Source organism: Hipposideros armiger, unplaced genomic scaffold (assembly GCF_001890085.2).
Source record: "Hipposideros armiger isolate ML-2016 unplaced genomic scaffold, ASM189008v1 scaffold_38, whole genome shotgun sequence".
Taxonomy (NCBI): Eukaryota; Metazoa; Chordata; class Mammalia; order Chiroptera; family Hipposideridae; genus Hipposideros; species Hipposideros armiger.
The window spans coordinates 318,798-441,822 of NW_017731388.1; the positions used below are offsets into that span (position 1 = coordinate 318,798).

The 123,025-nt window shown below is 39.4% G+C and overlaps 1 long non-coding RNA gene across 2 annotated transcripts; it reads right to left on the reverse strand.

Moving 5' to 3' along the window:
• Positions 1-48,870: 48,870 nt before the first annotated feature.
• On the reverse strand, positions 48,871-116,188 carry LOC109380536 (uncharacterized). Of its 2 annotated transcripts, none has more exons than XR_002123522.1 (7): positions 116,087-116,188; positions 87,725-87,848; positions 66,763-66,994; positions 64,872-64,997; positions 55,150-55,255; positions 53,135-53,276; positions 48,871-49,064 (listed from the first exon to the last, which is right to left on the reverse strand). It is a non-coding gene; the product is annotated as an uncharacterized LOC109380536 (long non-coding RNA). The 2 variants fall into 2 exon arrangements; XR_002123523.1 differs by lacking the exon at positions 48,871-49,064 and adding an exon at positions 52,472-52,552.
• Between the last annotated feature and the right edge of the window lie 6,837 nt (positions 116,189-123,025).

The following is a 123,025-nucleotide window of genomic DNA, read 5'->3' on the forward strand; positions in this document are numbered from 1 at the left end:
GGATACTTTAATTATATATATATAAAAAAATCATTTCACCAAAACATATACCTTGCATATAAAGTGTGTGTTGTTATTATTTAATTAAAAGTACACCAGTACATTTTCATTTAACCTTGACTTCCCTGAGGATGTAGTGTGCATTACCACAGCTCTCATCCTGTGTCTTTGTGTGATAACTTGCAGGCTGTTGACGTTCACAGATGATATGTCCTCTTGTTCTACACTATTTTCATTGGACATCACTGAGAGACTTGCCAGGGGTGTGCTCGTCAATGTGTAACAACTGGCTCCCCAAGAGAAATAAAGGCCAGATTTGTAACATTTGTCAGTTTTTGTGGTGTAAATCCTCCCACCATGGATGATTTCAGGCTAACAAAATGACTTCACTAAATCGAGTTGGGAAAAGATGAGTACAAGTGGCCCTTGTAACCTAGCACAAACCAGCTTCACAGCCTCAATCAAGACTCACACATCCCTTGTGGCTGAGAATCATAATTGTCTGTTTCTGGGTTGTTTTTCTCTTTTTGCTCTCACTCAATTCATACAGCAATATCACAGATGATAGAGATAGAAAATGAGATAGATGATAAATAGATGATAGATGGATAGAAAGTACTAAAATAAAAGCTCTCTCCTTTTGTCACACTGTCTCTCTCAGCTGATTTCTGGAACTGCAATTTTGGTAACAGTCATTATTATATGGCCTTATTATAGGTAAATTTATGTTCTGTTTCAATGGAGTTCATTACTACTGATGTCACTTACTAAATGACTCCAGAAGCTAAATGTGACATCTGTTAGACATTCAAGTCTTACACCTACGTAGATCCAAGTCTCACACTAACTTTCTGCAGGCCACACATGTTCCAGTGAAATAGGGAAACCAGAAAACATTTCTTCTGATGAAGCAGGATCCGTGGCTCTTTATCAGACTCCATGAAAGTATTATCTAGAATGAGATAGTCTTCAAAAAGGAACCTCTTATCTTTAAAATACTTTTACTGCACTAGAATCCTGTTAGTTGAAATCAGGGTATATTATGTCTATAGAACTCCCCAACCTATTCAATCTATGAAAAGAAAAATGGTGCTGATATAACATGGACCTACACTGGCTCTTAATGCTTACCAAATTATTTCCTAAATGCTTGTAAACTTCCTATTCTGGAATTATAAAAAGGATGCTGACCAATGGCTTCTATAATCCAACTCTTTTTTTCCTTCTTTGAAAATTAGAACTGCAAAGGGCTAAATGGTTAAGCTGTCCAATCATCCTTTCTTCTTCCTCATTGACAAAACACAGTCCCAGACTCAAAGATCTAACTGCCTATTGTATATTGAAATACACTTCACATACCATATAATTAATTTATTGAAAGTGTACAATTCAATGGATTTTAGTAACTTCCTATTCTCCCCTTCCCATGGGCCCAGGAAACCACTAATCTATCTGTCTTTATAGATTTGGCTATTCTGGACATTTCCTATAGATGGAATCATACAGTGTGTGGCCTTTTGTGATTGGTTTCTTTCATTTAGCATAATATTTTCAAAGTTCATCCAAATAGCGCTATGTATCAGTACTTCATTCCTTTTTGCATATAATTTGCAAAACATTGTCTCCCATTCAGTAGATTGTCTTTTCTCTTCCTTGTTGATGTCCTTTGGGCAGGACAAAAGTTTTAAATTTTTTTTTAAGATTTTATTGGGGACTTGGGGTAGGGGAACAGTGTTGGGGAATTGGGGAAGGGAAACAGCTAAGTTGTTGTCCTTCAATCTTAGTTGTGGAGACGTAGCAAGTTCAGCTCCAAGTCCAGTTGCCACCTGGCCACCTGTCAGCAGCTCGTGGCAGCTTAGTCCAAGTGCGATGTTCAATCTTAGTTGCAGGTGGGTGTAGCCACCATCCCATGCGGGAAACAAGCAACCTTGTTGTTAGGAGCACATGCTCTCACCAGCTGAGCCATCCTGCCACCTGTTGGCAGCTCAGCTGCAGCTAAGCTCAGGCACAGCTCACTGGCTCATGTGGGAATTGAACTGATGACCCTGTTGCTCAGAGCTTGCACTTTTAACCAACTGAGCCACTCAGCCAGCCCAAGTTTTAATTTTGATGAAGTCCAATTTAAAAAAGAAAAATTCTATTGTTGCTTGTGCTTTTTGTGTCACTTCTAATAATCTATTACCTAATTTAAGGCCACAAAGACTTATGCCTATGTTTTCTTCTGAATCTTATAGATTTAGCTCTTACATTTAGGTTTCTGGTCCACCTTGTGTTAATTTTTTCACATAGTGTGAGTGTGGTTCATTCTTTTATATGCGGATATCCAGTTGTCCCAGCACCATTTTTTGAAAAGACTATTTTTCCCCCATTGAGTTGTCTTGGCATTCTTGTTGGAAATCAAATGAACATTGAGTCAAGTCTTGCTTTAAGTACAGAGAAGACTTAAATAACTCTAAGTCAGCACTCAGGTGAGTAGCAGTCAGTCCACTTTCACAGTTCTCTGTTATCATTGAGGTTAATTTCAATCTGCATACCACAAAGTAAGGAGTTATGTGTCCATGTGAGCCAGAAAGAGAGCTCTAAAGAAATGCCCCAGGACACTGTTGTTGGCCTTGTTCTGTTTAGCATTTTATTGATAATTTGAATGGGGATGCATGTTTATTAAACTCTCAGGGAACTAACTCGAAGCTTAAAAGAGAGTGATTCAACACTACATGTACTCAAATTAAAATTCGAAATACTCTTCATAGGCCAGAAAACTAGATTGAAATAAACAAAATGAAGGCAACCTGAGATAAATAGGAACACTTAGTTTCAAAAATTAGTTACATAAGTACTGGGTATAGGAAACTTGCCCGGAAGTTTTAGTTAATAGAATTATAATTTTTAGGTTTGGAGGTTGATAGTCCCTTTGGACTCTGCATCAATTCCTCCATATGTTTGGAGAGACCTTACACAGGCACTGGAATTCCCTTAATACCACCATGTAATAACTTGGCAAGAAGCGTATGTAGCTAATAAGTTTTTGACTATTATTTCTGGGTAAGGTATACCAAGGTCTAAGTGTTTCTAATTACAAACAAGATACGCACATATCTATATACACACACATAAACACAAACATACATATACACTATACACATATATGTACACTTACACATACATACACATATGCAGATAGATGATAGATAGATGATAGATTCATTATAGAGTTTCTGAAGACACTTTGTTCAATGTTTTCTTTTTTTTAAAGACTTTTTTATTGGGGAATTGGGGGATTGGAACAGCACTGGGGAATTGGGGGAAGGGGAACAGAAAAGTTGCTGTCCTTTTTTGTTCTTCAGTCTAGTTATGGAGGACATTGCTTCACTGGCCCAAGTAGGCACCATCATTGCGCTCTTCCCAGGCGAGGCAGATCAGTTGCCGGCTTCTGGATGGCCACTTACTGTGGCTGCTGGCCGCTCACGCTGGCTGCTGGCTACACACGGTAGCCCATGGCAACCCACTGCAGCAGGGGCTGCAGCCTATGCCATCGCCGGTGACTCACAGCAGCCCAGCTCCAGGTTGAGCTGTTGTTCAGCATCTTAGCTGTAGAGGGCAGTGTCACTGGCCCTCATATGTGGGATCCGAACCGGGCCCTCTGGCGTCCCAAGCCAGCTCTTAACCAACACGCCACTCGGCAGGCCCTCAATGTTTTCTTTTTGTTCAATTATTTTATGTCTCAAAGTTTTTGGTGAATAGTAAACCCTCTCTGTACATTTAACTGGCTTACTCTTTTAATATACATGTGCATTTTTCTATCTCTAGATTAGGGACAGACAAATCTTTAAATGCACATAAAGTTGAAAAAAGTTAAAATAAAAAACTGTTATTAGAAGCTACTCTGGACAGCATAAATACGCAGCTGCAGTGTTGCCATGGGGACATGGGGAACAGTACGAGGAATGTAATTGATAATGTTGTGAATATTTTGTAGGGTGTCAGGTGGTCACATCTTGCATCATGGATGGGGAAGAGGCTTGATCACTGCACTGTACACCTGAAGCTGATGTTGTATAATATTGTATGTCAACTATAATTGAATATATATATATAGTCATGGGACGTGGAGTATAGTGTGGGAGTGGAGTCAAGGGATTTGTACTAAATATGTATGATATTGGGGGGAAAGGGGGCGGTGGATTGGGGGAGGGGGGTTGTCACTTCGAGGAGTAAAAAGTATAACTATTGCACTGTGTTGTACAGCTGAAAATAATTCTAAAAAATGTGTATTTCATAATAAAAAATAATTTTTAAAAAAGTTGTAAAAACAAAAAGAAAAAACAAAAAGAAAAACAAAAAAACCTTATCTGCAAACATGGTTACATTCTGAGGTTCTGTGGGTTGAGACTTCAGCATATAAATTTTAGGGGGACACAATTTAGTCCATAATAGAAGTACATATATAGTTATTTATTCCAATGTCACCTCAATATCAGTATCATTATTTTACAGGAGACACAATCTGGATCTCAGAAAGGTTAAGTAACTTTTCAGGGGTCACACAGCTAGGAAGGAGCCAAATGGGGATTTAAACCTAGGTTTACTGACATCAAAGCCCATGTTCTTTACAATGTGCTCCAACAAATGAATAAAATGAAAGTTAATTCAAGGTAAACTGGGAAAGCGAAGCCAATAGGTATAGTTTTATCATCATCATTCACTTAGAATTGAAAGATAATTTACAGATGTGGGTCTCTTTCTTTCCATAGATGAAGAGGTTGAGTGTCAGAGAGGGCAGGCAGTTTGGTCCCTAGGGGTTCATTTTGTGTCTTAAAAATTCCAGCTATGCCGCCTAAGAATTGCTCCCTCAGTCATCATCAGGTAAATTCTTCCAGTCTCTAGTAGGTGGAAGATTAGAAATCAAGGGCTTCTGAGAAGAGAAAGAACACACTGAAGCCAGCCTCATGCAGTACAAAGCACAATATGGAAATCTGTACAAAGACCAGACTTTTACCTCTTAAGGGACCTATGTTCCAAGGTGATAAAAACATGCTTTGCTGCTGTTTTTACTTGCTTTTTGGGGTGATTACTTTATATTATATAAATGTCTAATCACTGTGTTGTACACCTGAAACTAATATAGTATTGTTTGGCAAGTGCAATTAAAAAATAATAAAGAAAAGATATTATTTAAAAAAAAAAAGCTACTCTGGACCCTAAATGTCTATTCTAAATAAGACTATAAAAACATTCTTTTCTTCTCTACCTAATACCACCATCATCCCAGGAGAGTTGCCTGTGCTTCTTTAAAGGCCTTGGGCCTCCCCCTCTGTCATGTTCCCCCATCAGTAGTCTCAGGAATCTGAAGCTTTGAATAGTTGAAGACCCTACACCTTTAAAAGAAGGGTCCAGGTTCGGTGTGGTAAACTTTAGCTTTATCCCTAACAGTGCGTGCATGTAGGGAAAAGACAGCCCTAAGCAGCCCTGCCTCTTGTATCGTTCAGCTTAATGCGAATGTATTGTTTAGTTCTGAGTGTGAAGACATCAGAATAACACTAAAAAAATAGGAAACGTCCTGGGGAAGGCAAAAGCCACCGTGAGAGATACGGAAGCATGTCAGATGAGGAATGTTTGGGGTGGGGGGGGAATGGTCTAGTCTGGAGAAGAAAATATTAAAGAAGATAGGATAGGTATGTTTAAATATTAAAGCAGCTATGATGCTTTAGAGCAAAATGTGTAAATTTTTAATTTGTTTCTGGACACCAATACTAGGAACCATGGATGTATTACATTTTAATTCCAACTAATGAAGAACAACTGCAATGGTATGACCAAAGAAAAGTCTGCCTTGTGAGGGATGAAAAGGATCTCTGAGCCCTAAAGCAAAAATTGGAACTTTACCTATTGGGAATACTACAAAAGAGATGGGGGAAATGATAGGGTAAGAGCCCTTTCAAATATAAAGCTCTATAATTCTCTCCCTTTTCTCATCCAGCCACAGCCCATATCATATATGTCCTCTCTCCACAATGATATCAAAGCTTATTCATTAATCACCAAACCCTCTTTCAAAATTGGAAGAACATCTGGTCTTTGGTTTTCCATCGGATTCACGGAAGAAGCCCATTCCATTTTATAAAAAATTGGGCAGCCTAGATTTAAATTCACATTTAGTGAAACTTGTCCTCCTTTTGTTTGTCCCTTTATAAGGTACCTTCCGATAACCACTTCTGGGAAGCCTGGTAGTCAATCTACAAACTCTAGTTTTTCCCCCAAGTTATGCTGTGAGGTTCTCCACCCCAACACCCCCTTCAAAGATGCAGCCAAGCCTACACTTGGGAATACGATTGCCAAGAGGATCCATTTGCTGACTGATGGCACAAGTTGGATGAATCAAATACCTGCTTCTCCCTGAAAGGTGTTACTGGATGAAAGCAAAATGCCACAGTAAAATATCTATTTTTGAATTATATCCCAATTGGTCTAGGCCAGGGGTCGGCAAACTTCTGAGACGGAAGAGCCAATTCTGTCCCTTGCAACAATTTAAAAATTATTCGAGAGCCATAAACCAAATGAAATCACCATTATGTGAATAATATCCTTTAAAATTTTATAAATAAAACTATGATAGTTTTATTTTCATTTTCAATTTTACTTCAGGGCCACATGTACGTACCCAAACAGCCACATGTGGCTCGCGAGCCGCAGTTTGCCGACCCCTTTTCTAGCCCAACATTGCCATAACTAGTAGCAATGCTTGCATCTAAACATTCATATTCTGATATGGCCAGTCTCATATATATCCTCACTGTGAACAGAGCATAAAGAAGGATACATCCATTCTTTCTGCTTCCTAGGCTTGTTACAATTTTAAATAAGGAAATCTCTAATCCTAGAGTAATAGAGTACAAGTCCTATACACACACACACACACACACACACACACACACACACACACTTCTGGCAGTTCAGTAACAGTATGACTTTTTAAATTGTTTTGTTTTGTTTTTTAATTTGAGATGTCAGGTTTTATACTGATAAATTATAAAATAATCCTTCTAATCTTTTTTTTTCATGCACCCTAAACCCTTTTCTCTTAAATATGTTACACAAAATATTAGTTACAGATTAGCAGAAAAGAAGAAACTCTACCTATTTTCAGTGCTGTCATCATGAAAATGTAATGAAATGTATTTGTTTCTAATGGAGGAATCAATATTGGTGCATGTCCTTCAAATGATTTGGTTGAAAAGGGAATGTCTTTTTGTCACCTTTCTCCCTCCTCCCACTAACATAAAAAAAGAATTGAGTGAAAGACACTTTTACATGTTCCGGTTGATGAAAGGAGGGAAGTTGGCATGTCTTAGGCAATTAATCTCAAAGGATGGGTGAAAGTTTAGGTAAAAAGCCCAAATGATTTCCTCTTTCAATCTGAAAACAGCCTCTACAGAAATATTTATAATCCAGAAGGCATGAACCAGAGAGGAGAAAATGCTTTGAAATATGAGAGTGTAAGTACACATCATCAGTTTAATGGTTCCTCTCAAAAAAGAAAATATTTTTGAAAACTCTTGGGAAAGTAGCAAGATAAGGAGCAGAGACTTGAGTTCTCATCCCGGCAGTGGTAATTCCTAACTCTGTAATATGGAACAGGCTATTTAACTTCACAGAACCAGTTTTTCCACCCGTGAAACAAATATTTTTTTTAATGTCACAGCATAGGATTATTGAGAAGATTCAATAAGTTTATATATAAAAAGTTTTTGTCATGATATTAGACTCTGTAGGTATTTGCCTCTCTTCGGCTAAGAGAAATGTCTTTGATACTAAAGAAATTAGGCAAATTGGAATTGACTCTGTTAGTTTTTTAACTTTTTTGTAATTTAATATATCATTTCTAAAAGTAGCACATGCATTTGTAGTTCAAAACAGAAATAATATCGTGTGGTTTTGTGAGTGTATGTTTACGGACATACACACATATTCATACACATATAATTCATTTACTAAGCAGAAAAATAGTGACACTCAATTACCATTGAAGGCCTTCTGTGAATGTCTTTTAATATCCCCCAAGTTATCACATCACAAACTTGGTAAGTTTGGACTGGACTGTGAAGTATAAAATCTCATACCACAAACCCTTCAGTCCCACTAGAGGCACAGAAAGCTCCTGTCTTGTTCCAGATGGTGGACCGCCTTCCCAGGCAGCTCACTCAAAAAAGATGTGGTTGGCATTTCTGCAAAGTGGCCACTAGAAAGCTTTTGCTTTGCTAACAGGAAGCACTTCTTGGTGAGTTTCAATTTTCAGTGATCCCAAATTAGTCCATACATTCTAAACAGCTGGTGAGAGTTCAGCAGGATAACTAGGTGTAGCTTTGTGGAAAGAATGTTGGAATCAGACAGAGCTGGTTTAGGAGACTGGGGGCTTTACTAATTGTTCTACCTTGAAGGTATTGCTTAATTTTGCCTGATTTTCCATTCTCTTCTCTACTAACAAATGCCAGCTCATTTGCTTAAAGTAAAAATAATACTTTATCTTTTAATAATTCCCTCCTTGTTTTCTCTGCTACAAATGCACAAGTCTTCTTCAAGCTTCTTAAATATACTGAGCTCTTTTCTACCTCAGGACCTTTGCACAAGCTTCACATTAAGCCAGTAAGTCTCTTCCCATCACATGTTTCTGTCTTGCTGTTTGAGATCAGCTTAAATATTACCTCTTCAGAGAGGCCCTCCTTCACCTCCCCCATTATTTCCTGTCTCCTATCACTTGGCATAATTTATAATTCACTTGTTTGGTTTAATTATAATTTGCTCAGTTATCTTACTGACATATAGATTCACAGAAGGACTCTAGTTGTCTTTCTCACCACCATATTTCGAGTGTCCAATACAGTGCCTGATAGGGTTTCATAAATCATGTTGCCTGGATAAAAAACATTTGCAGCATTGTTTTACAACTTAAATAAGATAATTTATAACATATTTCATGGTCTCCATAAAGTAAATCTTCTTAAAAAATTATTTTTAGGGGCAGTATTGGAACAAGATACATCTAGTTCATATGCTAAAGTAGCTGTGCTTGGACTGTAAAAGCGAAGTATGACAGGGCCACCATCAGTGGAGGCAAAGTCACTGATGGACCGATTTATAGAGGAAAATGCCTTCACACACACAAGATGTCACCCATTTGAAGATATTCGAAGCTTTAGAAGCACCAGCAGCCATTTTCAAAGCTTTCATTTCTTAGAGACCACCCAGGACAAGGAGCCGACTTGAACATGTACTCACGATACCGTTTTCTCCACCCCACTTAGAGTCTGGCAGAGTTGTCATTACAAATCTGGTTCTGCCTCCTTTCCACAAACTTGAGATCTTTTCCTCTCACTTTTTCTTGGAGCAAAGAAATCTGCATCAATGGGCCTCATCTCTATTTTCAATAAAAAACAAAACAAAACAAAAAACCTAACATAATTTAAAATGCAATGGAAAAGGGTAATTCAGCTATTGAAGGATGCTTCTACTGTATTTTTCAGTTGATGTTTCCAGTCCAGGTCTCCTTAAATGAATCCAAGCAGACTATGGGAGACAGAAGGGTTCTGCAGATGCCTTCTTAAAATCAGAAAAAGGCCAGTAAAAACCAATGATCTAACAACAAACAACTGCCAATTCTGTGTTACTGAGTCATCTTCTGTTGGGAAATGTTTGGATTTCATTAGGCTTTTAAGTACCGCCGGCTGATTTATTATTTTCATTTTTATTTTCTTAGTGGGTTGTCATGAAACTTCAGATCATTAATATGAAGAATAAAATGCCAAGTACGCTATAATTTCCTACATGACTACAGTAATGATGATAATAATAATCACTGAAGGTTCTCACATTTATTTATATCAACTGAACTCCAAGTGGTACAAAAATCATCCTTCAGACTATTTATCACCTTTTTCCTTCTTCATCTTCTGCTCTCTGCTCTCATTTTGATCTCTTGCAGCTTTTTTATCTTGTGATACTCAACCCCCATCCAACATCTAGGCTGAGTCTTCTTTCTAACATATTCAGATTTTTACATTCCTTTCCATTTTTTTCTTTCTTTTTTTTTTTTTGATGGTACTGTTCTGTGCAATTTTATTGTGTCGTCTTCAAGGACACCATCATGAAAATCCAAAGTAACTTCTGAGAAGAGATTAAATAAAGTTACATGGAGAAAATAAAAATAAGGTTGCTAATTTGGGACGCTGGTCAAAATGTAAAGTTGTAAGTACTATTTAAGTTTTTGTATGTTATCTCTAATTAGGAAAGTTATTCTCTCCTATATGTCTTCAGTTAAAATGTGCTACTGGTTTTCTAAATGACCATGCACCGATGTTAGTACATACCTACTATCTCAGTGATAAAATATGCTAAATTAAATTGTTACATAGTTTTGGGAAAATTCTCTATAACGTCCTTTTACCCAATAAATAAAGACCCCAAAGGGAAATCTGCTGTGCCCAGTAATCTAAACAGCCTAATTAACTACAACTTCATGTCTCAGAAGTTGAGACACTTAGATTATGTTTTCTGTTTTTGTTTTTGTTATGCAATAATATTACAAATACCAAATAGGTTACTGCAGAGAATATTAAACCATAAATTCATGGAGCTTTCAATCATTTATCAGAGAGGGCAATCTGATTCAGGTGAATGTCTGGGCAAGCATTTTTCAAAAACTTTTGAAATTTTGACCCAAAGTAACGAATAAATATTGTATCAACCACAATCCACACAAGCGTACACATCATGGCTAAAACAAAGGTTTCATGGAATAATACCCTCATTGGGTATGAGAGGTGACTGTGCTTGTCAAGTTCAAGGTATAATGTAGGTTCAACGTGGCTGAAGAGTAAAGGAAGTGGGGAGGAGAGGCACTAAAGGCATGAAGGAACCCAGGTCATGAAGGGTCTTGTAAGGTTTTCAGCTTCTATTCTGTGTGTGATGGGGAGCTTCTGAGGGAATTTTAGCTGAGGAATGACATGCTATAACTGATTTCCACAGGATCATCCTAACTGCTGTGTCATAACTAAACTGTAAGGGCTCAAGTATGGAAACCAGAAACTAGTTAGGATGCTATTCTGATAATGCAGTTGAAAAATGATGGCGGTGGGTCCAATGCAGTAGTGGTGAAATAGGTAAAAACAAGACAAAACAAACACAGTCCATTTATGGATATATCATGAAGGTAGAGCCATCTTGAAAGATTGGATGTGTGATATGAGAAAAAGGCATAGGAGTCAAGGACAACTCTCAGGTTTGCCCTGAGAATACTTGAAAGATGGGGTCCTATTTACTGAGATTGGAAAGATAAATGAGAAGCATATTTAGTGGAAGAAAATAGTTTTGTTTATATTTGAGCTGCCTATTGGACTTGCAAGTAAAGATGTCTGGTTAGAGGCCAGAAGTTAACTAGACTCAGATTCATGAGAGAAGACCTGGCTGGGTGTATACATTTGGGAATTGTCAAAATATGTTGGTATTTAAAGAATTGGACAAGGGATTCCCAATCACCAAACAAGTAAACATTGACTAAGAAAGAAAAGATCTTGCTTGCTTTCTCCTGAAAATAACCCTAAAACAAAGACTTCAATGCATACAATTTAACTAGGAGATGGGACCCCAGAAAGCACAGGTAAGGAAGTGGAGAAAGTGAAACAAAAAAAAAAGGAGAAAATCCAACTAAAGGATTAAAGGGCATATTTATAAGCTGGCTACCACCAGGACAATTGGAGTTCAAGTCCACTGGGAACCCTCTGAGGGACTGTATAGAACACACTTCAGTACTGTCCTGCTGAGAGATGAGAATCTGAAATATTTACCCAGCATTCCTGTTTTCTTTAGTTGAGGGATGTTCCCGAGGGTGTTAAGTCTCTGGATCTTGCAGGCCCAAAGAGCTGGAGAAAGTTCTAGGCAGAGAAAGAGCGAGATGGAACAGGGGACATGAGGCAGGGCATCGAAGGGTCTGGCTCTAGGTCTGAAGGCTGAGCTGTTTGGAGGTTTGGAACTTGAGGAGGCTTCAGCAAAGGAGACTGAGAAGGAGTGACTAGTGCAAGAGGAGGGTAACTGGAAGATGATGGCTGGAAGTCAAAAAAGTAATTCCAGAAGGAAATGGTACTGAGTCCTAGTCATTGGATTTTGCATCATAAAATTCGAGAGCCATTTTACTGGAGTGGGCCAGGATGAAAGCCTAATAGGATGAGGTTCAAAAGGAGGGGAGCAGTTGGAAAAAACTAGCTTGGAAAACTTACCAAAGAAGTGTTGCTATTAAAGAAGCAAGGGCAGGAGAAGGAGGCTGGAGAAGTCACAGGATGTTCTTACTTGAAATCCATACTAGGGTGAAATGAAAAGGAGAGGTCTGGTAGACGCGTTTGAGAATTCTGGCATAATTAAGAGGCAAGTATCCATTGGTTTGGCAGTGGCGATAATCAATAAGTCTCCATTTGGGGTGAATGGCTGTAGGCCTTACAGGTGTCTCGCTGATCCCACACTCTCCCTCTAAACCTGGAGGATGAAAAAGATCACAATCATATCTAGCACTACTATTAGAGGTTCTGTTTTCCAAAAATATCATTTTAAGGTGCAGTAACTCAAGAGTTTGAAAAACAGCAATTGTGCTTATAAACTAACTTACCAAAGATTTTTCAGGATATATTATAAAAACATAAAGCATTTCATATGAACTTAAAAATAAAACCCCTGTGATGAATATACATGTGTTTATATGTGTGTGCATGAAATGGTAATTCCAAATACAGTTAAATCCTGAAAGGCATTTAGGACTATTAACCTTTTTATTTCCCCCATGTTATTCACTGTCTCTATGTTTTTCATGCCTGTTAATTGATTTTACAAATTAACCACCTCTGAGGACTCTGAAGTTGCTTAACAGCAATTTGACTTGTAAGAAAGAAATTCTGCTTACAAGCCCTTGATGATAAGATGGCATTGACGTGTGGGTATTTATGTTGTAGAACAGATAGACAGTAGTAACATCACAAATCTTATAGATTGGAACAAAATTGTTATAAGTTTGTGCAAAAACTAAATGGAGAAAAAGTTGTTCAGAAGAAAAGCAAAGGCAAGACAATCTTTATTGAAAACTTAGATTCCATGTAGCTTTCCTTCAAAATGGCCATTCTTTTTTAAACTGAATTTTTATCTGAATGAGAAACTTTTATAAGTTTATTTCATAAATACCTAGGTTTGTATGAAAGACAATAGTTACATTCTATTTTCAAATGCCATGCATAGAGAATTTTCAGACATACTCTTATGTAGAGGTGACGTCCAACACCAAGCATATGCCTAACATTGATCTGACTAAGTGATTTAAATTCACCTTTGGAACATAAAGAGTCACAAGAGATGAGCCAATTCACTGTTCAGTTGAAATCTAGTGGAACTAGTTATGCAGAAAAGATACAAAATTGAGTTGTGGTCACACCGCAAATGAGCGCCTTCCAGTATAATGTTTATATTAAAGAATTAAACATCAGCCAGCATCCAGATGTTAGGCATCAACACTGTGTGTGTCTGCATAAAACTAACTGGAATGGTATGTAATAAATAACAACCATTTTCACAAAATAAATCACTGTAAGGAGTTATGAGAAATAACGTATTCATTTAGAATCCAATTCCATTTTCTTTTAAAGCTATTCAGTAGTACTGAGTAATTTTTCTTCTGGGGGGAAAATAGCCTACCATTAAACTCCATCTTACAATTACCATCCAGGTGATATGCATGCGTGAGGTCAGTGGGAGCACTCATGCAGACAGTGCATAAGTGATGAAGGGAACTGGGGCCCCTGTCCTCACATTCATATTGAGGGGGCAGCCACTACTCAGCTCCAGGTGATTTCTTCTAAGTGGGACTGCACAAAGTTTCCCAGTCTTTAAAGAGAAGCCCCTTTCCCCCTTTCTAAATCTGTATTGCATGTCAAACACTTTCATTTTAAATTTAAAGCTCAGTTTTTAAAAGACATTTTTCAGTCCGCACAAACCATGTTCCAAGGGCAGAATTCACCCACAGGCAGCCGGTTTGCGAACCCTGCTCTCTGCAGACAAAACGCGGGCACCACAACAAGCTCTGGGCAGAATTTCACATTCCACATTCTTTGTGAACTGCCACGGATTCTTAAAATGTACACGGCATTCTTTGTCAACAGAGTTAGGAAAAAGCAATTAGAGGTTAATTAAAAATCATGCATGGAAGAGCCTGGGGAAGAACATGGGGGAATCTCCTGAGGTGCTTGGAAATGTTCTCCATCTTGGTGATCTGGGCGGTGACACAAATGTATCCACATGTAAAAAGTCATCAGGCTTCACACTTACTATTCGTGCACTTCACACACTGGGTTGTATATATATAAAGTCTCCCAACCAACAAACTACCAACTTTAGAACTTTAAAAATAATCAGATGGCAACTCCAGTGTAGGTGTGGACAGGCAATGACCTCTTCCTTAGGTTGTGCAGTGGAGAAAAGCCAGTCTAAGCAAACTTGTGTTGCATTTTGTGGGGAAAAAAGGCTTCATAAAGCATAATGGTGAAAACTAGTCCTATCTCATTCCCCCCAGTGGATTCCCATGCCACTCAGCGTTTGGTAGCTTCTTTTGGATCTACGCCGAGGCTCATTTCAGACAGGCTTCACGAACATCTTCACATGAGTCACAAGGGACCAGGGATGTGATTGAGTGAAAGGGGCACTCAGGCAAAGGGTACAGACCCCTTAAAACAGGAAAAGGGCACATCTGATCCACACACGTCTACAAGAACTGAAAGAGGCGAGCTTCCCAGGCCTGCATGTCCTTGGGAAACATCCTGCTGTGGATGATTCAGCCCCACTGGATGAGCATCCCATCTGATACATAAGGAAACTTCCCTGCGGTCCTCTTTCAGAGTGGAGATAGGCTAGGGAATGGGGGCTGCTCTGACCACATGCCTGTCTGCTCACAAGGTACAAGCAACTGATGTCAACCCCAGCACTTTCCCAAGTGCGTATCTCAAGACTAGGAGGAAATATGGCAAGGTTCCACATCCAGGCATCCCACTGTCCTAGCTGGCTCGAGCTTCAGATCTGTTGGGGTCTGTGATTGCAACTTCGGTTCAGGCAACATCCAGGAGTCCCTGTAGGGCACACAAAAATGAGCAAGCCATAATTTTTTTCTGTATGAGTTTGCCAGGGCTGCCATAAAAAAGTACCACAAACTGGAGAGCTTAGAACAACAGGAATTTATTATCTCACAATTCTGGAGCCCAGAAGTCTGAGATCAAGCTGTCGGCAGGGCCACGCTCCCTCTGAGGGCGCTCGGGGAGGATCTGGTCCAGGCCTCTCTCCCAGCTCCTGGGAGTTCCTTGGCTTGTAGCGGCATAACTCCAGTCTTCACATGGCGTTCTCCCTCAACATGTGTCTATGTTCAAATTTCTCCCTTTTTTTTTTTAAGGACACCTGTTATATTAGACTCAAGGCCCACCCTAACCCAATATGACCTCATCTTAACTACATCTGCAAGGATCCTGTTTCCAAATAAGGTCTGGGGGGTTAAAACGTCATTATGTAAATGAGGGGAAGGGTGGAACACAGTGCAGTTCACAACACTTGCCCTCCAAGGGTTTATGATCCAGTGAGGGTGACAGGCAGATACATCACTGAAGTCTGTAAAAAATTACTAGTTACTAGGATGAAATCATACTGGGATTTGTTCCCATAGCAAAGATTTTTCTAATGCTATCTATCCACCAACTGTTCGTTTCACAATTTGTCAGCACGATAATAAACAAAATTGGTTTATAGACACATCAGTATTGTACTAATATTTCAACCATGACAAAATGTTGAATAACAATATTACTATGGAGAAATGTTATGCAGGGTTTTTGTTGTTGTTGTTGTTGTTTTTAAGTTTTATTAGGAAAGAGCCATGGTCATTGGTTACACATTGCTTTCATGCTACAATGGCATAGTTGACTCTTTTAGGGAGGACACAGCTCACCATGGCCCATGCGGGGATCGAACCGGCCATTTTTGGTGTTATCAGCACCACACTGTAACCAATTGAACTAATCGGTCACCCCCCTCCCTTTTCTTTTCTTTTCTTTTTAATTTATGCAGTTTTTAGTATGAGGCAAACAGTTTTTTAAAAAAAGGCTCAATAATGGATCTCATTCAGGTAAAAAACAGAAAAAATAAATGTGATAAGATGAAAGCTTTGCATTTCCATTTCTCACAGCCAAGAGAGCAAAGCATTTAACCATTTAAATTTTGTCCACATGACAGGGCAGAGTGGGACTTTGGTGATTATCTAATTAATCTAATCAGTTTGGACATCCATTTGGGTAATTCAAGCTTCACATGAACAGAGCAGGTGTTTCAGAGAATTATCCAGAACATTAATCTAAATATGAGGTTCAAAGAATGGGGCCTAGAAATTAGAGTTCAGTGAAAATGGTTTTGAGACTTTTCTCCTGATATTTCAGGTCAATTGTGATCGTCACAGAAAAACAGACATCAAAAAAAAAAATTTAGGTAAAGTTTAAGATGTAAGATAGAGAATTCCAGAAGTAGTGGAGGACTCTTACCATAGGGACATTGAGATGAACCCTGCATTTGCAGCTGTGAACGTTGGGCACGCTGTTTAACTTGCTCCTATTATCGATGGCTTTCTACTAAGATGGAACCAAGCAGCGCGTCATTTGAACGTTACTTCATGTTCTATAGACATTGCCAATGTCCTTGGGTATATTTTGTTGCACACTTTCTTGCCGCTTCTGCTCAAAAAATAAAGTGTCATGAAAAGTGTGTCTGATGGGAGGGTTGCTGTCTCAGGATTTTTACCCTACACAAAAGCATCAAAACAAAGTTGTTTTTCAAACCCTTTCTCTTTCTATGCCGGTATTTCCTCTTATATGTAGTACTTCAAAAACAAATACCAATCTGATGATGACAGTCCCTTGCTGAAAATGCTTCAGTGGCTTCCGTTGCCCTTGAAGCCATGTCCAAGCTCTGAAACATGATCTGCAAAGTCCCACAGGGTCTGACCCCAGTTCACTTGTCTAGTCATAAGGAATATTTTTTGTTTTCTTTCAGTTCCCCAAATAGTCAAAGCTCTCTTTTGCCTCTGTGCATTTGTTGCTGCTGTTCCCTCTGGTTTTGTATTTCCCCATCTCTGTCTGGTTTGCCCTTACTCATCCTTCCAGCCTCAGTATAGATGTCACTTGTTCTAGGGGTCACCGCTGATCCCCAAGTCCACATTCAGCACCCTCCCTTCTTCGCGTCTGACACTTCCTCTTCTTGTAGTACTTACCACACTGTACCATAATTGCCTGCTTACTTATGTGCATTCCTCTGTACACCATAATTTTTCCCGAGGGCAGACAATGATTCTTTCTTGTTTAATATTGTATTCTCAATGCCTGGTGGACAAAGTTGGTACAAGACAGTGTTTTGAACAAATGTATTAATTAATGGAGGAAAAAAAATATAGTGTCTGTGATATCTCTAGGAGATGAGTACCTACTAATATTTAGGAGTAACTAACTAACATTTATTAAATATTGCAAATACCCTTCTTGTTCAAATACAGATAAAAATTAATTCATAGTAACGAAGGTCAGAATAGTGGCTACCTGGGTCCGGCCGAGTGGCTCAGTTGGTTAAGTGTTGGCATGGGAGCACAAGCTCTGAACAGCAGGGCCGCCGGTTTGGTTCACATATGGGCCAGTGACGCTGCGCCCTCTACAGCTAAGATTGTGAACGACCTGGAGCTGGGCTTCCATGAGTGGCCAGCGACAGCATAGGCTGCAGCCCCTGCTGCAGTGGGCTGCTGTGAGCTATCATGAGTGGCCGGCAGCTAGCATGAGCCGCTGGCGGCCAGCAGCTAGTGAGAGCTGCTGTGAGCCACCGTGAATGGCCATCCAATGGCCGGCGACTGGCTGCCTCAGCCTGGAAGAGTACATTGATCATAATACCAACATAGGCCAGTGAAGTGGTGTCCTCCACAACTAGACTGAAGAACAACAGGATAGCAACTTGTCTGTTCCCCTCCCCCAATTCCCCAATAAAATCTTAAGAAGAAAAAAAAAAGGGGTTACCTTTGGGAGTACTGACTGGGAATCGGCACAAGGGAACCTCCAGAGGAACAGAAAATTTCCCCTATCTTGATCTGGTTGTTAAGTTTCATGGACTTTTGCATATATATGAGCTGTGTACTTAGGATCTGCATAAATTAATAAAAAAGAAACAAAAATTAAACTATTTTTGTCTCACTCTAATCCCCTCCACTAGCTCCCCCACAAAAAACAAAAAAAAGATTCTGGTTTTAAAAGTAGTTTATAATTCTGTTAAAAATTGCAAACATTTGATAAAATTGCCCCAAACCTCAGGGTGGGCCAATGAAGGCCTTTTCTTCTACCCCTAGAGCTTGTAGCAATTCCAACCAGCTATGAAACTGGGCTGTCTTGTCTGAGCATCCTGTGGGAATCAGCTCCCTTCCAGGCCTCCAATTCACATGAAATTTACTCTACCATGGTTCTAGCCCCATAAGCACCAACCAGGCTGTATTTCCAAAGTCTGTTTTCAAATGGGTCTTAGCAAAAATCAGGAATCCTTCAGATCATTAGTTACCCTAAACTGAACCCACCTGCAATAATAATAATCAAAGTTCTCCTCTGACCAATGATGGAATTCCCCTGGTTCTCAAACCCACTTCTTCAAGGGGACTTCCCATTAATTAAGCAGCATTCTTGTGCAGTTAAGACATTATTCCAGCATATTGTCATTTAAAATTGCTTCAAGAATTTATTCCACACTTCTATGGGAAGGGAGTTAATTTTCCCCTTGTAAAATGCACTAAGTTTCTATGCTTATTTAGAGAATTCTTGACTTACCTTCTTTTTTTTTTTAAATTGGGGAATTGGGGGATGGGAACAGTGTTGGTGAATTGGGGAGGGGAACCAGCCAAGTTCTTGTTCTTCAGTCTTAGTTGTGGAGGGCTCCAGTCGCCATCTGGCTGCCCATCGGCAGCTCGTGGCCTCTAAGCTCAAGGTGCTGTGTTCAATCTTAGTTGCGAATGGGAGTGGCCACCATCCCATGCGCGAGTCGAACCAGCAGCCTTGTTGTTAAGAGTGCACGCCCTATCCACTGAGCCATCCAGGCGGCAGCTCAGCTCAAGGAGCCAAGTTCAGTCTTAGTTGCGGGCAGGCGTAGTCCACCACTGAGCTGGCAATCTTGCTGTTAGGAGCACGTGCTCTCTCCAGCTGAGCCATCCTGCCACCTGTTGGCAGCTCAGCTCAGGTGCAGCATCACTGGCCCATGTGGGAATTGAACCGGCAGCCCTGTTGCTCAGAGCTCGTGCTCTCAAGCTAACTCTTAACCAACTGAGCCACTCGGCTGGCCCAAGTTACCATCATTTATATTTATATTTGCTCATCATACAACTATTAATTTTTTTTTAAATATACTGTATATTATTCTGGTGCTATATTGGAGACCAACTGTAACATTTCTAAGTTAACTTTATTCTCATCTATCCTTCCAATCAACCCTATCTTTATTTGCTGTACATCAGCCTTGCAGTACCTAAACTCCTGTCTTTGCCTGCAGTCATTTGGAGGGTTAAATATACTATGCAAATTGACTACAACTGTTTTTGTCTATTTGTCTACAGCATCATTCTGGCTTTGCTGCATCCTGTGGTTATTCAACGTGGAATAATGGTCACAGTCAATTACAAACTTGTAGTTGTCTTTGAGGAATATTTATTATTGTTATTAGATAAGGTACACAATATTGATGTACTATTTCTGAAGGCAGGAACATGCTTCTCTCTGAAGATTTTATTGTTTAAAGGGGACGTAAAATTTCAGACTAGCTTTCCAGCTTCATAAAAACACATATGGTTGCACAGAGTTAACACAGATCATCCATCTTGAGGGTCTTTTGGTTCAAGCAACCATGGAACTGAATCCCATATAATATATATAAGCCTCTGTATTCAAATCAACTTTAATGGGGAAAAAGCACTTCGACTGCTTGATAATTCTGCACAAGAAAGAATTGTAACTTGAATTTTAATAATAAATTCAACAAAGTTATGTACCCTCAGAAAAGTGAGCTGCAGGTTTTTCAGCTCTATTTGTATTAAACATATTAAAAGTTTTTCAGAAGTACCTAAAGTCTAATTTGAAGCCATATTAATAAAGATTTTAATTTCTAACCTTTGAAAATCAAGACATAACAGAATACTGAAAATTATCTATATGTAAATACACACACACACACACACACAACATACACACCCATACAGACACCACATAATACAGGGTCAGTATTGGATAACGTAGGTATGTAAGAAATTACTCAAAAACTTAATGGCTGAAAACAATGATGATAGTTAAGTTGCTCATGAATCTGTAATTTGGGCAGGGCTCAGCAGAGAAAGGGAATACAGGGAGTTTGTGGAAATGGCGGAGGTGGGGATGGGGAGCATTATTTAAAAGTACTATGGTCAGATAGCATTTTTGCCATAGTAACAATTCCCCCCTTCTCCGTCCCTCTGTCTCCCCACCCTAGTCAAGCACAAAGCCCAGTCTGCATTGACAAAGGTAGGGGAAAGCATGTGAAATCAATAGTAAATTCCTTGTGTAATTAGTCCAGTGACCACCACAGATAGCAAGATGCCTGGGATTCCAGAAAGGAAAAAAAAAAAAAAAGGCACTTTCAAAGACGCATCCCAGTTAGCATCCAGTAAACAGGCCAATACCTAAAAGCATATTTTGGGAGAAATAAAAACACAGGTAAGAAAAGGATGAATGCAAATCTGGGATCGTCATTAAACCAGGTATCAATATTGTCAGTTCCATGAACTATTTCTCATTCTCGGCTGGAGCACGTATTGGCCTGCACTTCCTCGCTCGCTCTGAAGTTAGGCCTGGCCCGGTACACTGGGCAATGAAATGTGAATGAAACTGGTCTGGGTCATTTCTGGCTTCTGAGAAGATTATGAGCCATTGCATCTCCCCCACTTCTCTCCTCCTGATGGTCCCTGACTGGCATTAGCCTGGGTTTAAAACAGATCACAATGAACGAAGTAACCCTTGTGGATGGAAAAGGGGCCGCATGTTAAACGTGACAAGCTTAGGAGGCTGAAAATAACCACAGAGGATGGTGTGAACACAAAAATTCCTAACTAAGGTGGGCCATGGCAGAAAGTCACATCCTTGGCTTGTAGCTTCCTTGACAAAAGTCAATCATAACCTTAAGCCTGTCTATCTGTAGTCTTTTTGCATCTAAGATAACATACCCTTGCAATATCAGAGTAATCTCTTTTTCCAGACCCCCAGGGGGCACAACCCACCATACCAGAGCAGAAAACTACAAAGTCCCCCATTGTTATTTCGTTCCCCAAATACTATCTCTATGTGCAGTAAAATGCTATTAAGTATGCTGTACCCACCAACGTAAAAGAAGTGCATGTGTCTCTCTCTCCATTTTACTATTTATCCAATCCCAGAGATTCCCCCACTTTGCTTTCTCTCACCCCCTTAATCTACAACCAATGGATTTCATGCAACCTTCCTCCTTTGATTCTAATGTATAAAATAAGTTGCAAAATGGCCATTATCTGGAGCATTTTCTCAGTCTGTTGAGATTTTGCTTCCAGGCAATTGTTAACAGTTTGGCTCATATAAACTTATAAGTTTTCGGTTAGGCTGGATGTTTTTCGTTGACACCCTGTTGACCCCTGATGGACATGTAGCATGAGCAAAAAATAATCTTTGTTGTTTTAAGTCACTAGGGTTTGGAGGTTGTTATTGCAGCATAATTTAGCTCATCGAATGTTACAATATTCACCCGGGAAAGCGTTTTACAAAATCTATGTTTGTGTTTGCCATTGAGTGAGAAAGGGTTGCTTTTTCTGTGGGTTATTGATTCAGAGCAAGGGTTTAGAAATTTTGATAACCTACCCTATTTAAACTGTAATATAATATTATGTTTCCTTTTAGTATAGACACTTTATTGAAGCTGTACCTTTTGAAAAATACTTTTTAATTTTGTATTCTTATAAGTTCCTTTACTCCTACTTCTTAAAATCTCTTTGACGAATGCTTAATGTACATTCCCATGAATATAACTGATGGATTTCTGCTTTTTCAACGATTACATTTTAAAATTTAGGTGCCTGTGTCTATGTAATAAATCCAAGCCAATTTTTCATTTTGATGTTTAGGTCCTTTATCTGGCAACCACACAATAACTAGAAAATTATACTCTCCTTCCCTTTAATAAATCCAATAATGAACAGAACGAGTAACAGGAAATGAGTGTGTGAAAAAGCAGCCATTGCGTGGCTGTGAAAAGGAAACTCTCTGAGGATAAGACTATTGTGGCTATGAATTCATGAAAAAAAAAATACTAAACTATTTTCTTGAAGTCAGTCTTTCCTCAAATTCCCGTAAGGCATTCCTCCGAGCTGCTAATGATCTCTTTTATTCAAACTTCATATTGAGCTTTTTTTTTTTTTTAAATCTTTTCATTTTTTCAGGTGCTCCGCTCAGTGGGATGAATTTTTGCTGGGTGTGGATCTTTTGGAGAGAACTGGCAGACCAGGTGGCTTTGAAGCTGCTGTTTTTTCATCAGCTGGGAGCAGTAACCTCAGAATCCCTGTACTCAGCCCAGATTGGACCTGAGTGGACGTAGCTTGCTTCCATCACAGGATAAGATTGGAAGGAAGAACTGGGCTGCACGTCCCCAGCTGAGAAAAAGGGAAGGCGGGCAGAGATAAGCACAGCCGTTTCAACTATCCCTAATGGGAATTCTCCACAGTCATTTTTCATGGGCGCTGGATGCTGTCACAACTTTGATTACTGCCTCCTCTTTCCTGGGAAACCTTTTGTTTGGTCCACCTAGTGTTTGGACTTTGGCCAGGCTGTTTTTTTGTGTGTTTTCCAGGTAACTCTGGGTCTGTCTCAGTTCAGCCCTGGAGTGACTCATATGTCTGTAACCCATAGACCACTGTTGTCTGCTTTTCAGTAATCCAAGTTTTCCTCACATATCTATGACCCGAAAGGTAAGAGTGAGGGGTTTTTTTGTTTGTTTGTTTTTCCTGGCTGTTGTCTTACTGGCTCAGAAAGCCTGAAATACATTCAAGCCATAGACAGACGGCACTGGGCATTTTCATCAATATTTTTACTGGGGTTTTTTTGTTTGTTTGTTTTTTTAGTTATGCACACTGAAAGCAAATCAACATGTTAGAAAAGAGAAGACAAACTGGAAAGGAATGACATTTGTTAGTGGTTTCTGATTTATGAGTCTGAAGGGCCTGTCACGTTGAGCCTTGGAATGATTCTAATTAGCTACATGACTGAAATGCCCTGTCAGTGTGGTACATTAAAGCCTAACCTTCCAATGAGTGAGCAGCCAGCGAGGGGAGAAGAGAAGAGATGTGGTGAGGCCGGCTGCAAGCACAAACCATGCTGCTCATGTTTGCCTGCGTCTCCACATTGCTAGCAAAAGGTAATTCACTGAAGCACATTTTCCAATCCTTGGTTTGTAAAGCTGCTGAGAACATTACTGAAGCCCCACCCAATTTTTGCCTGTTGCTAACACAACTCCGGACAGTGAGAAATATGTGAAACAGAACCAGCTTTCCAGGCAGCAACAAAGGAACTTCCTCTAGGACAGCGGTTCTCAACCTGTGGGTCGTGACCCCTTTGGGGGACAAACGATCCTTTCACAGGGGTCACCTAAGACCATCGGAAAACAAAAAGATATTTACATGATGATTCATAACAGTAGCAAAACTACAGTTATAGAGTAGCAACGAAAATAATTTGATGGTTGGGGGTCACCACAACATGATGAACTGTATTAAGGGGTCGCGGCCTTAGGAAGATTGAGAACCGCTGCTCTAGGAGCTTTAAGTCATATGTGAGTGGACTTGTCCTGAGAGGGCCTCAGACCAACTCACGGCCTATGTCCCATTTACAGGAATGGATCAGAGCAGGTTGTGCAATGGGGCTAAAAGCACGTGGTCAGAAGAGGTCCAGAGCTTTCCTGAAATGCTCACGGACCACTGTTTGTACAGAGGCTATTGCTGGTACCCCCATTTCTTCAGGAACATGGGGATCTTCTCCATTATAAGCCTCCAGTGTGACCTTGTGTTTAGCCAAAAAAGGCTAAACAAATGCTGGGTGTTGTCAAAAAGGCAATAGATGACATAACAGAGAAGGTAGCTTACTCTTGTACCAAACCAAGAGGCCCCTTCTTGAAAATGCCATGTACCATTCTGGGCGCTATGTACCACTCCCTGGGTGTTATCCTGGGGAAGAGCCACTTCAGGGATGGGGCTGAGCATGAGCGCTGGCTTGTGAGAGCAAATCAGGAAAAGGCCATAACTTTCCAATCTGAGGAGACAAAGGTTGAGAAAAGACGTGCTCGGTGCCCCTAAAACAACCCAATCTGGGCATGAATAAGAGAAGATCATGGCTTTATGTTAGATTGACAGGGAATTTTACTGGCTGTATCTTCCACTACTTTCCAACTCAAAAACTCCCCTCAAACCAGGAGAGTTTGTTTACTGTTTCACAAACGTGGCCTGCCCTTTCTTGTTCCCATAATTTCACCTTTACTCATGTCATTGCCCTCACCTATACATCTTTATTCTCTCTGCTACACTGAAATCCTGTTTACTAAAAAAGGCCCACAAGCCACCTCAGCCACAGGTACAGTTCCCATATCTTTAGGTCTGCCTATTTTTTTTCCTTTTGACAATTAATCATCTACTGCCAGGTGAAATATTTTACATTGATGTCTTGGATTATTCTCTAAATGCTGTTTTTATTATTTCATTTTTATATGTATAAATATGTAAATAGTGGTTCATGAGAATTCGGTGGCTGCATATAGCAAAAACCTTAGGGAAACAGTTTAACAGGATAATTTTCTCTCTTAAGTAATAGAAGTTAGGAGGTAGAGAGAGAGGTCAGGTCCTTACAGATAGACTTCTTCTATCTTTCTGCTTGGCCATCCTGGTGCACGGTTTCTGTGCTGAAAGTTACTGAAAGAGGCAAGATGGCTGCCCAAGTTTCTGTCATCTTGTCTACAGTCAAAGCTTGGGAAGGAAGAAGAGAACAAAAGTCCTCCTGGCTGAGTGTGCAGGCTTGTAGGATGTCTTCTCAGAAGACCTTTGGGATACTTTTCTTATATACACACTGTCACCTGCCTAACCTTGGCAATAAGGGAGGTTGGAAAACTCAGTGTTTTACCTGGGGTCATTGCCATCACTCATATGATACTGGTTTTGATACAAAGGAAGACTAGTAATTGGGTGTCAGCTAGCAGCCCATGCCACACGATCTGACAAATAGTTTTGTGGTGCATCCAGGACACATCTGAGTAATTAGGATAGAAAAAATTGGCCATTCTAGGAAATTCTAATGAGTTATGGAGAAGTAATGCACTGATGCCTTACAGACCAGATTTTACCTGCAGACACATTTTAGTCAGCCAACCTAATGTTTAAAATTTTGTTGAGTCAACACTTAAAATTGGGAGAATATACATAAATTCCAATGAGAAGAAATAAAGAGCTCCTCAAAGTGACCACAGTTATTCCTCAAAGCCCCCCAAAAGGGCCTCATGTGGCCCCACGAATCAGTCCATTAATTAAGGTTGTGACGACCCGGTTTCTGCTGTTTTCCAGTTCTAGTTGGTCACTAGCCATGAAGGCTCTTCATGATTACCTCCCCAAGGAGCCTACCTGGAAAGCACCAACACAGGCAAGGCCGCCCCAGGGCAGCCAGTTCTCAGGTGCTAGAGAAGTTCCTTGAGGTATCACTCAACATGGAGAGAACTGTGGCTTCCACCCAACTCTGTATCTCACTTCTCCCCCAGAGCAGCACTGCCCATAATCTCTCAAAGTCCTGTCTGTGTTTCTCACCTCCATCCTGCCCCACATCCCAAGTATCTAATTAAAGGGGTGCATGAGCGTTTGGTTCCGATACCCTAACTAGCAAGGTACCAACTCAGTATAAGATGTCAGAAAGAAAGCAGATCCTATTCCTTCTCCCCATCCTCCACATCCTCTCTCCTCTCAGACTATACCTCCAAACCAACTCTTCCCTCCTTCATTGACAAATGAACTTGGCTCCACCATGTCAGTGATGGAAACAAATGAACTGATGTGGTCTGGGGGAGGCCACACAAAGCCATATTGAGCCACCCCTCAGCAAGCTCAAAGGTCCCATTACTTAACGAATCCTCACCAGGTCTCTCGGAAGCCTGGGCAGGGAGAATCCACTTAAGTGGTAACAAAACGAATCAGAGATTGCAGTATCTTTTAAGTAGTCAGAAAGGCAAAGAAAGCGAATCTGAAAGACAGAGCGGGCCTTTTGACTCCTGCTTTTCCCTAAGCACAAGAAGACGCATTCCATAAAAGCTAAGAAAATATCAAAAATAAAGAACATCTACTGCAACCATGGGACCGAGAGTGGGACAAACGTTTTCTTGCTCCCCAAGAGTTTACGTAATCCCAGAGGGGTGTTTAATTTAATAATGCAAAGGAGATATGATAACTTTTGCTTTTCCTGCTTCTTCCAGACATCTGATAAGCCAGGATTAATTTTTATGTTTGGCTACATGAAACCAAACCAACTTCTCATGGTTACCATGGGATACATTCTAAATATGTGCCTGATGTGATTTCCCCAAATCATTATGTAATGAAAATGCCATAGATTCTAAGTATGGAGTTTTCTCAATTGCATACCCAGAGAAATGTGATAGTTCCCCCTAGGATTGTATAATATTGGACTTGGCTATGTGTCAGTAGGTTTCAGTAATGGAGGATGAAAGCCTTTCTAGCTACAGGGCCCCAAAACTAGAGACTAAATATATTGGGGTTAATAACTATTTGCATAATGCCAACTTATTTTTCTTAATAAGCGAAATTTGCTTTCTAACAGAAAACCTAAGAAATTTTCTCCACCTGGAAGAGACTTATTCGTGTCAGACTTACTCATCATACTTTATATAGACTTTGCCTATTGAACGTCTATACAGTGATTATTTGTTCAGTTATCTCTCTTCTCTAGTAAACACGAGCTGCTTCTTCTTTTCTTATTTTTTAAAGATTTTGTTGGGAAATTGGGGGAGGGGAACAGTGTTGGGGAATTAGAGGAGGGGAACAGCCAAATTGTTGTCCTTCAGTCTTAGTTGTGGAGGGTGCAGCTAGATCAGCTCCAAGTCCAGTCGCCATCTGGCCACCCGTGGGCAGCATGCGGCCACTCAGCTCAAGGTGCCATGTTCAATCTTAGTTGTGGGGGGACATAGCCCACCATCCCATATGGGAGTTGAACTGGAAACCTTGTTGCTAAGAGTGCACCCTCTAACCACCGAGCTATCCTTCCTCCCAACATGAGCTTCTTGAGGGCATGGAGTATGTTGTTTGTTTTTACATCTCCAATATCTGATGCATTGGAAGTGTCCCATAAATGGTAGTTAATGAAATAGTGGATGATAATAATGCAGTGGTCTAGAGAGTTTAGTGATACTTTGGAAAAGAGGCCTTGGAAGAAAGACAAGGTCCAGGAATAAAATTCGTTCTGGAGAAAAGTCTTTGCTGCAGACACTGTTTTTGCCCCAGGGTGAAAGTAACAAAGATTTAACTGGAGCTTCATTTCCCCACAAATACGCATGTATACAAAACCCAGAAAATAATTGATTAAGGATTGAAAGCAGTGAGACAAAATCCTAATGATATGTTGAGTCAGCCTGGCCATCTTGTCACCCTGAAGGTAACTATATTTGCAGTTTGGAGGAGATGATACACTGCATTGTTTTACCTTTTCCTCTATATTTCCACCATTTCCTGCACTTGCCTCAACCACTCCCTTGCACTGTACCATGTCTTCCCAGTGATAGTGATTTTTGTGGTATTGCTAGAGAAATACAAAAAAAAAACAAAGTGGAATGAACATGGTATGAAAGAGAAAGCAATTTTTTTTAAAAAGATTTTTATTGGGGAATTGGGGGAAGGGGAACAGACAAGGTGCTGTCTTTTTGTTTTTCAGTTTAGTTGTGGAGGACGTTACTTCACTGGCCTAAGTTGGCACCATCATTGCACTCTTCCTGGGCAAAGCAGATAAGTCGCGGGCCTCTGGATGGCTGCTCAAGGCTGCTGGCCGCTCACGCTGGCTGCTGGCTACACACGGTAGCCCACGGCAACCCACTGCAGCAGGGGCTGCAGCCTATGCCGTCGTCAGCGACTCACAGCACCCCAGCTCCAGGTTGAGCTGTTATTCAGCATCTTACCTGCAGAGGGCAGTGTCACTGGCCCTCATATGTGGGATCCGAACCGGGGCCCTCTGTGTCCCAAGCCAGCTCTTAACCAACGTGCCACTCAGCCGGCCCGAAAGCAATTTTTAAAAAATAAGATATGCATCCCTGCCTGTGTAAAAGTCTAGGTAAAGACTACATATATATATATATATATATATATATATATATATATTAGTAATTTCTCATCTCCTTTTGCATGCTGGGTGTGTTTCCTTTGAACTCTCCTTTGTCTAAAGATGGTATAAACTTCCTTGCACATAGACTCCTCTTCATTTCCTCTCATCCTCACCTTCCTTTACATCCCCAAATATTCTTTCCTGTTCAGGGGGAAGCCCAGATCTCTAAAACCTGTTGGTTTATAGGAACGGCATGTAATAGAGAAAGCCTGTGTAGTGTTCGAGTTTGCTTATATATTGGAGGGGGAATAAGTGGGGGAAGTGCCGCCCAAACAGTAATTTCCAGGTAGGGATTCAGACCTATTCTTCTGTTCTTTGTTGATTCTCTCTGAATCGGCTTGGTCCCACCTGGCCCTTGTCTTCAGATCTGCGATTGTCATGGCTTTACAGGTTTCTGCAAATTCGGCTCTCGGGAGGTTATTTCCTCCTTAATGATTACATGCGCGTATGGCCTGCAGTCATCAGCAAGGTTCCCTGCTCACCTGACAGCAGCTCACCCTAACTGCTGCTCACCTGACAGCAGCTCACCCCAACTGCAGGCAGTAGGACTCAGCGTGATGTGGGTAGGGAACAACCTGGCGGGCTCTATACCATCAGACAGCCCTGGGCTCCAACACTGGCCATAGCTCTGGGACTTCGAACAAGTTCCTTACTCTCTTAGTCCTTTGGTTTTTCCAGTCTGTGAAATGGGACTAGTGATGTCCGCTTGGCTACATTGTCATTGAATGAAGTAGAATGAGGTATGTGAAGTGTCTGGAAAGAAGCAGGTGCTTTACAAACAGTGCACATTAATTCTTCTTTTGAGTAATTTCCTTCCTCTTCCCCTAATAACAGAAGCTGAAAGACGGAGAGGGAGATGGGAACAGTGCCTTTCCTGGAACGCCCCGTTCCCTTTCTGCCCTGCCTTTTCTACACTCTCTTGATACAGGAGCTTGGGAAAGAGAGAATGCATGAGGGGAAAAAAAATGAAAACATGCTCTTAAGAACAACTTTTGAGGATTGCAGTAATACCTGGCGTAGAATATTACCTTTCATCCAAATTTAAAAATTATAAGTAACTTTTGTATATGCTGATAATATTTGAATGATGTCCAAAAGAAAGTCCTAGTTAAAAGTACTAATTCCAAGCTTTGGGTGTTTGTTCCTGTGGCCACATATACTTAGAGAAAAAAGTGGGTAGGAGAGAAGAACAGGAAAAGAAGACTCTGAATCCAAAGGTTAGGTCAGTTAGAATCCGCAAGTTGACAACGCTTACTTGTGTGGTTATAGCATTTGCTCTATCTTGCCAGGAATGTATTTGAGTTGATAGCGTTACATGTGGAATGGTAGGATTTACAGAACAGTTTAGACATGAGCCTCTACTGTAAAAAGTCTATAATCTAGTGAAAGACACAAGAGAAACACAAGTGAAATCCATCTAAATGCCCCCAATTAGCATATACCCTAAATCATGTGTTAGAGCCTCCAGTTCAGCATTGCTGAAGAGGGTAAAACGTGCAGAGGGAATTTCTTTGGCCCCAGGGTCAGTCCTGCCATATACATTTGCTGGGTCCAGCTGTGCTTCCTAAGTGCTGAACATATTGTTTTGGCTGATTATATGCTTGGCCCCCTGTGTCATTACGCATTCTCAAGCGCCAAGAGCACGCAGCACAGCAGTAGCTTTCCCTAAAAGGCCTGTAAAGCCATGAAGAATTTATTCTCCCAAAGATCCAAGGTACTCGCTAAAGCACAAGATCTGTTTCAACTGACATGGCTCCGAGTTACATGTGTCGCAACACAGCCTTAGGAAGACAGAGTTCCTTTGACTAATAGCCTCCATATTTGTCCAAACTACTGTAGGCCAAAGGTTAGCAGCAGTGTCTGGCAGCACAAAAGCAAACCTAAAAGAGCTAAGCCCATGAGCCCAGTTCCTGCTCCAGCTCCCTCTCTGCGCCATTCAAAGTCTGGGTCCACGCTATTGCAGAGTAGAAGTTTATAGAATGCGTTGGATGTGTCAAAACAAAGCAGAAACTTCAGTGATTCTCTCAGTTCAAGAGTGCACTATCCAAGCTTCTTTATAACAGCTCTCAGAGAATGTTATGGAATTGTCAAAAACATTTGTTTCTATTTACTGTATCTTTGCAACACAAAAATAGGATTTTTAGGTAGTTCTGTTGAAGATGTTCAAAATCTCACTAAGAGGGCAGGCACATTAATAAGTATGTGCCAAGATGGAATACCAAGGGAATGTAGTGGAGGGACATTAACCCAGCTTGAGAAAGGAGGGAAAGCAATGTTGAGACATAGGTGTCCCTACCAGTCCCCCAGGGACCTCAAATAACTCCACATCTAAATAACTAGAAATACGCTATCCAGATGCCTTCACTTTGAGCCATCACCAAGGTGGGAGGATTAGTAGTAGGCAGGTTTCCTAGTGGACATGAAGCCTAAATTAATGTTTAGAATGTAAACTAAAATAAATGAGAGGGTGTCACTCTTGGAAAAGCTAGGATGAAGCTCTCACTTGGCTGACTACTTCTGATGTCTCAGCTTTATGTGTGTTTAATATGCTAATTATCAAAGCATGTGATACTTCAAAATGCACTTGTGTTCTACCTCTGACCTTGACCTAAAGAGGTAATAAAATGCTTTATAAGCATGGGAGATCAAGAAAAAAGAGCATTTGTCCCAGAAACAGTCTTTAAAAGGTTGATACCTTTAGATACAAAATTTTAACTTAAAGAAATTTATTCTACATAAATATTAGGAGAAAATTTAGTTACAAGGATATCCATCACTGTTTTGTCTTTTTTTTTTATAGGAATGAAAAACTGGAAGCCATTTAGGTGTGTATCCCACAATAATACATTGTCGTATGGTACATTCATATAACAGAATAACTTATAATAATTAAAAAGAGATGTTGTGACAGAATAACATGGAAAGATGTTAATGATATATTAGTAAGTGAACAAAAAGCAGGTTAAAGGAGTATATGCTGCAAAAGACACTGTTAAGAGGGTAAAAAGTTAAAATATTTGCAAATCACATATTGGATAAAGAACTTGTATCCAAAATATATTAAAAGAACTGACAAACTCAACAATAAGGAAAAAAAATCCGATTAAAGACAATAAGTATTGGTGAGGCTGTGGGGAAATTGGAACCCTTGCATACTGTTGGTGGGAATGTAAAATGGTGTGGCTGCTATGAAAAGCCGTACGAGGTTCCTTAAAAAATTACAAATTGAACTACATAAACCTCATGACCCCACTTCTGGGCATATATCCTAAAGAATTGAAATCTGGAGCTCAAAGATATATGTATTACCACTACAATAGTCATTACAGCAGTATTCCCAACAGCCAAGATGTAGAAACAACCTGAATGTTTACTGACAGGTGAATAGATAAAGAAAATCTGGAATATGCATAAAATGAAATCCCATTCAGCCTTAAAAAGGAAATTCTGCAATATGCAACAACATGGATGAACTTTGAAGACATTATGCTAAGTGAAATAAACTAGTCACAGAAAAACAAATATTGCATGATTCCACTTATATAATGGGTATCTAAAATAGTCAACTTCATAGAATGAAAGAGTGGAATGATGGTTTCCAGGGCCTCAGGGGAGGGGAAATGAAAAGTTACCAATCAGTGGGCATAAAGTTTCAGTCAGGCAAAACAAATAAGTTCTAGAGATCTGCTGTACAATATTGTACATACTGTCAACCTTACTGTATGATACACTTAAAAGCTTGTTGAGAGCTTATCTTATGTTAAGTGTTCTTACCACAATAACATTCAAAGAAATATTTTTTAAATGAGCTAAAAATAGACACATCCCAAAAAAGAGATATAGATGGAAATAAGCACATGAAAAGATGTTCAACATTATTTGTTATTACAGAAATGCAGATTAGAACAACAACGTACCACTGCACATCTATTAGAATAGCTAAAATCCAAAAACCTTGACAATAATAATTGCTGGAAAAGATACTGAGCAACAGGAGCTCTCATTTATTCCTAGTGGAAATGCAAAATGGTGCAGCTACTTTAGAAGGCAGCTTAGAAGCTTCTTACAAAGCCAAACATACTCTTACCATATGACCCAACAATCAGGCTCCTACATATTTACTCAATTGATTTAAAGAGATATGCCTACACAAAACCCACATGCAAAGATTTACAGCAGCTTTATTCATAATTGTCAAAAACTGAAAGCCATCTATATATCTTTCAATGCGTGAATAAATAAACTGTGGCACATCCATACAATGGAATACTATTTATCAATTAAAAATGAGCTATTAAGTCATGCAGAAACATGGATAAATTTTAAATACATGTTGATAAATGAAATAAGCCAGTCTGAGAAGTCTGCATACTGTGTGACTATTTATATGATGTTCTGGAAAAAGCCAAACTATAAATCAGTGGTTGCCAGGGGCTTGGAGAAGGGGGATGACTGAATAGGTGAAACACAGGGAGCTTTTTTAGGGTGGTGAAACTATTGGGCATGATACCACAGTGGTGGATACATGACACTATGCATTTGTCAATACCTGTAGAAATTTACAACACAAAGATTGAACTTTAATTTATGCAAATTAAAAAAAATCATTTAGGCAATCAGGGGATTCCAGGATAGAATGTAACTATAACAAAGGAATCTGTCTATATTATAAATGTATGAAATGACCTAACTGAAGGGGGTAGGGGCTAAAAGTGCTGACCTATATATGACAGGAAATGAGTGGAAACTAAAATGAAAAACAAAGAGACTTGTACATGAGCACTGTACTCCAGTCAATAAAGTTGTTTCCCATGAGGGTAGGAGGTTAACAATTCTGAAATCACTATACATGTAAACTAGAATTGAACAATTATTTTAATGGATGACAGATGGTAGAAACAAAGTTTCTCACTCAGAGTGGGAATTTACAGACAAGTAAGGAAGTGGTCAAGAATGACCCATGTGGTACTGGACTAGAGTTGGAGAATCAGTATGAACTCATATTTAGTTTAATATCGATACAGGTAAATCTAGAAGAATAAATAATTATAGGCATGTGTGTATGAAAGAATACACAGTTCCTGGGCTCCAAGGCACTAAAAAAATGTAGAATCAGGAAATGACTAGATTCAGGTGTTTTCAGGAATGAACAGAATAGTAAATAAAAGAAAAATTTAGAGAAGGCTAACAAACATTTACCCATTTTATCTTAATCATTATTATCATCATTTCATATTTAATTTGGTGGCTAACGTAAAAAACATTGAGTTTACCACAGTGAGTTAAAGTATACGTAACAGAACATGGAAAACGTGTACATTTGTGTGTTTAAATAAGAAACAATGGAATTTAGATTATTATAAACTGACCAATGAATGGCACTGATGAGTAGGACAATAAAGAGTGCTTATTCAAGGTATCATTTAAACATCAGTATGACACATTGAGGGAAAAAGTAATTGCATATAGCCAAGAAAATGTTCATGGCCGAAAAACACATTAAATTGTCTTTATCTTTGAGCAGATTTACTTTATATGTTTCTCTTCAACAGAATCATAACAAGCCAATAGAAACCCAATAAAATAGAGCATGCTATTCTGCCTTTAGTTCCTTTGGGGATAAGCTCAGACCTGAGCATACAGATGAAAGCCATTAGGCCCTATTGTTGCTGAGTATCAACATGGATATGTGGACAGTCTTCAGTTTCTGGTCATGAGCTGAAATCAGATGGAAAGAAGGTGATAGCAATCCCAAAATTCTAAGCGGGCAACAAAATGCTAGCAATACTAATTATTGATTATCCTACTTCAGTTTTCATTTTCTAAATTTATCTTTTAATTATAGTTGACATACAATATTGTATTAGCTTCTGGTGTACAACATAATGATTAGACATTTATATACCTTATGAATTGATCACCATTATGAGTCTAATAACCGTCTGTCACCATCCTAGGTATTACAATATTATTGACTGTATTTCCTGTACTGTAAGCTACATCCCCATGACTTATTTATTACATAACTGTAAGTTCCAGTTCCTATTACCTTTCACCTTTTTCACCCATCCCTCCATCCCCTCCTGTCTAGCAAACATCAATTTGTTTTCTGTATCTATGAATTTGTTTCTATTTTGGTTTTTTGTTCATTTGTTTTGTGTTTTTTAGATTCTACATATAAGTAAAATCACACTGTATTTGTATTTCCCTGTCTGTCTTATTTTACTCACTTTAGTATGTTCATTGTAGAAACACCTTGGAGGAGGGAAGTAAAACCCCCAAATCATTGGGTTTTCACATCTACACCACAAGAACATACACAGCTCTATACTGTTCTCTCTACCTGGAATGGTCTTTCCTTACATATTTCAACAGCACATGCACTCACTTTGATCAAATGTCACCTCAGAGAGGACTTCCCAGACCATACTACCTACAAATTCAGCACCCACTCCTACTAGTCCTTGACGCCTCGATGTGTTTCCAGTCAGGATAATCTACATTATGGTGCCATACCAACCAATCTCCAAATCTCAGTGGCTTAAAAAAAATGATCACTTATGAAAAAATCCACTGCCAGTCTGGTAGCTCTCCCAGGCAGCCCTCCTCCATAAGTTTTCATCAGTATGAGCCAACACACTTGCCATAGCAAAGTGAAAGTGAGGTAGAGAGTCAAGGCCAGGAAATAAATGCTTCTCCCCAGAAGTGATATACATCACTGTCATGGCCAAAACCAACTAAAGCACAACTGGGCAGAGAAGTAGCCTCCTATGTACCTAGTGGATACAGTGATGTTTGACACATCATTTTTAAAAAATTTTTCTTTAGAACACTTTTCACCTAACATCATATAATATATTTTATTTGTCTTTATCTGTCTCTCCTTAGCAGAATTTAAGCACTGCCAGGGCAGGAACCATTTCAGTTTGTTCACTGCTGTACTCTCAGATCTGACAAAAGAGATCATCAATAAATATCCACTGGATTCACAAATAAGAATGCAGGAAATGATATGCCTTACACCCGACAGTCCAAGTTCAAATGCCTAAAGAACCAGGTTGTTAATATGACAAGAGATGCAAGCAAGGTTGTAACTGTGGCTAAGAGGAGAACTTTTAACACTACCTATTGTAAAACATGCCAGGTGTGCCTCAATAAACTGTGGGACGAGGACATTCAGATTCTCTCATTTTTAATAAGAATTTGAAAGTCTGAATTTTTAGATGAAATGTCAGATATTTTCATCACGTGGTTCAAAAGTTTCAAAACCATATGCAGGTCATACCCAGCAAACGTGATGTCAGTCTGTTTCCTTTGCTTTAGGTGGAGAGGCTGGAACTGTGTGTCTTGAGATTTGCAAAAACCGAGTTACATGGAGAAAGAAAGAGAAGAGAGAAGAGCAGGGTCTCCACCTCCATTTCCCCATCACCTACACTGCAATTTGGAGGGATCTCTGCCCTATGCCTTTGCCTCTCAGCCCTGTACCCCTTTACCCAGGAATGTAGAAAACCATCTCTTTATATTGATAGCACCAGTTTCATTTATTTATTGTCTAATCCCGTGACAAGTAAGAAGGCATCAGCCCTGTCTTCACTGATGTTATTATGCCTTACATAACAACATCAAAATAAACAAGAACCCCTGGTGAAAGGTCTCCAAGATTAAAATATTTAGAATAAAAACTGCTGTGATTAGAATGGAATAGGCAGAATATGAGATCTAATATCTCCTTCACATATCAGATGAGGTCTAACCCAGGAACTCTTCTCAGTAACCAATAATTTGATCTGATTATATAATGAGTGTTTCTTGTTCTTTGCCCGAAAGTTGAACTTTGTATATAAAGGGGCTGCCAAACACATTTTCACTGTAAGGAAATGTTGTTTTTCAATTATATCACCCAAGAGGCTTAAATTCAGATGAAAATGTTCAAAAATCACATTTCTATATTCCACTGGATCTAGCTTGGGGAGATTTAGCAAGCAGTGTTAATGCTATTTTTCTTCTCCAGAGGGAATGATCATGGAGCAAGGTCAGTCAGACTTTACAATTGTCATTACAGTGGCCCTCAGCCCACACTGGGGAGCTTTCCAGCTGCGGAATCAATGAGAAACACCCTGGACTCTCCAGTCAGAAACACAGCACTGGATTCCCGGAAATCTGCTTTTTCTGAGGAAGCAATTGAATTCAAGCGGGCCTGCCCCTCCACCTTTGCAGAGAATTCTACATCATGCTTCTGACTCCCCCAAACCCCTACATGCTGTTCTCCTTGTGTAGAGCGGCCATTTCAGGTCTCTGCTGCTATGTCTGTCAGACATTGACTTAATTCAAGGATAACTGGAGAAATAAAAAAAATTAAAAAAAACCATTCCATACCCCTTTCCCTGCCCTGTCCCATTCTCCAGTCGAAATCCTCACAAGAAATAGATTTCTGGTGGACTTTTGACGTCCCTGTAAATGGCCCCTCACTAGGCAGATCACTGGGTACCATGAGTTTGAGTTGCCTTGAAATAAATGAGGCCTCCAATTCATGGTGTTAAATAAAAATTACCAAGACTAAAGTGGAAAATCTTGTTCTTACAGTTCATACTTTCACTTAAAAATATGAAAGTCTCTGGAGATAGTTCATGAGCAAACTAAAATTCCTTCCACAGAATTCTAGAACTCATTTATTTTAGAATTCGAATATTGACTTGATTCTGAAAAAACAAAAAATAAAAAAAATTACATGACTTCTCCAAAAGAGTTCTCTTCAAAGCAGTTACTTATTTCGCAAACAAACAAACAAAACAAAACAAAAAAACACAGTTTCAGTCAACATGGAATTTTAAGATTATGCTTTGATATTCCCTTTTGCATACACACAAATACAGTCTAGCAAGCAGGCAAGCCACCCTGTGGCAGGTGAATGAATCTTTAATGTTCTTAAACTGATTCTGGATTAAGTGGTCCTAGAAGAGCACGTGAATGCAGGCACAAAACTTTTAAACAGGAAAAGAATACTGGGGGTGGAATGAGGTGAGACAACTTATGATATGAGAAAAGCTTACAAACCTAAGTGCTCAGATACATAAAGAAATAAAATGCTGGGAAAGACAGCCAGCAAAATCAACTATTAGGAGATTAATTGAATCCAGGTAAGATTAAAATAGTAAAGAACACAAAAAATATCTGAACATGAGTGTGCTTAGACTCTTCAAGTGATAAATGATGAGGGGGAAATGAAAAACAAGACATACTAAAATAAAATAGGCAGAAATAAGACAATAATAGGTGGATGAGAAAAAGTACCAATTACAAACCTTGAAAACAAAAAGCATAGTCATTATGATTTAAAACAATTCGATAAACCAGGCAAATAGGTTTGTCCACAGGTGACAAGTTAGTGAATTGGAAGGTTATCCTGAGGAATTCAGCAGGAATGAAGGAGAAAGGCACAAACAGGTTAGAACTATGGAAGTTAAAGGCATAAGGTCTAAAAAAAGTGACTCCATCACACTCCTAACGGAGGATCTACAGGAAGAGGGTACAGGAAATAGTAGAGAGCTTTATTAGAAGAGATGAGCATGGAATGCACCCAAATTTAATTATGAGTCCTCAGGTTCAAAGTGCATGTCATATACCAAGCAAGCTGAGTGACACTGAGTCTACACCTAGACAGAAAATTTACGTAGATATTTATGGATATTTTCTTTATATATAAGTAGGAAACATGAAAGGCGTGTGTTGTTACCAAAGATATTTATCTATAACCTGAAATGATCTTCACAAACAGCTGACACCTCCTATATTTATAATATAAAAAGGTAATAAGGAAGTATTAAACAGCACGTAAGCATGACACAAGGAAAGCGTCTCTGTGTATCAGGCTGATACGCGTGACCTGCGCAAGCTTCCTGCCAGGTCTCCTTAAATGCACCTATAGGCTCTGTCTGCTGTGTGAGACACTCCATCTGAACCGTCATCCAAGCTGGCCTGTGCAGTGGGGAGAAATGCCAAATCCATGCCTCATGTGATCGATCTGTTATGTTATCTGCTAAGTTCCTTGGAAACAGCAACCGTTTCATTATTTTAACAAGGGAATAGACCTGACCTGTCCTGAGTGACTTCAGTGTAGCCTCCATTTGACAATCCATGAAGATGATGTAACCAGAAGCAGCTCATTAATCTCATCCTCAGTCTTAAATTCCAAGTCACAGTGAATCAGAATTAGAGTTTCCATTGAACAAAACTAGAGAAGGGTTTTTTTTTTTTATGGTGCATAGAAGATTTTATTATTTCAGACTTGGTTGCAATGAGGAACAGAAAACTCACCTTTCCACAAAAATAGTAATTGCTTGAGCTCTTAATTATTCTTAGAGGAACCACAGCTGACTTCCAAACTTAGTAAAAAGAATTTGAGCCTCTTGAATGCATAGAGATACAGGCTGCTAGTAAGAAAAGGTATTTGTATATAACGCTATAGTCAAGCAAATTGAAAGTCCATTCCTTAAAACTTTAGCCCAGGGCTCTTCACAGAACTTTCTTCAGTGATAGAAATGTCCCGATATCTATGCTGTACAATTTGGTAGTTACAGGCATAACTCAGAGATATTATGGGTTCAGTTCCAGACCACCTCTATAAAGCGAGTATCACAATAAAGAGAATAACAGAACTTCCTTAGTTTCCCAGTATGTGTAAAAGTTATGTTTACACTACTATAATCTATTAAGTGTGTAATAGCATTGTGTCTAACAAACAATGTACATACACTAATTAAAAAATACTTTATTGCTAAAAAGTGCTAAGCATCATCTGAGCCTTCAGTGAGTCATAACATTTTTGCTGGCGGAGGCTCTTACCTTCAGTTTGTAAAAAACACAATACCTGCAAAGCACAATAAAGGAAGTGCAAATAAAATGAGATATGCCTGTATTAACACTTGAAATGTAGCTAGTGTGACTGAGGAACCGAGTTTTTTATATTATTGAGTTTTAATTTATTCTAATTTTAACAGCTACATTAGCTAGTGGCTACCGTATTGGATAGAGCAACTTGGGACCATACATTGTACACTAAGTGAAATAAATTTGGTTTGAGTAATTATTTTATTATTAATAGTATTGGGTTGTCGGAAAAGCCGTGACACATTTTTGCAACGAAAAACATAGAAAAAATACGTTATGACTTTTCCGACAACCCAATAGTAATATAACTAAAAATGCAAACATTACAGCAGCATTTATAGATGATTTCACCATTCCCCTTGACTTCTCTAGGTAACACTCGGAGGTCAACGGGACAAGTATTATTATCATTCTCATTACATATGAGGAAACTGATGCTCTCAGCAAATGGAGTGATTTAAGTGTCTTGGGGCTCAAGCTACTTGTTCTTTCCACCAAACTGCAAGAGGAACCATGAAACAATATGGTGACATCTGTGGAGTGTACAAGTAGGCTTATCTGAAATAACCTTTGATAAACTTGGGGTAGGTGGAGAAAGAGGTAGAAAGAAAGAGAGCTAGAGATAGATGGATGGATAGAAAAATGATAGATAGATAGATGATAGATAGAATATAAAACCACACAGCCAAACAGCCAACACTGGGCATTGATGTAAGTAAAGAGCTAGATCAAATATTGTGCAAGCATGTTACACTGCTGCCAAAGTCCAACTTAACGAGTTTCTGACATGGGTGGGGCCCAACATAAAAACCAGGCATCATTGCTTCTGTCAGGACTCTGCAAACCATCTCTCCCTCTCTCTCTCTCTCTCTCCCTCTCCTTTCCATTGCTTGTGCCACTCTTTTTCTCTCTGTGTCTTGTGATCTCAAGTCAAAAACTTTCTGTATCAACATGGTAATTCTTATATAACAATCTAAGAAAGCATTGGTAACAGTAACGGGTTTTCTTTGTCTTTGGAAAATGTGATGCAACTTGTAAGAAGAAAATCCATCTTCTTTTTAAAATTAACATAATGAAATATATTAAATTGAATATGCATGGTGGGTAACAGCTTAGAGAAAAAATGAATTGTATCTAGTCAGTTTGAAGACATATTAATGAAGACGCAATAAACCTGTTTTTGTGATAAGCCTGTGCAGCAGGCACTCTGCTAGAGAGATGGGACCCATGTCACCGAGAAAGACCCCGGTGCTGCTGAACAGCTTACATTTTATACATTTACATTGGAAAGGCAAACGTTTAAATTGGCCCATCTAAAACCTAAGCCTGTATTTTCGTGGATTCTAGATAATTGAAAACAGGACTTCAGTGCACTAAATCCACCTTTTCTGGGCTCTTTGCCATAACACACTCCAATCTGAAAACACTTGTTTTAAAAGAAGCCTCTTATGCAAAGGCAGGAGAAAAAGAGAGACAGAGGAAGAAAAATGATTATCAATATATTATAGCAAATGTACTTGTCACTTGCTAAAATATGCTCTGTTCAACTTGCTCCCCTGTTAATGTCATTACAGCCACCCAAATCATAGTTAAGGTTCCTAAACTGCCCAACCTGCTTTTGCAAAGTCAAGGAAAAAAGCCACCTGAGCCTATGGGACTGGGGCCACTAACTGCACGGTCCCACCAGTGACCACAACTTCATAAACCCAGGGAGCCTCCAACATTATAAAAGTTGTTAAATATTGAGAAAAATAGCATATATTTTCGAGGCAAAAAGATTTTTAAAAAAGAATACTTACGGGGCAGTTACAGTTTTGACTGGAAATACTGGCAAAACAAAACTACATGGAATAAAGGTTATTCATGCTGTTCTGAAGGTGGAGATAGAAATCAATTGCCAAGTGAATGAACTCTCTCCTCTCTGTTATTTACTTTAATGAACTGTTTCTGTTTGTTATTTATCTTATTGACTTCATTTTAATCAAAAATATAAAAGCTTTAATATTTTGCAAAGTTTGAGTCATTTTAATATGAGAGAGCGAAAAAAAAAACGCTAACACAATTGGTATATTTGAAATCCCTTCTATACTCTCCCCAGACATTTTGCCCTCTCTTCCCCTCCCCCCATGTAATTATTTTCATGAAATGTGTATTCTTCATTTGATATTCTAATTTTTTTTACTAAGTGGGTACATAGCCATAAAATAAATAGTATTGTTGTGTTTTAAACTTGATGTTATATTGTAATTATCTTTCTGCAACTATTTTTATTGTCCTGTTTTATGTTTGAGGAATGTATCCACCATGATCACATAACTCTCATTTATTCCCTTTAATTGCTGGATAGAGTTCCATTGTATGAGTACACCATAATTTATTGATTTATTCCCCTGCCGATGGGCATTGAGGCAGTTTGGAGTCTTGTTACTGCAGACAATACCACAGTGGACATTCCTGCACATACGAGTATCTCCTTGGGCGCATTGAGAGCGTTTCTTTCTTCAAGCCTAGGATTATTGAGTTCTAGGGTATGTACAACTTCAGCTTTGCTGTATCGAGATACTGCCAAATGCTCTCCAAAATGGTTATCTAGTGTTTTTCCATATGTGTCTCCTTATAATCTACTCTCAACACAGCCATACCGCTGAATGACCCTGCTGTGTTCAATTAAAATGTCACACCATAACATCCTTTGTGCAAAACTCTGCAATGTCTCCCCATTTCACTCCAAATGGCCTACAAGGCCCTACCTGATTTCCCCCCACCCCTGTCCTGATTATCTCTGTGGCCCTCTGTTATCTCTCATTTGCTGCTCCTCAAACACACCAGGTCCCTCCCAGGTAGGGGCTTGGTTCCAGCTGTTTGCGCTGCCTACCAGGCTGTTTTCCTAGACTCTACTTGGCAAAATCCCTCACCTCCTTCAAGCCTTTGTCAAAACTTCACCCTAATAACGAAGCTTACCGTGACTACCTCTCTGCTTACCCAACCTGTTTTCTTGCTTGATTTTTTTTCTTTCATAGTGCCAATACCCTTATAATGCATTATGTCATCTGTTACATTATTATCTAGTGTCTCATCCTCCCCCTAGAATGTCAGCCCTGTGAGGGCAGGGATCTTTGCCTGCTGTGTTCACTGATGCATCCTAAGCCCAATATGATGCATGCTAGGCCCACAGGCAATATCAAGGAGAGGCGAATTGCATGCATGTGTGATTCCACGTTACACTTTACAGGGTTTTGTCTGAAAAGGACATAGGATGTTTTGATTGGTATTATATGGAGAGTAGGGTTTGAGAAAGGACTGAAATTCAGTACTTTACTCAGAATATGAGCTTCCTATGGGCAGGCACTAGGTCTGTCTTTTCACCATTGTACCCTTCATTCCAAGATCTGTGCCTGGCACATAGCAGATGCTCAATAAAATCTTTTCAAAGGAATGAAAAAACTAAAAGTTATTGAGAGGCTTACTCCACCACTTGGAAGTTGATTACATGGAGAGATAAGTTTGTTAACAGGTCTGTGATGCTGACACGCCCATCGGACAAAACAAGCAGCTGGTACTTCCTACTTCTAAATGTAACCCTGGGCCCATTATCCTTGTTGGAAATCTTTTCCTCTTAAAAGCTCCCATAGAAATTCTTGTTGGGGAAGTGAAGGATGAAAATTTGCTCGGCGGAACATACCCTAATGAGTGTTTCTCATATTTTACCTGATAATAAGAATCTCTCAAGGGAGGCTGCTAAAAACACAGATTCTTAGACTTAATCTCTAAATCACAATCTCCGGGAGAGAATCATGAGAACAAACCCCTTAGAATTTTTATAATCAGGTGAGCTACGGAAACAAAACCTTAGTAAACGGGGTCCATTGACAGGGCAAAGAACAATATAGTGGGTGAAATGTCAATAGGAGGAGACAGTGCCTGCTATAAACTGTGTGTAAAATAATAACAGAACAGCTGGTGGGCGGCAGAGCCACCTCCTATATGCAAATTGTGTCTCAGGGTCTCTCCTCTGTGCCTACCTAACATGGTCATCAGGGGCTCAGGGAGTTTGGGGGGTGACTCATAGCCCTGTGTTTATGAATTAGTCATAGACAGGCTAACTGGAAGACGGGAGGCTGCCTGCTGACGGTGGCAGGCCCATTTTCAGCTGTTCCTTAGAATCGGTCTCCATTCTAATTACTTCCATGTCACAGGCCCATGAAGCAGACAGAGTGATAAAAAAAAAAGGGGGTGGAGGTGGGGGAGGGGGAGGAGGGGAAGTAGTATTGTGAATCACAGGGAGAAAAGATGGGGACATGTGGGTTTGTGAAGGAACATGGCCCAGGCCTATATCACCATTCTCACAACAGAGAAGCCTTTCTCTATATTGAAGTCACCTGGCATATATTTAATGTACTCTACCAGAGTGTGACATGACATAGCAATCAAGGTTCTAAAGAGCCTTTAAACTATCATCCCTATCCACGAGGAAGAGGCACTTACCACCCCTCTGGTGTGTTTGCAGTCTGCTGAAGTTGCTGGTAAAGGTGGTTAGTGGGTGTAATTTTTGTCCTTCTAGCTTTCCAACGTTGGTATTCCAAGCCATCTTTCCAGAATCTTTCCAATAGAAGACATTTCATTAAAACTTATGGAAAGAGGATTTAGTGGGGAGAAACCTGTAATTTAATCAAATGAAAACCTTCTCCCGTTTTAAATTTGGCACACATTTTAGGTACTCATGTGTTATGGGTTATTTTTAGTTATTTTGACCTCTTTTTTTTTTTTTCCCCTATTTTGGCAACCAAGTTGAATTTGGCTGATAGGATGAGAGGGGAAGGGGTACATTAGAAACCCTGTGGGATTGCACAATTCTTTACTGAAATCAGCACATTTTTATTAAGGGGTAGGCATGAAGCTATGAAGCTTCCCATCTGTTAGTTTCTTCAGAGTGCTGACAAGAACATTCTGACTTCCAGCTTGTAAATATGTGTGTGTGTGTGTGTGTGTGTGTGTGTGTGTGTGTGTATATATATATGTGTATATATATATATATATATATATATATATATATATATATATATTTTTTTTTTCTTCTTTTGTCCATTTACTCTGACCAGAGGGCTGTCTTAGTGGTCAGAGACAGACAAAAAAATTATGCTTTAGTTCTCTAATTTGGCATTGTAAGTAATGGAACCATCCAAAATGTCGGTCTTATATTTTTGTCAGCTTGCAAAATACATATAAAACCCACCCAAATGCTACCTACTCCTAGCATTGATCTTGATCGTTTTTTTTTGTTGTTGTTGTTGCTCCTCATATCCCTGTTGCAGGGGAAACCCACACCCTGCTGCAGACAGTCACCCCTGAGCTCTCCAGTAAAGACAGGGGAAAGGGGAGACCTTTGGATCTGTCGCCTGCTTCCTTTCACATGGAAAATGCTTAGCTTCTCTTTCTGGTAATAATGGGTGGGCCAGAGGGTGATGTCCTTTTTGCTTCATTTCAAGGCTATCTTAGTTAACCAACTTTATGTCCTCTCACTCCAGCTCTGCTCGCCTCCTTTCCCCACCCATTTCTGTCCTAGCTTTGTTGATGCCAGCCAGTCTGGCAGGTCTCAAGAAGTCCCCCCAACCTCTCAGAAGAGGTCTCCCTCTTATGTACTCTGGTGAGAGCCTGTGATTCTCCTTCACAGAGTTATGCATGGTTCTAATTGTTTAAGTTGTTTTTTTCCTGCAATTAATTATTTAATATCAGTTATAGACAGAACTCTGAGATGGCCCCCAAGATTCCCACACCCCGGTGTCTAAGTCCCAGATGATCCCCTCCCCTTGAGTGTGGTCACAACCTGTGAAAAGGATAGGACAGCACTCCTAAGTCATGTACCATTACATGGCAAAGGTGAGAGTATCTTGCAGATGTAATTAAGGTCCCTAATCAGTTGGCTTTAAGTTAATTGAAGGGATATTATCCTGGGAGGGCTAAACTTCATCAGGTGAGCCTTTGAGCAGAGGAACTAGGTAGTCCTTGAGTCGGAGACACTTCCTGCTGGCCTGGAAAAAGTAAGCTGACGTGACTCTCACAGCTGCAAGAAACTGCTTTCTGCCAACAAGCAGGGAGCTTGGAGGAGGTCTCACAGCCTCCAAGGAGTTCACAGTCCTGGCCAGCGCCTTGACTGCAGCCTCATGAAGCCCTGAGCGGAAGACCCAGCTAACCCCTGTGATCTCCAGAACTGTGAGATAATAAATGGGCGCTGGTTTAGCCTCTCAGTATGTGGTCATTTGTTATGCAGCAACAGGAAGCCAATACAATATCTCAGAGTCAGTGTTTCCCATTCACCCTGTGTTCAGTGCATAGCACACACAGCATCTAACACTGGAAAGCTTGCTAAGTATTTACCAAAGGACAGACTGGCCTGAGCGAATGGACAGCTTCAATCAATTATGAGTTGCCAAGTGCACATCAAACTATAAAGAGAAATTTCATGAGGATGAAATATAAATCAGCCAGCTTCCATGAGTCTGGCCAGGCATCATGTAAGTCACTCCTCTATTTGATGAGAAGGATCAGGTGGAAACAGAGATGAAAGATCTTTAATAAATCCCCCTCATATTTGTATCTCTTCTTAGGTCCTCAGCTGGATTTTAAATTCTTTTCCAAATCCTTCCTGCATTGACTGAGCCTTTTGAAAAGTAATTTACCCACCCCTTCCTTCCCCTTCATCTCCCCCACCACATCCAGGGGACCACCTGCTCTGCCGCACTGCACTCAGCTGCAGGCCTGGACCATGAATCCTGGGCAAGTTACCCAAGCAAAGCCCAGCAAGGCTCAAGGACAGGCTCGTGATTCAATGAGAAGCAGTGTTTCCCCCTGAATCAGCCCAAGCCCGGCCACATCTGAAGGTTGGTATGGCCACGAGCTTAGCCACGGCCCGGCTGTGTGTGGACACATGGATCGCCTACCGTCTCAGATGAGACAACACGTCTGCTGATTCACTGGCACCTGGGTTCCCTGGCTGGACATCTGGAAAGGGCTTTTTTTTTTTTTTTTGCTAGCTCGAGTTTTATTTATCTAAAGTGATCTTTTTAAAAATCATTTTAGATTTCTTCAAAGTGTCTGGACCTGGTGTGGAATGTGGTTTGTTTTGTCCACATTGCAGCAGACTCTCTGCCATAACGTGCTGAAATGTGGGGGCTGCCATCAATGTACCAGCTGATGCCAACTTTTACGGAGTCTCAGTGTAGCACGGTTGAGGAAAACAGGAGAAAGGAAAGAGCCACTGCACACTGTGGCGCCAGGTAAAGCTTATGCTCAGGTAACCTGAATACACCTCTGTGGAATTCCACAAGTCAAATGCCTGAAGGGTCGATTACCAAAGATCAGAGCACACGCTGAAGTGGAGGGTTTGAAATTGGGTGTATTTGAGATGATAAGAAACAAAACTTAATCTGCTGGGTTTAACAGTTTACTAAAGGTTTCATGTGCATTAGGTCATATGTTCTCACAACACACAATGTGGCAAGGAGCACGTGTAATCTCAGCTCCTTTTTATACAGGAGGGATGAAGGAAGCACCAGAATGCTGTGGAAAAGAGAAATGGATCCAAGTCTGGGATGTGCTGGGGGAAAATAGCCTTTTTAAGCTTCTAATTATTTACCTATAAAAATCAGTTAAGAATTCCTTCTCAACAGGATTATTATTAGGATAATAAGAATGTGTATGTGAACGGACCTGGGCTCTGAGACATAATAAATGCTTAGTTAATTATCTTGAATCTGAAGGCTCAGAGATATTTAGGAATTTGTCAAGGGTGCTTAACTTGTAAGAGAAAGAGCTGGGAATCAGATCTTTGCTTCCCAATTCTTTTACTGGCATCTAGAATTTGACCCATTAAGTGCTTTAAAAACAACAACAACAAAAAAAAAACAAGTCTACCACTGGTATTCATGTTCCCGTTGGACTCTAAGAAGTTTTTGGTTGGCTGTTTCTTTGTGACTGGCTTCCGTCTGTCCAGTTCCCTCCCTAGTCAGCTGACCTTTAATCCCTTTTCCCCAGAAATGTCTTTTTACATGTTCAGGATATATCATTAATTGAAAACAAAAAGCAAGTTCAAAAAGCACACATAATAAGAATGATACTATTATTATCAAAGAAAAATGAGTCAATTTTATATAAAAATGACATAGGATAACTATCAGCACATTAAGGGTCAGCCGAGTGGCGCGTTGGTTAAGAGCTCACTTGGGATGCCAGCTCTGAGCAGCAGGGCCCCATTTTGGATCCCACATGAGAGCCAGTGATGCTGCATCCTCTACAGCTAAGATGGTGAACAACAGCTCGACCTGGAGCAGGGCTGCCATGAGTCGCCAGCGACGGCGTAGGCTGCAGTGAAGCTGCAGTGGGCTGCCATAAGCTACTGTGAGTGGCTGGCAGCCGGCATGAGCGGCCATCCAGTGGCAGGTGACCAATCTGCCTCACCTGGGAACAGCGCAATGATAATACCAACATGGGCCAGTGAAGTGATGTCCTCCACAACTAGACTGAAGAACAAAAGACAGCAACTTGTCTGTTCCCCTTCCTCAATTCCCCAATGTTGTTCTCCTCCCCCAATTCCCCAATAAAACCTTTAAAAAAATACATATATATATCTATATAGATAGATAGATAGATAGATAGATATCAGCATATTAATAGTGGTTGTCTTTGAGCAGTGGGATTAGAAGCAACTTTTATTCTAATTTTTGCCTTCTAGAGTTTCTAAACTCTCTACAAAAAAATATGCATTGCTTTAGTATTAGGAGAAAAAATATTCCCCATTCTCTTTAAACATCTCTGAAATCTCCCTTGAACAAACTTAGATCTTTTGTCTCTGGGTTATAAATTACCAACTGGTAGATCCTTGACATCTACATTCCCTGCATATTTTCCCTCCAACCCCCATCAACTCTGCGTCAGGTTCATTCTTCTATATTAATCCATAGGCTCCAAGCACCTAAAGCTTCTAACAAGCTCAAATCATAGAAACAGCTGTCAGCTCTTCCACTAAATGTGTCAAATCCTTCTCATAATTAAAGTAATAACTCAGATGCTCACCTCTGAATACAAGAAGCCCCAACATGTAAGGTGTAATTCCTAATCAGGCCCCTCAATATTTGCCAGCTCTCTTACATTCATGTCCACTCACAAATTATACACCATGACCTTTTCTCCTCCGAGATTGCAAACTCCCTGAAGGTGGGTATTGATTATTTCCATCTTCTTTAAATTTCAAGAAGACCACATGTTTCTCTCTGAGCATCTAAGTGTGTTTATGAACTGTGAGTAAATTATGCCTTGGCAAATTAGCAGACTGAAGTGTTGAATTTACACACATTCTGACTTGTAAATTTAACCACTATTAACTTTTAATAAAAGTTTTAATTTTTTTTTCCTTTTCAAAATTTCGGATAATATTTCTCACTGAGGACTTCTTTAAGCCAAATTTAACATTTATAGCTCCAACTGTTTTTGGAAGACAGCCAGCCAGACAGTCAAATGCATTAGAGAGAAGGGTTTCTTTTTCTGTGTCATGTTTATTCCCGTCAAAGGCAACTGAAAGATGTTTCTCTCCAAGATTTTAAGAGATCATCTGTCCTGTGTGTGACAGCTTCACATTTGGAAAGAAGTCTACTGTAAAAGAAGGAAAAGAAGAGGTTTAACATGAAATTGCCTGGTTAACACGATGCACAGGGATGGGCAGAGCAGTTGAGACATGGAAGAAAACAGCAGACGCCTTAAGTGTCTGCGAATTTTACAGAGTCATCAATGGCCTCTTAGTAGAGTTAAGATTGAGTAATGCATCTTGAGAAGCCCTTAGACAGAGCTTCTGCCATAGAGAGCCAGCAGGCGGTTTACTCACCGACCCTAAAAATGTATTCCATCTTATAGAAGGGCCCTGTGTAGGTTGCAGGTTAAGTGGGAGGAAAGGTGGCCTTCCTGAGACAAAGTGGAGTAGGTAGTCACCTAAAAAGCATGTCTTAAGGAGACAATGACCTATCAGCCCACAGATCTCCAACTTTCATCATTAGAATCAATTCTTTGGATGAATAAATATTGGCCCAAATTGGCCTTTTAAAATAGGGGCTTGGATACACTCCCAGGTATAATTGTCCTCTGAAACCTTAGTACCAAACATTCATCATGTATACTTCTATTATTCAGTCACCCATCAAGACTCAGAGAACACACAGAATAATCTCTGCTAGAAGCTAGAAGAGTAGAATGTTGTCTGAGATGAAGATGTCAGGCTCAAGAAAAGGCACCAAACAAGGGGAGATCTGGTTGGGGGGTAGAGCAAGAAAGCCTGGAAATATGAGTATGACGCCAAATTGGAAAATACAAAGACAAACCTTGTCTATCTATTTATTTTATCTGGGTGAGTCCCAGAGAGAGGCCAAGTCAAAGGAAATTATGGAAGAAAGAATGAGGAGTTGGGGATACAATTATAGTTGACATTCAATATTACTTTATATTGGTTTCAGGCATACAGCCTACTGGTTAGACATTTACATAATTTACAGAGTGAACCCCCAGTTAGTCTAGTACCCACCTGACACTATATATAGTTGTTACCATATTATTAACTATATCCCCTGTGTTGTACTTTACATCCTCATGACTATTTGTAACTACCAATTTGTACTTCTAAATCCCTTTGCACTTTTCAGCCAGTCCCCAAACCCCCCTTCCATCTGACAATGATAAGTTTGTTCTCTGTATCTGTGAATCTGTTTCAATCTTGTTTGTTCATTTATTTTGTTCCTTAGCTTCCATATTTTCATTCTTACAATTCTTTTAAGTATCTAAATTCTAAAGTAAAATTTTCCATAAAACATTCATGGAAAGATAATGGTCTGCCTGTCTAACCTGTCCAGTAGGACTTACTTAAATTAAACTTACTATGTATGATACGCTGAATGTTTCAGATTATATCAGAAGGTCAAGTGTAACTTACAAAGTCAGAAAGCTTCTTGTTTTTACACAGAACCTTAGCGATGTCTTTCAAAAAAAATAGTTATAGCAAACACATTGGAAACTGTACAAAAACAGTGGATGTGAAAGCTCCATTTTGCTCACTTTTACTCAAGGGTCTGTGTCCTTCAGGCACTAAGATTTGCCCTCATCAATCAGCTATGTAAACCATACCAATAAAAGCTTTTTTCACCAGCAACTTGTTTCAGAACCTCACAAAATAACTCATCTAAATGAGGCTGGAGGACAGCTAAGTGAGTGACTAGTATTTAACACACAGGGAAGAACAGGAAACTATCTTTATGTTTATTATTGGAAGGAGACACTGACAACTTGTGACAAACTACTAAGAAATACTTGAGTCCCAGAAAATGTCACTCACCCATTTGCCTAAATACTGCAGTGAAATTTGGAAGTGTCTCAGTTTAAAAGTGGGGATTGCAAAATATTGCTATAGTGAACACAAAATGAGCTGAAGACAGTCATTTTAATTTTGATATTTAAAAAATGGAAATTACAAGTTTCTGGATAAAAGAAATGAGGCCTCATTTTTATTATGACATAATTTTGCATTTTTCTGTCTGGTCAAATAGAGTACAATTAACAAGATTCTCTTTCAATTTCCACTTAGCTACACTCTCTGAAACCAAGCAGGCAATGAAACCTTTTAATCTGACACATCTTATGAACTTCATGGAAAATTTTTTGTAGAGAAAGATTGCATGCTTTGGACAAGGCCTGTGATTCATGGAACTAAAAAGCATCCTATCCTTTCTTCCCTTCTACAAAACTCCAATGGTTAATAACATCTCAATCACAATATCTCTACCTGTACTAACCAAAAAAAAACAAAACAAAAATTACCTTTCTAGATTTAATGTTTCCATAACTACAGACCTAACCAGATGATCTAGACAAAGTATATAATATCATACTGTTTCTTTTGCATTGATTTTGGTGAAAAAATTGTTCTTGTCAATTTCTATTGCTGATTGAATTGTGTTCCTCTATCCATGAAAAGACAGTTCATTTCCTTTTCAACGTGCTCAGCACTGAACACTTCACTGCACAGTAATAAAGACTGCTGTCAATCGACTGACTATGACATTTCCAGCATGTCAAACAGCCAATTTTTGATTATCCTGGCCATCAGGGAAACATGCATAAATTCAACTGCTAATCATTCCAAATTATACTTTTGCTGAAATTTTTCACCAAGCCTGATGATAACACGTGAAAGTGTTATTTTTTAATTTTTCTTCTTTCATTTATTTTTGAAGATTCACTGTAGACAGTGAAATAACAAACGTATGTAATCTTTTCCATCAGACAAGCAAACAACCGCAGATATCATTGTGCTTGCTTTATCTCATTAACATCATCCCATTAAAATAAGAGCTGAAGGTTACTTGCTTCAGATAGATGCTTACGAGCTAAATAATTTCCTCTGATCACAGGAATTCTGTACAATATCCCCCTTCCATTGTGAACAAGAAAGCAGAGCTTGATCTTTGGCTTTTGAGGTAAACGCAGTGGGAGAAGTTATCCCCAGTGTCTTGGTTGGCACACTGTTCACCAGGTCAGGAATTAAAGATGGCCTGTTCTGCCTACTTGTAATTTTAGAAAGTTTAGTGAAATAAAACTGATTTTTTTTTAGTTCCCTGTTTTCTAATTCCATATATGCTGAATCCTTTAAGACTTCCATCGATTTGTTCACCTACATATTAAAAACCAAGACAAGAGTAGGCCCTCAGCAAATTGTAAGTAAATCATTATCTCTTGTATGTTCTCCTTTTTCTCTTCTCCTCCAAAGCATCATCCTGACTCTCTTTCGTCTTTCCAAAATAACAACCCACAAAGTGACCCTGTTATAAATGGAACCCTAACCATCCTTCAAAGGTGACCTTTCCTTCATTCCATTCCTGGAATTCTGTTAACCACTTAAGGTAATCTGATAAACTATTGTTGTCTATGGTAACACTGGTTTAATAAGTTACTTCTCGTAGATCATACATTTGCCTTCCAATAAAAGCTCTCATTACCTTAAACATTTTCCACATTGTATTTGTGAAGATAGCGAAGGGCTCCCTGAAGTGCAAGAGTTCTTGAGAGTTTTTGATGCCTTCTAAGACCGATAATGGAGATATCTGGGGATTAGGAGAATCTGGACATAGTTAATGAAAATGCTAAACCTGCTATTTTCCTTTGACTTAACTAAGGTCAAAAAGTCACTCAGTGAACTGGGCACATTGTTGGATATAATTGGAGACATATCCTATTTCACCCCCATAGAGTTTTCTTCCACACCTTAACCTTTTATTTTCTCTCTGCTCAAAATCCCTCCTACCATCTATTAGTGCCAAATTTGTTCCTAATTCAATTACTTAAGCTTCCAGAAGAAAACAATAATGTTGGGAACCCAGATCTCTGATTTTTAAGTAGTGAGAGAGCAGAGAAAAACGCATTATTGCAATTGATTTAGCAGACATGGTAATTTCCCCAAAAAGAACTGTGTATTTCAATTTACGTAGTCACGACAGAGGGAAACAAGTTGTTTGAGGAAGGTGATAAGGAAGAAGAGCATTTGTAAAGGCTAATTTTCTAAGATTCTTACTTAATATCATAGCTCACAAGGGCCATGGGACCTAGTAGCATTGGAGGGAAAACACTCATCCCCCAAAGACTTAAATGACAATCAGACGAAAGCTTCTGTAAATATGTGAACTCACTGTGGCGATTTTCCTCAGCCTGCACACTGTTTATTCGTCAGATTCAAAATTTCCTGGCACCGCAGGGAGCTGTCCTTCTAATAAATCTCACAATCCAGAGGGATTTGGTCTGGTGCTCACAGGTTACTGTATTGTGTAGTCCCTAAAAAAGAAACAGCAGGGCATCTAATTCTATATCAGAGGCCCACATTCTCCCATAGGGGCATTATTTTAGAAATTAAAGGTGAAACTGAGAAATCCTACATTGCGCAGGAAATCGCCATCCATGTCAGTGACTCGCTGCAGAGAAAGACATTTAAAGAGAGTGTTTCTAATGTCCTGTTTCCCTCCCTGCAGCATTTCCGTCAGGGATGTAATGCTGCCATCATGCAGGCTATCACCACATATACTTTGAAATCATATCTGGTAACTTAATTTCTGGGGCCACTGAAACCCCTCTCTTAATGCGAACTTCCAAGTTGCAGCTTCAAAAGGACGTGAAAAGCAATCCAAGTCAAGGAAAGCCTCTTGTTTTCACACCCCAAAAGTGCTTTTCCTTCAATTGCTCCAAAGCATTGGACGCACAGGAGTAAATGAAAGCCTTAGGATGGTGATGGAGAATTCAAGGAGATAGGTGGTTAGAGGTCCAGAAAACTATGTCTGTCATTGCCACACTCCAGGGAACAAAATTGCTCACAACACTTCTTTGATTAGACACCTGATCAATGTCCAGGAGATGACCTCAGTGAGGCAGCTCCGTAAATCCGTGCCTCTGGGCTCTCTCTGTACTTGGCACACACAGCTTCTCATAAGAGGAAACCCAGCTGTTTTCACACATGATAACAACCCTAGAAAGGCCTGGCTTTGGAAGAGAAGGCTGGAGCGAAGAGCCAGTGCCTCCACACGGAGGACACCCAGAGCTCTCAGATTCCCCAGATCACTCCTTCTGAGGATAATGAAATCTGGTCTCCATACAATTTCCTCCTGCAGACACATTGCGCTATAAACTGATTTGGCACTGCCTATACAAAAAGCAGAAGTTGAGGTGGGGAAAAAAAAGGTACTGAATATCATGTCTTTTCTTGTGGATTTTTCTCTAAGCAGTGACAGGTTACACCAAGAGTTGCTAACATAAGCAGGAAACACTTCTGATTAATGCTTTAACAGAGGCAGCAAGATCTGACACAGAATTTGTCAGAAAATATAAGAGGGCCTGAAACAAATTATTTATTGCTCCCGAACCCTGTACAGGTCAGCCACAGCAGAATAATAGAGTTTGGCTGTGAAGACAAAAGGAATGAAAAATTCGGAAGAATTTTTTTCCCTACCAGCTGGTAAATATAAAGTAAAAATGACATACTTCCCTTTTCTAGGGTAGAAATATACACAAGGTAAATTCAAGGGCATACATAGACAGTGTGGAGAATTCCTAGTCCTGGCTGAGATGTTCCCAGTTCATACGCCTGCTCTTTCTCCCTTCTGGTGGTCAGGAGAGGGTGGTGAGGGCAGGGTGCATTCACACAGGAGAGAAAATAGCTATCCATGTGATGGATAGATACCAGAGTGCCGTGCACAGCTGCAGTGCCCGAAGACAGAGCCCAATAAGCAGGCAGGGATGGAGACATGGCAAGACCTTACAAACCATGAGTCTGAAAAAAATGAGCCTTAGCCTTGGTCTATTGGGTTGTCAGGAAAGTCATGACGCATTTTTGCAATGAAAAACATAGAAAAAATACGTCATGACTTTTCCGACAACCCAATATTTTCTTAGCCAGTAGTAAATCTGGCATTTAAAAAAAGAGAGAGACTCCAAGAGAGAAGATGAAGTAGATTGTTTGACACACACAAAAAAAGGCTATGAATTCAGGTTGCTTACCTGAAGAGTCAAAACCTGATGGTCCCAGGTTGGCCTAACTGGGATGGCACGTCACTGCCAAGCCCTAGTTATCACTAAAACACAGAAGTTTCACTGCCCTGCCAACAGCCTTGAGCTTCTACCCAAGGTTTCCCTCCTCAGATCTGACCATCCATCTTACCTGGGAATTTCGGAGGTCAGAAGCCTATATGTCCCCTGAGTGGGGCCAGCTCTTTCTCCAGGCTTGGGTGTTGCCCTCCTGTAGTAGTCAGTGCATTTGGCTGTGTCTGGAATACAGAGAGCATTTTCCAGAATAACCATCTCGTGTGTCTGGCTTTCTATAACTATGCTTCATGGGGCTGATGGAATACCCTATTACTTCTCCATTCTATATTTAGAAGAAAAGCTCTGATTCACCCCCACTTTAGTCCTGGGACCCTTCAAAGGAACTGGTTACCTCCCCCAACTTTCCTCTCCAGGCCCTTATGCAAAAGGGGTCCTTAACCTCTTCTACTACAAGGGGGTCGTCTCATTCCTGACACCTTCAATGGTAACCTTGCTATCATGTACACAGCTTTAGGAAGTCCCTGCTTCAAGATTTCCCAAATCCTTCTCTTTTAGTCTTTTTTTCTTTTAGACCTTTTAAGCTTTCATATCACAGAAAACCATGATGAGAAAACCAAATGGAAACGCTTTCCAGAGCAAAATGAATGGAACCATTAAAATAAGATAAGCGACGTAGCATTCAACTGCAGAATTTGGCTGGAGAGACTCTGTTATCTCCACCTTAATACTGCCTATCAACACTGACGCTCACATCCTAGCCTTAATTATTATATAAACATAGCTACACCCAAGCATCTTGGTTCAAAGTCTATTCTGCCTGTTGGCATTGCAAAGGGGTGACAAATCACTCTAAATTCTTTCTAAGATGTCTATAGGGATTTGGGATTGATTAACAACTGCATTTTCAATTTTACTGCAAACCAGGTTTTGAAAACAGTGGAACTTTTGTTTCTAGAAAATAGGCACTTTAAAAAGTGCTGAATGCATATGGAGCATTTTTGAAGACTCACCTCCCCCAGGACTCACATCCTCTGAACAAGTAAATCAGTCTCCGAAACTACCATTTGCTCAGTCATCGTTTCTGACATTTTGATGACAAGGAGGGTATTATCAGATGAAGAGAGTAATGCTCTATTACCCAATTTTTGAGTTATTAGTGTTGGTGATGAACTGCTCATGGCAGGAGTTATCGAGGCTCGCCTATCAAGCCCTGGAATCACACAATGGTGTAATGAGCCCTGACCTCAACTTAAGGTTTAACTTCTACTATTGATATGATACATTGGTCAAATCACTTAAGAGATTTTGCCTATTCGCCAACAAGATGCAGACAAAAATTTTCCCCACTTTCTTACTCTACACAATGTGGAGTTGATAATGCATCTATTCATATAACCATCTGAAATGACCTATGCATAAACATGGTGCTTTGCCTTGATGCCTGCACTACCTGACACCGTCAAAAGATCTGATCAACAGCCATGGTTATGCTCATCCCCATTGACAGTTTAGCTCCTGCCACTCCATTCTTGGCTGACAGTTGCCTTGTCTGACCACTCTGTTCTCTGTCATTTGACACCAACTCAGCCTCCCTCTTCTACTTGCTAATTTTTACCTTTTCCTCATTGTTCCCCCAACCACTCAATGGAGCTTAAGCAATTAGTCAGCCAGACCAGTGCTTCTCAAACTTTAGCACACAAAAGAATGGTAGGGATTTCTTGTTCATACAGATTCCTGGGCCCCACCCTCAGAGTTTCTGATTCAATAGGTCTGGGTAGGGGGCCTGAGTATTTGCATTTCTAACAAGCTCCAGGTGCTGCTGAATGTTTCTAGTCACTTTGAGTAACACCAAGGTACATAGGAGTCCTTCCCTGAGCATGAAACTACTGAGGAATTAGAGAGCAATATGGAGTTTGAGAGGAACCGAGAGAAGGGGGATATAATGTCAACTGAGTAGTATTTGGAGACAAGCGTAGAACAAAAATAAGAAATAAATTTGCTGAGGCTAGTTTTATGTCCCAATATATATATGGTCTATCCTTGAGAATGTTCCATGTACACTAGGAAAGAATGTATAGCCTGATGTTCTAGGATGAAGTGCTCTGTAAATGTCAATTATGTCCATTTCATCTAATGTGTCATGTAGGGCTGATATTTCCTTATTTATTTTCAGTTTGGATGATCTATCCATAGCTGTCAATGATGTATTTAGGTCCCCTACAATTGTCACCCCAATAAACTTTAATAAAACAAAAAGAAAAGCAACATATAGTCCTACTATACAAGTTCAGGGTGATTATAGAACAAACCCTGATGTTCTGCAGTGGTTTTCCCAGCACTGAAATACAGGTTAGTATACGGATCTGAGTATATAATTTGGGAATTACATAGAGGTCCTGATCATTGTTCTGGGTTTTTTGTTTGTTTGTTTGTTTTTTACTGGACTGTTGTGATTCTAGAATGTCCAAGAATGTCACAATAAAGTTATTTTTCCAGGTACTAGCTTCCTAAAAAAGAAATGGACTGGAAAAATACAAAGAGATTCAGAAAAACTTTCTTTTTTCTTTTTTCTTTATTTTTTTGGGGAAATTTTTAGCTATGTATTTTCAGATACTATTTCTTTTTTTTTTTTAATTGGGGAATTGGGGGAAGGAAAGAGCACTGGGAAATTGGGGAAGGGGAACAGACAAGTTGCTGTCGTTTTGTTCTTCAGCCTAGTTGTGGAGGACGTCACTTCACTGGCCCATGTTGGCACCAACACTGCGCTCTTCCTGGTTGAGGCAGATCGGTTGCCAGCCACTGGAAGGCCACCCATGGTGGCCCTTGGCTGCTCACGCTGGCTGCCAGCCACTCACAGTAGCTTTATGGCAACCCACTGCAGCCACACTGCAGCCCATGCCGTCACTGGCAACCCATGGTAGCCCAGCTCCAGGTGGAGCTGTCATCCACCATCCCAGTCGCAGAGGGCACAGCATCACCAGCCCTAACATGGGATCGAAACCGGGGCCCCGCTGCCCAGAGCTAGCACCCCAAGCCAGCTCCCAACCAATGCACCACTCGGCCAGCCCCAGAAAAACTTTCAAAATATAACAGTATCAATAACTAGAAATAGAAGCTTTAAAATTTTTTTTAGACAAAGCTTTAAGCAACTATTATAACCATTCCCCATAAGAGAAAGTAAACTAATGAGATATATGGAAAAACAGATGCTCACAGCAGAAAAATAGAAACTTTAAAAAGGAGCAAATGAAAATTTTAAGCTGAAAAGCATAATATCTGAACTAAGCAATTCACTGGACAGGCTCAGTAATATAATGGAGATGATAGAAGAGTCAGTGAACTCACAGATAAATCAATACAAATTACTCAATTTATCCTAATTACACAAGAACAGAGAGGGAAAAGAAAGCTTTAAAAAATAAACACAGACTCAGGAGTCATTGGGAAAATATCTAACATTTGGAGTCCCAATTAGAAAAGAGAGAGCTATTGGTGCAGGAAAAATAATGAATAAATAATGACTAAAACCTTCCCAAATATGGTGAAAGACATATGTTTACAGATTCAAGAAGCCCAACAAATCCGAAACAGGATAAATTCATAAAAAAATCATAGGATAAATCCATAGAAAATCATTCCCAGACACATCAAATTCAAACTTTTGAAAACCAAAGATAAAGAAAAGAAAATGTAAAAGCAGCCAGAGGCGGGGAAAATGACATATTACATATAGAGAAAACTATTTGAAAGATAGCTTATTTCTTATCTAGACATTTTGGAGGCAAGAAGAGAGTAAGTACAACAACATCTTTATAGTGTTGAAAGAAAAGAATTGTCAACCCTGAAAATATCCTCAGGAATGAAGGCAAATGAGTCCTTCTCAGATGAAAGAAAGCTCAGAATTCATCACCAGCAGACATGTTTAAAAAAATGCTTAAAGAAAGCTTTTCAGGCTGCAGAGAAGTGATAACAGAAGGCAGCTTGGAACTTCAGGAATGAAATAAAAGCATCTTGAATGGTAAATACCTTAGAAAATAGACTATATTTCTTCTCTTAAGGGTTTAAACATGTGTAAGTACTGAAAGCAAAGATTATAACATTATTTAGTGGGTTTTTCAATGTGTGAATATGTAATATATATAAAAACTATAACAAAAGAAAGAGATTAAAAGAATTTATATGGTTGCAGGGCTTCTACATTTTACTCGAAATAGTAAAATATTAGTTCCAAGTAGACTTTGGAAAGTTACATATGTATATTTTAATTCATTGAAAACCACCAAATATAATACAAAATGTTATAGTCAAAAGGCCAATTGATAACTTAAAATGAAATACTAAAAAATACTCATGTAAGCCCAAAAATATCAGGAAGAGGAGAAGAGAGGAAGAGAAAACAGAGGGGATAAACAGCAAACCATCATAGGGTAGACTTAAATTCAACCATATGAATAAATACATTAAGTCTAAATGATTCAAATGCCAATTAAAAGATGCAGATTGTCAGATCAGATAAAAATACGAAAACATTATTCTATCAAAAACATTTTAAATAGAATGGTCCAAATAAGTTAAAAATGAAAGAATGGAATAAGATATACAAAGTGAATGCTAATAAAAAAGAAGAAGCTGGAGGGATTATATTAATATCAAAGTAGACTATAGAATAAGGAATATTTGTAGGGACAAAAAGGGACATTAAATAATAACCTGATGGTCAGTTCACCAAGAAGACATGAGTCCTAAATGAGTATGCACCTAACAACAGAGTTTCACAACACATAAAGCAAAAATGGATAGAAGTGCAAGGAGAAACAGATATACCCATAATATGCTTGCAGACTTCAACACTCTATTCTCAGCAATCAACAGAATAAGTATACTTAAAATCAGCAAGTGTATAAAAGACCCAACACCATCTATCGACTTGACCTACATCCCAATTACCAAGCACTCTACCCAAGAACAGCAAAATGCACGTTTTCACACATAGATGATTTGTTAAGATAGACCATATCATGGGCCTTAAAACAAACGCTAAAAAATTGAAAGGAATGTAAATCATTTAAAGTATGTTTTCTAACCATAACCAAAGTAAACTAGAAGTAAAACAAAAAGATATCTGTAAAATCTCTGAATACTAGGAAATTTTGGAAAGTAAACCCATGGGTCAAAACAACAGTCCTCAGGAAAATTAGTAAATATGTTGAACTACTTGAAATAGAAAAAAGGTAAAACTAAAATGTTCAGGAAAAAAAATATGAGACTTTGGGTTAGCCATACAACCCCAAAAGCACATCACAGAAAAAAAAATGATAAATTATCTTTACCTTTATTATAATAATCCACGACGACGGCAGGGCTCATTCAGCATTTCCCAACCTTAGCATTACTGACATTTTGTGCAAAGGAATTATTTGTTGTGAGGGGTTGTCCTGAGTACTGTAGGATGTTTAACAGCAGCCCTGGCTGCCAGTATAATGTGCACACCCAAACCCTGCACAGCTGTGACAACAAAAATGTCTCTAGACATTGCCAATTGTCCTTTGTGAAGACAACATCATCCCCTACCTCCCGAATGGAAAACTGCTGCTGCGATTTATTAGTTTTAACTGCTGTATATCTTTTCTTTCTCTTTTCTTTCTACCTGACACATTTTGTATTGTCAAACTTAATTTTTGCCAATCTGATGAACGCAAAGTAGAATCTCATTTGTATTTCCCTGATCTGTATTAAGTTGAGAACATCTCTGTATGTTTATTGTCCATTTGGTTTTACTCTCCTGTGAATGACCTGTTCATGTCCTTTTTCTAACCTTTTTTTCTTATTGAGTGTAAAATTCTTTATATATTCTGAGACTAATTTTTTGTTAATTATATGTACTGCAAATATACTTTCTAAATACATGGCTTGTCTTTATCCTTTGTTTATCAGTCTTTCAATGTATAGAAATTTAAAAAAAACTTTATATAATCAATTCATCAACTTTTTCCTTTACTGTTTGAGCTTTCCATGTCTTGTTTAAATATTCACCCCTTTCCCTGTGGTTATAAAGATATACTCTCATGTTTTCTTCTGGAAGTTTTGTTTTTAATATTTACATATATGCAATTTCTATGGATAAGTTTCAATTTTATTTTGTTCCATATAGACAACCAGTTGTCCTAATATCATGCATTGAATAGTATATCTTTTAACACTAATTAGCAATGCTACCTCTGTCATATATTTCTACTCTGCTCTGTTAGTATATTTGTCTCTCTTGGACAGTACTACACCATTTTAATTATTAAACCTTTAAGATAAATTTTCATTTACATTAAGAAAAGTCCCTCTAATATGTTCTGTTCAAAACTGGCTAGACTTTCATTGTACCTTTTTAATTTTATATATATTTTAGAATTGAGTTATCACATACTCTTTACAGAATTTTAATTGAAAGTATGTTAAATTTATAGATTTATTTCAGAAGAAACAAGATCTTTATATGTTATGTTCCCATAAATGTTTTTTCTCTCCAGTTATTGCCTTTGTAATTATCTTTAAATAAAGTTTTATATGTTTTTTAAAATAAATTTCTAGTCCAAATTTTGTTAGATTTGTTTATGATATTTTTTGTTTTCTGAAGCTATGTATATGTCAATTTTTAACAATTAAAATTTTCATATTTGTCACTAACATCAAAATAGGCAATGGTTTTTTTGTACCCTGATATTATATCCTGCAAACTTGTTATACTCTATAATTAATTCTAACAATTTGTCAGTAGTTCCTCATGGGTTTTTTGTGTATATCATCTATGAATACTGGCAGTTTTCTTTCTTTCTTTCCATTACTTACAATTTGTTCTTCTTGCCTTACTCTGATGATTATGATCTCTAAACACTGTCAAGCATCAACCACAGGTATCCTTGTCTTGCTGAATTTAAAGACAATCTCTTTCTCTCTCTCTCTCTCTCTCTCTCTCTCTCTCTCTCACACACACACACACACTCACACACACACACACACACACACACACATTGTATAATAACTGTCATGTACCACTTCTTTCTTTAACCACTCCTAAAATTGCCATAAAACTCAATTATAAAAAATATTATTTTACTAATAATGAAACAGGGACATTTTAAATATGTATCCTTTTTACCCAGTAGGGCCAAGACAAGAGAATGTGTGTTACTTAAGACAAATCCACCACTAGAAAGATACGCAGCTTCATTTATTTACATCAGAGAACCCCAAATAGTAGAACCTAATTGCTGGTGAATGGATTGTCAGTACTCACAAGAGCCCATCAACATAGTTTACCTTGAACATCCTTATCACCCCCATCTCCTTCCTCTCCCTTGTCCCATCCTGATTTACTTCCATCCAGTGACTCATGTTTTAAGGGAAATTGGAAAAAGACTCTATTTCCAGAAAGGGCAAAAGCTATAAGTTTACATGAAAGACAGCATGTCAACAGTGTAGCCCAAAAAAAAAAAATCAATAAATCAAAATAACAGATGGGCTAACCAAAATAAAAAATATATATAACTCCTGGGTGTCATGTAAAATTTATGGAATATCTGATTTTTTTATCCCCTGCTTTTTAAATATTGATTTCCTGTAGGATAGCTCTCTGGCTTTTTAGCATTCTCATAATTTCCTTTGTCACTTCCACATTTCTTTTTTAAATATATCTGATGACATGCAGTGACTGATTTCTGTCTTCGCATAAACAAGTCAACATGCAAATTCAAACATTTAAAAAGTGTATAGAAATAACAAGGATTTGAAACATTATAAGTAAGAAACTTAAAGGACTGTGAGCCACAAATGACATCAAGAAAAGGTAGCAATAAGGAACTACACTTACAAGCTACGAGTAAACCTAACATGAAGACAGATATAAATCTAATCTGAATTCTTAGAAAGAAATCAATCAGCTAATTTTTTTCTACATAGACAAAAGGACAAAAGATTTTCACTTTGGTATTCAACTTGTTTTGCTCTGGCACTTAACATCTATTTTCTCTGACTATAAGATAAATGCCAAAAAAAATAGTTTTGATTATACAAGAGTAGGTTGTTTGCCTGTTCAGGTCAAAGCTAGGAAGAAGAATTGCTGCTTTGTTTTATATGCCCCACAGGTTGATAGAAATGGACTTTAAAAAGAGGAAAACCAAAGACATAAGGAAATCATAAGCATTCAAGTCCATCTGGCTCTATTTTTTCCAAAGTTGATTTGAAAAAAAAAAATTTATTAAGTAAATCTTTTTTTTTAATACAGGTATGGCAAAAAGCGGAAGGATATGAATAATCCTAGTTTTAAGTCTAACCTTTCTGATCTGACAGAGTCCTGAGAGGACAGGTGACTTTCCCAGCATCACACAGAAGACTACAGTCGTCAACAACTTAGCCTGTTTCTCTTTTTGTTGCATTATGTGCTTAACAATTGTAGATGTTATTTCTGTCCTCAATTATCACAATACAGGCAACTGGATTCTTTTATCACTAACAGAAGTTAGCTAAGAACAATAATCTATAAATTTCTGAATTTACTTTTATAAAGTATATATCAGGAATATTAAATATCTAGAATTACATCATTTGGAGATACAAAAAAAAAGATAGTTATTACAAAATCATAAATGGAAATTAAGGCCCTTTGCATTTTACGGTCTATTAAATAGAAAAATTTTGGAAACTGATGTTTCTGAAAGAAATGACTGATGATCTCTTTTTAAATCCATTTTCAACATGATTAAGTACTTTTTAAAACAAAACTGGTTCAATAATTCTAAAGTAAAATAGTCAAGTGTTTAAACAATGTGAAGAGCATATTTAAAGTCTGACTATTCAGTCATTCCAACAGGAGCACGCCATAAAGAAAACATCAGATTGGTTAAATGTGTTTTTTAGTCTTGGTTTACTCATGGAAACATTGTTCATGATTTCCTTACTGATTCCTACAGTCTATATATTTCTTTTAAATTTTTTCTTTTTATGTTTCCCAAGTTCACAATTCACATAAAATGCCCATTGAAGTAGACAGAATAATGTTACAAATATTTCAGAGCTCTTTGGGGATTCAAATAGGTTTTTACAATAAAACTTTGATTACTCGAAGAGCACAGACATGCTTGAAACTTAACAGCAGGAAAAGGGGGCACCCTAGTTTGAAAAGTGTCGAGGGAGATTGTAGGGTTGATGCACTGAATCTTGAACCCTGGAACCCAGGCTAAGCACCAAGCCAGAAAGGTCAGACAGCACTGGACATGGCTATAGTGGGGGTGGGGGGTGGGGGAAGGCAGCACTTGGAAAAGATGTGCAAGGTTGTGGTTTCCTGGTAATTTGACACAGACAGTACCACAGGGCTTGCTTCATTATATCATTGTGAAATTTGGACTCAAATAGAATGAGGCAAACCCACAAGTTAAAGTGTTTTTAAAGTAGCTTAATAATCACTTTGAAAACAGAACAGAACACCCTCTCAGCAGCATGACTGGAACTTTGATCGACAAACATCCAAGGGACACAACCAATCTTTCGTGAACAAATACAAGAAGTATTACTGGGAGCGGGGTGGGGGGCTTGAAGTAAATTACCCCTAGAAGTGAATTACCCCTGGTGGTAGCATTATCTGATACAATGTTTTTTTCCCGAGATTCTGAAGAAAATTTGCCCTCAGTGAAAGATTTATAAAAATTATAGTAGATAACACAAGCTATTTGACCTCTTTTTAAAAATCAAAGGTATTACATTTTTTTAGATTTCTCCCCCCACCCCGCACACACACTTTTTTTTTTTTTTCTCATTTAAGAATCAGCTGCCAAAAGCATGAAATCCCACCTGGGCATGTGGCCAGTTGAAATAGATTCTTCCTCTCAATTTTTGTCTTCTGGATTCCTTGATGACCTGATTTCATATCATGTTATGCTGCAGAGCTAAGGATGGCTGGTTACAAATCAGGGCTGTCTGTGCAGTGGGGGTGGGAGACAGGAAGACAAATAAAAAGAGAGAGAGTGAGGGAGACCACAACCCATCTTGGGGTTCGCAAGTTCCCCAACCTTTCCTTCTGCTGCGTGTCAATTTCATCCAGGTCTAAGCTCATCCCACACTTGTCATGTAGACCAGGCCATGGGCACTCTCACGGAGGGCCCAGACCACAGCTTAAAAACCACTCATCTACCACAGTGTCACATGACTTCAAATGACTCCCCAGGGGCCACCTGCTGTGCTGGGTTATCAGTTCCTCCTCTGAATTCCTAATCCATTTCTTTAACAACTACTGTTTCTTGCACCTTTTCAACAGTTATGCATGTATTCATTTGTATATTCAAAACATGGATCTTTTTTTTTTTTTTTTTAGTACCTGCCATGTGCAAGGCCCTATGCTGGTGCTAAGAACGCAGCGTTGTGCACAACAGTCACTGATTTCATGGTGTTTACATTTCAAGGGGGAACTGTTAATCATTAAAATAGAAGAACATCTCATAAAGTTAGAACATAGCAAGTGAAAATGTTCAGGCCGATGCTGGGACCACAATGTGCCACGAGCTTGCTGCACTGTGAGGAGATAATACTTATTAAGCACTTACCACGTGCCTGGCACATGGACAAGTACAATACCTCTGCTTCCTCATCGGGTGTGAAGTTGAGCTGGGTTCTTTCTAAAGTGCCTGTTTAAAATCTAGATCAGTCATTTGGTTAGCCGCTTTAGCTGAGGTTAGACTTCCTGCAAACTTTTGCCTGGAGTTTAAGCTGTGCCAAAGAAAGATATCTATGCTCAAGAGATCTCTTGAAATGACAATGAACTGGCAGTGTGTGTGTGTGTGTGGGGGGGGGGTGGAGGGGGAGAGGACTTTCTAATAAGTTATGTAATATGATGGAAAGATGTAGACCTAGGTTCAAATGCCAGTTCCTCAAATGCCACTAACCTTTCTGAGCTTCCTCAGTTAGTTGGGGGTAATTCATTCCTCTCAGTATTATTAAGAGGATCAAATACATTTTATTTAACAAATATTTATGACATGCCTCTTGTGTTCTGGGCATTGTCCTTGCTACTGAGGATGTAGTATTTAACAAGACACATAGTCACTGCCCCTGTAAGGTGCCTTAGTTACCAGCACTTTCTTTGTCTTTTTTTTTTTCTTTTTCTTTTGCAGTTGGTCATTTGGTCACTAACAGATAGAGGGCAGGGTTCAGTTTTGTGTGAAACCCTCTGGCCATCTCCAGGGAACAGTCTGAGGGCTGATCAGGTAGGCCCAGCTCTGAGCTGGATCTATGTCCTATCAGGTGAAGAGCAGAGGATGTTCAGAATCCACTCAAACCTGTGCCCCGGAGTGGCACTCACTGGGAAGGGTTTCCTGGTCCTGGCTTCAGGGGCAACACTTCCCCTGATGTTCAAAGGGTCCCCGGATAAATGCATTCCAAATTTATTTGCAAATTCTAAACCATGGGCCTTTATTTGAAAAGCCCTAATATTTAAAAATCAGGAGAATCCCCTTTCCCTCCACTCCATTCTTTTCTTTCTCAGCACAATGACAATACCGTTCCCACCTCTACATATTGCTCAACACCGAATATATCTTTAAGAAAATCTTAAGCACAAGAAAAAAACTCATCCTTGGGCTGAGTTCAACTTGAACACCATGAGCTAGGGCGTGTATAAATCTTGAAAAAGTGTTAATGAATAAAACACAGAGTTTGATTTTCTTTTTATATGATTTGAGAAACTCACCCACACAGTAGCCTATGGGACACGCAGAAGGGATGACGAGAAGAATGATGCAGCTCGCATTGCTCAATGGCTCCTTAAATTAATGAACACCAGATATGTTGGGGCTTTTTTTTTCTCTCTTTTTTTGTCTTCCAAGTTTTCTATTTACCACTCCACATCCTCCGTGTTCTCGGAGTTTGGTGCTCTGGAATAATGACTTGCTGAATCCTCTGCAGTGTTTTTTTTAATGTGCCTAGAAGCATGAATGTGTTAAAATTAGTTCAAAAGAAAAGAGAAGGGAGAGAGAGCTAGGCTATGTGAAATCCACTGTAATCCTTTCTGAAGTTAATCTGATGATAATCAGCTCTCATAGAGGTGATCATATTCACCCTCCCTCCTGTCATCAGGGGTATGTTTCTCCTGCTATTCCTAAGAGAACCTAGAGGTGCTGAGGACCGGTTAGGGGACCAAAAATGAATAGCGACACATATGCTCTGACCGGCTGTGAAATGATTCATTTCAATACAGTGAAATTAAACAGCTCCCTGGTTGCGGACTTTTATTCATGTTTTATATCCAGGCTGGGTTTGATTTAGAAATCTGATGGACTTTGAACTGTAGTTTTCACTGTTTACTTTAAGGATTAATTAAATATGAAAGCTTTGGGTGGGAAATCACATGAGTTGATTTTGAAGTGGCAGTTGGGTTTTGGTTGTTTGCTATATTTTATTTTATTTTTAAAGTGACTAAGGAAAAGTGAATTGGCTGTATTTGCTATTTGTTCAAGTTTCAAAGTGCTGTTTCAGGAAAAAGTGTCTTTGATTTAGATCAAATTCTGGGTCTTTTTCAGCAGAAATGAATCAAGGAGAATGAAAGCAATGGAGTTGACTTTTTAAAAGGAAACAGACTGGTGTCAAATGTTGTTGTCCAGAGTTGTGTATTGGTGATAACTGGAGCTGCTTTCCAGAATTCACAGGAAGTAATTATGACCAGATTTGGTTTTGTGGTCCTCACATCCCATCATTTCCCCACCACTCACCCACCCTTCCAACTCTCCACCTCCATGGACGTCATTTCTTTTATCCCAACAATAACCACACAAGAAAATAATGGACTCAGCTCAAGGACATCAAAACAGTCAAAGCAGTCTTTCTGAAAGCAGGCTTATATCATTCTGCTTCACTACTGAGCGAAGGCTGTTTTCCTTAGGTTGAGTTCTTGAGGATCCATATGCTTTAGATACTAAGCCAGAAGGAATGGACTTGTCTTCCCTTATGTGGGAACTTGCCCTATGACCTAACCTGTCCAAACAAATCCTGAGCAGTCATCCTCGTGTCCTCTTAGAGAGAGACAGTGGAAACAAGGAATTGTCCCTCCCACCTGAGGATTTTTTTTTCCCACATGGGTCTTAAAGTTAATAAGAGCAGTATGAATATGCATTGTGGGTTAAGTACAATTATCTAACTATAGCAATATCCCAAATATTAAAAAAAATGAGGTGATTCATATGAAAATCCTACAAATCTATAGAACACTAACCAAAAATAAAGTATCGACTATGTTTGAGGTGATAATTAATGTTAGAGCAATATTAAATATCCAGAAAAGGTATATCTATACAGACAGAAAGCTGATTGGAGGTTGCCAGAGGCTGGGAGCTAGGGAGTGGGGGCAGGAGGACAATGGGGAATGACTGGTTAATTGATATGGGATTTCCTTTTAAGGTGATGAAAATGTTCTGGAACTAGATAAAGGTAATGGTTGCACAACACTGTGAATGTAGTAAAAGCCATTGAATTGAACACTTAAAAATGGTTAATTCTATGTTATATAAATTTCACCTCAATCTAAAAATTAAGTTGGGGTAAGCATGAACCTCTAATATTTTAGAATGTCTTATATAAAATTTGTGATGCAAATATGCAAATAAAAAAGGATTGATGCTAGAAGGGCCAGCTATCTAAAACCACTTGTTCCCAAACATTGTAAATTGCTAATTTAAATTTAACGTAGCACTATTAAATTCAAAACAAGAGAATTTATGCACAGGCATATAATGTGATTAGGGAGTTTACAGACTTCAGAGCTCAAATATCTAGCTAGAATTAGATTGGTACAATGTGACCCAGAAAAGTGAGATGAAGCTGACAAAACAATTCAATTAGTTTAAATATCAGGAGATATTGCCTAATGGTGAAGTCAACTATATTCTGAAAAGTGCTGCCAGAAGAAGTTATCCAAATCCCATAATTTGGGTCATTAAAGATGGATCTGAAAAAAGGAAAAATTATCTGGAGTAAGGGCTGGAAAAACTCTCTGAATACTAATTTTACACTGGCAAGGGTGGGATGAAATGACATAATGGGTACGTTAGTTTCTAGGTCCAATCTCCAGTGGCTCTGGCTTTCTTATGGATTGTACATAAAAACTTAGATTTGTTTAAGTTTTATCTAGTAAAGGATTTATTGAGGGAGGATTTGAAACATCAAAGATGAAAGACACTGCAGAGAAAAAAAACACTTTGGATTCAACTACTGAAACAAATCAAATTTATATAGCTGTTACACAGATTTTCTCTTTAAGTCCTTGCTCTCGACATCAATGAATTTTATCGTTTAACTTGTTCTTCTGGTCATTTTTAATAAAAAGTTCAAATAATGATGTTATAAAGGATGAATGACATTTCAGGTCATATAAATAGATGAAGACACCAGCTCTCCCCCATGGACAGGGACAGGAGATCCTGTCTGAAGAAACACACTAAAGGTAAAACAAAAAACAAACACAAAGAAAGAAAGAAAAAGAAAAAAAAAAGAAAAATGGGAAGAATAAGTTCCTACACCCATCTCCCCCATAGCCCTCAGAAAATTTAGCTAAGAAGGTGATTGTAAGAATGACAAAAGAGTAATTCACATTGCTTGAGACGCTTCTCTATATGCTTTTGAAGGTAGGAATCAATTCAGAACACAAGGAAGTCTTTTTAAAGCTTTCCCAGAGATTCCAGGGTACATGAGGTGGGGTGTGCATTTACACTGGACAGGAGAGCTACTAGTGAGAACAGCAGTAGCAGCTAACATTCTATTGAGTAATTCCTAAGGCAGAGAGAGATTAGTTAAGTAATGTAACCAAAGTTGTAGAGCTGTGATTCTGGGCTAAACATCGAGGCAGGCTGGGCATCAACCACTAGGCATTTCTAACTCCTGGAACACACTACACACATAGCACGTAGAGAAATCAAGAGGCAGAGGTGGCTTCCTGGTGAAACTTGCATTTTATCCTAGAGAGAGAGGAAGTCACTGAAAGATTTTAAGCAGAGGAAATTAAAAAGTTGATGATAGATCCCTTTGATGAGTGTGTAGAGGATGTGAGGTTGAGGGAGGCAAGACTGGAATCAAGATCAGTTAGGGGCTACTGTGATGGGTTTAGGTGAAAGAAGACAAGAATGTGAATTATAGCACTGGAGAGATGGGAACAAAATCAAGGCATATTTGGGAGACGATTCAGTAAGATTCAGTGATGTAGGGAAATGAGACATGTAAGGAAGGAAAGGGGAATTCTGCCACATGAACTGAATTCTTAGTGATCTTAAAGAAATGCAAATTCTCTGAAAGTATTTTTACATTTATTTGCTCACTCAACAACATTATTTTCATTGTTACGTTAATATGAGACTTGGCCACAAACTGCCATGGGACTGTTTGGGTTTTACCAGGTAAAATTAAATTTGTCTTTTTCTTTCTTTTTGCTTTAAAATAATGCATGCATGCTTTAAAAGAATGAGTATTCCACCAATTGTTGGGTACAATGTTTATTAGATAGAGTATGTTGATTGTGTTTTCAAAACCTCTATATCCCATTGTCTCTGCTCTGTGCTATATAAATTATGGATTGAATTATGGTAAAATCTCCTACCATACTGGATTTTTTAAATTTTCCTTATATTTCTGTCAATTTTTGCTTTATATTTTGAAGTTACATTAAGTGCATACAAGTCTATAACTTCTGTCTCTTTCATGTGAACAAAAATCTCTTATCATTATGTAGTTTTCCTCTTTATTTGCAGTTAGGCTGTTTTGTCTGATAATATAACTACCCCAGCTACATTTTATAGTGCTTGCCTATTATATTATTTATTGCCACATAACAAATTACCCAATGTAGTGACTTAAAATAACAACTCGCATTTACTGTCCTCTCAGATATTAAAGAATCTGCTTCCAACATGACTCATTCATGTGTCTGGCTAGTTGGTGCTAGTTGTCAGACAGTTTCCATTCCACCCCATAGGGGGCTTTCTCCATAGGCTGCGTGAGTGTTCTCATGACATGGAGGTTGAGTTCCCCAAAGAAAATGATTCATGGTAAAGGGCCAAGTAGATGATAAGATTATGATCTAAATTTAGAGGCTACACAGAACCAATTCCACCATACTCTATTCATTAGACCAGACCAGATATAAGAGGAGAGGAATTAGATGTCACCTTTTGAAAAGAAGAGTGTCAAATAATGTGCAGATTTATTGAAAATCACCATAACTGGGATACCCCTTATTATTTGCTTTACTTTCTGTTTTGTTGTGCCCTTGTTTTAAATATGCCTCTTATAGCTGGAATTTTATTCCAATGTGATAACCCATATCTTTTAACTAGATAATTTAGTCCATTTATATTACTTGTTGATTACTAATAAATTAGGATCTATTTTTTCCATCTTATCTTGTACTTTCTATTTGCTTCATATTTTCTGTTTCCTTTTTCCTCTCCTTTCTTGCCATCTTTGGAAATGATTTTTCTCCGCGTTCCAAATTTTCCTCTCTACTCATTTTGAAGTTATACTTTCTATGTGTATTCTCTTACTGGATGCTTTATAAACCTGCATGTATAAAGCATACATACTTAATTCCAAATATGTATGTATGAAGCATACATATTTAATTCCAAATTCTAAGTAAATCAAATGTCTTTGCTATTTTACATTCATTCAAACTTTTTCTGTGGGACTTCCTTAAGGACTGGGTTTAAAGTGAACATTTCTAGAAAAAAAGTTGTATTTGCTTCTTCAGGACACTACCAATCTAAGACCACTTTACACTCGGGAATTTGAGATCCATGTACAGAAATCAATGTAAGAGCTGGCTCTTAATTGTTATTTCTCAGAGAGGCTTCCTGTTTCCATTTTTGGTATAACTTTTGTTTTGTTTTTGCTTTTGTTCAGCTCACTTTTGTTTTAGTTCATCTTTTAAATAAGGGTGCTCTTTGGGGGTGAGTAATGCAGGCATTATGTGAGGAGAGGGCACTTTTCAATCTGACTTCTCCCCTAGTGCATGCATTAATTTTGGTTGTCTCCTTCCTCCCCAAAATCCCACTAAAACCTGAAAAATACCAAAGATTGTCAACACTTGTCTCTCCAGACTCATGACTTTTTGTTTATTTCTGAGGATTTTCTTACTTTTTTGTCAGCTTAACTATGTGCTTAAAAGAGTTTGTAAAATGTTAACCAGGGAGCTTTCAAAATGCTTTGACAATAGAACTAACATTGAACCCATAAAAGGCTAGCAGAAACTCGCATCCTGAATCTAACCAGGTTGAATGCCTGGTAAAACAAAAAATACTGACATTCTCCATCGGATCCATATGAGACTCTGCACATAGTAACACAATACTCAAAATGTCCAGGACACAATTTAAAACTACATGTTCTATGAAGGACCATCAAAATCTCAGTTCACTTGGGAAAAGATAATCAACAGATATTAATTCCAAGATGACACAGATGTTAGAATTATCTGAAAAAGACTTTAAGCAGCTATTATAAAATGCTCCAATAAGTAAGGGAAAATACTCATGAAACAAATGAAAAGATAGAAGGTGTCAACAAACAAATAGAAGAGTCAAAGACGAACCAACTGGAAATTTTAAAACTGAAAAATACAATAACCGAAATAAAAATAAAATTCATAAGATGGGCCCAAGCAGGGTGGAGATGACAGAAAAAAGGATGAATTTGAATATAGATAGAAATAAAATATAAATATAAATAGGAAGTAGCCAACCTGAGCAACAAAGAAAAAAAAGATGGGGAAAACATGGGCAGAGCTTCAGTGATCTATAAGACAATACAAAAGATCTATTTCATCAGATTCCCAAAAGGAGAAATGTGGTACACACACACACACACACACACACACACACACACGCACACACACACACACACACACACTAATGACTGAAAACTTGAAAAACTTGGCAAAAACCATAAACATACTGATTCAATAAACTCAGAAAGCCCCAAACAGAATAAACTTCCAAAACATACATATGTAATAATGAAACTATTAAAATTTTAAGACAGAATAAAAATCCTGAAATCAGCCAGAGAAAAATGATGCTCTGCTTATAGAGAACAACTGTTCAAAAGGCTGCAGATTATATATGAGAATCCACGCAGGCCAGAAATAAGTAGGACAACATTTTTAAAGTACTAAAACGTAAGAATTCTCAGCCCAGAATTGTATAACTAACAAAAGTGTCCTTCAGTAATTAAGGTAAAATAAAGACATTCTCAGAAAACTAAGAATTAAAGAGAACTTCCTCAATCTGACAAAAGGCATTTACAAAAAAAAAAAATTAATACTAACAATCAATAATAATAAATGGTTAAAATTATATTTAATGGTTAAAGACTAAATGTTTCCCCTTAGGATCAGGAACAAGACAAGGATGTCCACTTTTACAATTCCTGTTTGAGAGCATGCAGACAGCCCTAGCTAGGGCAATAAATCAAGAAAAAGAAATAAAAGGTATACAGATTAGAAAGGAAGAAATAAAAATATTTCTCTTCACAGATGAGATAATTGTCTACATAGAAAGTTCCAAGGAATCTATGATAAAAACTTCTAGAACTAATAAGTATGATAAATTTTAACAGTCACAGGATACAAGGCCAACACACAAAACTAATCACATTTCTATATGTTAGCAATAAACTACTGGAAATAGAATTTTTTTAAATGACATTTATAACAGCTCCATAAAATTGAAATACTTAGGAATAAGTTTAACTATATATTGAACCTGTATGCTGAAAACTACAAAACACTAATGCAAGAAATAAGAGCACCTAAGGAAATGAATATATATACCATGTTCACTGATTGGGAAATCCATCATAGTAAACATAAAAAATGGATCTACAGAATTAATGCAATTCCAGTCAAACTATCAGTAGGGTATTTTGTAACTATTGAAAAGCTTATTCTAAAATGTATATGGAAAAGCAAAAGAACTAAGATAGTCAAGACAATTTTGAAAAAGAAGAATAAAGAATTTGGAGAATTTGTACTTTCTGAGCTTGACTTACTATAACTCTATAGTAATTAATAGAAGGTAATATTAGCAAAGGGACAGACACAAAGATCAGGGGAACAGAATAGAGTCCAGATATAGACCCATACAAAAGAGTCAACTGATTTTTTATAACAGCGCAAATGCAATTAAGTGTGGAGATATGATAATCTTAACAAATAGTGTTGGAATAATTGGACATTCTTATGTAAAGACAAGCTTGGATTTAGACTTCATCCCCAGTGAAAAATGAACTCTAAATAAATCATAGATGTAAACATAAAACTAAAGCTTTTAGAAGAAAATATGGGGATAAATCTTCATGAAATGGAATTAGGCAAAGAGTTCTTGGACATAAGACCAAAACCAGATTTTATATGTAAAAGAAAATGATAAATTGGACTTCATCAGGTGGAGAACATTTGCTCTGTGAAAGACACTATTAAGCAAATAAAAAGACAAGCTAAAGACTCAGAGAAAATGTTTGCAAATCACATATCTGACAAAGAATTTGTATCCAGAATCTACAGACACTCAAAAATCAAAAATAAAAAAATAAACAACTCAATTAAAAAATAGGCAAGAGTTAAACAGACACTTGCGAGTATATCACCAAATAAGATAAAGGGAAGGCAATTAAGTAAATGAAAAGAAAACATTATTAGCCATTAGGGAATTTTAATTAAAACCACAATAAGATAACTTTACACACCTAATTGAATGGTTAAGAGTAAAAAAAAAATGACAATACAACATACAGGCAAGGATGTAGAACAGCTGGAACTCTCTCATATTGCTGGTGGGAAAGCAAAACGGTATAGCCCCTTTGGAAAACAATTTGGCAGTTTCTTAACAAGTTAAACATACTCTTGCCATATAACCCAGCAACAATGCTCCTGAGTCTTTACTCCGGAGAAATAAAACTTATGTTCATGCAAAAATCTGTACAAAAAGCTTATACCAACTTTATTTCTAATTGACAAGAACTGGAAACAATCCAAATGTCCATATAATGGTAAACTAGTCAGCAATAAAAAAGGAGTGACTTATTGATCGACACAAACTAGGATGAATCTCAAAGGCATTTATGCTGAAAGAAGCCAGTTTCAAAAGGTTACATACTGTATGATTCTATTTAAATGATATTCTCAAAAAGACAAAGATATAGTGACAGAAAACACATCAGTGGTTGCCAGGGGCTAGGGTGGTGGTCGGTGTGGCCACAAAGGGATAGCACTTGAGGGTTTGGGGGGTGATGGAACTGTTTCTTGTTCTATACGTTGACTGTGGTGGTGGTTACTCAAATCTAAACATGTGTTAAAATTCATAGATCTGTATACCCCCAAAGAGTTAATTTTACTCTATGCTAATTTAAAATCAAAATTTAGAAAAGAAATTTAAATAATGTTAACCAGTATAATCAGACATTTTCCACATAAAATATTTTTCAAAATATCATAATTATCTTACTATTGGAAATTATAATATGCCCATTATGGCTTCTGAATTACTAAAGTCCTTAATAGGTGTTTTCTGAATGAATGATTTAGTGCATGGCTCCAACATATTTGGAGCTCTATGAATTTCTATGCTTAGGAGACAAAATATGTTTCTCAAACTCTTGTCAATTTCCTCAGCTATAAAATGGAGATAAAAAGTTATCTACTTCCCAGGGTTGTTGTGAAAATTAAATGAGGTAACACAAATAGAGGACCTGGGAGGGCCTGGCACACTGTAAGCACTCATTCATTATGAGGTGTTATTATTGTTGTTGGTGGTGGTGGTATAGAATGCTTATTAGACTGTATTGAAACTGGCTTTCTACGTATCTTATTGCCCCAACTAGACTGCTGCCCTTGTACTTCTAGTGCCCAGTATAAGACTAGACAAATAGCAAGTATTCAGTAGAAGTTTGCTGAACTGAATTAGGGATTGGAGCAAATAAACGAATCACATAACTTTTTAATGGTTAAGAAATACTTGATACACAGGAAAAAGCAAGATTTAACCACAGGGCAGTGGGAACGGATTGGGGCTGGAAGTCATGAGCTATTCCAGGAGTGGTTTCCACAGTCTCATTTTGCTTGTTGTTTTGATTTGGTTTTGGCAAGGGAAAGCTTTCATGCAAATAAAATCTTACTCAGAAGCTTAAACAAATAAAACATAATTTAAACACACACACGCACACACATTTCACTGGCTGAAGAGACCTGCTGGTCCTGAGATGACTCTTGAGGCCTCAGTTTGAAAAGCCCAGAAGAAAGCCTCCTTTAAGGCCGTTTCCAGCTCTCAATTTTCATGAACTAAATTTTAGAGACAGAGTGGAAGGAATCCTGTGATTTCTGCACGACATAAGACAAAGGCATTCTTGGTGAAAAAGGGAAAGTGACCTGTCACCCCACCATTCAACTACGTCATAATAGTGTACATAAAATCCTGTGCACCCCAGAAGGAAAGAAAGGGCAAATAAATAAGCTGGAAGCTATCAGGATACTTCCTGCAGGAGGCACCAGAAGAGTGAGCTAGAAATGGCTAAAGAATTGGCAACTGATTCTTTGATAAAACAAGAAAGCCAAAGATGAGTCTATGGGCAACTGCCATTTGCAAGGACACAGGTGCTTTCTCTTTCCTGCTCTGCCATCTTCTGCAGGCCTGAAAGATCTCATTTGGTTGTTGCAAGATGACTCCATAATCTCAGAAGTCACACGCAAAAAAAAAAAAAAAAAAAAAAAAGACCATGTTCTGTGAAGAAGAGGAGTATTTTCCTCCCACTTGGCCTTTCTGGAAGATGGTGAATTTAAAGGAGCAGAGTGGTCTTATAAATTCTAATATTTGGAGGAAAAGATAGAGAATTTGAAGTCCAACTAAGCTCCCAGCTACCCATCCACTCAAGAAGCATGAATACTTAGGATACCATGACTTCTGTTTTTTAAGGTTCCGTTCATAAGTGTCAGGGTCTCAGCAGCAAACAGATGGCATGCTCAAATTAGGATAATTGCAGAATTATTAATAAAAGGAAGCTTTAAAATGTGTGGATACAGTATGAGGGAACAACAGAATAGAGTTCAATACTCCAGGGTTTCTGCAACTCCTTCCACTCCCCCCTACACATGCATGCACACACGCACGCGCGCACACACACACACGCGCACACACACACACACACACACACACACACACACACACACACACAACTTAAAGAGAGGCAGGAGGTGGGGAGGGCTCAGTTCTAGAACCTGAAAGAAAAGAGTCATGTAGAGAAAGCTTTCCTGTAAAGGACCAGATAGAAAACATTACAGTTTTTGTGGGCTTCATTTCTGTCTCTCTCAACAACTCAACTCTGCCAGTGTAGCACAGAAGCAGCCAGAGACAATAGCTGAATGAGTGAGTGTGGCAGACTTCCAATAAAACTTTATTCATGAATACTGAAATTTGATGTGATTTTCATGTACCATGAAATAGTGTTCTTTAAAAAGAAAACCTGTTTTCCAGTCATTTAAAAATGTATGCAGCTCACAGGCCCTAAAAAAAGGTAGCAGGCTGGATTTGGCCCATGGGCCATGGATGGTTGAAACCTTGTGTGGAGAGGTGTTGTGGCCATTAGCCGAGGGAAACAGCCAACCTTAGTGACACTGCAAAGGAGAAGCCACAGGAATACATACCCTGACCTCACTCTCTACTCCCCACCCTGAACTCCTGCCAGGGTTCCTCATTAAAAAATTCCAACCAAGGCAGAGAGCTCGTGGTGCAGGGTAGAGAGTGCATCTCGAGAGGCAAACAGGAAATATCTGGCACAGCGACTTTCCCATGTTGTCAGTTTATTATTCTGTGTCATTCCACTTCTAGTTAGCATAAACTCACAGAAGAAAACTCAGAGAACCAAAGACTATTGTGCTTTCCCCTTTGGGGAGAGCAAGGAAGAGAGAGAGGAATAAGAGTATTTCACTCTGAATCCATGTAGGAGAGCTCTAAGGAAACAACAGGATGATATCAGCTCTAAAGAGAAATGGAGAATAAATCTTTGGCACCTTGACCGAAGCAGAAAAAGGAGAGATGGGGCATTGAATGGGGCTGCCAGAGGGCTCTGGGGTTGAATAGGGGGGTGGAGGGGTGGGAATCTATAATTGACTTCTGCAGAGAAGCCTCCCTCAGGAAGCCTTGATAACCCAGGAGCTGTCTACCCCTCCTCTAAGCTCCACAGAATTGTAGGTTTCTTTTAAAGATTTGACCATGGTTGTTTGAGTCTTACTTCCCTATAATTTTTAGGAGTCTCTTGTTTGCAAGTGATAGAACCCAACTAAAATTGACTTAACTTTTGAAAGGGAAGTTATAGGAAGGATTCTGAGTTACTATCTAAAGAAGAGATGACGGAAGCATTAAAATGGCAAGGAGCAGATGGCTCTCCAATCCCTGGAAATCAGGAATGTGTACACCACCCAATCCTTTCTCCCTGACTTCTGGTTCTTTCTGCCTGTCGACTTCATTTTCTCCGTGCAGAACAGCTTTGCCCACGAGGTATGCACTGGATCCCACGTTTTACATCATATAGCTTCAGCAACTAAAGCCAAAGTTCCCAAAGAAAGAAATCATTGGTCTAGTTTGGATCACATAATGACCCCTGGACTAATCAATTTTTGTCATTGGTTGGTAGCCCAGGGGCTTGTTAGAACATTGCTTCTCCTATTACTGCAAAAGAAGGAAAGGAAATGGGGCAGCCTGTCTCAGGCATATCTGCTCCTCATCTTTCTGCATGTGAGAGCTTACAGGGTAGGGCTTTTTATGTTTTATCTCCCCTAGGACCTAGCACAGTGTTTTGCACATGGCATGCCATCAGTTTTTTTTGAAATTAAAGAATGGATTTTGCCAGCGACCTTTTCTTTGGATCACTTAAAACTTAAATGCTCTGGATAATATGCCAGCGTTTCCACCTTAGTTAAGCTCATCTCATAACTCTTTTCCTATTTAAACCTTGTTTTAAACTTTGTTTTATTAATGCATTTAATTATAACCATTGAAGCTCAATTTTTAAAATAAAGGAGTGGTATCAGAATCTGAAACGAATCAAAACATAGACGAATAGCTATTATGTCAGATTACCTGCCATTTTTATTGTTAATGATTTAATTATAACTACTAGTAGGTTTGATTACATTTATACCTTTCCAAATCACGACAAACAGAAGTACAACTAATGTAATACTGAAAAATTCCAGCAGGATTTTAAATCCAAAATATTTCTTCTTTAGTCACAGGCTCCTTATTGTCTGTTTCTCTCTTTTCTCATTAACCAAAATTCCTCTTTCGCCTCATTACAACCTTCAATACCCCAATTCTGATTCATTCATTCTCTCTCCCTCTCTTCCTCTCTCCCTCCCTCTCAGATAACTGGCTTCCTTTTGGCTCTAAATGTATCCTATCAGATGGAAACCAGAGTCAGTCTTTCTAGTGGGGATGTCTTACATTCAAGAATTCCTTATATTCCTCAACTTCCCATCTGTGGGGGAGGGAAAAATTTCCCCTGTTTACCCTCTTAGTTCTTCTGGATGACCTAAAAATTAAATTGACGTGAGACAGATTAACAGGAGAAAATAACCAAGTTTGTTACGTATGTATATATGCAGGTCCCATAAGAATATGGGGCCACAGACACATCAGACAGTTGAGGCTTATATGCCCTCTTGAAGTAAGGAGAAAGCTGGGTAGAAGGCAATTCACAAGGAGATGGCAAAGTAAATATTTGGTAAACATGTGTTTGCTGGGGCGTCTTTAACAAAGGGACACAGAGAGGACTTTGATCAAAAGGGCCTTGCTAGGTTCCTCCCTGACCATCACACTCAAGTTCATATTAAACTACAGTTATCTGTGACAATAGCTCCCTTCCTGGATCAGGTCCTTGACCTTTAGGTAGTCAGAGGGGAAGTCAAGGTTCTTCCTGAGTCTTTTGTTCCTTAAAAATAACCAGATAGCACTGGACTTATCAGGGGGATCTGTGTAGATGCCTGACCACTGAGCTATACACCTGAAACTGAAGTAGAATAATATTGAATGTCAACTATAATTAAAATATACATATATAGTCATAGGATATAAAGTACAGCATAGGAAATATAGTTAGTGGTATTGTGACAGCTATATACAATGTCAGAGGGGTAGTAGATTGGGGAAGGGGTTATCACTTTGTGAGGTATGTTAATGTCTACCTAGTATACTGCTTTGTACACCTGAAACTAATAAAAAAATAAAAATTAAAAACTAACCAGGTTTAAATAGTCAATATCCCAAAGAGGCATATTTTGGGGTGGCAAACTCTGCTTTCCTTCACATCCATGAAAATTTCCCCAACTCTAGTCTTACAATATTTTATTCCAAGCAGCCAAGCATTATTGGAGAAAAGTATAAAATTTGTTATATACAAATACACACCAAATAATTGCAGAGGTTTTGTTTTTTTTTTAATTGAAGTCTGGTTTTCTTTTTCTATTGAAACTTTCACACACACACTAGTTTTAAATCTTGCTACTCCTCACCCCATCAATAATCTAAGTAGATTTAAGTCATGTGGTATTAACTCCCTCCTCTTATTTTAACTTTAAAACTACACTTTCTCAGAGAACGATGTGCCTTTTAGCTAAAGGCTTCTGTTCTATTTGTAATTCCACCTCTTTTTCCTGATCCAAGACTTTATGTATTAGTTTGCTAGGGCTGCATAACAAATGCCACAGGATGAGTAGTTTAAACAACAGATATTTATTTTCTCACAGTTCTGGAAGCTGGAAGCCCAAGACCTTACAGATGTCCACCCTCCTGCTATGTCCTCACATGGTCCTGTGACCATGATGTTTTTCTCTATGTGCCCCTAGTGTTTCTCTGTATATCCTAATCTCTTATAAGGACACCAGCATAATTGGATTAAGACCCACATTAAAGACCTCTTTTTTTTTTTTTTTTTACTTAATCATCTCCTGAAAGGGCTGATCTCCAAAATCCAGTCACATTCTGAGGTACTGGGTGTTAGAGCGTTAAGTGTGAATTTCAGGAAAACAATTCCGTTCACAACACCTTGAAATTTCATGTATAATCATGCTTCTCGGCAAAACCAAACCATGTGCAAAAGCGCGTGCACGGGATCCCTTCACTTTTTACTAGTTTCTTATCAGTTTACTAATGGGTTTATTCTAAAGAAAAACTCTCTACAGTTCCTTTCCTTTGTTCACATATCCTCAACCCTAGAATTCTCTCTTCTCTTCAGTAATTTAAGTCTAACCCTTATTTCAAGTACTAATGGAATTTTACCTCTTAAATCATCTTTTTCCAACTTCCTTAAATACCAGCAATGACTCCCACCTCCGAATTCCTGTAATCTTTACCTCTACTTCCACCTGTCTTAAACTTCTATATTGTATGACATACATGTCCTCTCAACCTAAGTAGATTTGAAACTCCTTCGTGGGTTCATAATTCACTACATATAATGGAGAAAATGAAAAACTTTTACTTGAAACCATAATTCCTTCTGAGGAGATTAGCACCTACAAAACAAACAAACAAACAAACAAACACACACACACACACAAAAACAACATGTCAGGGCTTTTTCCAGTCCTTTGTTGTTTATAGAATAGAAATTTTGAGCAAATTGGTGGATTTTCAACATGCACAGGTGAACCAAGAATCAAGTTTTACTCATCTTTCAACAAATATTTATTCAGTGCCTCTAATGTGATGTTGGGAAGCAAAACTGGAAAGACCAAAAGTGTTATTCATAAGCAAGAAGAATTTGGAGTTCTTAAAGGCAACCTGGGAGGGAAGAGTGAGGAAGAGAAGAAGTGAGCCAACACGCGGTAGGAAAGGTTAGGACGCTGCATTGTCTGGCGGTGCTAGTGACAAAAGCCCTGGTGGTAGAGCGAGACTCTTTAAGAAGAGCAACATGTAGGCCGGCCGAGTGGCTCAGTTGGTTAAGAGCTCGCTCAAGGGTGTGAGCTCTGAGCAACAGCATCTCCGGCGCCGGTTTGATTCCCAGCCAGAGCTGAGCTGCTGCTGAGCTGCCAACAGGTGACAGGATGGCTCAGCTAAAATAAAAACATAAAAAAATGAGCGACACGCATTTTACGTTGATTGTATTCTTGAGAGGTAAATGCATGTGTGTAAATCAAGGAAGGGGCTGAATTTCACATCTGCAGTGAGTGGGTAAGGAAGGGGACAGCTCCATCAGCACGGCAGAAGGATTTTCTAAATGGAACACGTGCAGTACGAGTCAGATATTGAAATCAGAGGTAAGCACAAAAGCATAAGACACCTAAGAACTCACAAAGATTCTGCAGAAAAAATTGCACATTTAAAAAGTTTTATTACAAAAGATTTAAGTCATGCAAAAAAAAAGTATAAAAATGAGCCCATGTACATGCCAGCCAGACTATGAAATACATTATTAATATATTTGAGGCCCTGTGTATCTTCTCCCTCCCACTCTACTCTAGGCATAACCTCCACCTTCAGTTTGATGTTTACTATCCCCAAATGCTTGGGAATTGGACAAATAGCAAAATGGGGTTTAGTTCAATTTTGTCCACATCTAAAGAAGAAAGGTGATTCTGACATGTAGGATATAAATGTATAAAACTTTTGTGCATCCCCAGTGACAAGCAGACTAATATGTAATAAGTACAGATCAGATACTCAGTAAATATATAATATACCAACACACACACACACACACACACACACACACACACACACACACACCATTTATACATAAAATATGTTTACTTATAAATATATCTTAAATATTTGTTACACAATGATTTCAGGTTTATTCAACTCTATTTCATTTTAACAAATAAATACAAACTACGAATCAATACATTCATTAAAAACAGTCTTCTTGGGCTTAAAAAAACTTAAATACATAATATACTCTATGATTTCCCTGATAGCCACTAAACCCGTTTTCTTTTTGGCACTAAGCTCCCAATTACAGCATTTAAAATTAAAACTTTAAATTGCTTTGGGTTTCCTGCTCAGTTGCAATTAATTTTGAAACTCATGTTTACAAGGACGTTTTTCTCAAATCTCTCAGATAGCAACTAAACATATAAACACTATTATCCAATGTTTGAAGTCATCTAAGACACTTTTTCTTTGTGAATACTGAATCCTTTTATGGGCAGATATCTTATTTAGAATATTGGGCTGAAGGGTGGAAACACAAAATTCATTTATTTTTCAGATTGTCCAGTGTGTTTGGGGAAGAATACTTAACGCTCTTTCTTTTAAAAGGTGATACTTCCAACCAGTGAAATATGTCTTTAAACACTGACTTGGGAAATAAGCAATGTCCTTATCTAAGGTGCTTGTAGGGGCCGGCCGAGTGGCTCAGTTGGTTAAGAGCTCGCTCAAGAGCTTGAGCTCTGAGCAACAGCAGTTCGAGTCCAGCCCGAGCTGAGCAGCCACTGAGCTGCCAACAGGTAGCAGGATGGTTCAGCTAAAAAAAAAAAAAAAAAAAAGGTGCTTGTATCGCGTGATTGCTGATAAACACAGTGCTGTTCCTGAAAGAGATTTTCAAAGTCAGCTACATGCATCCATAAAGAATCATTGCATGCAAAGGAACCTGAGGAACTATGACCAAAGGGAAAGGGAACTTCACCTTGGCTATCTCTACTGCAACACAGTGGCTTTCAGGAATCTTATAAACTTACCCCTGCTAGTAGGGCAGCACACACTTAAGGAAGGAAGTGTAGGACATGCAGGTAATGTGCTGGGGATCCTCAGAACCAAAGATGTTTCAGGCAGGCCTCATCTTTCCACAAGACACTACCAGAGCTGTTGCAGGAAATAAGGTACCTGTGAGGAGAAAGCCATCCCTGGGGGACCAGAATGGACAGTGGGGGCTTTGGGTTTGGGCCCCAAGGTGAACTGGGACTCTAATCTGGGATTTCATGATGGATCTTTTTTAAATGGAGAGAAGAGTCGCTATATACAAAATCCTAAAATTTGTGTCAGGAAAAGTGTAAATAAACTCGCCTGGCTAGAATGAAGGGTGATTGTAGTGCGGTAGAGAGAAGTAGGTAGGATAGGAAAAGTAGGTTGAAGCCAGAGCATGGGGGCCTGAAGGCCAACTTGAAAGCAAATAACAGGGAACTCCACCCTCCCCACCCCCTCCCTCTTCCTCTCCTTTCGGTTGGGCAAGGAACATGAGAAAATAGCATTTTAGGGGTGTACATAAAAAACTATAGTGGAATGAAGGTACATAAGTCATATTTTTCATGTTCCTTCTTTTTCTCATTTCCATTCTTGAATATTGGTGTCACCTCCTGTGATACATTGAGACCCCAAACTAAACCATCTTCAACTCTTCATTATAACTTCTACTCCCCAACCAGGCCCTTGTAATCTGATTTTCAGGCACTTTGCACAGTGCTTCAACACCTAGCATAGAGTAGTCTGTTAATACGGGCTTGTTAAATAAACATATGCCTGAGAGAATGGGTTATGTTTCGCACATCCTTCTCCTGTCCTTTTCCCTGGGCATACCCTGTTCTAGCCCTGCTATTTGGTCTTTGTGCTAGTTTCTCTCCCCTCCAAGCCATCTTTTCATGGGGCAGCAAGAGTTATTGTCCTCAAGCACAATAGCAATCATGTCACTACCTTGTGAAAAAGCAAAAACCAAAACACAAAAAGCCTGGAGATTCTTACAGAAAACACAAAGCACAGATTGCTTAACAGGACGAGGTTCTTTGGTATATGGCTTCAGCCTATCTTTTTAGTCTCACTTCTTAATTCCTCTCTCTGCTTCTCCTGCCACATCCAATCTGATTAGTGTCCTCCCTTATTGTCTGTAAGGTGTTCCCACTCTCGTGAAAGTTGAATAATTTTAAACATATAAACTGCTTATCATAGGCCCTAGTACATAGTAAGCTCTAAATAAACATAAGTGGTTGTTATTGTTATTATTATTAATGTTTCTAGGTGTTTTTCTTCCTGGTTTCCTAAGTACCCCCACTCTGGCCAATGACTTACCATATAATAATCTCTTTCTGATAAAATTCTACTTCTTCAATAAAACTCAGTTCCAATATTGTCCTCAGAGGCTAAGCAACCTTTCCCAATTGCCTAATCAGAATCTCTCTTCAGTCCACCAACCCATAGCTCTATCACAGGTAGCGCTAAAAACATTCTACTGGACAGTGGCAGGATGAAGAGAGATCCTCTCCACACACGCGCATTTTGGATGAGGCAAGATTTAAGGATTGTGAAGTGTCTACACTCATATGACGTAGAGGCCACTAGTTCAAACAGCCCTGAAGACCATTCTCAGATACTGTGCTCATCCTTGGAATGTGAGCAGGAAGGAACCAGGTGAGAATTAGAAGAACAATACCAGAAATGATTTCATAAGGAATAAGGCTGAAGATATCTTAAGAGGAAGGAAATGCTTTTCTCACTTGCAATGAACTTGTACTATCCTCAGAAAAAAACCAAATACTCGCCATGGTGAGGTGTGCTCATTCTTATGTAATTCATTAGGAAATTAGATGAATTCTGAGTTTTCCACCTCAATGAAATAATTGAACTGTTTCCCTCTCTCATCCATCAAGAGGTCTCAGCTCAACCACCAACCTTTTGGATCCAGCAAAGCTGAGATAGAGCCAACTGGTTTTTGATTCAAACGTGAAGTCTTCACTTTTATAAAAGAAATAAAGAATTTCTTTCTTGATGGGGAATGGAGGGAGGGGAGACACAAAACCACAAGAGGAAGGCTGAGAAAAGGAAAGAGTCAGAAACAGGATGTGTTCTAACCCCTGTGAGGCCCTGCTCCTGTGTGTAAGGGGATGAGTTAATCAGATGAGATCACAATTCCCAGCTCTGGCCTCCATGGCTTGTGGTATCTACTTAACCGTTCAGTTAAATAACTGCTCAAATCATGAATCACTTTCTGTCCGTTGTAAGGAAGGATGCAAGAAGTGGACAGTAGCCAGTCCCTGACCAATCTCTAGGGCTCTTGAAAGTTCAGGGTGAGGTAGCACCCACTGCCTATCCCATTGCAAATTTCTAAGTGGGGCCACATGCCGCACAGAAAGAACCATGAACCAACAGGCCTCCTGGGCTTCATTCCCTGGGGAGCTTCCCTGTTAAGGGCTGGGGACAAAGGACCACTGCAGCTAACAAATCTTATCTTTTTCATCTTCACATTGCCTACACCTGTGCACATCATGGATCTTGGGGTCTTCCTCTGAGTGCTCTTTGAGTTGCACTGACTTTCAGGAGACCCATGGGGAGATAAAGAGTAGTATCAAGGAGGGATTGGTGGCATTGGCGCTTGTGTTGCCCAGACCCTCAGGAAGTGTGCACATACCAGGAGACCATGCCACACCAATACGAATCAGCCACTGCTTATGAAAGCACAGCTTTGGGCCTTGCAGTGTGACCATGTCAGTTTTCCATGTCATCTTCTCACTCCAGGAGAAAAAGGAACCAGCTATGTGGGTTTCCTGTGGGATGGATTACAGTGTTCATTCCTTTGGAATTGCTTCAATTTTTTGACATGGGGGAAATGGGAAATTCACCTAGTGAAGCAGAAACTCGCATCTCCTGAAATTATCACGAAGGAGTCCTCAATCCCCTTAGAATTCACTTCCAGAATTTCCTTGTGTAGTGGCCAAGGGTGTGCTTAAAAATGAAACCAGCACAGGAAGTTCACTGAGGTCCCTTTTTTTTCTATCAGATTTCACATTCCTTGAAGACAGTATCCCTGTTTCTGCCAAAGCCCTCTAAGTCTGTGTGCTAAGGAAATGCTGGATCATTTGGTTGGTGTGGCTAAGATTTTCGAAGTTATTTGTCAATGTAGTCAGGTACTTGTTTATGTGATATGATTTCAAAAGCCACAGGGGGGGGGGGAAACAACAACAGGTCATTAAATAACTCTCTATTGAGTGAGTGAAAAACCCCTCAGCCCCAGGTTACCTTCCCCTTGATTTCAGCCACCGGACTTAAAATACAAACACATTCACTCCTTTCTTATTTGTTCAACATAAAATGTTTGTCTTGGAAAGTGGAAACTTCCCTAAATCGCATTAGCAAATAATTCCACTCAATGTAGTTAATAACCATTTATTTATCCCCTTCTATTTGCAAAGTACATATATGGTTTTAGAGATAAGAGCGCCCCTTATGAATCTAAAATCATGAGGTTGGGTGCTGGGTATCCCAGCTCAGCTGCTCACTAGCTGTGTGACTTCAGTCCAGTCAATGAACCTCTCTGTAAAATGACAATAATAACAACCCCCACTCACAACACTGCTGTGAGAATTAATTAAATAACATCATTACTTTGCACAGACCTTCACCCATGTCAGGACTTGATGACTAACACTATTATTACTGTCTTCATTATTCTGGGTTTTGCCTTTGGTCTTCTTACCGTAATGGCTGTTGAAAAAGCTTCCCTGAGATATTAGCAGTGATTAGCCCCCTGGATCAAATTACTTTAACTGAGTAGCTGCTTAGTCATCTATCTAGGCTGCATGGGACAAAGACAGAGAATTTTTAACACTGTGGTGTAAACTTGAGCGGAAAAAGCCCTGGAGAAGAAGCACACCACTAGATATTAGGAAGGTTCTGAGTGTTGGGACAAAGTGCACTCACCCAGAAAGACCTGGTGACCGCTGAGGAAAGACCTGCAAACTGCATCTTTCACTTAAGTCCAGCAAGAATCACTCTCAAACAGCACTGTCATCCATGGGCACCTCCTATCCTGCTCCACGGATATCTGCAGGTTTGGGGAGAAGTGGAGAGTGTTGTTGTATATCATTTCCGCCACTGTTTCCTTCTTTTCTCTCACTTAAAAAGGATTTTGCAGTCATAAAATTTGAGATCAAAACACATAAGCATTTAAGACATTGTTTTTCTTCAAGTCCTTGAACAAATATTAACTCATTCATCATCTCATTCCCCCTGAGAATTGGGAAACCAGAGCCCAAAGAGAGGTTGGAATGTTCTAATCCCATCTATAAATTATAGTGCTTGTGGGATTTATTCACTGAAGGGTTTAAGACATTAGGAAGCTTTTCTAAATGTGATTTCTCAATTGCTATCAGAGGACTTGCTCAGGATGCATTTGCAAAGAGAAGGAAAGTTTAATGCCACACTGCCATGATAATCAAACCAGCCATCTCACAGAGCAAAGGAGAAAGGCAGGTAGAAGGAGGGAGAGGAGGAAAGAAGGGAGAGACGACCAGGAGGAGAAGGGGAAGCCCCTTCTTACTCCAGATTTATGCTAAACAATTAGTTTACTACATTCTAAGAGAAAAAAAAAGTGTAGTTTTAAGGATATTTGTCAACCACAAACATGTTAAAGTAAAACATTCTAAAGTAAAACATTCCAAAGATTTTCATATGTATGTTCAAATGGCAGCAGGGTGCAACAAGTTGTGCAACTGAAAGTCATTTCAAAAAACAGCAATGAGAGGAATTGGTCAGTTAGAACACAAATAAAAAGTGGAAACTCAGAAGGTGGGCTAATCTCTGCGTATGACTGCTGGAGTGAGTCTGGGTTCAAAACATTTGATGAAAGATGTCTCATGCAATTATGGGAAAGGGATGTCAAACTCTGGGGGCATCACTTTGGGGCCCTATCTAGGAAGCTCCTGGCCAGCTTTTCTGCCCCAATGTGGCACCCCTTACTCTCTTTCCTCAGGACCTATGGACCTTGCATTCTTCGGCCTCACAGCTTTGCTTTATGATTTGTCCATTATCCTAGATAGCCTTGAAATGGGCCAGGTCTCCGATTTCCCCCTTCCTTCTCTTTCTTCTATATCCCTCACCCATCCTCAAACCGTTTTCCTTTTTAGGATTTTACTGATGACTACAGAGAAACAGGCTGGGAATAACAAATATGGGAAGTTATGCAGTTGACATAAACTTTGAAGTCACATAGTCATTGTCCTGAGTATGTAGAGAACTTTTTAATTACAGATTATCATGACGACTTCCTCCTCTGTTGGAAAACCAACAGAGCCCTTGCCCTCACTCTGTTCCTAAGGAAGAGTCCAAGGCTTGGAGTAATAAGAGAGTAGATAACAGGAAATTCCCCAAGATTAATGAGCATAATTTACATATCAAGAGAGCTCCAGAGAGATGACGCCCAACTCAGTGTGTCCCTTTGGCCACTGGAGAGGTCATCTAGGCTAGAGATGATAATGATGGTGATGATAATGATGATGATGATGATGACGACAATCTAATCTAAACAAATCCTTTCTATCCCATGTGAACTGTTCTACCTGACCTCAGGGGGGGATCAGCCATATTATTTTGTGCTGTTTCTCCAGCTGGGTAGATAAACACAAACTGGGGCTCCATGCCCCCTAATGGCTCACAATGATGGTGTTTTCCAAAGTCCATTGGATGGCCAGGAAGCAGGTCTCTCCACCATCATTTCTGATGAGCACCTCGCCACCTTCCCTGAACAGATGATCCATTATATTCTAGTAAAGTTTCAAACATTCAGGAAATTGTCCCAAAGACATCAAGGGTCATGGAAATATAACTTGATGAGTCATTTCCCACTGAAGACTATGCCATTAACTTCATCAGAGAAATCCATATTCCTTCTCTTAGCATGGCTTTGACCTTGTTTGAGGGAAATGACCATTTTCACCTTATTATACTGAGTCTGAATTGAACCCCTTTATGATTTGGGTTTCCTCACATTAATGAAAAAGAATGATGTAAGCTCAAACCACATCTCTGTAATTGAAAGGTTTCTCTGAATCCAGAGAGGTTAAGTCATTTGCTCAAAGTCACATAACTTTCCCAGGGTGAATCTGATTTGAAGCGAGATCCATTGGATTATGTTATCTCTGTCAGTGCCACCGTGGCAATGACAGCAGCATGGCACAGGCCACCATTTGCCATCTCACACCATGACAGGCATTTGAAGTTGATTGTGATGCTTCTCTATGGAACTAATCTGTGTTCACTGCAGCATCCTTTTCTAGTTCCCCAGCAGACACTACGGGTTGATCAGAGTGGTTTATAGGTTGTTATGTGGTTTGTCATTCCTGTCTCCAGCCACTCCTTGACCTGCTCACTTCAACATCAGTACCACTTCTCACCTCCCAATGGAGACACATCATCACAGGACAGTGGTCCCATGCATCTGAGGGAATGGCTTTCCTACCACGGTAGCTGAAGAAAGGCTTGCTTATGTCTTAGTAAAAGTGTTGGCTATTTCCCTCTCAGGTTTAACAACAGGAGGTTTCTACCAAAGAGAAAGAAGTGAAACTTGCAACAGGTCACCTGTTCCTGACAACCTTTAACTCCTAAAGTTGCCTACGCCCATGAGTGAACATGTGTGCACATGCACACAAACACACACACACACACACACACACACACACACACACACACACACACACTCCACCGACCCTCCTCCTGCTCACACTTTGCACATGACATTCAGAGAGTGGGAAAATTATAGCACCGGTGTTAAAGCCAACTCCATGCCCACAGTGTCATCACTTTTATAAGACCTCAGTGAGGGGTGTAAGAGTCAAGACCCATTAGTTCCCTTAGAAAGATTGAGGCTCAGACAGGTGGAGTGTTCAACAGTTCCTCTCTAAATCACTGACAGAGGCCATAGTTAGATGTAAGGCTCCCAGTATTGGGCTTGCTTGTTCTTGCATAAGATGCACTACCCTACATAGTCAAAAGAAGTCATTTATCTCCCCGTTTTCTCAGAAAATATTAAAATTTGACATTCTCACTTCTAATCCAGGGAAACATAAAAATCTGTTCTCTTATGAAATGGAAGCTATGAAACCAAAACAAATGCTAAAATGCCCAAGATTTTGCTCCTTAATAAAGTTCATGGATCACTGTAGCAAAATTAATCCCATAGAGTCCTAATTCCTATCTTTTAAAAGTTCATCACTATGTTGTTTATTTAACATTGACTTGACAACCAAGGAAATTTTTGAGTCTTTCTTAAATAAGTTTCCGAAGCATTTCCCTCTTATAAACAGGAAAGCAAGTCTGGCCTAGGCTAAGTACCCTGGGATACCAAACACTGGAATAAGCTTGCACATAGATGGCAAACAGGTCTTAGCTATGGCCAAGCTGACGATTCCACTTCGTGTTCCAGCTGCCATCCACACGACCTCACCTCTGTCCAGCCGCCCCCAGCTCCTCCGTGGTGGTGAGGACCGGGAAGAAGGCTGATCTCATGTGTCTACCAGGCACGTTACTCATCAACACCCTCATAATTCCCAGATGCGCTCATACTCTCTGGGAAATAACAAGAAGCTATGTCTCTTTGGAGCCAACACCCTAAAACTGCCAATGATACTGACCGATGCCTTGCATGGAGGCAAAGGGGCTCTTACAGAATTCCCTGTTGGTCTGAGGGGAGCAAATGGGCCCTTCCAACCAGACACTCAACCCATCTCACACCCAAGGCCTTTCTCAGCAGAGCCTGAGGAAAAAACGTCCCCTTGGCTGATTCGAGTGGAAGACCCTTCCCTTGTGAAAAAAAAAAAAAACAAAAAACAAGACACTTTTAAAGCCCTTGTTAATATGATATTAATCAAGATCTATATCAGACGAATGGGAAAAGAACTAGCTTAGGGTTGCCAAATTTATTTTAAAATGGAGACTCATGGCAGTTCTGGGGCAGACAGGGTTGCATTGGAAGGGAATTTGGCCTGTTGCAAATAACAGTTTTATGATGCCTTCCTATAGTCTAGACAAGCAGATGGACCAGTTCTAAAAAAAGTCTTTGTATTTATGTCTTGAGAGATATTTATCTACATCATAGGGTCTTTGGAACAAAGAGAACGGTTTCCTCTTTCTACAAAGTTTGGCGTCATTATTATTTTGATAGATAATCATGCTCGCCTGCTGCCAGATGACTGCTGAGTTATGTTTTCTATATATTTTTTAAAGCCTTTGCTTTTGAAAACAAGGTTGTGGGGGTCGGGTGCGGTGAAGGGGGATCCAGACCCTCTCACCCACTCCCTTCCTGGCTGTGAGAAAATGTGGGCCTGGGAATTGACACAGTTTGTTTTCTATAATTCCATCTAGTTTGAAACCAAGAAGAATACAGACCACAACACGAGAGGGAGAATGGTGGAGGACGGTGGGGGCATAAAAATCTGATAGGTCAGCATTTGGCTCCAGAGGAGCCGAAGGAGAGAGGATTCCACAGTGTTGTGTGTTTTCTCTTTCAAGTCTCGCTTTTGTTCCCTGCCATCAAGGAAATGCAGTAGACATTTGTCACCAGCAGCTCTTTGGAGACTTCGATGTTTTTTTCCTCCCAGGGTCCAAAGTGGGACTTCAGACACGAAAGAGTCGGATTTTGCAAAGCAGCAGAATTTTTGTGCAATGTTTATAAGACAGGCTAGAGGCTGTGAAGGCAGACTTTGGGAAATAGTTTAAACAGTTCATAAATCAGATGTAATTGAAAAGGATAGGGTCTCCTTTCTGAAAGCCCTGGTAACCTTTCTTGTATAATATCTTTACTGGGGCAAAATTGTAATGCGTGTAAGAATCAGGGGTCTAATGAAGTCAGGGTGCCTCAGGTCACTCAATGTAATTTGTTTTTTCTGGCCAAATCATGAAACAGAACTGCGTTCTGCTCCCTGTTAACATTTATATGATATGATCTCTTTTGATACTGTCAAGTGTGTTATGCCAGGCTGCATAACATTACTGATAACAAAGTGCTTTGGAGAAAAAAATTATTTTTCTTCTTTGCACACACCTAAAAACAGCAGCTGAAATCAGCTGGAGTTCTTGGCTGTCCAGCAAGTAAAAAGTGCTTTTTATATGAAATTTCTAAGGAGCCCTAGACACATGATGGGAAGCACTTTAACCCCCTATGAAAACTGGTGGACTTTTTAGAGCTTTTAAAAATTATATTTGGCAAACTGATCAAACTGTGGTTTCATATGAGGACCCTAAAGCATTGCCTAAGATTTTCCTTTGAACTTAACGTGTTGTCAGTTGGAGTATAAGGAGCAAGTCTGGGGGACTGATAGGGTTCCTAGCTCCAGAAAGAATCTAAGACACCAGGAGCTCAGAAGAATGAAGTGTGGCTCAAGAGTAAAGATCAGGCAAATACCAAAGAGAAGAACAGAGTCGGGTTCTAAAGGGCAGACATTTCCCAAATGCCAACTGAGAGGTAAAGCAAGGGAATTGTTTTTTCCTGGCTGCACCATCACAGGAAAAGCCTAATCAAGCTGGAAGGCAAGTGAAAGAGTGGACAGGCACTCAAGTTCTAGGGTCTGCATGGAAGCCCAACCAATTTATCATGGTCAGCTGTTTTTAGTGACAACACTTCTTTTGCACCAATGTCTCTTCCTTAAAGTAGCAATCTTAGCAGACTGTCCCTTTACATGATGTGCCCTATTCTCCAGGGACCATGAAAACTACGCACTCTATGACATTACCTAAGGAAGACTGGAATTGGCAGATGCACATCGCAGTCACATGGGCAGTGGGGATTGATGGGTAATGGAGATATCACACATTCTGGTGTATGCCAGGTTGGCACGGGGCCATCTTTTGCATACCTTGGTTTCCTCATGGACCTGGTTGTTTGGGGTTGGTCTAGGTTATCAAGAGAAAAGAGACCATGCTCAGCTCTGTCTTGCATCAACCACCAGGGACCTTGTTTCTGGGCAGGGACTGGCTAGGGAACAGGCTCTTTTCTCTTAATGACTTCAAACCTTACTCTTCCAGAAGCTGACCCTCATTTTGACAATGGCTGCCTCAGAACAAAGTTGGCCTCTGGTGTGGTAAAACAGAATCATCTGCTCAGGTCATATGTGCAGCCAAACTCCGTGTCTGATAGCCTTATTGTAGGATTTATCTGGCCCTTGGGAGCTCCTACTGAAAGCGCTGAAATGCCATACTGACATTGCACTCAGGCTTAGAACCACCTCCACTCGAAGCAGGATTGATCTCTGACAGGAGGTTTTCTCCTGTTCAAAGTCAAACAGTGTGTAGAGCCTTCACCTCTGAATAATCTTCCACATCCTGATGGGAGGAGAAGGGGCAGCAGAGGAGTAAGTACAGAAAGAAGAACCAAAGCTGTGTCCACGCCACTGGGAAAAGAGAGATCACAGCCAAGTTCAGTAGAAAATGTCTAATGAATCCATCAGCTTCAGTTTATCTACACAGAGTCACACACAGTTAGGAAAGAAAGTGAAATAGGAGAACCACATGGAGAGGCTCAGGGGTGATTCCTCTGCAACCGCAGCTGGGAGGATTTTGTAACAGTTCTGGTACCACACCCACAGATGCTACCACATCTAGTCCCTTGCTTTCACTTGGCATTATCAACTGTCACAGGATCCCTATGTCTGAAAGCTTCCAAGCCCCTCAGCTAAAATACCACAGAAGCCAATAAAGTTTAGGGCTACCTTTGATACCCACAAATTTGGAGAAAGGGGAAATGTCTACATTTCTGCCTTAGCATGAATACGAGTTTTCAGCCACACGTACACCAGTGTTAACATGGTGTGAACACGTGTCCACCAGAAAGACCATTCTGTGCTGGTGGTGCACATTCCAGCACAATGCCAGACTCAAAACGGTACACGATGATTGCTTTTGAGGATAACACTGAGTAGGTAAAATGTCTTCTTTCTCTTCATCCTCCACCCCAAATCCTGAGGGTAAGGTCCCTGGAGATGGAGGCTGTGCCCTTACATGCCCTTGGGCACCAAGCTCCAACAAAGCAGGATAGAGAATCATCACTGCAGAGCTGCTGTTGACACAGCACTCAGCCTGCGGTGGAGAGGAAAGTTGGGGAGAAGTGAGGAAGCCATCTTCTTTCTGTTCAGAACACATTATTCTCAAGGACTGAAAGAGAGAAAGGAGTTTAGGAAACTCACAAAGTGAATAATTTTCTTTGAAAACAATGTTTACCCCCAAGATCTCCAATATCCCCAGGGTTCCAGAGTGAACCAGACAGGACTCCAGGAGGGGTGTGACTTCCAAGACAAAGGTCTACAAGGTTGAGTTTGCACTGAAGATATATTTCTGTTGCTTTGTTTCCAGCCCTGGTCATAAGGGATAAAATTATTATAGGACTGTAACAGTTATTTTCCCTTACAGTTCTTACCTATTATGCATAATTCTTATATATAAAAATAAGAAGAGAAGAATAATTCCATTATTAAGATGTGATGGCAGATATCCTCCATTTACAATGTTTTTACTAAAGAAAATGATTTAACATTTTTAAAACCAAGATCTGTTCAATAAATCAGATAATAAGGTAGGCTACAGCTAGTAAGATAAATGATGGTTGTACAAGGGAGCTGCTAGCATTGTAAATGATGCGTCCTGTAGGGATACTAAACACTCAATCAGAAAATTGCCTTGGTTGTTTGTTTCGAATCAGCTTTTGCAAATCCATAATGTTTGAATGGCTTTGTTTTTCTTAACTGAAACTTTTTTTAGTCAATAACAACCCAGTCTCTACCATGCTTTAAAAGGGAACCCGTTACAAAACCCCTCTCAGAGTCCTCCTTGCTCCTTACATAGCATGGTGAGTCAGCAATGTTTTTTTTTTTTTTAATTCCAAAGCATTAAAGAAGAAGCCGAGGGAAATTGTCTGTAACTGCTTAAGGCAGCATCTTTATCCTTCTGCCAAACACAGGGTTGCCAGCTGGCTAGCCCTACCACTCTTTAGCCCTGAGAAGAATCACGTATGTGTCGCTGAAGATAGACACAAGTTGTTCTGTTTTAACCTGAATCATCTGCAGGAATAAACAGCAAAATGTATAAACCTTGTTAAGTCGGCTGGCAGTGTAAACCACAGAATAAATTGGGCAAGAGAAGTTTCTCCCTTCATCCCTCCACCGAAAGCACAGTGTCCGGCGCTGATCCCAAAGCAGACATCTACGCTGCTGTTCTCAACCACCACCACCCCCAGCTCGGGATTTATATCTGCTTTTTCTGGACAGACGATCATGTTCCAAAGCAGTGATTCATGGATTTGATTCATTTGGCTTCAACCTCTACTGTTTTTGCCCCTAACACTTTTACTATCATTTTCCAATATTTTATCATCATATCATATTTGAAATTCCAATACAGTTTTTCATAATTAGAAGGTTAACCGTACAAGTAAACATAATAAAATCAAAATAATGTTCTTAAAATTTAACTAGATACTATTATCTACTAAAAGCTCTGAGCCTGAGGCCTATTCTATCTCTTTTTAAAAGGGAGCTTAATGTGTTAGAAAGGTGTTAAAGACACATTTGCACCAAACTGAGACCGCCCCTTAGTACATTCAGAAGGATGGAAAGAGAATCTCAAAGGCAAATCTCTCATTTTGTGTAATTCCATTTTACTGAATGCTGTGTCAATTTTATTTAACCTCACACAAGATGAGCTTGGATACCACTTGGAATCATCTTGTAAATCCTACACTTTGGGAAACAGGCATATAGCAATGTTTCCCAAAGTGTGTATGGGAGATAACCTACAACAGATTAAAATGCAAATTCCCTGGCCCCACCCACTGAGTCTTCTGGGATAGGTGGTAGAAATATGTGTTTTAAACAAGCTTCCCAGGTGATACCTATATACAAAAATATTTGTCCAGATTTTTTATTTTCAGCATTCGTTAGCCAAGGGATCCTTTCTTCCCATAAAATACTACATGGATTAAGATATAAAGCAGATAAGAATGGGACCCTCTAGTTGAAGCAGGACAGTGGAGAAGAGAGCCAGAATTGCAGCTTCACCTCCTTCTGGACCATGGCAGCCCCTGGAGCATCTCCATGGAGCCCCCAGCGTTCTCAGAACAGGATGTGGAAACTTGTCTTCTCCATCTTTCCCTTCAGCTCCTCCTTCCCTAACCTCTATTTCCCCCTACAATAAAAAAAAAATTGCCTATAGCTTACTTGTTTTCTGATTGAGAAATCATATGGAATCCTCCGTGTTACCTGGCAAAGAAGTATGAAAGCTGAATATAAATGTATTGAATGGAATTGAATCTGACTCATTTAATTACAAAATAAAGATACAAATTCCCTAATAGTTACGTGGACAAAAAACATACAGCTGTTTCGCAAGATAAAAATAAAATAATTAACTTATTAGAAAATGTTCAGAATCATAATAATCAAACAAAAACAAATCACATAAGGTGTTATCTTTTTACTTGTCAAATTAATAAAGATGTTTTGAATGATACTAGGTGCAAATGAGGATATGGTAAAGCCAACGTTCTTGTATACTGGAAAACTAATAAGTACAGCCTTTCTGGATGTATTTTGAAATATTTTTTTCTTTAAAGCAATACTTTATACTCTATGAATCCATTATACAGAAACACTCTGAAATTCAGGCAAAGATGGATGCATAGTTCTGGAACTAGACAGTGAGTGATGGTTTTACAATATTGTGAATATACTTAATGTCACTAAGTTGCACATTTTAAAATGGTTACGATGGTAAATTTATAGTATGTATATTTTACCACAGTAAGAAAACATATTTAGGCACAAAAGTATTTTTTTATTATTACTTATGATAATGAGACTTTAAAATGGCTGAATGTCCAACATTCGGAGTTATTGCTACATTACGGTGCTTCTTGGGAAATGCTTATGCTAACTTAAATAGGGAAAAAAAGGATGTGAAACTATATATACAATATTACCTCAGCTGCTTCTTCAAATAGAGAATAATCTAGAAAGAAATATGTTAAAATATCACCAGTAGTGGATTCTAGAAGAGTGGTAGAATTATTAACACCTTCTCTTTTCCCTTTACACTTTGAAAAGCTTTCTGAAATTTTTAAAAATTAGCACATTATTTTAATAAACAGAAAAAAAATGAAATAAGTAATTCCAAAAGAAAACAAACTATGGGCTGTATGCCAATCTCCATCAAGGTGCCACTAATTAACAAAATGGAAAGTGTGACTCTCTAATTATAAATTATTTTTCAATTATTAAATTTGGCATGAATGAAGATACCAAATAATAATAGCTAGTGTGTGTATAGTGCAGGCATTGTTGTAAGCACTTAACATGTATTAACTTATAACCCTTTAAGGTGAATACTATTATGATTCTCATTTACATCTGCTTTAACAGACGCATAGAGAAGTCGAGTAGCCAGCCCAAGATGAGGTGGTAGGTGAGACTAGGATTTGGACTCAGACATTTGTGCTCCAGAGTTTATTATCATCTTAGTCACTATAGTACACTACCTCTTGGGGAAAAATAAAATTTTTTTAAGCAAGCAAGGAAGTATATTAGTTCCCTGTTGCTCCTGTAGCAAATTATCACAAACTTAGTGACTTACAGCACAAACTTATTATCTTACAGACATAGCCGTCAGAAGTCTAAAATGGGTCTGCGTGGCTGCATTCATCTTGAAGACTCTAGGGGAGAATCCACTTCCTGGCCTTTTCTAGCTTCTAGAGGCTGCCCAGGTTCCTTGGCTCATAGCCCCTTCCTCCATCTTAAAGCCAGCAGGAAAGTATCTTTTCTCCTCTCTGATCTCCACTTCCATCCGTACATCTTCTATCTTCTGATCTCTTGCCTGCCTCTTATAGGAATTCTGTGGTTACATTAGACCCACCTGATAATCTAAGATAATCTCCTCATCTCAAAATGTTTTATTTAATCACATCTGCAAAATCTCTTTTTACCGTATTAAGTAACATATTCACAGGCTCCAGGCATTATGATTGACCATCTTTGGGGCCATTTTTCAGCTTACCATGGGAAGAAAGGGAAGGAAGGAAGGAAGGAAGGAAGGAAGGAAGGAAGGAAGGAAGGAAGGAAGGAAGGAAGGATTCTGTTCTAGTTTCTATTAATGTGTAATAAAACATTTTTCCATACATCATAATTTTGTTGATCAGGGAATTGGGCAGCACCCATAGGGTTGTTCTTTTGTTTCAAGTTGTATTTTGTTTCAGTGGAGGTCATTCAATAATATTTAACTGGTAGGTGAGATGGTCTGGAAGATATAGACAGGCTCACTCACATGATTGCTTTTTTGGTGCAGGTAACAGGAAGGCTGGGCTCAACAGGGACTGTCAACCACACTGCTCAGACATGACACCCCACCACCCCCCACTGCCCGCTCCCCCTGCACCCTCCAGCATGGCAGTCACAGGGTAGTCAGGCTTTTTATATGGTGGCTCAGATCTCACAAAGAGGGTGTTCCAGGATACTCTGAAGAAAGCCACAAGGGTCTTCTGACCTAGCCTCAGAAGCCTCGGAATGTTACTTTTCCTTCATTCTATTGGTCGAGCATATCTCTAAGGCTGGCCCAAATTCAAATGGAGAGGAATTAGAGTTCACCTTTCAATAAGAAGAACAACAGAGATTGAAGCCATCTTTAATCTCCTATGTTCTCTCAGTATAAAATTTCAGCTAACAAGGTGTGCATGGGGAAAGCCATCTCAACAGGAGATGTGGGGAGCACTTGTCAAATAACCAGGGAACATTCTGATGTGTTTATATTAGTCTAGGAAATTACTTTTAAACCCTCGGATTTTAAGCATTATAAATATTTCTTAGATGTGTTTTTTGTTTGTTTTGGTTTTGGTTTTGGTTTTCTTCTACCATTTTTTTTTTTTAGTATCAAAGCCTATGGAAATAACCATCAAGATGAAGAATCATCAAAACTCACTAGTTCATGTTTTCATGTGTTTTATTTATAAGGCTCTGTCCATAAAACAAATTTATTTAAAGCAAGTGCAGAGAATAAAATCATGTCTCCCACCTACTACTGGGAGACAATGATGACTAGGTGAAAGCCATTTTTGTTGTTGCTCATCACCATGTCTGAAATATAGCCTTCTATTTCTTCTTTGTCTTGATAGAATGCACAACCTGTCTAGATTTATTTTTCTTTTCCAACATAGCATTAGCTTTAATACTGATATATGTAGTATATTTGTACATTTGAATATATATCTTTTCTAATTCATTCAAGGGAGTATGGGCATGGCTAATTCCATACTAGGACAGATTTGTTTTTAAGTTAGAAAAAAATAAAAAGAAATGAACTAACTAAAACATCTTTCCTCAAGCCCCCTATATGAGCAAGACATTGAAATTCTTTTACCCCCCAAAATGGAGACTCATCCCTGGAAAGGGATGTTGTACCCCCCAAAATTAGAGTTTTCAAAGTGTGAAGCACTGGGTAACATTTAAATTGAAACAAGTAAAGAATAAGGTGAAAGGGATATGTTGGTTTCCACAAAGTACATTAAAATCCTTCTGTAGATAATGGCAGCTCCTTGGCAATACTACATATATTAGATGTCCTGAGAAAAGTATGAAAGGGGTTTTCTGTATACATGAAGAAGCAGTTCCTAAGGAGACAGACTGATTGGATTACAAATATTGAGCAGATACTCTGCAGAGAGCTTTGAGCCAGTGTCTCCCCACTTCTCATGTTGCTCACAACGTATTAGTTGAGGAGATAGACTCTCCAGTGGGATGGAGAAAAGATTAGAGAGCCCAAATGACAGGGTGACTAATCCTGCTGGGTGGAATTGAGGAAGGTTCCAGGGGAAGGTAATGTTTGAGTTGGCCTTGGGAGATGAGTAGGACTTCAATAGGCCAAGAGGCAGTGAAGGGGGCACTCCAGACAGGAAGAATGCCCTGATCCAAGCCACAGAGTCCTGAAGTCAGGGTGTATATATATTTAAAGGATCATGGAACAGCCGCACATAGAGCAACTTACACAACTCTGAGCAGAACAACTGCCAATACGCTTTTGCAAAACAACATTCTAATTTTACTTTGGTTTTCATAATGACAAAGTGATTCATTAGTTCCTATTACACATAGCAATTTCAAAATGATAAAATACGGAGAACCCTTTTTTTAATTATAAAAGTTCAAAAAAAGGGGAACTTGAAGTAAATCCACTCTTTCTACTCAGCAAGTATGTGACCACAAGAGGTTCTTGGCCACCCTACACACGGCACCCGTCCACCCTTGTTAGAACAAGCTTAATAGTAAGATAAGCACATCTCTGCTTTATAAATATAGTAGGGCCTCAAATGTGCACCATAACTTATTTTACAGATTTAGATGGACCCCGTATCAACTTATACCTGCCAAGGCACAATCAACTACATTTGTTAAAAGCACAATTCAGGTGCAACTCAGGTGAAAAAAGACTAAAACACAAAAATAACTGATTTCCAAAATTAATATATAAGAGGCCATTGTTTTACATTCATTTCATCATTGGTTTCACTTAAATTGTGAATTCTAAAATGGAGTTTAATTTACCAAAAGCTATTTTCATACCAGATTATATTTTGTGTATAGAGCAAAGCACTCCAAGCTTTGTTTGGTGGCCAGCAACAGAAAATTATTCTGGCTGGCTTAAACTGAAAAGGGAATTCTTTTAAGAATATTGTTCAAGTCACCAAAGAGAAAGCTGGAAACAGAGCTCAAAAACCATGATTTAAAACAAACAAACAAACAAACAAACAACAACAACAACAAAACCAGCTTCTGGCATCCACATAGTAGGAATTGATAGAGAATGCCACTGATAATCATCCTTTATATCTTTCCTTCAGCTCAATATTCAAAGTCCCAGGATAGAAGGTCTGATTGAACGAATTTGGGACAGTTGCCCGGAGAAAGCCAGACACCTTAAATTACAGTGTCATGAAGGCTACACAGATTCCTGGAAAATGATTTCCTCAAAGGACATTAGCCCTGTTATCAAAGAGGCTGGAAGGGATGCTGGTGGCCAGAGGGCTGGGATGTTCACTCTAACCCTTAAGGATACTCTGTGCTTAGTCTTGACCCATTGCATCAATTTAATGCAGAGCTTTCAGTGGGCCGAGAGCTCTGTCTTGGTCCCTGTTCACCCTTCTATGGCCCAATCTGTTCTGAAGAGCTCAGCAGAAACTTTTAGAATCTGCTTTAGTGAGTAATCTTCTAGATACACATTTGTTGGTTAGCTGAGGTTTTTGTGTGATGCATTTTACACACTAAGCAATTTACTTACTCCTCTACACATAACCTAAATAGTGTCTTCTGATCATAAAACATGAACAAATAAAACAGAACCTTATTTCAATGAGTTTGTTCTCTTATATTAAGGCAATAGTCACATTAAACTAGTCAGATCATTTAAATATGTTCACAGATGAAGAATATTTTTTAAATAAGCTATTAAAAACTTAAAAAGGGAAAAAGTTAATAAAAAAAGATTTTTTGTCTTTGGTGACAAACATTCCATTAAACAGATATTTTTCATATGTTACTCGTAGTTTCAAACAACATGTAAATATATCTCAATGTTCTATATGAATTTATGTAGGTTTTTCATTAGAAACCTACAGCACATACAATAGTTGTATTTCTCCATAGAATGGGCAACTGAGGTAAAGTAGAACGACTTCAACTACAAATATTTAGACATGTTGGATTATAAAAAGGATTTTTTTTAAATGACAATTGGTTTTTAAGGGCCCAGCTGAACTCATAAGAAATAAAGAGGAAACCTACGGGCACAGAAATATAAAGGGGATAGAAAGGCCGAGGGTGTTCAAACCCATGCCACACTGGCCCTGGAACAGGAGGCACAGAGGGGCTACATCAGCCCGAGAAATCAGCCCTGCTCCAGCTATACAGGACAGGATAAAAGCTGTTGAGGCTGTGCAAGGGGGACAATCGCAACTGAGGTTTTCACATGAAGCTGGAACCCTAAATGGCTACAACCTCAGACTAACGAAATTGGACAAACTCCACCTCTCGTCCCAGGGAGGAAGCAGTGAGGCTTGTCTCAAGCTTAGTATCGGGGTGGGAAAAGGACAGTTTCCCATGAGAACCAGAAGCCGCAAGCCCATACCACACCTAGGCTTGGACACTTAGTTTATACTTTCCTTGAGATATGGGATTCCCCAGTTTGAGAGTGACATAGACATTGCTCCTGAGTTGTGCATATTCTCTAAAGAAACAAATGTGAAATTTCCCTTGAAGGAAACTCCACTGGAACTATTACAAGGCATGCCCATGGGGGTGGGGGTGGGGGAGAAATCTGCATCAACTAAAGTTAAAGTTTCAACAAAAAAGATATATATGAAGTAAAGATCTAACTAATATGAGAGGGTCCAAAAACCCCTCAGAAAATTTTCACAGAAAAGCAAATATCATTTCAAATACTTTTATGCTATCTGAAAGAGTTTATAATATAAGCAGCTTAAATGGCTAGAGAAATTAAAGAAGGAATTAAGTAGTTGGGAGGGGGTAGGGATGAAGGAGAAGGGGAAGGGACAAGACAATACAAATTGGTAACTACAATATGGCCTCAGGGATAGAAAAGACAGTCTGGGGAATATAATCAATAATGTTGTAAATATTCTTTAGGGGGCCAGATGGACTCATGTCTTGTTAGGGAGACCACTTCATAGTTGGTGTAGAGGCCTGACCACTGCACTGTATATCTGAAGCTGATGTTGAATAATATTGTATGTCAACTATAATTATATATACAGATAGTCACGGGACGTGGAGTAGAGAGTGGGAATGGAGTCAATGGAATTGTAATAGATAAGCATGATATCGGGGGTGGGAGGGCAATAGATGGGAGAGGGGAATTGTTTCTTTTGAGGGGTGAAAAGGATAACTATTGCATTGTTCTGTACACCTGAAACTAACAATAAAAAAATTTAAGAAATAAAGAAGGAATTAAGTCCATGATGAAAAAATAAGACTCTATGACAAAAGAACATGCATAATTTTAAAAAGAACCAAATAGAAATCTTGAAATACAAGATAAAATCTGAAAATTTTGTAGACTGATTAAAAGATTGGACCCTGGTGAACAGAAAATTAGCTAACTGGAAGGAAAAAAAAATCTTTGAATGTAGCATGGAAAATAAGAAAGATGGAAAATAAGAAAGATGAAAAATAGGCTGTAAGATCTAAAATACATACATTTAATTAGATTTTTAGAAAGGTTCATAGAGAAAATGACGAAGATTCAAAGAGCTAATGTCTGGAATTGAAAAATGATATAATTACATTGAAGAAGTTTCACAGAGATCCCAGAAGTGGGAAAATAGAAATAAATCTATACTTAGAGGCATTGGAGCAAAACTGTAGAACACAAAAAGAGAAAAATCTTAAAAAATTAATTTAAAACAAAAAAAGACATACTTACTGAAATGGACTGACAACAACAGAGGCCAGAAGAAAATGGAATATCTTCAAAGTGATAAGGGAAAATAACTTTCAACCTATAGTAAGTATTTTACCAAGCCAAACTATCATTCAAGAACAAAGGTAAAATAAATGTTCACACCAACAAAATATGAGAAATACCACACATAAGCCCTCACTGAATAAAAGGAAATTAAAATGAGGAAAGAATGGGAATAAGAAGGACTGTTAAGCAAAAAAGTTGCTTTGTGTATAAATCTAAATAAATATTGAATGCAAAAAAAAAAAAGACAAGATTTCATTTGGAGCATTTAAAAATAAGGTAGAGCTAAATACCAGATGTGGAAAATATGATTATTTACAGTCAAAAGGTACTAAAGTTTTTTACTGGTCTGGAGGATTAACTTTAGATTGTGTAACTCAAGTAAGCATGTGTATTAAAAATGTACTGGTAACAACTGAAATAGAAAACAAAGAATAGAAATAAATGCAACAGAATGCAAAACTTCTAAAGAGAAAAAAAAAGAAAAAAAATTAATAAATTCCACTGAAGGAAGGAAAGGGAAGGAAATTTTTTAAAGCCCCATAAAATCAATTTTTAGATCAAATGTGTAATATATCCTAAGTGTTTTTCTGTGAGACTTTTCTGAGCCTCTATGATTGAATTAAAAATAGACAAAGTCATAAGCCAGGTGAATGCTTCTTTCAGGAAACACTAGAAATCAATGACAGTAAGAGTCAGAAATTTTTAAAAAGAAAATAAACGGTGAACAATATAAATCAGGCAAATTCTAAACAAAAGAAAGCTAGTATATTGAAACACACAGTAGACTTTAAGTATTTAGGGGAATAAAGAAGGTCATTAAATAATAATAATTAATTAATAATTCTCCAAGAAAATAACATAATCCTGTGCAATTTTTGTCCAACATTTTAGCTCCAAACATATAAAACAAAAATTAAAATACAATCAGAGCGGTAGTAGATTGAGGGAGGGGGTTATCACTTTGTGAGGGGTATAAATATCTAACCATAACATTGTTTCGTACACCTGAAACTAGTAAAATAATAATAATAAAATAAAAATACAAACAGAAATTGATGAATGTACAATAGGAGAATATATTAATGCCTCTTTCTCAGAAATGGATAGATCCAAGAACAAATAAATTAATGAGTGTATAGATGATTTGAACAACACAATGAATATGATGCAGCTAACGGAACTATATAAAACCCTACTCCAATAATTATGTTATAAGTATTATTTTTGAGAACAAATATAAAAATTTACTAGGCAACAAAGCAATCTCAAGGAATATCAAAAAATTGATCTCATGTGGGCTACTTTCTCAGACTACACTGCAACAAAAAGATAGCCCCCCCAAATCCCAGGCATTTGAAAAATTTGAAATTTCCAAAATAATTCATGGGTTGAAGAATTCTAATGAAAAATTGTGAAGAAATGGTTAATAATGAACCTTGGAGCTTTTGTTTTAGCTGTAGTATTTTTTTAAGAAGAAGAGGGAGAGGTCTGAAACAAATATAACAAAACATTAGCAGTGTTTAAAACTGTATGCTACCTACATGAATACCCATTATATTATCTTCTGGGTACTTAAAGCATTTCATACTATTTTGAATTTTTAAACAGAGCTACTTATTCTGTCACACAAATGTTATTTATACTTCAATTGAGACATTGGTGGGGATTTGTTTGTTTGGTTTTGGTTTTGTTTTCTGTGTGGGATAGACAGAACCTAGACAAAATGTTTCCATCTGTGAACACAAGGCATCGCCAATCCGGAACACCTCCTTGTCCCTGATCGCCATGTCTCATGGTCGTTAAGGGCTCAAGGCCAGCTGTTCCCAGCCTGGACTCTGAGGTCGCTTTCAGGTCTGTCAAAAATAATTCCTGCTGTTGAGCAGAAAAGGCTGCAAAGCCCATCATTTGAAAAGAGAACATATTGCAAAAATCACCCACATACAGAATCAACCCTCGGGGCAGACTATGTGGTCAACCACATTTATACTGACCCCTCTTAAAATATTTTATTAAATACTTCTGATTAAAAACAAAATCTGCTGATGAGTTGGAGTCTTGGTAAACAGTCCTCCCTTTTTACAGTGTGCATTTAAAAGAGTTGTCCTGTGCAACATGAAAAACTCCCTACTCCCTGTGACTCAAATCTTTGGCAACCCTCAGATCCTCTTTCCCAGTTCCCCCAGTTAAATCCTGGGTGATCCCTGCTATCAGATTTTTATACCATTATTGTCAAAGTTGAATAATGTATGCCTTCTTTTGGGAAGAAACATAGTCTCACAAAGCCCTGACGCTGACAAACGACTTTCATTAGAATGTTATTTAAATATATATACAAATGTAAATCTAGATAGAAACTCATTATGCTAAATAACTATAACATCAAAACAAATTTACAAATTAGAAATAAAACTACCAAACTTATGCTGTTCAACTTAGCAAGATTAATTTAATGTGACAATTTGTGTGGTTGTGGTAAAATTGCATTGCAGTTAGAAACGACTGGCTTCCTGTTAGGCTTAGCCAATGAAAGGCACTAGAGGCGCATGTGGAGGCAGGAGGCAGTCAGGCTATTTGTTCCTTCCGCTTCTTGATTCTTGTCTAGAAAAAAGTTCCTCCCTCCAAGGTCCCGGCATCTGCTGGTAGCTTCCACCATGGCTGCTGTTTGCATCGAGCAGCGCTGGTTTCCTGCCTCAGTCACACTACCTCCCCTTCATCTCAGAGAGGAAGAGAGCTAAAATATTTAATGTTTAATGTTTCCCACAGAAATTACCAGACCACAGGGCATTCCTTGCCAATCTTCAGATCAGCAGGACATGGGAGGTTGTTTCTAAAGGTCTAGATCCGTGGTCTTCAATCTCACATGCTTATCAGAATCATGAAAGGGACTTTAAGCCCTTTTGCGCAAAGGTCAGATATATCCAATTGACTATTTCCATCCACTGACTGTGGATGGAAACTTTTAGAAAGGAAGTTTAGGGAAGCAGATGTACATTTTTCTAAATGTTTGTGTTTTTCAAGAATAAATAACAGTAGCAAATTTGTATACATAAAAATAATGTGTTTTATATACAAAGCAGCTCAAATTGCTATTATTAAATGCATAAAATAGTCAAAATATTAACTTCTTGTTTTTTTTGTGGATTTCTGACACATTTTGGAAAAAAAAAAACACCTTGAAATCAATTAACACAGCCAAACAGTTAAGAAATGCTGCCATTTCTTATTTCAGAAGCCTCTTGGTAGTAGCTTGCTGCGGCCACTAACCCCTGTGTGGCCTCTCCATCCCTCATTTGGCTTTTTCACCTCTTTCAACACCATTCCCCCGCCTAGTTCTCCATATTAAATTCCCTTTATTAAACTACCTGGCATAAGCTCTTTTTTCCTGGCTGTCCCCTACAGATATATAGGTCATACACAGGGGTGGAAAGAGTTGAAGAGTAATCAGATTTCTTCCTTTGTCCACTTGCTTTTCTTATACCAATTATTATACTTTTAACTTTCCTCCTTTTTACACTTCAAAGTGCCTATACGTAAACCAAAAAGACAAATCCAAAAAAAAAAAAAAGTTTATGCTACTGTTTTATGTAGAAATCATTTCTGTTCTCCAAATTTCCTGTGGCTCCATAAATCATCAGAGGGGATTCAACAGGAATATGTCTATTCCACAAAGAGAAAGCAGCACATGATGGATGACTTCTGTCTGCAGACTCCAATTTGAGGAGAAGGGCTGAACTACCCCAGATATCTCATCCCCATCATCCCCAAAGCAACCAATAATTTAAAAGAAAAATCCAGACATGCATTTGCTTTGAAAAATGACAGATGAATTGAGGGAACCAATTTTTTTTTTCCTTCCTAGAGCTCCCCTAACATTACAGGACTCATCAGGGTTTTCCTTTGCTAAGTTACACCACGAAAACAAAGAGGAAGGAGTCAACACCCACAGTCAACTATGAAAGAGAGGAGCAGAGGGATTTTAAGTCAGTAAGGATCTTTCCAGGGGGTCAGGATGAGAGGAAATAATTTCTGATAGGATGACCAATATTCCTTCTTTCAAATACAAGTTTCTTGCTTTCTCCAATGTAGCTATTAAGTTCCCGAAGTGCCAGCTTCTACTCCTATCACTTCTCAAGGGCATGGGAGATTCAACTGGCTGGGAAAATAAGGTTTCTCCTGAGAGTCAGAGAGAAAGATATGGAAGATTTCATGTTTAATGTTTCCCACAGAAATTGCCAGACCACAGGGCATTCCGTGCCAATCTTCAGACCAGCCGGAAATGTCAACCCCACATGCATATCAGAATCACCGAAGGGACTCTGAAAAATGCTGATACCAGACTCCACCCCAGACAACTAAAACAGAATCTCTGGGGGACATAGGTCCCAAGCATTAGCATTTTTAAAAATCTCCCACATGATTCTAGTGAAGAGCAAAAACACAGAGCCACCGGCCTGAACTAAGAATTATGAGTTAATCCTAATTTATATAATTATATATAAATATATAATTATGACATGTAATTATTATATATCATGTGGTTATATGTAAGTGTACATAATCCTTTCATTGAATTCAGTTGTTTTCTATGTAGGAGTTTGCCCATTGTTCCTCGTTCTTTTGAAGGACACGGACATAAGTTATACTAGAGTTATAATGAACTTGAGATTTTGTTTTGCCACTTGATAAAAGAAGTAACAGCTGTGCACTCGGTGGAAGAGGACAGCCTTCCCCAACAGAGAAAAGGGCTGTTCTTCCATCAAGGTACATGAGTAGCTGCGCGGCCCTGCTAAACGCTCCAAATAAGCTCTCAAGAAATAACAGAAAAGGAAGAACCCAAGTTCTTTTTCGCGATGGGGTGGGGGGCAGGGGGGACATACTGATTATGGTGAACCTGCCAGAATCTCTGGATGTCTGGACTGTGTGACTCTCACCCCAAAAGTGGCTCTTAACAGACCATGTGTGAAATCCACTATCTATCAGTCATCTGTTTTGTGTCACCACTTGATATCATCAGTCTGTTACAGCGTATCAGACACACACAACCATGTCATTCTTTGTCACATTAAGAATGTTCTAGTGCATATTGTCTGGAGCCCAAGTCTCTTGTGGAGTTGAAGTCTTATTTGCTCCCCTCTGTAGTGCAGCACATTCTATATATGTATCTCCCAAGACAAATACCCGGCATAAACTAGGCAATGGCTTAGCCCAGGGGTCCCCTAAATATTTCAGATAACACACCCTCTCAGTAAAATCTCTCTCAGCACACCTAATAGAAGTTTAAGTAGACATTTAATGTTTTTCCCATGGCCCAATGGATCATATCATATCCGACGGAGACACTCAACCTTCCCTCCAGAGACCACTGACCTAGTCTACTGTGTAATGGCTGCCACCTGACGAAAAGTTACTACTTTTATGATTGGCGCTGTCCCCGAATATGAATATCATATCTGAGGATTGCACAGCAATACAGACATGGTAAATAGCTAATTCTCCACCATCACCATGAGTTACTTCATGAAAGAATCTAAGGAAATAGGTGAGTACCACATGTTTGCCATGACCAGCAGGGCAAGGTCTCTGGGGCTCCCAGGCTCCGGTCTGATCCTTCAAACACAAGAAGTGCACAAGTCACTTTTGATCTCTTTATGGTCAATTCCATAACTGGTTCAATAGCCACTTGGAACCAGAAAAGCAGCCTCTAGGCTATCGTGTTCCAGTGAGATGTTCTTCAAAAGAGAGCACTGGGAAAACTCTGGCCATAATTTCAAAGCAAATGTCCTCTCTACGTGAACCAGGTGTGAAACTGTAAATGTTCTCAATGAGGCATAAATTATGGAAAAGGTATAGTATAACAAGCCTTTGGCAAATGCATTGATTCTAGAAAACAGGCGCAGAAAGATTTCCGAAGGGCCATGAAAAGAAGGAAAAGGAGCTTAAGTGAGCACATGCAGGGACCCGAGCGAGTCACGATAGTTCAAGATCACGCAGCTCCATGCTGGCTCTGCAGCTGCAGAAACTGACCCACCCAAGGTCATGCAGCAGTGAAGTGACAGAGCTGAAAACAGATCACAGACTCCTTGCTTGTTATTCCTTCTTTTCGTCTATAATATAATTACTTCCTTAATCACTGATCTCCCATCCTCTTTTCTGCCAGTCTTAGAGAAGAAAGTTCGAACATTTCTCTTGTTGTCTTGTGAATCATCCTTACTTCACAAGGATCCCAGCCCTCCCATGGGGTGTTCCTCTTTCCCTTCCCATGCTCTCCCCATAGGAGAAGGCCCAGCAGGGGTCTTGTCTGTCCTGTCGTAGAGTCCTTTCATCTCTGCAATGTGAGAGCTGCCTGTCTCTAAAAATAAAATTCCATTTATTTGTTTGGTACAAGGAAAATCAATTATGACACAGCTCTCACTGTGGATATACTCTCAGACAATGTTTTAACTGACTCCCAAGTTCTATTTTAAAAGCATCATAACCACAGAAGTGCAAAATTCTGGAGAGCAAGCGGAGTGCAGGATTCACCCAATGTAGCTCGTTACCATTAGGGGATCATGAAACCTCCTTTGAAAAGATGATGACTGCTGTTGAAACTCTCCCCAGAAAATGTACATACAAAGATATATAGGCAGACATATAATAAAATTCGTTTAAAAATCTCTATATAACTTTGTACATTGGTCTCACCAAAAGTAGAAAGTCTCTTGAGCCTGTTGCTTTTTTTATGCCAGAAGGCCAAAATCTTGCAGCAAAAAATAGAAAATGTGAACTTGCAATATAGCTTTTGAATCTTTGTTCTGCAGCACTTTGAAAACCCTGAGCTTCTACCCCCTTATCTGAGCTCTCATTAAATGCATATCACACAGCTCATGAATATAACCTACAAAGGAAATTATTATAACACTTCATAACAACAAGACTTTGGTTTTCTCGAGTCCTCCCAAGGGGCAGCTCAATCAATTTTAGTTTTATCAGCAACACAGTAGCGAACATCAGAACTTTCTCGTTGCTGCTGTTTGTAAAGTTAGTTTTGCTCCAGAGGTTTGACCATTTCACTCTGACGATGCGGAGAAAGGATAAGGAAAATTGATTTTATTGCAAAGGCTCTCCCTAAAGGTCTAAATAATTCATATCCGTCTCAACCTTCAGACGTTATCTCAAACAGTAACCATATTCCAAGACTCCTAGCTGGTAACAAAGCTACCGTCACTCCCCTCACTCGTTGCCTGGTCTTTCTTCAGAAGGGTCCGTCACTTTTGTCCACTCATCTCTTTGTTCTTAAAATGTTAATTTCAAGACCAAAAAGACAAAAACAAAAAGGGTCTGTTTTTCAGCTTAGTGACACTTTAAGTATTTTAGCAGAGTCTCCAGTTCCAAATGACATTACTATAGTCTATCTTAGGTCCCAGACCAGGGGCTCTCCCTGACTATGTATTAAAATTATGTAGAGAACTTTTCAAAAAACTCCCATGCTTGGGCTCTACCCCTAAAGATCCTGATTTATTGGGTAGGGGGTAGGCCCAGGCATGGTCATTTTTTCCAAACCTTCCCAGGTGTTTCTAATGTGCAGGCATAGTTGAGAACTAGTGTCCTTGAAAAAAACCAATGGGTGTTCCATGAGCCACATCAAGTGGTTTGCTCTTTTCCCCTAATGCTGGGAGAGTGCACAGGGGTTTGAGGCTGACTCATACAGGAGATGAGCCGGTAGGAGGAGAATGATGGCTTAAAGAACTAAAGTACAGTCTCTCAAGAGCTCTAGTACATGGGGACACCTGTCCATGAGGCCCCTAGTTCTACCCAAGTATTCCTCGAGCATGAACAGTGAGGATCCTCAGCAGAGTTTTCTCCTTGGCACTAGGGTACCAAAAATATCACGGTTCTTCATTGTCTAAGTCAATTGGCAACGGGTCCACCCACATCTGCCAGGGTGGGTGGGAGATCTAACTTTGTTTTTCCATGCAACCCCTACCTAGCTCTTTCTGCCCACACTTCTTCAACTATACCTACATGTCATAAGCCTCAAGGATTATGTAGCCCAAGAAAACGAGAAAGGGCCCCTTGTCCTCCCCACCCCCACATGTAACCATTGTCATCGTGCTGGCTGCTCATTCACAGGCCACTGGTGACTACTACTCTTCCCTGTTGGTTAGGCCCTGTTGCCCCAGCAGAGCATCAGGCATACTCTTCACCACTGCCATGCTAGCATCTTCTGAACCAACACAGAGCCATCATCTCCCTATTGAGATCCTGCAAATGCTAGGACACCATTTTAGAAAAGGATCCTGGTTTCTGCATCTTAAGGTAACAGTAAAAGCTCTTTCTCATCTTATCATTTCCAACAATTCGTACTCCACCAAAAGTCTGCATTGATTTTGGCTGTCAAACAGTTTTTTTCTAAGTAAATTTTGAAACTAGAAAATTTTTACTTCTAAAGATTACCTAAAGATTAAAGTGGATTCACCATTTGCTCTAGTTTTACAAAGAAGAGCAACTCTATACCTGGAAGATGAAAGAACATATTTTTTAGCTATTGCTCTGTACCAGGCACTTGGCTATACATTTGCTTACATGTTATCTCATTTAGTCCTTTTGATCCTTTATCTCGAATTCACCAGAACTCTGAGGAATCATCATCCCAATTTACAGAACATTGTGATTTACAGGACAATGAGATGCTTGGATAGCTAGTGATTGAGAAAAAAAAAATCAATTATCACCTCATGCCCAACAAAGGATCATAGAGTGAGTCCCTAGATTGCTTGGTGTGATGTTGACTGACTTATGCTGTATGGGTGGGTCAGGGTAAGCCACACATTAAGGGGATCAGGGACCTGGGAAGTTGGTTGGTGGGGACAGTGCTGAAAAGAAAGGGAACATTTCAAAGTGCACTAATGCAGGATATTCAGAAAAGAAACGTTTCTGTTTCTTATGAACTTGCCTCATTCTTTTTATACTCATGAGTATCCTTCCCTAAACTATATGTCTAAATGCCACAGGTAGAGTTTGCTTCATGATGTGGGCATCCCTTCTAGTAAAAGTTTGGAGATAAGGCATTTTGAAAGCCCATGAGGGTCCTCTCTTTAAGAGAAATAGTGGCTGCAACGACCAGGAAAGTCAGCCACCTTCACGCGCCATCTGTGGGAGAATGAATAGCCAGTGGATGATACTTGTGTTCATGATCTGTGCCTGAAGAGGTGGGGGGAGGGGGAGGAAAACCCCCAGATGAAAAGGCTTAACATAGCTTTTGTTTTCTCCTGGTTTCTGTAGATCAGGAATCTAGGCATGGCTTAGCTGGGTTCTCTGCTTCAGTATCTGTCACAGACTCCAGCCAAAGCGTCAGCCAGGGCTACAGTGACCTCAAGCATTGACAGACAGGCCAGGATCAAACTCACTCTTGTGGTTATTATCACGATGAAGTTACTTGCAGGCTATTGGGCTGATGGCCTCTGTTCCTGGCCAGTTGTTGGCAGAAGGCCACCTCAGGTCTTTGCAATGGGGGCCTCCCTATATGGCAGCTCACAACATGGCCACTGGCATCATCAGAGCAAGCAAACGAAAAGATCCGAAGACAGGGAGAGAGAGAGAGAGTATGAGCAAGACAGAAGTCACAGAAGACTTTTATAATCTGTCATGGTAGTTTTATGTTCAACTTGGCTAGGCAAGGGCTGCCCAGATATTTGGGCAAACATTATCCTGGTGTTTCTGGGATGGTGGTGTTTTTGGATGAAATTAACATTCAAGTTGGTAGACTGAGTAAAACAGATTACCCTCCTAACATGAGTGGGCCTCATCCAATCAGTAGAAGGGCTGAGTAGAACAAAAAGCTTGACCTTCTTCCAAATAAGAAATGGTCTGCAAACTGGGTCATTGGCTTTTACTTGCTTTTGGACTTGAACTGAAATATCTCCTCTTCTTGGGTCATGAGCTTGCAGCCTTCAGAGGGGGACTATACCATCAGCCCTCCTGTGTGTCTGCCACCTAGAGCTGGCTGATAGCCTGAATTGGTTAAGACAGTTCCCTCCCAAGAGTATTTGGAAGTCTCAGAGCTGGTGACGCAGGCATGGCGGAAGGAGGCCTGGACTTGGACTGAGATGAGTGGGGTTTGAAGCTCTGCAGAGCCACTTGCTCCCTGGGTAACAAGCTCTCTGGAATGGGCCTCTGCCTTCTTGTCTGTAAAATGCGAATAACAATAGCTTATTCACAGGGATGCTGGGGATGCTAAACTAAATAGTATTTCCTTAAGAGTGTTCCAGAAAGCTAGTTCTGCAGCTTATGAAGAGATAGAGAAAGGGTTCTACTACTCATTCAGTTTGGGAAATGCTGGGTTGCATGGAGTTAAACAAGACTCCTTTCTACACTTCTAGAGTCTATAACGAGGTGTTGAACATTCTGGGTCTGCAAAAGGAAGATGCATTAGGCAGTGTTAACCAAATGTATTCAACCACAGCACCTTTTTTTTTTCCAAGAGAATTTCATGGGATTTGTGTTAAGTCGTGAATGAGATATTGCAAGTACCAACCTGCTGCCCATGGAGCCTGGCAGGCCACCCATGTGTAATCAGCGTGTGTGAGTCTGAATCAGATCATTACACTGTAGTCATGGCAGCAAGCCACGTTGGGACAGGCCGGGACCAAAAACACAGACGCCCTAGCCTTTGGGTAACAGAATAAATCTGCTACTAGCGGGGCCTATTCTGTGGCTAAATGGTAGGCTTACTATGTAATGCTCTGATAGACAATATTAAAAGGTCATCAGGCCAAACCACCCTCCTGTAGAAAGGGAAGGGAGTCACTCCTAAAAAAAGAGAAGTGAGTCTCAGTACCACTCGTCTGGAAGAGTCCGATGGAAATGGCACTCTGAAGGCGGTCCTTAGCCAAATAGGAAAGAGACTGTCTAGCCTTTCTTTGGATCTCCTGCTGAACTTTGAGTTGGCTCAGTTATCTTGAGGACATTCCTTATTTGAGACTAAACCTCAAACACATGGACTCAGCCTTGAGGAAGGCAAGAAGGCATCCTTGCAAGATATCACAGCCTCAAGATGCACAAGACTTACTTTACACAGTAGATTTCTAGTTGTATGTTCCTCTTTTACTTGATAGTTTTGTTAAAACTCTAACCTTCAGGGACAGGATGCTACAGCTGAGATGCACGCTGGGGCCATGTGGTAGGAGAAGCAGAATGTCACATGAGGCCAGCATGATCATGTCTGGTAAGAAACTCAGGGTGAATTCCCAGTTCACACCCCTGACCCTTTCCTGGAGATACCCTAATGCATATAAACAAGCCTTAGTGGTCATGCCTTTACTGGGTAAGAAGTACCAGAGCTGATTGATTCAGAGGTGAATGCATAAATGAAGGTAGGCTAATCAGATTGTCTCCTGGGAATGTGGAGGTTTGTATGAAGAAACACAGCCACGGAGTGCCATGGAGCCACAGGGTGTCTGTGCTAACTGGGAGGTCCACCAACTCCTGCAGCTGAGATCCTTGGCGCTCCCCTGTTTCTCACCCTCCTGGTGTTTTGTTTGTACACTCAGGTCTTCCCAGTAACATTTTGCTTTTTACTTAAGCTAGACAAAGTCTGTTTCTTTCCCTTTAACCAAAAGAATCTTAATTAATACATGGTGATAGCAGTTATTCTCTGTGAGAGATCCCAAAGGTCAAGGCGAATGGTGGAATACAAGAACGACAGCTAGTAGGTTTGATGACACTGCCTATCTGTACAGCTTTACCACACAGTGATAACTCCGGAGAATCACCTAAGTGAAATAGGGAAAAGCTTACCAAGATCAGAGTAGAACCGACAAGTCAGAGTCTGGGAAGAGTTAGCCTCGGCGGACAGGAGCCATGATCGATAAGCACCCAGGAGAAAGGAAAACACAAATTTCTAAGCAGGTAGCCTATAGGGGAGGCCTGGCAGCTTCCAACAGAGTTTTATTTAGCCGAGGAACTAAAGTTCAGAGGAATGACCTCAGGCTTAGACAAACTGAAACTCAGGGCAGGGACAAAAGTCCAAGGTGACAAGACAATGACCCAGTTGGGTCACAGGTCAGAGCAGAAGCTGAGTTACCAGAATTGGAGCATGAATTCAGAGCAGGGGAATTCATTGCTGTGTGATCTGCACTGCTGGGCTCCTTAATTTCCTAACAAGGGACAGGTTTGGTCCCCAAGTCTAGAGTGTAGGGCTGAGGCTGCAGGCAGGGGTCCGGCACAAACAAGCAGGGATCTGGGGACAAGGAGTCCAGGACTCACACCATGATCTCCCCGCCTCCCTCTCCGCAGTGTCATAGCCCCAGGGCCTCTGCTGAGCCCCTGAGCTGCCAAGAAGAAATGGGAAGAATGAAGTAAGTCCGAGGAAGGGGCTCTGTCATCGGTCTGCAGCACTCCTGCACGCAACAGCATGTGGGGGTGGACTAGAGCGAGAACTGCATCTGTTTGTTTATTTCTTCATGGCAACTCACAAACCTAGCCAAATACAGATAAAAATGAAGTGCATGAAAAATTCCCTAACTTTCTGACTCAGAAATGTTACTAAATATGTAGATCCGATGGAGGCAGAATCTCCACATCACACCTACCAGCCTTCACACACTGCATCGCCCATGCCCTTCCAGGGAGAAAGATCTCCCGAAGGTTACCAAGTTGGGCTCGCCCAATTGCTGATTATTTTCTAAAATAAGCCAAATGGAAACCCAGTATTCACCTTTCCATGTCTACCAGCTCAAAGGGGCCAAGCATACCTGGAGACGCTTGGTCAAAATTGATGATGGATAGATTGATTGATTAATTCTCCATACCTCTTTACTATCCTCTCCCATCCCTCTCCTCTCCTTTCTCCTGTGACAGGATACGACTGGGGTTCCTCAGGATCAAGGATAAAGCTACAACTGCTGTGGGGAGTGTGCTTCCAGCAAGCTAAGACCACAGTTCAGAAAGGAGGCTGTGGACGGGCTGGCCCATCTGTGGGAGGAAGGAGAAACTTGGTCATGCATGCTGAAATAGATCTGCAAGTGACTTTAGAAGCTATCTTGTTCCAGTATGTATCATCTGATGAGACTGGTTTATTTAGCAGTTGGTAAGATAGAAGCTAAGGCTTAATGAATATTTCTATGAGGGTCCCAGGATTAGGTTTATCAACATGTTCATCCCCACATTTTAGCCATGCTTTAAAAAAAAAAGAAAAAGAAAAGGAAAACTGGGTTCAGAGGCAGGTACAAGGGACAGAGGCAAGTATAGCATACAGACGACTCATATCAGTTGCTTTCAGGAATTTAGTACAAGGGTTAAAAGAATTTGTCACCAAACTTCAGAAAAAAGAGAAAATGTTCCCCTTTCTTCCTTTTTTAATCCACATTTCCTGGGTGTGGGCTTCCTAAACTTATTTTTTTTTAATCTATATTTGGTAAAGTTGCAATTTGCTAGAAGAAGAAGGAAAGAAAATTAAAATAAACCCGGTCTCCCATCTCTTCAGCCCAAGCCTATTGCATTTTCATGCTGAGGGAAGGGCGGGGACAAAGCTACTAAATTATTAGAACTTCAACGCTCCTGTGATAGGAGGTATCTTAGTCCATTTGGACTGCTGTGATAAAAATACCACACACTGGTGGCTTCAACAACAAACACTTATTCCTCACAGTTCTGGAGGCTGGAAAGTCCAAGACCAGGTGCCCACATGACTGGGTTCTGGTGAGGATTCTCTTCCTTTGCAGATGGCTGTCTTCTTGCAGAGAGCAGAGAGAGGAGCAAATGCCCTCGTGTCTCTTCTTATAGGGGTACAATTCCATTCATGAGGGCTGCACCCTCATGACCTAATTCCCTTCCAAAGATCCCACCTCCTAATACCATCACATTGGGGATTAGGGTTTCAGCATGTATTTTGCAGGGACACAAACATTCAGTCCATAACAAGGGGTGTGTGTGGCTTTGGTCCCAGCCCTCCTCATGTCGAGCCCTTAGAACAGTGCCTGGCATAGAGCAAGTGCAGTATAGGCAACTGTGACTTGTAGTAGCGTTTGCAGCCATGTTTGTGTCCTCAGTGTAGAATGCCCTGTCCATAAACCAGCTTCTACCTTTTCTCAGACCCTTGCCCTCATCATGATCCAGGGGCTTATGGCCAACAGAAATTTATTAGGAATCCTTTTATTCAAATCATTGTTTCCACAGTTGAGGACGTTAAAAAAAATTCTCCTCTTGATGTAGCTCTTGGAAAAGGAATGTAAGTTTCAACTACTCTCAACGATTAGTCTGGAGAACAAGAGAAATGTGCAGGCCGTCCTTCCACCTGTACCCTCTTACATTTCATCCATCTGCTGGAGTTGACAAACTGCTCGTTCCACTTTTCACTTCATTGATTCCCTCATTCAACATTTTCCCGGCTGATTCATTGGTCTGAAAACTAACTTGTCGACATTTTGCCTTGCCGATTCAGGAACACTGGGTGGAAAAAGAAGGTAAGTGCTGGCTACACTGTCGTAGGAGAAGAAAAAATGATTCATTTCTTGCCATTCTCCTGCTCTCAACGGCATTTCCAGGAATGCTCTGTAGCAAGAAGCTGGGGCGGCCTACATGCAGTCAAAACATGTTTTTGTGTTTTGTCACTGCATAGGATCATATGGCCTCTACCGGAGTCACCCTATCCCATTTAGGATGGTTTGTTCTCAATATTCAGGGACGAAATACAAACAACTGTGAAGGGCAGCTATTCACAATGGCGCAAATACACAGCAAAGCACAGGGCGTTCTGTAATGGGTGTTGAGGCTGAGCTATCAAACTTTATTCATTCCCTGTACGTCCAGTTTCTCTAGCCTATAAACACAAATAAGGCCATTTTCCTATGATTTACAACCAAGACTCCCTTTTGAGAATCCTCAGAGGTGCTGGTGTTTTATGTGCTTTGCTAAGTCAGTTGGTCTCTGCCTCCACAGGCTCAGGCCATCAATCTCCTCTCTGTCCACGGGCCACTTAAGCCAACCAACGGTTGCCCTTCACTCTTCTAGAACTGCTGATCTGCCTCTGGCAAATGCTGACACTTCCACGTGGCCCTCAGCCCTCAGTTAGGGAGAGAAGGGAAGAGAGGAATGTGCTCCCTTCCCTTTTCTCCTCTTGGCAGGTGGTCAAGGGACCCTTCCTTCACACGGTGAGACCAGCCTGTGCCTTCGACAAGTCTTAGTTTAGGGAAGGGGATTGGGAACTTGCTATTCCAAATGCAGTCCATGAACCAGCTGCCATAGCACCACCTGGGAGTTTGATAGTAATTCAGACCCTCGGGTCTCATCTTAGGCCACCTAAAATATAACCTGCATTTTAACAAGATCCTCAGGCAATCCACATACGTATCGAAGTTTGAGAAGCATGCATTTCAACACAGAGCGACTTAGTCTGCATGCCAGGTATCTACCCTTTGTTTCTCCACATCCACTCTCCACCCTTCTTCCCGCTTGCCTCTGGGATGCTGACCTCTATGGAGCTCACCAACAAGGCTTCAGTACTGTCTGCTGCTGGTTACGTATGGCTGAGAAGCCCTAGCAGGGGATCAGAGGATGGAGGAAAGTGGGACGAGGCTGGCCTCATGCTGTCTGTGACCCTCCCTTTTGCTACCTGCCTTGAGGCCCAGACAAAGAAGTCTCTCTGGCTCTGTCCAAGACCTGTTATTGAGGATTTAATTTCAAGCCCCAGGAACTGCCTGCTTTCATGTATATTAGTAGTGTGAATACCCACTCTTTTCAACCACTTTTATGATTTCTCCTTTTGTCCCAACAGGGCAATAACATTACAACACAGTGGTCCAACATTTGTACATTTTCCAACACCCAGTTATTTACTCTTAGAGAGGTCCAAGTCTGACATTGATACTCCTGACTGATCAGTGACAGCTGTAGGTCCTCCCCTTGGAGCATATTTCCTTCAGGATGAGGGCTAGGTCTGCATGTCCTTCCAGCTAGCACAGCCCCCAATCTCCTGCAAGACAGCTCAAGCAAGAATAGATACTTTTCCCCATGAGGATACCACAAGTTTTGAAAGTTATAGGAGGGCCTCCATGTTTGCCCACTAATATCTGTTCTCTAATCGGGAGTCAGAGTGCTCTCCGTAAACCACAAATCAGGCCTTGTCACCTTTCTGTAGAAAAGCTGTCTATGGATTTAGGTTGTACTTTAAACATTAACCATGGTGTGGCAGGTCAGTTTTCCCAGGAAGCAAATACCAGAGTTTACTGGGTGGCACTCTCAGGATCAACTCCATGGAGGACATGAAGGAAGGGAGATTGAATGGAGAGAAACTGGGCAGCAACAAAGACAACCACAAGCCTCAGTTGATCCCAGAGCCAGGCTGACCACTCAGAGTCATCCTCCATTGAAGCAAAGTAGCCAAGCCTTTCTATCTCAGTCCTTTCATGTTGGCTGCTCTCTAGTCACACTGGCTTCTGGGACTTCGTACTTGCTGTCCTCCTGCCCACACTACACTCTCCCTGGATCTTTGTGGTGCTGGCTCCCTCTCATTCAGGTCTTAGATCAGAGATCACAGGCACAGAGACACCTCCTTTGACTGCCCTATTTAAAGTAGCTCTCACACCTCAGCTGCTTGTGGCCACTAATGTCATATTGCTTATTTCTTCAATAGAACTTATGATGAAATGGCATTATTTATTTGCTTACTTGTTTAACTGCTGCTTGAACATCTCTTGAGGGCAGAGACCTTGTTGTTCTTCTAGACATTTTTCACAATGCCTAGAATAGAGACAGAAATATAGTAGGTTCAATGAATGAATGAACGAATGAACAATACATTCTAAATTGGAGTTGTTTTTATACTTTCATGCCTGTAGAGACATGTCTTTCTCTGGCAGGAGTGCATAGCCTTTCCTCTTAACAAATTCCTACATGACTCAAATGTCAGCATCTCTGGAAAACAATTCACATTTACTCATATGACCCTCTTCTCATCCTTATCCTGTCGCTCTCAGCTCTTTGTGGCTAGCTCAATACCTAGCACAGAGGAGGCCAACAATAATAGCACAAACATTTATTGAATGCCTACTATGTGTCCAGCATTGTTCTATGTGAACAAACAAGACAAAATCTTTGTCCTTATGAATTTATATTCTAGTTGGGAGAGAGAGACATAAATGCAATAAATGAGATAATTATATACTATAAGAGGAGAGAAAGAGAGAGAGAATAGTAGGTGTTATTGCAAAAACTAAGGAGGGTCATCAGAGAAGACATCTCTGAGACCTGGGGGAGGTGTAGCAAAGAGTCCTGTAAATATCTGAGTAAAGACTAATTTAAGCAGAAAAATCAGCAAGAGAAGAGTGCTTGAGGTCAGTGTGGGCCTGGCTTCTCCAAGGAGCAGCTAGAGAGCCAGTGGGACTTGAGCAAGGTCAGGAATACAAAAAGTAGTAGAAGAGATCTGAGAGGCACTGGGGTGCAAGATTGCAGAAGTCTTATAGGTCAACAACACTGAGATAGGAGCCATTGGAGGTTCTGAAAAGATGAGTGGCATGACCTGACTTAAGTTTTGGGAGCAGGTTGTATAAAGCAAGTGAGGAAATGGAGTCCTGTTGGGGCCACTGCAGTTGGGGCCAGGTGAGAGATGATGGTGGCTTGGACTTGGGTTGTGTCTGTGGAGGTGGTGAGAAATGGTCAGGTTCTAGATATATTTTGAAGACAGAGCTATTGAGATCGGTTCTTGAATTGCATATAAAATGAGCAAGAAGAGTCCAGAGTGACTCTTAGGTTTTGCATCTAAGCATGGAGTTGCCATTCAATGAGATGGGTAAGATGCCAGAAAGAGCAGGTTGATGAAGGGGAGAATAGAAATCAGGGGTTTGCCATGATATGTTTCAGAAATCCAAATGGAGATATGAAGTTACCCACAAAGTAAGAAGAAAATCTAGCATTCAAATGAAGAAAAGACTTCAGTGAGAATGAGTAAGTACAGCAAAGGATATGATGGATCAATGAGAAGCTATACAAAAAGTGATAAAGACAGGAAGAATTCAGCTGCAATACGAAACCATGGATTTCATACCAATACATTGTTGGACAATATTCTCAAATTCTAGACAACGTGTGGACTTTCATTTTGTTACATGATAGCTGCAGTTGGAAATATCTCTGTGTAGGAAAAATAAAAGAAGTCAACATTTAAGTTTTTATTTACTTATTCTTTTCTTTCTCTTTTGCCTCTTTCCTCTTCCTCTTTTTCTCCCTCTTCCTCTCCACTTCCACTTCTCTGTATCTCCTACCAACTTCATAATTTGCCCATGGCTACTCCAGACATTCTCACTACTCATCAATTAAATAGTGCTGACCTCTAGTAATGTGACCTAATTAAACACAAATATTTCTATGCTAGACAGTGTTTTCCTCCTCCTGCTCTCACAGCTTTGTGAAAATAATTAGAGAAAAATATTTAGTGCAACTTTACATTTCCTTGGGGAAACACCAGGAAGCAGAAGAGAACTTTTACAATACACAATTAACGTTTAAAATTATTTTGGATCTCAGAAAGACCAGAGGCCAATGTTTTCATCACAAAATTAAAAAATGAATATATTATGTTAAGTGAAATAAGTCAGACTGAGAAGACAAATACCATATGATCTCACTTATATGTGGAATCTAAAGAACAGAAGAACAGAATGAATGAGCAAAAAAAACCAAACCAGAAATAGTCTCAGAGATACAGACAAAAAACTGATGGTTTCTAGATGGGGGGGTGGG